Genomic DNA, 117,449 nt, shown 5'->3' with positions numbered 1-117,449 from the left:
AGATAGTGGAAATTATTCTTATACTGTAATAATTTACACCAGTAGCCAAACTATATGTAGTGGTCTGCAAATTGCATTTGCATTTTGCCTAATGGTATGTTTCTCATGGCAAATTCACTTATCCCTTCACCAGCAGACAATGCCCTACCTACACTGTCACTCATGATGTAAAGGCTGGTTCCCTTTCTAGGATTTCTAGATTTTTCTTTCAAGGATTTCTAGATTTTTCTTTCGTATATGTCTGTCGCACCAATCAAATACACCTTTGGTGACATGTAACCAATAACAGATAGCAGAGGGCGGGTTCTAAAGCCATTCCCGACTGCTCTTTGCGCATGTTTGCTTGGATTACCGGTTGTTACGATTGAAATTGAGAGAATCCTGTGGACATTTTCCCTCCCTGGGATTAGGCTGAGTGAGTTGGCTATAAAGATTTGCCTTACATAATAGCTAGTAGCCTAATTCAGTTAGAACTGTAAGAGCAAACTGTCTCAAATATATGCTGAAAACGAAAGACACAATTTAAAATAGCCTACAGTCTCGCATAGTGGAATATTTTATTTTCTCATTGGAAAGGTGTCAAGTGTCAATCGTTACGGAAAATTGCGCAAACTAACAGATACACTCATTATGTCAGTAGTAGGCATTGATGTGGGTTTCCAAAATTGTTACATTGCTGTTGCGAGAAGCGGCGGGATTGAAACCATTGCCAATGAATACAGCGACAGATGTACACCGTAAGTATACCATTGACATCAATATATAGAATGTGATTTTGCAACGTAATGTTTGCGACTGGATGCTCGCTGTAGCATACCCTGATGGCGTAGTGATAAAAAAATGCTTCATCAATGGATGTTTCATGTGTTATGATGAATATCTTACATTGGATGACATTACATTGGATTGTATTTTTTCTTTCATGTAAATGTATAGCCTATTTATATTAATATTTGCAGTTTTGGTTATTACAACGTTATAACGTCTCCATTCTCAGAAGTCTTTGTTGCATGTTCATTTACCTAATGATCTCTCTTAATAATTGCAGCCGTCTACGTAGTGCTTGGAATGTGGCCTTTTTAGTTTCATTTTACACCTTTCTATCATATTCTGTGAGACATGATATTTAATGCATCGTCATAGCCTATATCGACATTTGACCAAATTGTTCAGAATATATTGTATTAAATCTCATGCCATATAGTTTATTTTTTTTATGAATATCCCTGCATTACTCTATTTTTCAAGTAAGCGTTGTTGTGTTGTCCTTTTTTATTCAAAGCGCATCAGCTAAATGTATAGCTCATTTTATTTCTTGCGAGTATCATTGAATTTGCCTGGAATTGACTGCTGTCATAAATTTTTGCTCACAGACTTAAAAGTACTGTATGACAAATTCCCATATGGACAGAATAATTTGAACAAAGATAAATATAGGCTATAGATGGGCTGCTTGTAAGCCTACTGTATGTAGCCTATGTGAATATGACTATCACACACAAATATTATGACATTGGATTAGGTGACTGTGAATACATGGGTATTTAGTTTATACCAATTCCTCTCAAAACTGCAATCTTCCCCTGCTCCTCCTAACAGGCCACTATGCAAGGTGCACCAATACTCTGCGTGAGTGAGAGGGAATGTAATGCCCTGGGTTTTATTACAGGATGTTCTAGCTCAGCCTCATTCACAACTAATTTTCCAAATAACTTAACATCTGCCATCAGATCAACTGCATAGCCTACAATCACAATGCCAATTGGGAATAATCTCAGACATAACATAGCATTGCAGTGTACAGCTCTCATACAATGAATTTGATGATGGGGAGAAGGAGGGGGAAGATGGGTAGGTGGAGCAGAATGAGACCTTCAATACCAGTTGACGGAATTGAGCCTTCCATTCAAGGAACCTGGATCACTCTGTGTCAGCAAGACAATGCAATGAGCTGATGGAGGAAGTGAGTCAGTTAAATGAGTTTAAAAAGTTATATTTTAAATGCGGATCTTCCTTACTCTTTGAAGGTGAACTGTTCTGTCTTACTGTCCTAATTTGTAGTTTCTTCATAGAAATTCACTTAATAATCTGCAGATGTTCAACCTCCATTGCCTACTATTAACCAATAGGCCTATATTATATTTTTGATGTGTTTATTTGTTTGGGTTCCCCAGGGCTTGGGTGTCTCTGGCCTCCAAAAACCGAACCATTGGAAATGCAGCCAAGGGTCAAGTAAGATGATCAAATGAGAACAGTTTTTATAATGTAGTACTATTATTGTGCAAATGTAATTTTGCAGATCAATACTTTTTTGGAAATTGTCAAATTGGTCAGCATCAGATCACATGACTAAAAAAAAATATTTATTTCAGATTATAACAAACTTTAAAAACACAGTCCATGGCTTCAAGAAGTTCCATGGCAGAGCGTTTGACGACCCATATGTCCAGGGGGAGAAACCCAAGTTGCCTTACAGCTTGCACAAGCTGGCCAGTGGCAACACTGGAATCAAGGTAACACCACTGTAGACTTTTCCACTGTGTTCCCTTTTCACTGCACTCCATTTTGAATATGTTTAGCTCCATCACCCCAAGCTCCATTGTCATTATGTAAATTACCATTGTTATTTTTCTCAATTGTTTGTATTTACCAATGTGTTTGACCTCCTAAACCATCTTTTTTAACCAGCACTGACAACATCCTCTGGTTTCAGCTGGTTTTGATATTGTCTAAATAGTCTTAACTAAAACGGTGTCCCATTCATAGGTCCGTTACCTGGATGAGGACAAAGTGTTCACAATTGAGCAGGTAACAGCAATGTTGCTGACCAAGCTGAAGGAAACTTCTGAGAGCGCCCTGAAGAAGCCAGTTGTGGACTGTGTGATCTCTGTGAGTGACAACAATATATATATACTGTAATACACTGCAAATGAAACTAGTCAACGTAGTATCAATATGCTACACGTGAATATACCTTGATATTAGCCAAAGTCATTTTTTTCATCCCATTTCAAGTTGATAATTTTCTAACAAGAGTTTTGTTTCACAGGTCCCAAGTTTTTTCACCGATGCAGAGAGGAGGTCTGTGATGGACTCCACCCAAATTGCAGGGTTGAACTGTCTGCGTCTGATCAATGACACCACGGCAGGTCAGTGATTCCCACAGAGTCATTAAGGTCATATTCTGTGATGGATATGTCTATAGCACAGGAGGTTGGTAGCACCTTAATTGGGGAGGAGGGGCTCGTGTTAATGGCTGGAGTGGAATTAGTGGAATGGTATCAAATACATAAAATACATGGTTTCCATGTGTTTGATGCCATTCCATTTGCTCCGTCCTAGCCATTATTATGAGCCGTCCTCCCCTCAGCAGCCTCCACTGGTTTATAGATTTATTGGTGGTAGTTGTCTAAATCATTCAGGTGTATTTAATTGTTTCACATTATTTCCACCAACAACTTTAGTTGTTAAGGAATATCATTATCCCAAAATAGGCTGGAGTTCCCTATAGACAGCTGTTTTTCAAGTCTTTGTTTTCTCACCTGTAATCAGCAGGTGCTCCTTTGTAGGAGCAATGTATAGGCCTATAAGCTGCACAAACATATCATTGTATAAAAATATATATATTTTATTGTCTCATACACTGGGTAAGTGCATTGAAATGTGTTGTTTTACAGGGTTACCGTAGTAGTACGGCACCTCTGGAGCAAATTAGGGTTAAGTGCCTTGCTCAAGGGCACATTGACACATTTTCCACCTTGACAGCTCGGGGATTCGAACCAGTGACCTTTCGATTATCTGGCGAACGCTCTAACCGCTAGGTAACCTATTATGTTATATTAGGTTTAGGAGACCAAAATGACTTGACAACACATACATTACTTCTAGTCATTTCCATCCACTAAAATGCTCTTATTCATGCAGTGGTGTAGGGTTAGAGCAGGGGTCCCCAATTACATTCAGCCGCTGGCCGATTTGTTTCTTGAGCGGATGGTCGGGGGGCCGGAACATAGTTATAAATTATTTGTACACTGCAAATTGACTGCAAGAAACCCCAAACAGATATAGTATTTGACAAAAACATAATAATTTCAAACCTTGATTACATTGGGATACGATCACATGTAATAATAATAATAATACGAATACATTTCATTTGTATAGCGCTTTTCATTCCAGTGTTCTCAAAACAAATACTGATAATAAAACGAAATACAATAAAAACATCATACATTTAGAATCAAGGCAGGGCATAGCAATAGTAGGCTAGGTGCTAAAATGACTTTGCAGATTAGGACTATAAAATATAAAATAGTCTGTAGAAATGTGTTTCAAGACCGTTTTAGAAGTTCAGGTTGATGGAGTGGCTCACAGATGGTCAGGGAGAGCAATCCATAGAGGAGGGGCAAGGGAGTAGAAGGCTCACTCCCCATAGTACGAAGACATGTCTTGCGGACTCAAAGTAGTATGCCTCGATTTATGCATGGGAATACTTAGGAAAAGATTTCCTAAATTAAAATCACTTTACGCTCATTTCCTGGTGATTGTACAGTCTTTTATGTCCAAGAACATTTGTTTTTTATTTTTTACAAAGCCTCTTATTGAGGAACCCTGCATTAGAGTGTCTGTCTCAATTTGTTGTTTCTAAATGGCAGTGGCCCTGGCCTATGGGATCTACAAGCAGGACCTGCCCACCCCAGAGGAGAAGCCACGCAATGTGGTGTTCGTGGACCTGGGACATTCATCATTCCAGGTCTCCATATCAGCCTTCAACAAAGGCAAACTTAAAGTGGGTTCTTCTTCCTAAAGTAGCAGAAGCAGTCTATCACTATTTCTCACTATTTCTCACCTGTATTCTTCTGTATCTCTTCCATATGTAACCCCTAATTGTCTGGTCAATTAACCAGGTACTGGCCACAGCCTTTGATCCCTACCTGGGCGGGCGTAACTTTGATGAGGTACTTGTGGAGCACTTCTGCGAGGAGTTCAAGGCAAGGTACAAGCTGAACGTGAGGGAGAACCCCAGGGCTATTCTGCGGCTGTCTCAGGAGTGCGAGAAACTGAAGAAGTTGATGAGTGCCAACTGCTCTGACCTTCCCATTAACATCGAGTGCTTCATGAATGACATTGATGTGACAGGCAAGATGAACAGGTACACATATGGATTTGTGACTCCTTTGTTTAGCTTCCTATAGAGATGTATATGCAATAATAATCATTCCACTTTCCCCCTTCTTTTCTTTTTCAGAGTCCAGTTTGAGGAACTGTGTGCCCCATTCTTGATGAGAGTAGAGGCGCCATTGAAAGCAGTTATTGAACAATCAAGTATGTCATTTTTATAAAATCTAATTTGATTTAGTTGATGAACATTCAGTGATAGAGACAGTACATTTTAATTCAATAGTAAAACTGAAAATGTATTATTTGACCCTCTCTCTGTGTGTGTGTGTGTTTTGTGTCAGAGCTGAGCCGGGATGAGATCTATGCAGTGGAGGTGGTAGGAGGAGCCACCAGGATCCCTTCCATTAAAGAGAGAATCTCCAAGTTCTTTGGCAAAGATGTCAGCACCACACTCAACGCAGATGAGGCTGTGGCACGGGGCTGCGCTCTTCAGGTGCTCACTTCCCTCTCCTCTTACAGTGATTGAAACTTCAGCCATCAATTTTATATGCAGCTGATGAATAATTTGCTGGAATATTTGGTGTGTAACAAAGTGATTGTGTGTTTGTGTCCTTGTTTTGGTGTGTGTTTGTTTATGTATGTGTGTGTGTAGTGTGCAATTCTGTCCCCAGCTTTTAAGGTGCGTGAATTCTCCATCACTGATGTGGTTCCCTTTCCAATAACCCTACGCTGGAAGTCCCCCACAGAAGATGGAGTCGGGTAAGGGCACATACTGAGCTGGCTCTATAGAAAGAAACGTTCATTTGTGGGTACTGTGTTGTTTGTAATAAGATGAGAAGACATTACAACACAGTGATTTCCAGGTCCTCATTCAACACCACTGTCTGTTCTACAGAGAATGTGAGGTGTACAGTAAGAACCATGCAGCACCCTTCTCCAAAGTCATCACCTTCCACAAGGACGAGCCCTTTGACTTGGAAGCGTTCTACAGCCTCCCACAGGAGCTGCCTTACCCGGACATCAGGATAGGTACACCTGCTTATTCAACTAAGCCCTATGCAGTTCATAGAGGTCTTCTTTCATCGTTGATGTACCTGTTCAAGGAATTGGAAGGCGGTCTCACTGAACGTAAAATATTTAGCTGTAACACCCTGGCTGGCACTTAGCTATTCTGCCTTGAGATCCCCTTACAAGACAGCTACTATATGTCTGTCCTGTGGTTGGCCATCTGCAATTGTTTCTTGGTGGCCTACCTGATAACGAACATTTAAACCATATAGTGGGGGTCTCCCATCTGGCTGATAATTAGGACAGGCTTAAATCTCCCATGGAACACTGCATCCCTATGACTCACGGGAGTCATTTACAGAGCAGCGCTGTGTTTTTTTTGTGAGAGTATGTGTGTATTATAAGGGGGTCTCTCAGGTGCGATTTCAGTTTGAAAGAAGCGCAATGACTAGCTAATCAGACCTCATCCTCCTTCCCCTGTCAATTCTCCAGTGTGTTTGTGTAATTTCATGTGACTCCATCAGGTGTGACATTTGAATGTCTCGCCACCTGCCTCCTCCTCTCTGGCTTTCTCAGGGCATTTTTCTGTTCAGAATGTGGTGCCCCAGCCGGATGGAGACAGCTCCAAAGTGAAGGTCAAAGTGCGCATAAACGTGCACGGCATCTTCAGTGTTTCCAGCGCCTCCCTGATCGAGAAGCAGAATGGTGAAGGAGAGGATGTTCAGATGGACATGGAAGCCACTGTGCAGAATGAAGGAAGGCCAGAGGACCAGGTAACAGAAAGAGAAGGAGTATGAAGATTCACCTGAATTTCACACTCTATTTTAAGATTTAAGAACGCATGGCAATGAAGCCATTGTTTAATCTTTCCATTTGAATGTCTTATGTCTAAGACATAGAGCACTGATATGACTTCATGTCTTTACCTGTATGTTAATTTTTACTCAAGCCCATTTACTCTCTATTCCTGGCTCTTGAAGCTGCACCCCTTTCCTCCCATTGAAGATGACATCTATAACGATATGAACTATATGTGGGAGGTTTTGTGGTCTGGTCTCATCTGTGGAGCACTGGTCTCATTAAGGTTCATCACATTGAGCCTGAGAGAATGTGTGTGTTTGTATAACCGGGCTTGGCAGTGTGTGACGCCAGAGGATACATGTAGCCAGTGGAATAGCTATTAAGTTGAAAATACTTTCCACATCTTCATAGCTCTATCCTTCATGGGCTGTGCTGTGCCTGTGTCTGCTATAAAAATCATCCTCCACTCCTTTGATATGATCAGTATGTCAGTGTATTTGAATGTGTTATTCATACAGATTATAACATTCTAATTGGCATCCTTGAATAGTAGATAGTTTGATTACGTTAACAGAAGGGGTGTGCTGCTTGAAGTAAGCTGGTTTATATAGACGTTGGTGTAACATCATTAATTACACTACTAAGGTGTTCCATGAGTCAAAGCTACTGTCAGTAGAGCAGGAGAGCAGCCAAGCGTTGATTTTAAGATTCAGGTGATGTGGTTGTGACGGGTGTCCTACTGTCTCAGACTAAAATGCAGGTGGACCAGGAGGGTCAAGGCCAGGGGGACCAGCTGAATGAGGACGCCAGCTCCTGCAGTAAGGTGAGTACGTGCATCGTAAGAAACTATAATTACACTTAAACTTTTATGTCTTGTGAAACATAAACCGTTTTAAATTTCCCAACAAAGAACGGAGTACCTGGGGAGAAGCAGGACCCAGCATCAGGAGGAAGCAAGCCTAAAGTAAAAGTGAAAAGCACTGACCTTCCCATTCTGGCCAACACTATCAGACAGCTGGACAGGGGGGTGCTCAATGACTTTGTGCAGTATGAGGTGAGTCACTCTGAAGGCCCCGACTTCCCAGCAGCTGAGTCAGATTCTCATCGAACCAAGAGAAAAGACTTACTGTAATGTAAAACTTACCTGCCCTGTTTAGTTCAAAGACATAAAACACAAGTAGTAAGGGTTTCTGTAGGAAGATGAATCATCTGCAGCTTTGGAACTGTAAAGGCATGTTCTGCATTAGTTGTCTCATTCATGTTTTATCTATGTTGTACACTTCTACAAACCTGGCAGATGATGTAGCTAATGTGCCCTATATTTCTGTGTGGCCGCCTGGGAGTGGGTATTAGAGGAAGCGGAAGGCTGATTTTGGCTCTCATTGTTGCCGACGTCAGTGTGCTACTAACAGTTTAGCTTCCTTCACTGTCCCCATACCGGGCTTGAACCAGCGATCCTCTGCTTTGCAGCACACGTGACAGCCCTCCTTGAAAAGATACTAACCATTTGAGCTATACAAAAGGTACCCATTGGATAGCTCCATTGGTGACATTTCAAGCTAGCTGTGGAGTGAGCTTATGGCATGTTCTTAACTCTGTTACACGTGTCTCACTTTGTCTCTTTCTCTCTGTGTCTCTCAGGGCCAGATGATCGTCCAGGATAAGCTGGAGAAAGAGAGGAATGATGCTAAGAATGCTGTGGAGGAGTATGTGTACGACCTGCGGGACAAACTGTGTGGCATCTATGAGAAGTACACCACGGAGGAGGTAAGAACCTAGATGAACAGTTTCCTTTTAACTAAGAAATAAATACGGCCACATTGAACAAAGAATAAGTCTTTGCAATACATAATGTGTTTGCTGATACCTGTTTTGGCCTTTCTCACCTTTCAAAAAGGACAGTAATCGTCTGACACTGATGCTCGAGGACACCGAGAACTGGCTTTATGAGGAGGGAGAGGACCAAGCCAAACAGATCTATGTGGACAAGCTGGAAGATCTCAAGGTTAAAGTTTATTTAGCATAAAGGATTTCTATATCTAGCTTCTGCCTGCACCAGTCTGCTATTATATCAGTTCTGAAATCAGGAGAAAGAAACATGAATAATAAACAAATGTATTTGGGGCATTTAGGTGAACAGCCTGAAGGTTTAGGAACGTGACTTGATTTGAGTGATTTATTTGACTGATGTCCTTTTCCAGAGGTTTGCCCAGCCCATTCATGACAGGCACAGGGAGCAGGAAGACAGGCCGAGGGCATTTGAAGAATTGGGCAAGATGATCCAACTTTATATGAAAGCTGTGGAGCTTTATAAACAGAAGGTAAAAACTGGAATCTTTTTATGTTATAGTTCAGCATCCTTTCATCCTTGAGCATCTTTGAGATCTCTTAGTTTTTTGGATAGTACTGAAAGGCATTGAGGGAGTTATTTTACCCTGCCCGTGTTGAAATGGGCAATGGCCCGTCATCAGGCGAAGGCGGGGAGGGAGGAGTGCGCTTCTCAAATGGAACAGTAATATGCGCCGCTTGGTCATGTTGTCAACAAGGCAGTATGGTGCAACTTCCAGAAACATAGACCACCTCTTTTCCATAAAATAAATGTTTGCATTTTCAAATTAGTTTTCATTGAGAAGGCACATCACTTTTGTTTTAAGCGGACTTCGCCGTCGGACAGAGTGGGGCACCTGGCTCGCGCCCAGGAGGCACCCTGGTTCCAAATCTAACGCAATCAACTTTCAGCCATTGCATAACACATCTACACGGGCGCCCGGGCGGGATTAATCTAACCCCCTCCCACTTTAGACACATTTAACCCATTCTATGATTGAAATGGTTTCGCTCCTCATTGGGAACATGGTTTCTGTGGAGTGATGTCATTACAGCTCAGTATAAGACACTAAGGGATAATTTATGCTTGATCAGAAAATGTGGTCAGAGGCGTCGTATGGATGGTGTGACGCAGTTGCGGAGCCTCCAGAGGCACGCAGTACCGCATCGCCGTGAGCCTCTCAGATCTTGTAACAATGCGGAGGGCTCCGTATAGCTCCGAATTGTCTTGATTGGTTGACGGTAGGTGAGGGCACGAGGTCCTGTATTAACACAAACTCACTTCCTTTACAACTTCCTTCACAACAGCTCTACACTGCTCGGCAAAGCGCAAGAAGTATGAATGCCCTGACTTCTGCAGAGACCATATCACCTTAAATGCTGCATGACCAATGCAGACGTCAGATTGACCATGCAGCGCCTTTAAAGCTCAGTGTGAGATGCAGTGAAATGAAGCTGAGCCCATTTACAATGCCTCTATTTCTCTGTGAACTACTACAGTCGTGGCCAAAAGTTTTGAGAATGACACAAATATACATTTTCACAAAGTTTGCTGCTTCAGTGTCTTTAGATATTTTTGTCAGATATTACTATGGAATACTGAAGTATAATTACAAGCATTTCATAAGTGTCAAAGGCTTTTATTGACAATTACATGAAGTTGATGCAAAGAGTCAATATTTGCAGTATTGACCCTTCTTTTTCAAGACCTCTGCAATCCGCCCTGGCATGCTGTCAATTAATTTCTGGGCCACATCCGGACTGATGGCAGCCCATTCTTGCATAATCAATGCTTGGAGTTTGTCAGAATTTGTGGGTTTTTGTTTGTCCACCCGCCTCTTGAGGATTGACCACAAGTTCTTAATGGGATTAAGGTCTGGGGAGTTTCCTGGCCACGGACCCAAAATATCTATGTTTTGTTCCCCGAGCCACTTAGTTATCACTTTTTCCTTATGGCAAGGTGCTCCATCATGCTGGAAAAGGCATTGTTCTTCACCAAACTGTTCCGGGATGGTTGGGAGAAGTTGCTCTCGGAGGATGTGTTGGTATCATTCTTTATTCATGGCTGTGTTCTTATGCAAAATTGGGAGTGAGCCCACTCCCTTGGCTGAGAAGCAACCCCACACATGAATGGTCTCAGGATGCTTTACTGTTGGCATGACACAGGACTGATGGTAGCGCTCACCTTGTCTTCTCCGGACAAGCTTTTTTCCAGATGCCCCAAACAATCGGAAAGGGGATTCATCAGAGAAAATGACTTTACCCCAGTCCTCAGCAGTCCAATCTCTGTACCTTTTGCAGAATATCAGTCTGACCCTGATGTTTTTCCTGGAGAGAAGTTGCTTCTTTGCTGCCCTTCTTTACACCAGGCCATCCTCCAAAAGTCTTCGCCTTACTGTGCGTGCAGATGCACTCACACCTGCCTGCTGCCATTCCTGAGCAAGCTCTGTACTGGTGGTGCCCCGATCCCGCAGCTGAATCAACTTTAGGAGACGGTCCTGGCGTTTGATGGACTTTCTTAGGTGCCCTGAAGCCTTCTTCACAACAATTGAACTGCTCTCCTTGAAGTTCTTGATGATCCGATAAATGGTTGATTTAGGTGCAATCTACTGGCAGCAATAGCCTTGCCTCTGAAGCCCTTTTTGTGCAAAGCAATGACGACGGCACGTGTTTCCTTGCAGGTAACCATGGTTGACAGAGGAAGAACAATGATTCCAAGCACCACACTCCTTTTGAAGCTTTCAGTCTCTGTTATTCGAACAATCAGCATGACAGAGTGATCTCCAGCCTTGTTCTCGTCAACACTCACACCTGTGTTAACGAGAGAATCACTGACATGATGTCAGCTGGTCCTTTTGTGGCAGGGCTGAAATGCAGTGGAAATGTTTTTTTGGGGATTCAGTGCATTTGCATGGCAAAGAGGGACTTTGCAATTAATTGCATTTCATCTGATCACTCTTAACATTCTGGAGTATATGTGAAAATTTATATTCGTGTCATTCTCAAAACTTTTGGCCATGACTGTACACCACTGCTCTGTTGGGATTGTGCTAATTACTTTCCTTTTCCATATTCAGGACACCTCTGATTTCCTTGTTTAGTCTTATCAGTCCTCTGGGGCCTGTACACACTTTTCAAAACTGGTTAGGTCATTGTCATAGTAAAGTAATTTTATGAGCAATTGTGACACTATTATGACTTAATCTGTCTCTGGATTTAACCCAGGATGTATGTAATAAACCATCTGTGACATTTTTATTAATTGATTTGTTTGTGAGGGCATAGACAAGGTGATTTACTTAATGAGATAGAGGTGTGCTATCTCTAATTGTTTTGTTTCCTATCTACACTCAGGATGAGCGTTACCAGCATCTGAATGCTGAGGAGATGAGAAACGTGGAGAAGTGTTTAAATGAAAGCATGGCCTGGATAAACAGCAAGATGAATGCCCAGAGCCAACTCACCATCGCCCAGGACCCAGTCGTCAAAGTAGCAGACATAATTTCCAAAATACAGGTGTGTGATAAGTGTGAATAATTTGACCATATGACATACTATTGGCCCATCGTCACCAGGTACTGATTATTTTACTAATATGGCATCCACCTATCTTCCACATATACCTATACTTTAGGAACTGGATGAAGTATGCAACCCAGTTGTCAACCGACCGAAGCCCAAAGCAGAGGATGTGTCAGAGGAGAATGACAAGAGCAACGGGGCCCATAACAGCCCAAGGCAAGGAGCTGGCGGGAGGGGAGCGGCAAAGGGTAGCAACCAGACAAAGCCTCCTTCAGCAGAGATGGAGATTGACTGAGCCCCTCTGCCAAATAAGCTCTGCTACCAGCACTCTAGCTCCCATCAGACCATTTTGACAAGGTCTACCCAAACATACAGTACAAAGTGTATCCGGGACCATTTTTCCATGTCCATCACCACTCAATGGGCTGTTTTGTGCATTTGTATTCAGAGTCCCCCTGTTCGAATTTTTTTCCTTTTGATCTTTTTTTGACTTTCTCTAGTATGTTACAAAGGTGTGCTCCTCCCTCAGAGGTTAGACAATACCTTATATAGTCATTAACTGTAAGATTAGATATAGATAAAAACTATGCTGGCTCTCCTGAAAACAGTTTTTCCTAACCATACGTGTTTGCATTTCAAAAGTCCCATAAGCATCAGATCTCTAAGGTGACTCTTACTGCACATAACCTTGTAGTGGAACATAAGTAGAATTACTGTCTGAACAATCGCAATGGCTAATTAAACTATTAGTAAAATATGTATGCAATAATACATATTATATATATTTGTATTTCATATATGAATTTGAAAGGATGTATGTATGCCTAGATACTGTAAATATTATTTTAGTAATTTAAACTGGCCAGTGCCTATAGTTGTGTATATAGAGGATACATTCCTAGTGTTGTTAGCAAAGAGAGAAGAGCAATGGGCTGGATGCCTATTCCTTTACTTATTTTCATGCATTTCCATATTTTGAATCATGACATTTAAAGACGGAAAGTAATAAATGTATAAATAAATAAATGTATGCACTCACTAATGTAATTCGCTCTGTATAAGAGTGTCTGCTAAGTGACTAAAATGTAAATGCATTATTTGTCTTTAAGACAAACGTACTATTTCATTCCCGAGAGGCGCAGCGGTCTAAGGCAATGCACCTCAGTGCTAGAGGTGTCACTACAGGCAATGCACCTCAGTTCTAGAGGTCACTATAGACCCCTGGTTCGATTCCAGGCTGTATCACAACCGGCTGTGATTGGGAGTCCCATAGAGCGGTGCACAACTGGCCCAGCGTCGTCCGGGTTAGCGTCATTGTAAATAAGAATTTGTTCTTAACTGACTTGCCTAGTTAAATAAAGGTTAAATTAAAAATATAAATGTGTTTGACTAAAGTGCTAAAAAAGTGTACTCAATGATCTTCATCTTATTTTAGACTTTTATGCTACAAAGCAATTTTAAATGTCAAGTTACTAGATGAGAAAGTTGTTTTCACAGAAGGAGGACCAAATGTTATTTTAAGGCATCTAGTGCTTTTTGTTCCTGAAAAGCTCTCCTTAGCTTGAGAAGGCAACATTTGCTTGTTGCCATATGACGTATACAGTCACCTGACCACGAGGGTAACGGGCGGATATTTTCAAAATGGAAGAAATACGAAAGTTTTGGAGGGGCAACATTCATTTGTTTTATCAAAGGTCGTTTACGGCCGCTGATGAGTTTACTTGGATGAACATGTTTTGAATAATAATTTTGTATCGATTGGGAAGACAAGTAAGAAGCAAGATGAGTGTTTCAATCGGCGATAAAATCGAGGTGAGTTGTCGACCTAGCTAACCCGCAGCTAATACAGTACAATTAGCTAGCAAGCGAACGTTAGTTGTCTACAACCGTTACCAACTTTGCATAATTCGTAGTCAGCAACGCAGACGAGTAACTTTTATTTAGCTAGCTGGTGGCTAAAACTAGTAGCACTGGCTACTACAGCCGAGTTGTTGTTGACTATTTTGACTGAGACATGTCCCCTGCGATTTACCGCAACGGTTTATTGTTGCCAGGTGACCGGTACCACAACGCCTGCTCATTAGCGGGAAGAGAGCCGGGATAATTAAAGGTTTTGGTTGGCTATATGACAGAGACAGGTGTTTTGATGTTTTACTTCTGACGGTTGGCTAGCCATAACGACCAAATAGTAACGTTAACATTAGCCACAGTTGTTGTAGTCTAGTACTCAGTCACTGTATGTCTGGTCGGCTACATGACACATATCAGAGAGAAGATGTTCGACAACGTTTTTAAATATTTATTTCAAAACCTGACAACTAAATGCAAAGTCAGTGAAGATGAGGAGAGAATCTTATTTACAGCTGGGGAGCTAAAGATCGAGGTATCACATCAGAATCATCCTCTGTCAAAAACAGCTGACGGGCAAATCCATTTGTTGGACATAGGCCTAGCTATAGGACATATTCTAGTCCTATTTGTTGTAATGTAAATATTAGCTTATTGATTTTGGATTTATATATTGCATATATGTGAATGTTTTCATTCTCTTTTTCAGGATTTCAAAGTTCTCACCCTCCTTGGTAAGGGCTCCTTTGCATGTGTTTACCGGGCAAAGTCAGTGAACACTGGCTTGGAGGTGGCGATCAAAATGGTAAGAACGTACAATTTTTTAAAAGTTGCTATACAGTCCACATCCAATTACTTTTATGATGTAAGCTTGTTTCATGCTGTTCCTGTATCATCATATGGTAAAAACACGTAAGAACTCATCAGGACAAAGTGTTTTTTGTCAAGTGCAAGCAAACAGATCACTAGTTTAGAAATATTGACAGCCTACACAGTGAAGACTTATCCACTCATCATCACCATCTCACTACCAGGTGGCGTTTAGCAGAGTCTTGTATTTTTCCTAAGCCCCCCTCCCAGGGGTCACCTGGGAACTGTTGGAAGTGTAGACAGTCTGTTCTGTTTCTGGATAGCTCTCACTCTCTTTGTGGAAGACCGATCGTTTGTTTACCACAAGACTAAAGCAGTGTATTATAATGCTCACAGTATAATTATCTCTATCATTCCCCTCTCTGTTCAGATTGACAAAAAAGCCATGCACAAATCTGGTATGGTCCAGCGCGTGAGTAACGAAGTGGAGATTCAGTGTCGATTGAAGCATCCATCAATACTAGAGGTAAGCATGGTTGAACTTTGTTGGGCCTTTTTTGGTATATCATTGTAGTGCTGAAATTGGTGCTACTTTAATAAGGTCTTATTTACTAATTTACATAACTGTGTTAACCCTGATATAACATTTCGGCTTGTAATTTTGCTATTTTGCAGCTGTACAACTACTTTGAAGACAGTAACTATGTGTACTTGGTGTTGGAGATGTGCCATAATGGAGAGATGAGTCGATACCTGAAAGACAGGAAGATGCCCTTCTCAGAGGATGATGGTCAGTCTCATTGTTTACCTGAGAGTGCATTAGGCTTGGGCGATCTACCGGGTTTATACCGGGGTATTTCGAAATACAGATGGTATGAATTTCAATTCTGTTAAAAAAAATATACAATAATAAAATAAAAAAAAATTTGTTGGGGACTATAAGAAATCTTACACCGTACATCAAACCGGCCGCGCGCGCCATCGTGCACAAACTGATTTTGTCCCCCCACACCAAATGAGATCACGACACGCAGGTTGAAATATCAAAACAAACTCTGAACTAATTATATTAATTTGGGGACAGGTCAAAAAGTATTAACCATTTATGGCAATTTAGCTAGCTAGCTTGCAGTTGTTAGCTAATTTGTCCTATTTAACTAGCTTGCTGTTGCTAGCTACTTTGTCCTGGGATATAACGTTTGAGTCCTCTACTCCAACAATTGATCCACACATAATACAGTCAACCGAATTGTTTCTAGTCATCTCTCCTCCTCCCAGGCTTTTTCTTCTTTGGACTTTATATGGCGATTGGCATCTAACTTTCTTAGTTATCATGACGACCGACCAAACGAAGTTCATCTTTCAATCATCCACGTGGGTATAACCAATGAGGAGATGGCAAGTGGGTATCTGCTTCTATAAACCAATGAGGAGATGGGAGAGGCAGGACTTGTTCAGCGTCACAAATAGAACTGACTTCTATTTTAGCGCTTGGCAACGCATTTCGCTCGTTGGCGCACGCGAGCAGTGCGAGTGCAATAATTGAATAACATGTATGTTTAAAATTATTTTGCAACGGGAGCGGTGTGGTCAGCATGTAAAATAGATTATATACAGCTAAGTGGCTAGATGTCCAGATCAAGCTTCTTGGTTACAGCAGAGACATTCAATTCCCTCCTGGATCAAGATCCCTGTTGCCTAAATTGTTTTGTGCGCCAAGCTCATTATTATTATTATTATTTACTTCATTTAAAAAAAATTGTGCCCCTTGTGTGCACATTCGGTAATACCCTATCCCCCGGTATAGGGCTGGGCGATATGGCCTAAAATATCTAAAAGAATTTCTTTAAATAAGCTGTTGTACAATTTAAAGTTCAAACCCACTGCATTTTAAAACAGTCAGCAATAATCTAATGAATTCAGAGCTTGTGTAATTATACCTAGGCTGAATATATTCCTTCCACAACCATAAGACCCACTAATAACTATGAAAAAAATATCATTCATCTGGCTTTCAGGTCTGTCTCTAAAAATGAAATTTTTGTAACAAATTTAACCAGAACCATGCATAATGCACATTCACTAATAATGTAGCAGGAATAATAGAAAATGAACACCAGTCTCATAAACAATCTCTCAAGCACAAGCCCATGTGCTAGTGAGTAAGCCAGCTAATATTTATATTTCAAGTTTAGCCAATTTGGATCACGCGTGACAAACTCAGCATACATTTTACAGAATGATTGTTCATTGGTACATATGTTTTAGTAGTGTCTGCTCTGCTCAAAATTTGAGGAGTTGAAACATAAACGGTAACTTCTTCTCTATTACAGTAAAATTATGTCTCTGTGTTTTGGTTTCCATATGACCGACTCTGTTGGACCCAACCTCAAATGCAAATAGCGAGTTGAAACCGTTTGTCAGAGAGGAAGAAGTGATCTCTCATCTTGGTTGTTGTGAGTGATAGAGGGGAGGGGCTTGGGAGAAAGAGGAGATGCGAGAGGTTTCATTCACCAAAATCTGTCAAAAATAAGCCCAGTGCGTTTCTATGCTAAGCTTGTCGCCTGCCTTCCTGCCTTTGGGACAACGACTCTCATTGTTAGGGCGGAAACATGAGCATCTCATCATTATATACAGATCTCTGGTGTAAATGGGAAGGTGCACAGCACAGATGGAGCGAACGAGACAAGACCAAAAAGCGGACATAAACGCTCATAAAAATAAATAAATTACAAAAAAAACTTGATTCTACAATTCAGGCATTTGTAATATTGCTCAAAAACATTAAATTAGAATTGATCAAATTAATTTGATATATTGCCCAGCCCTACCCTGGTATGGTACCGAAACAGTATGACAATCTGGATACCGCCCAACCCTAGAGTGTGTCAGTGATACATCTCTTAACATATGAAATCTACATTAACATGTCTTGACACCTGTCCTCATTTCCTTTTATAACAGTTGTTTTCATGTTTTTTTTTTCACGTTACAGCACAGCACTTCATGCATCAAATAGTGAAAGGTATGCTGTACTTGCATACACATGGCATCATGCATCGGGACCTGACCTTGTCCAACCTGCTGCTGACGAGCAATATGAACCTTAAAATAGCTGACTTTGGCCTGGCCACCCAGCTGAAGCTCCCCAGCGAGAAGCACTTCACCATGTGTGGCACACCCAATTACATCTCCCCAGAGGTGGCCACCCACAGTGCCCACGGCCTGGAGTCTGATGTCTGGTCTCTGGGCTGCATGTTCTACGCCTTCCTGATGGGCCGGCCCCCATTTGACACAGACACGGTGAAGCACACCCTCAACAAGGTGGTTCTGGGGGAGTATGACATGCCCAGCCATGTGTCCCAGGAGGCCCAGGACCTGATCCGCCAGCTGCTGAGGAAGGACCCTGCGCAGCGGCCCAGCCTGTCTGCCGTGCTGGACCACCCCTTCATGACCCAAAGCCTGCTTGCCAGGACCAAGGAGCTGAGCCTTGGTGAGCCAGGCTCCATGGACAGTGGCATCGCCACCATCTCTACAGCCTGCACCTCATCCACCTCAGGCAGCAGCCGTCTCCAGAGGAGAGCAGCCAGACATGTGATCGGACCTGCCCTGCCCAACCGCATGGCACCTATCCCCACACTGCCCCGGCCGCCAAGCAGCGCCTGCTTTGAGGGGGTTGAGCAGTGGCAGCAGCACTCCGATAGAGTAGGGAGGAGCAAGGCAGTTCTGGGCTGGGAGAGTGGGCGTCCCCACTCCCGGTACCTACGGAGGACTCACTCCTCAGACCGGTCTAGCTCCTCTGTCATTCCAGCCCAGGGGATGGGGCAGGCAGAGCTGGAGAGATGCCACTCTGAGGAGATGCTGACTGGGTCGGAGAGACTGGCCTTTCCCATGTCCTCCAGCTATAAGGACACTCCACAACCCTTCGCAGAGCATGTAAGGCTACCATTGGTGCCTGTCAAACAGACAGCTAGGTAAGATGTGACCCAGTGTGATGTAATTAATAGAATGTCATTTTTTTAATTTAAGATGGCTGCGTCTGTCTGACTAACTGATACATGTATGTACCCTTTATTTCCTCAGCTCAGGATGTTCATATTCTATACAGCCACCACATCCACTAAACCTGCAGTTACAAGAGTCAGAAGGTGTACAGAATTGGTTCAGTAAAGAAGGTATAGTACACCTACTCATTTATTTGCTGTATCTTAATCTTATATCCCAATGTAAAGATTTAAAAGCTATAAAATAAAGATTTTCTCACGAGCTTGACCGCATTGTTTGTTCATCCTGCCTCACCAGGCCTGTTTCCGAGGCCCACGGATGTCACCTCTCACAGCAGCAGTGGCAGTTTCCATAGTGGCAGGGAGCCTCTAGGTGTACACAACACCTGGAGTGACAAACCGGCAGGCAGAGGCACCAGTCCTCACCTCCACCACAACCAGCACCACCTCCACCACACCTCAAACACTGACTCCTACAGGGAGAATGGGCAACCCGGTCATGGGGAAGAGCTGCAGAGTCTGTCCAAACCAAGTGTAGAAAAGGAGAAAAAGTCCCTGAGAAATGTGCTCCCTCCTTTGTGTGCCTCAAGACTGAAATCCATCAGACAGAAGACTAAAAACGCTGTGGTAAGACAGACATACACCCTAGTTATCCCCCTTTCTTTTCAACTGATCTACTTTCAATGACAGTGCTATGCCTGCCTGCCCTACAGCTGTGGTTTCTGTCTCCTTCTCCCCAGGTGAGCATTCTGGATACAGGAGAGGTGTGTATGGAGCTGCTCAAGGGCCAGGGCCCCCAGGAGAGGGGCAAAGAGGTCCTCAGGATATCCTGTGATGGTTTGATGGTGAGTTTCAGGAATAACACAACACTTCATAACCTTCAGAGAAGATGTATCATGGTATTTCTGTGAAATAATGGCAAAACACTAATCACCCTTTGACCATGATCCTGTAGGTCACTATTTACCAGCCCAATGAGGGGAAGGGTTTTCCTGTGCTCGACCGCCCCCCTGCTCCCCCTGAAGACATCTTGATCTGCAGCTATGAGGACCTACCAGGTACACCTCAATACCAGACAGTTACGCCTCGCAGTGACATGATTAAAAAACACCATTTGGGGTCTCCCGAGTGGCACACCAGTTTAAGGCACTGTATCGCATGCAGTGCTAGATCCATTACTACAGACCCGGGTTCATTCCTGGGCTGTGCCACAACCGGCCTTGGCCGGGAGTCCCATAGGATGGCGCACAATTGGCCCAGCGTTGTCCGGGTTGGGGGAGGGTTTGGCAGGTGGAGCTTTACTTGGCTCATCGCGCTCTAGTGACTCCTTGTGGCGGGCCGGGTGCCTGCGGGCTGATCCCGGTCTCCAGTTGAATTGTTTCCTCCGACACATTGGTGCGGCTGGCTTCTGGGTTAAGCTGGCGTGTGTTAAGGAGCGCGGTTAGGCGGGTCATGTTTCGGAGGACGCATGCCTCTCCCGAGCTCGTTGGAGAGTTGCAGCGATGAGACATGATCGAAAAAGGGGGTAAAATACATAAGATGTAAAACCACAATTCGATAAATATGTTGGAAATCTGATTTCAACTAACCTTTGTCCTCTGTTTGTCTTCAATAGAGAAGTACTGGAAGAAATACCAGTATGCCTCCAAGTTTGTGCAGCTGGTGAAATCAAAGACTCCCAAAGTTACCCTCTATACCAAATATGGCAAGTGTATGCTGATGGAGAACTCCCCCAATGCAGACCTGGAGATGTGCTTCTACGATGGTGAGGATCATGTAGAAAGCATCAATTATATGAAACATAATGACCTTGAAGGATAAGGTGTATTTTCCTTCTGAGATTGAAACGTTGTTGCACAGTTAAACTAAATCATCCTGACCTGTGGTCCCCCTCTATGCTGTGACAGGAGCAAAAACCCACAAGACGTCAGAGCTGGTCCGTGTGGTGGAGAAGAGTGGGAAGTCGTACACGGTGAAGGGAGAGGTGGGTCTGAGTGGCCTCAGCCCAGAGAGCAGGCTGTACGTGAAGCTGTCTGACGAGGGCCACAGCATGTGTCTGTCTCTAGAGACTGCAATCACTGCAGAGGAGCAGCGCTGTGCCAAGAGCACTCCCTTCTTCCCCATCACCATCGGCCGGTGAGCAAGAGAGCCATGACTGTCTGTTAATGCTGGACATTGTCACGTTTGGAAGCACTTAAAGGGACATTTCTAAAATGTTCAACTTCATATTGATCTCTAGCACCACCCCAACATCAACATATGTGAAAATTGTGCATTTCTATGTTTTGTTGTAAAAAAGAGAGGAAGATGAGTGTTTCCAATGACATCATCAACCAATTAGACAATTAGTAGGAAATGCCTTCTCATAATTGGTTAAAATCTCACGATGCTCATTGATGTCATTGGAAACACTTATCTTCCTCTTATCTTTTTTTACTACAAAACATAACGTGCCATTTTCACATGTTGTGGTGGTGCTGGAGGTGACGAATATGAAGCTACATTCTTTTGACATTTCCCTTTAAAGAAAGCATCATGTTGCAGAATGCAGACACTATTTCAGTTCTAATCAGTCAGTCATACTTTGCCTCCAAACAGTTTGTTGAGATATCCAGTCACCTGTCAGTCCCAGTCCTTGTCACTAATCTTGAGCATCTGTTTATCCCTCCCAGGAGACCTGCCATCCCAGACTCCCCCTGCCCCTTGGGCGGTGATGCCCCTGTAGATGTGGCATCACCGCCCAAGCACCCACACATTACTCCCTCTGTGAGTTTCTCCCGAAGCAACATTTCACATTCTATCAACTAAGCTATTTATTCTATCCATTTTTATTTAGGAAGTGTAAGATATATCTGGTTGAATCTTTTTCTCTTCTCTAAACTTCAGATGATCTCCTATAATGGGTCTGACTTCACCTCGGCTAGCGTGAACAAAAACTGCTCTCCGCTGTCGGTCAAACAAGACCACACAACCAACACAGGGAAAGTGCTCAAGTCCGTCTTTGTGCCAAACATTGGTTGGGCCTCACAGCTGACCAGTGGAGAGGTGTGGGTGCAGTTCAACGATGGCTCCCAGCTGGTGGTGCAGGCAGGGGTCTCTTGTATTACCTACACGTCTCCAGAGGGACGGACCACCAGGTACTGAACACTTACACAGCACTGACCCATGGCTTCACCACCCTTTCATACAGTACTATGTCAATGTCCATCTTTCGTCATTTTGATATAAAATTATTGTATTTGAGGAATGGTAGTTGTCAACCCCTTTTTTCTGACATGTTCCTGCTTGTTGCTCCAGGTACAAAGAGAATGAGAAGTTGCCAGAGCTTGTGAAGGAGAAGCTGCACTGTCTCTCCACCATCCTGGGCCTGTTAGCCAGTCCAGCAGCACGCCACTGAATCAAACAACCTCAGCAGCATTGCAACGTCCCAGTACAATGCTGTTGCAGGGAGGAGACGCTATTATAGGCTTTTTACCGTGACATACATACCTCTCAAGTGTGCTTGTAAATATTGTTTTTATGTACAGACAAAATTATGAAAATATATATTTTATAAAGTGCCCATGTTGTACAGTATAATCTTGTAATTTTCTACGTTGTCAAACCATATTCTCCATGAAATGTCAGATGCATAAAAGCTGAAGCAATAAACATCTGCAGGCTGGGTAGAGTTCAGTCGCACTTGTGTTCAGGGGTCTGTTGTTCTTTCTCACTTTTGCATCAGCATGAAAGTAAATGTTTACAACAAACTAAAATAAGTGTGAGAAACCCAATACAACATTGTGGGAATTAATTTAATAACAGACATTTGTTTCTCATTATCTGGGCTGAAGCACTAGAATAGTGGCAATTTCTCAACGATACTGGTTATTTTAAAAAAGGGATTATTTTTCCCCTGTTGGTTTAGCCATTTAATAAAGTCATTGTTTAGAATTAGTTTCTTTAAAGAACTGATACAACATTTCCAAGTGAACATTCAGGTGGAAGCTGAAAGCACAATGACATTGTCAGGGTGAAAAAATGATAAAGGTTTTAAGTAGGGGTAATATTTATTTCCCATTTAGAAGCACAATGAAAAACAATGCGAGACACAGTATAGTTGTGTACAGAAATGTCAGTGTTTTCACAACAAACTGGGCATGGCTTGGTTAAGACATCCTCTCCTTGGTCAATGTTTACAGGGTTGAGGATCTGTGTCCTTCACTAGGAAAGGCTTTAGGAGCATTGCTACTCAACGCTAGTCCCGGAGGGCTGCAGGTGGAATGGCTAAACTGTTTAGATTGTCAGTCAGTCACTAGGCCGTTGGGGCTAAGTAACCTCTGTCGATTCAATTTGCTAGCCTACTTATTCTACGTACATGCTGAAGGACTAAGCCTGTGCTCAAGTAAATGCCCTATTGTTTTTACATTGAGTTGGCAGCCCTGTACTCTTTTCCTTGCACTTAAACTGGATGCTTACTAAAGGGTGAAGACAGTGGCAACTAAGCTGCTCGGTCTCGAAGTTCTGAAGATAGTTTCATTTGCCAACCAACTATTTCACTACTCGTCTGACAAACATCCATTGTTTGTTCAACTCGCTCACTCCATTTAATAAAAAAATAATTTCCCCCCATAAAATCGCTAAATAAATTGTTCTTAGGAAATGACAAAAATGTTAACATTTCAGTCAAATAGAAGTAAAAACTAAATGGTTCTCTGAACATTAGGAGCAAATTAGATGTTCTCTCTATTTTAACCTAATTTTGTGCCACCTTAAAAAGGACAGCAGCTGGACAATAGGATTCATACAGGGAGTTTGGCGTCTGTCGATACCAGCTATACAAGAGAGCGCAGCAGGTGGACTACAGGGTGTTTCACTGTAAGTAAAAACAAACAAAAATGCTTAGCATTGTAATCAAGAAACAATTAATTTAATGGTCACAAAAATAATAAACTTGCCAATTTAGTGTGTTCAATACCAATTGAACATACCGTTTTTAAAAGAGGCCCAGACGTTCCATTGAGTCATAATGGAGTTAGAGTTTCCTGTGTCCAGCCATTTCAAGTCCATAAAACAGTACTGTGTGACAGTCAGGTTATTTTCACTAAAGCATTGGAATTCTGGAATTCTTCTTGAAAACACCCACATATACAAACGGAATGTGATCCTCATCTTTCAGCTGGAGGAGCGCAAATCAAGTTGAGAAGCAGGGACATGGACTTCTTAGTACTTGCATAAAACACCTGTATAAACCTCAACCACATCTGACATAAACACTCAAAGGCCTTTATAAACATCCATATTTAACTTGGTCACATGAACAGAGATTTTTATTTTTTTTCCTTTTACTGCTGACAAATGTTTATAAATCAGGTGTGATCAAAAGGATTATTCAGGCATTTTCAGACTTTCATGCTACACATATCTTGATATAAATAAAATGTTTTCTGTAGTTGTGAAGACTATGAAATTGACATGATTTTTAGTTTCTGAATAATGAAAGTTCTGAATATGTTTTATGAGTAGTGCATGACCCTAGTATGGCAACAAACAAAAACATTTCTCCATGCTGATTGTTATATACACAACCAAACTAGGACAACACTGACAGTGAAGTAGTCCAACTTTTCATTTATATAGCACTGTATCAACAGCTCGTTATAGAACCTCGGTGTCAAACTCATTCCACAGAGGGCCAAATGTCTGCCGGTTTTTAGTTTTTCCTTTCAATTAAGACCTAGAAAACCAGGTGAGGGGAGTTCCTTACTAGGGGAAAGGGGGATACCTAGTCAGTTGTACAACTGAATGCCTTCAACTGAAATGTGTCTTCTGCATTTAACCCAACTCCTCTGAATCAGAGAGAGGGGGGGGGGGGGGGGGGTGCCTTAATCGACATTCACGTCTTTGGCGTCCGGGGTACAGTGAATTAACAGCCCTGCTCAGGGGCAGAATGACAGATTTTTGCCTTGTCAGCTCGGGGATTCAATCCAGCAACCTTTCGGTTACTGACCCAATGCTCTAAACACTAGGCTACCTGCCACCCCACTACTAATTAGTGACCTTAATTCATCAATCAAGTACAAGGGAGGAGCAAAAACCCACAGACACTCGACCCTCCGTAGAATGAGTTTGACGTGTTAGACGGTTATGTAAAAATCCATACTGGTATGAGGATCCATACCGGTATACCTTAAAAGACGATAGATATCGCCCAGCCCTAATCTAATGTCCACCAAGATCCCAATGACTTTCTTGCAACTTTGGAAATGACAGTGGGCTCTTCTGCTTTAAGTCAGTTAGCTCAGGCAGCTGGTCCAAACCAGTGGAGGAGTATTAGAATACAAACAATCCTCTAGCCATACATCCCTTCTACCCTAACCACACATGACAGAGTGGCATTCAGACACACATCACTAGTGAGTTTAAATGCAGGAAATGTGTGAATGTGCCTGTGTGCCTGGAGCATATGTTTAATTGTCCTTTTCTTTACTGCTGCAGTCAAAGGTCAGACATGGCTAGTCCCCCAACCACCTCATGTGGACCACTTGATTAGAGATTTCACCGAGAGAAACTAAATCAGCAATTAAGCAAGCAGAGTTCCCAAAAGTTCACATTACTGTAAGTCTTATTAAACCAAATAAAAAAAATCCAAAAGGCAGAAAAGAAAAGATCAAAGACCCAATCACCATCAAGATCTACATAGAAAAAGTTGGTTTTAGATTACAGATATATTATACTTAATATCATAATTATTATGACTATTATTCATTATCGTCACCATTATCATCATCTGTTTTTGTTCGCGGTTAGAACAGGGTGGGGGCTAAGGGGGAAGAGGATGGCAGTCATTGGGAGGAAGCCTTGGTGGCTATCGTGGACACACAGTGTTGCTGGAAGTTGGGGGACATGGCTGAGTTACAGCCCAGTCTCTGGCGGGGGCCCTTCAGGTTCCCATCCCCCTCCACGATCCAGGGGCTGCTGCTGGCCTCCTTCCCCAGCATGCTGCAGCAGCCTGGGGAGTCCGGGGTCGGGGCTGTAAGCACCGTAGCGCTGGGGTTATGGCTGGATGCCAGGCTTTTGGGCTGCCCGCTGGCTGGGGGGCTGTCGGGGGAGTGAGCCTGAAGCACACTGGTGATGTGGGTCAGGAGGTCGTTGAAGAACTCTGGGACACCCTCGTAACCTGGAGAGAAGAGGGTGAGCCTTGAGACATGGCTTACCGATGCTTATATCCCACCTCCAATACAGAGGGCAGCTGATGGTAAAAGTACAGTAGAGGTAAATGAATGAAAGACTAAAGAATAAAATTGTCTTGTAGTTATTTTAGGACTTCTTGCTTGTATTTTGACTGCCTAGCTTCTGTCCTTGAGGCACAAAGGGTGAATGTTTGGGAGAGTAGGGATTAGCTCAGTACCATTCTCCTCACACTCCAACCGTTAAAGGTGGCAACAGAGTGCAACCCGAGAACAGTGTTACCATAGCGACAGCCCTAGTCAAGAGAGGCATGCTAGACTCGCCTCTGAACATGCTCAATGCTCATTTAAGACTGCTGGTGACATCATTGATAAGCTTACTCTCTTCGAGACACCTAGTCTCCGTCTCCAAGCAAGACCATGTCACGCAGGCTATCAACGCCTTAAAGCAATCTCTCAAAGATTTGAAATGACATACTGGTAGAGATGGTAAAACTGAGTATGAATGACAGAAACACACATCTACTCCTATTCCCTACGGCAGAGGAACAAACCACTCACCAGGGAATGCATTGATGTCGATGACGGCGTGTTGGCCCGTGAGGTTGTTGATGATGACGTCGATGCCAAACAAGGACACGCCCAGCGCCTGTCGCAAGGACCTGGATAGCGCTCTGATGACATCATCACTGGGTGGCTGGGACACCCCCTCCACGTTGTCCCTCTGTGGCAGGAAGAAGACTAAGTCTGAGTCTACTGAACTAGGAGCATTTAATAACACTGGTTTTAAACAGATATAGGTGATATGATTTTTATGATTTTAAGTATGTTAATGTATTGCACTTACAGAGGTCAGGTCTGAAGAGGACTCTGGCTTTGATACATTATGACTGTTGAAGAAAATTGCTTTTCTGTCTGTAATGGAGAAAACATGTACTTTAGTCAGATAACACATTACATCTACTGAACTATTTGTTATGGGTGTACAGTTCTCATCTCAGGCACTAGGAGGTAGCAAAAACTAATTTGAGCGACAAATGTCCAGCAAAGTCCACTGGTTGATGGAAACAAAGGCACAGGATCAGCCATAAACAATGAATGAAGTGGTACCAGTATCACATTCAACTTCAAGTGCACTAATGGGAAGATTCCGCGCAATAAAAAATAGACAGTGATGTTAACATAAAATAAATTCTAGGCTTGCGTATATTAGCTGCCGTTGGCCTTGCGTGCATGTGTCCTTAAGATTACTTGACCAGAAATCCCATGAATAATATTCTTGTTTGAGTGTTAGAGGAGTGCTCTATTCCCTCCAACAAGCAAGCAAGATCCATTCATTCCTCACATTGGTTGATACAGACAGTGGATATGTATCAATTATGCTCAATTATCTTAACCATCTCTAATCATTATAAAAACAAACACTAAAGCCAAAGTAAAGCCTAACGATGAAGAATTTGGATGATTTAACACATGAAAATAAACTCAATGTCTGGCATAAAAAGACATATCTTACCCACACAACTCCTACTTGTAATGGTCATACATCACTCCATTTCAATGGCCTTAATAAACTGAGTGTACTAAACGTTACGGACTTGTTCCATGACAGACTGACCAGGTGACAGCTATGAACCCTTAGAGGTCACTTTTTAAATCCACTTCAAACTGCAATGCTTCTGGGTTTTTCACGCTCAACGGTTTCAAGAATGTTTTGTACACAATGTATATCCACATTACCAGTCATGTAGCTGGTAATAGGGATATGGCTGGTAATTTGGTCTGACTCAGCGCAGGGATTTCCCTCAAGCAAAAACAGACAGATTGATTTCCAGCCCTACCCAATGTAAAGGGAGTAATCCATTTGTCTTGTTAGAACCTCGCTACAAGGCACACATTTGTAATCATTAACACCAAGCGATGGCTTTATAAAGGAGAGGGAGAGGAAGGATTGAAGTAAAGCAGGACTTTGTCCGAAACGAGCCCAGGGCCTCGAACTACCAGGGTGTGGTAATACTGGAAGCGTTAGCTACACAAATCATTCCCAGGAAAGGTGAAGGAAAGACCCCTAGGCACATATCACCTCTGCTGGGAGCGTGGGCGGTGGGATGGGACTTTATCTTCTCCTGACACCAGGCCCTCTTTCACAACACTGAGGTGCTTAAACACCCAACCTAACCCAGTCCTCCCTTCTCTACCTCCCATTGTTTATAATCCATTTTGTCTGCTCTATACATAGTGCGGGTTTGTTTTAAATCTGGACAACGCCCTGGCCAATGCCCTGGACGGCACGCTGTGTATACAGTAGCATAGGTGTGGTGCGTGTGTGGCCGGTCGGGGCACTTTACTGCATATGTTCACTGTGCTGCAGCACACAGGGATGACCCTAGTCTCTTTCAGAAGGTAAAAGGCAACGATTCCGCTGAAGCCCAGACTGGTTTGCATGAGGGCTTTTACTGTAGTGGATGCAAATGGTGCAGCTTATTCTGTCAGGGCAAAGGTCCACATTCAGATTACTTCAGCCTAATCAATGCTCCGATTGCCTCATGACGTTTGGTATCGAAAACAACTGGTTGCCATACAGGAATAAGATATCAATCTGACTGTACACCACGCTCTTCCTCTAGAGGATGAAATCAAAGAAAAAACAAGTTGACCAACATTTATAAACAACCAAATCCATTGCACTCCCTTTTTTTTTTTTAAAGAGAGTGGGAGTCCAGTCTTAAAGATGTTTAAAAGCCTTGAGGTATTTTATTGGGCCTGTAAGGAGGACAGCAGGGCTGTACTTTCCTCAGCATGGCACGCTGTGTGCCCATAAATTGACAGTCTCCTGGGTCCTCCTCACCTGCTGGTCCAGCGGGGAAGTTCTTGAGGGAGGGTCTCTCCACCAGTGTGTAAGACTCCCCCACCACAAACACCTTGTAGAGCACCGCGTTGTGGTTGATGAAGCTCTGGATCACACACGGAGGCTTCACATCCTTCAGGTCCTCCTCACTGAAGATGATGGCCATCTGTGGAGAGGGAGAAGAGGTCATCAATACAGGTAATCTCATTTCATTCATAAACGTGTCCATATACCATAACATTCATCCAGCCCATTTCCACAGACTTGACTGGTTCAATGACATACACATATATGAATGTTGACCATATGGGCGGACGGAGAAGCGGCTATTGATTGGGCTGACAGAGAACTGTACAGTGTTTGATGTGTTAAATGATTATTTAGTTAGAGACACTAATGGATTACAGGGATTTAGCTAACGATCGAGGGTTTGATTAATCTGTGACCCTAAGCGCAGGTTGCCTAGCTGTTAAGAGCGTTGGGCTAGTAACCGAAGGTCTGGTTCGAATCCCTGAGCCCGCAAGGTGTAAAAAAAAATATCTGCAGTTCTGCCCTTGAGCAACACAGTTAACCAACAACTGTTACCCAGGGGATGATGACGTGGACGTCGATTAAGGCAGCCCCCCGCACCTCTCTGATTCAGAGGGGTTGGGTTAAATGCGGAAGAAACATTTCAGTTGAATACATTCCGTTGTGCAACTGACTAGGTATCCCCCTTCCCCACCATGACCCTGGTGGCTCTTACCTCGTGGGAGTTGGTTCCATGGGCTACTCGTGTTTTGCAAACTGAGAGATGGAGGGAGAGGAAGAAGAACAGGTTGAAAATGCTTGTGAGGAAACCACACTTCCCCAATGGCATCCGTGTTGAGAAAAAACATGACCGTCACAAGATGACAGTGGGTTATTTTTACACTGACCACAACTTTCAAAACCCCCTCTCCATAAATGGATGTCAGCAGAAAAGAAAGCTTGGTAAATTGGACATACAAGGTGGCTTAAAAATAGCGGAGGGTTATAAAATAATTAAGCTAAAAATTAACTTCCAGAAGTTAAACCAATATATTTATAGTTCAACACTGAAAAGTAATATCAGGATTAAACCACGCCACTCTCCTAAATAATAAACTAATTGCTTTGTAGCTAATGTGTGGATACTAAAACCAGTGTTTGGCAGTTTCCCCCTCACTACAAATTGTTTCCTAATGTCAACCCCTACAAAGCTAGGAGGAGGAAGGACCCTGTGTAATCATCTGGGTCAAGTGACAATTCCTCTTCCTATATCAAACAGGAAAGGGAGGGACTTACTAAATGGGAAAGTGAGTCCATGCTTCTCAATCTTCTCCAGTGTATCTGGACCACACTCTGTGTTCAGAACCATGAACGGGGGTGAGCAGATTCTCTCATCTAGTGAGGAAGGGAGATGAAGAGAGGGAGGGGAGACAGAAGAAGGAAAGGATATGAGTAAGAGAGTAGGAACTAGGAAGGAAAACCATCTTAATATCAGTGAATCTGTTGAAGGAAAAAAATCCCTAAGCATGTCATTCAGAAGTCCTTCTTTGTTTCAGCCTGACTATCCAAGAACAGACTCTCACGCACACAGAAACTCAAAACACACTGACTGACGAATTCTCTCAGATGGCTAGTTTTTTTTTTTAAATACCTGTGACGCCAAACATACCCTACTCACACAGCCAAAACACCGACGAGAGCTACTTGTCATCTGATAACAGAGGCAGAAGGCCATCCAATTTTAGACACACATACACAAACACACCACCTGTGTGCGTGTCAGTACCCTGTCGTCACTCCCTTCCTTTATACAGTTGGATTAGAGAACCCAAAAACACACAGCTGCCACCTGAGGGAGGAGTAGAGGAGGTAGAGAGGAGAACAGGCTCCTGTTCAAATAAATAAACAAGGAAGCTGCCAACCCTGTCTGGCCTGCTCCGCCCAGAGACGCCACAGCACCAGACAACACATAGGTAAGGACCAGACAGAAAATAACAAAGACTACTAGACCGACAGACAACATACACCGTACAAGTCCACAGCTCTTCCAAAACCAGACAGGTGTACATACAGTACATGCACAGTACACATACTCAGGATGGGAGTGCTTGTCACAGACTGTGTAGCACTTTGGAGAATCGAATCAGAGCTTCATTCTCATTGTTTACATAGTGGCCTGCAGCGGTGGCTGTTTCTCCATCTCCTCTCATAAGACTTGAAGTAAGAGGTTCTACCATCCCATGATATGACGGACAAATATCCTGCAGGTAGAACACAGTAAATCTGACCTCGTGTAAGCCGTTACAGGGCTCCAGACTAACGTTTTCCCCTGGTGGCACCAGTCCATTTTTTTGAACGCACCAAAAATGTTCTCCTGGTGTAACGCAATAGAACAAAGTCGTAATTTTTTTAAAGTCATCCACGGTGCTTTATTGAAAAAAAAATACGGAGTGATTATAGTATGATTAAATAACAAATTGTCAAACATGTCCAAGCAGTAATGTATGATTGAAGTATTTTTATGTGCAAGATAAACCATTGATTCCCATGAATTTTGGGTCGACAATTAGGCTTTTGTTGCTATATTTTTCTGTCAAAATAGGGATCCAGAATTTTCTGATTTTGCAAATGGCCAATGTGCAGCTCGCGTGAGCCACATCTCAAAGACATACCAGAAACATCCGTTACTTCAAAAAAAGATGTTCATAATATGATAATAATACCCCTAATAAAGCTGAAACCCTCCTCTCTTCAGCTAGAAAACAGCATACCTGTTTTCAAAACTGTGTTAGTGTTTTACCCACAACTTATTTTGAAATAACGCATTTCTCTCACCCTCTTAATAGAGTCCACAGCTGGAGGGAGAGGGAGTGGGCCACAGAAGCCAGACGGCCACAGCAAAACGGGCACTGCAGGGGCAGGGTAGGCTCTATCATGGCAGAAATTAAAGCACTTTATTTTAGGTGTACTGTTCGACCAAATCATAGTTTTAACTTGCACAGCCAAGTCAAAGGGTCGCAGTCTGGAACTCTGCTATATTAAAGTTCTGGGGCTCTGCAGTAATTTCCTGGGTATCGGAGATAAGGCAGCTCGTTTGACACAGAAAATCAGTGTCGGGGCCAAAACAAGCGCTGGCCTATTGCTGCTGATGACAAAAACACAATAGAAACACTACAGTGTTTGTGTTGTGTGGGCAATGTGATGTCGGTGCTTCCGGTGAGTTGTGCTGAGGTCAGGAGAAACCCACAGGACTGTATTTCACTGGCTAGTGGCTACACCACTGAATGCTGCTGAGCTGTGGTCGCAGATAGGCTGCACAGACACACAGCTCAATGATCACATTGTGGATGTGGAGAGCATACATCAAAGACAGAAAAGGTAGAGACAAATCTCACTTTCTGGTTCATACACAGTCAATTAACTATATTCTTTTCATAGGTAAACAGCTTCATTTATCCACCATCTTTATATACACTACACAAGATGACTTGCGCTTCAGACCAGTCAGGGAGTGATCGCCCAGGCAGTCATGAGCAGCTGACTCAGGAGGGGAGGGGTAATTGGAGGAAGTAGGGGGATCACCAAGGTGTCAAAGCCATGGGTCCGCTTCCCATATTGCCAGCCCAGTTGTTCAGCATGAGATTAGCTACATTACATATAGGTCCAATCACAATCCCCTAATACGGATAGGGTAGGTTCTTATCAAAACAAACCTTAAAAACAGGCTGTCTTTTGTTAGAATAATCAACAAAAAGGAAGCAATAAATCACCAACAGAACATTTAATAACAATAGAAGGATCAACTTAACGAATACAAGTTAAAAGAAATGCGTAAGTATAGAATGCTTTCAGATTGATTTTAAGGTAGCTAAACATACAACATTAAAATAACCTAGGCACAAACATCACTTGATTGTTAATACAAGACAAAATGTGATTGTGCTTCTTGACTTGTATTTGTCTGTGGTGCTCCTGTTCTGTCAGTGGCTATCAATGGAGACGTGGCAGCAGCCTAGGAGTGTGGCGTGATGAGTGAGACAGAGGCCTGGAGGGTTTACCCATCACCCAACTGAGCTGAGCTCGGAATTCACACTCACACTGCTGTTGTTGTGGGAGGGGATAGTAATGTCGGACTAACGTCACTCAAAAACAATCCAAAGACCCAACATGTATTTTAACTGAGAACAAAAACTGGCTTTAAATCCAAAAAGACCGCCATCACATGTTCCCATACCTGTGGATCGTGACTTGAACAAAAAAAGTCTAAAAAAAGGGCCATTTGGAAGCATCAGGCCCAGATAAAGAGAGACTAGAGAGGATATGAGGATGGTGGTGATGGTGAGTGAAGCACATGGTCTGTATGTTATGCGTTGGTGTCGTGCTTGGCCCTGGCCGTTTGGCTCTGAGTGCAGGGGATCAATCTCCTCCTCTGTCTAAACACTGTGTGCACTCAGCAGACGTTTACGGGACGTCAGTCCGACTCGAGGCAGACAGCATACACCACTGGCTGGCCTGACGCTGTGGAACCGCTCAGAGTTTGGGGATCTGGAGTAGGACAGTACTATACCAGACCCAATACTACCATGACAAAACACCCAATTAAAATGAGAGATTCTCATCTTAAAAGGATGTTATCAATAGGGTTTGATCCTTAAGGGAAAAAACACGACAGTCTTAAGGAGGCCTGGCTGATTGGAATGCTCATACCGGACACTGGTGAACTCTTTCTATAAAGGCAAGCAGCCACAGGTGAAACTGACCTTCACATTTTCTTTGCAAAAGTTATTATCAGCATTATCAAAGGATTACCAAGTAGGCCTATACTGGTACAAGTCCAGTGTTAACAGTAGATTGAAATCTAAATGTTGCTATTTAAGGCTACATTCCTAGTATTACCAGCTCCTCTTCTATTCCCTTGCTCAGAGCCAAACCAGGGATGTTTTCACTATTTCAAATTGAACTCCAAACTCTGTGTGCCCTGCAAGTAAACCCATAATTCTCCATATCCCGCTGTAAGGAGTTTACAGTAAAAAATAAAATGATCCATTAATCTTTGTGAGAGAACAACATCTTCAACACGGCGTCGTAGAGCACCTCCGCTGACGTCTTGATTAACTTAATCAGATCAATCAAACAGAACAGGTCCATAAAGGAACAGTGAACTGCTTTGAAGGCAGTCTTTATGTAAGCAAGGTAATCAATCTTAGTGGTTTTTATTCAACCCATGCTGACTAATCTGTGCTGGGGATGGGCTGGGCCTGGATGTGTCTGTGCGGTCCTCAGCAGTCCCTCCACAGCTCTTTTTCTTTCATCTGATGAGCCTTTGTATAAATATTGACTTCTTGCATCAGCAGGACACTTGTTATTGTTGGTCGCATTTGAACCACAGAAACATAGGATTTATGTGGACACCAAATACTCCCCACATAACAAAGCACTACCATAGTCTGGTTAAACAAATACCTCAAGAGTCTGGTTCAGTTTGATTCCACAAAAACATCTGTTCATTTAAGGGTGTCCTAGTCACAGTCCCTTTCTTTTGAAGTGGAAAAGAAATACCAAGACGAAGAGCACCCTGAATGAGATCCTTCACGCTGTACAGCCTGACGACTGTTGCCATCTTTACAAACACCAAGTGAAATATCGAGGCAGCAATGCTGACTTCTAAACGGAAAAGAGTGGATTCCACCACCTAAAGTAAACAACCGCCCTGCCAAAACAGACTTCGACAACACTCTGGAAAGCTGATGAGCGGAACAATGAGTCATGTGGTGTAGAGGAGACTAATGGAACCAGGAGGACTAACCCCTGTGTAGTTAGGCAAACATTTCACAGGGCTGTCTACTGATCTCCAGGTACAGTTATAGAAGTTTAACATGTATCAGCTTACACACAAACAAGCACAAAGCTCTAGTGTTTCCTCCCATTGAGTACTATTCTCAGCCACTCAGGCAGCCCTCTGACCATGGCAGGCTCTCCGCAGCCTCTGGTACTGGGCAGCCAGCACTGCACTGGGGCTACATGGTCTCCACTGATAAGGAGGAGGAAGTGGCCGTGCCAGAGGGTGCACTTTGGACTTTCCACTCTCATTACAACCAAACAGGAAGAGGAGAAGAGGTTTCACGCCAGACAAAATCTGTCCACCAAAATAAGATCACGAAGTGAGGAATTTTTTTGTAGAGGTCCATGAGTGTCAAATTTGGTGAACAAAAAATGTAATTCCTAATTTGCTACATGAGGCTTATTTGGTCAAACAGAAGTTCCGTAATGGTTCGGTTGTTACGAATGCATTGATAAATAGACGCACCAACTGTACATCGGCGTTGTGCCTGTTGTTCACACGCGCATCTGCCCTCTCATTGGCTAGAATGGTCCCACCTGATCTTGCCTCCACCTTCGACATGTATTTAATTTCCATTGTTAGAGCGGTCACAACTATCTTGTCAATATAATAGAGAATCTTTGCTACAACAACAACCCTCCCCTCCATGCTCCCACCAGCACCAGCCATGGTTGTTGACGACTAGCGCTGAGTCATTTCAGGTCACTTTGGTTTCGGCTCGATAATAAAATAAATAAATCACGGTTTTCTGTAAAAAAATGTTTTACATTAATTGCATTGTGCATTATGTGGGTTAAATGTTGTAACACTGAATAAAACAATTAATAAAAGTCCCATGGTGGTAATGACTGACCATTACGGCATAATTTATTCACATTACTTTAATCAAAAATGTGTTTTATTTGATGACTGTCATTTCATCTCTATAGCGCTGCTGCCTATGCTGTCTGAATCACAATTTTAGTAGTTCTTCGAAATAAATAAGGCATACTTTTATGACTGCTGAATACCAACTATCAATCACTTAGCTCATATATTTTCGGGCTCGCGAAGCAACTGCTTTCCATCCCTCTCGATCAAGTGTTCACTCTTCTCTCAGTGACTGCTCCTCACAGAGCGGACAAGTTAAAGCAGCCGCGCGCAAAGGATTATGGTCATTGTAGTTAATTACCACTTTTATGCACTAAACTATGTAGAATATTGGCCTGTTGGAAACTACAATTCCCTACATTGCACAGTTCAGACTTGATCTGATTTCTCTCTAAATAAACTGCACATCGAGCTAAATGGAATTCTAATAACTTAACCGACGGTCAATTAGTAAAAAAACTAAAGAATAACCTACATTTCGGTTAATCGCTCAGCACTATTGACTACAGAAACACTTTAATTCACGATCAAACAGTTTTCTTCTTGTCATGTTGTAATGCGATTTGACGGTTTATATTTCAACATCCCAGTCCAACCTTCCAGAATCTTCTGGGTGAAAAGTACAGCATCAGGAGTATTCAAAAGGTTCACCACTTCAGTCACTCAATAGCAGATGCATCACATCATTATAGCAGGCCCCTTATCCAACCACGTCCGATGAGTAAGCCCCCCACCACATAGTCGTGTGAACCCATAGGACACACAGAGGCTTTCCTAAATTCAGACAGCTTACAGACCTTGTTACATAACCACCAACATGTCTATTTGGGAGAAAAAATCTGCAATTTTCGGTGTTCTATTTTAAGCAACTGACGCCACTTTACATTCGGAGACATCTCTGATCTATTCCTCTGACCCAGGGTTAGACTGAAATATTCCATGTAGCTGAACATGCCACCCACAAGCACTGCACAACTACACACGTGTACAGTACACGTCACACACAAAAAATGTGTACTCAAGAGGGCACACATGCACACACGCTCTTTCAGTCTCCGTCTCTCTCTCCACCTGCACGCACTCCACCTGGTGCGTGCGAGTACAGAAGTGTAATGGCTCCAGGTTTATGTCCCATGCCATGTTCTCAGTAAATGAACAGCAGATGAGTCACATGTGTGTTTACAGTAGAGAAAAGCTCTGTTGTTAATGTGCCATCATTCCACTGCTCTGCTCCAGTCTCTGGACCCAGACAGGCTACACAGCCAGCCCACTGGAGACCATATGGTTCCTGTGACAGAAGATCTAGGTGCTGCTGGCCTGCTGGATGACAGCCTCCTCTAGCTAATACAGCTTTAGTCCATCACTGGAACCAATACACACTCTGGTAGAGGCAGGAGCCAGGTTCACTAGGGGTTCACAGAGGGGAGAGAGGAGGGATGGTGCTGTCGTAGTGAGAGTTATGCTCCTCTAGTGCCTGCATAAAGCACCTGGTAGGAAGCACAACATGATATTATTGAACTACAGGGTGACACGATCCACTGCTGAAATACGTCACATCACCATCCCCTGGTCACTGTCTCAGAAACTAAATCAAAACGATTTGTTATCACAACCAATCCTTGACACAACAGATAACTCACTCAAAAATTCCCACAGACACTCCTATGGGATCTTTTGCGGTCTAGGACTGGCAGTGGCACTGGGGATATTGGGAGTTAAATCATACCAGTGCGAGGCAGTGCCAGTGTTGCGTGTGTGGCTACCTTGCATGCAGTCCTCTATCCTGTGGATGAGCTGGTAGGACTTGCAGCGGTCCAGCAGGGTCCTGATGGCTGGGAGGGGATCCAGCACGATGGTCTCAGGGTGGGCCTCAATGTAGTCCTGAAAGGAGGCGCCACACACACACGGGAGATTACGAGGGAGCACACATCACAGCTAATGTAGGCAGTCTGGACCCTGTGCAACACTTATACCTCACAGTAGGACAGGGCTCATGTGCATTTCCAATTTGGTACCCTGCTCATTCCATCATGTCCACTGTGTTGTGGTGTGTTATCACTGTGCCCTGCATGGCAGGCTGTTAGGTCAGCGTGAGGTTTCCTGATTTATATAACCACACCCCCATCTCTCTATCCTCCTCATCTCTACACTCCATCCTCCTCTCCAAGCCATCTCCCTCCTCCATCTCCCACTCTCTCCACTTTCACACCTCTGCACAGTCCTTCTTCCTGCCAGCCTGTCATCATGTCAGTCTTTTAGCTACTCTTCAACACTGGCAGATGCTTTGGCCTAAACATTATGCAAAAGAGTCAACACCCCCCCCCCCCCCCCCCCGACAGTGAAATCTCATTTTTCCGTAAATACATTTTTAGACAAAGGCAAAGAGGTCTAATGTAGCCTAACAAACATACATGCACACACACAAAAATGACTGCCTACACAATCTATTTTCCTTGAGACTGAACATCCATCTGTGGAGAGTATGACTCCTGCCAGCGCTGATCAAAACAGTAGTGTGGTTACATAAGACAAACATGTTGCCATCAAAAACTAAAGCCAAACCAATCTTCCAGTGGTTTAAAAGAACTGACAACTCCTCTGAATTTTGGCCATCAATTTGCTAAAATAAAATATATAAAAAATGTCCTACAAATGTGTGTGAGAGAAAAAAGGGTGGGACAGACAGTGGATTCCTCCATGGGGATTTGAGTGTGGCAGAGTGTGCTAGGTAATAATGGAGAAAGACATAAACCTACAGGTAGCTGCCATAATAAAAGGAAACACTTTCGTAAATGAGGGTTCTGGCGGCTCTTATGGTGTGGGGTGCATTTCCTGGCATGGTTTAGGTCCTCTCAACCCATTAAGGCGACCACATGCTTCCCAGCTGAAACAGCTCCGAAGACTTTGTCCATATATGACGACATTCGGGTACACATTTTTCTTCTTCAAGGCAAGCCAAAATCGGTAGCCGAAGTCTATGCCACTTCATTTGTGCTTGGTCAACAGTAAGGATTCTTCATAAAAGTCTGTTGTCATTCAACGAGAGACTGCTCGTTTACACGCACATTTTTTCACTGAAATACCTCACCAAACATCTCAGCTAGATGTAAAATTGCACGACTAAGATCTCATCAGCAAAAAGAGTCAAAATTAAATGACAGATTTCTTGAGTCATTTTAGATCAATTTTGATTATGAGGAAGTGTATACTGTACACTATGGTGTCTCAAAATGGACAAACGGTACTATTGCCGCTTTTTAAAAGTTTTTCAAGCGAAGGTCTTAAGGGAGTACGAGAGCACTCGTTGGTGTAGGCGCCAGAGGGCAAGGTAAACACCAATAAATACACAGCCATTCTGAGCGATCACTTTCAACCTATGGTAAAGCATTTCTATCCTGATAGGAGTGGTCTCTTCCAGGATGAAAATGCCCCCATCCACAGTGTACAAGCGGTCACTGAATGATTTGATGAGCATGAAAACCATGTAAAACATATGCCATTGACATCCAGCCACCAGATCTCAACCCAATTGAATTCTTAAGGGAGATTCTGGAGTGGCGCCTAAGACAGTGTTTTCCACCACCAACAGAACATTTTCTGGTGGAAAAATGGTGTCGCATCCATCCAATAGAGTTCCAGACTCTATGCCAAGGTGCAATGAAGCTGTTCGGACTCGTGGTGCCCCAACACCCTTTTAAAACACTATGTTGGTGTTTCCTTTATTTTGGCAGTTAACTGTACATTTGCAAATGAAACAGGCCAACATATTATGTATAACCCAATTCATAGGCCTATACTTGAAGGCCACGCAAGTCCAAGTGTTTTTTGATGATATTCTTCACAATCAACAAGCACTAGCTGTGTTTGCCTGTTTTGTAATAGAAGGCAGTTGTGGTATTTCCCCCTACAAGTCTTCTAAGGAAAAGAATACCACATTCACCTAAATCCACAGGATATGGTTGATGCCCTTTAAGATGTAAACAAAGCCTTGCACAGTTAGAGAACATCTAATTCAGTTATAGTCAAAAGAAGGTATGCAAACTATCGGGCTACGTTTCCACAATGAAGTCCTCATTCCCTAAACTACAGGATGCAGTGACAGTTCTGATTTAATGCTGTTTATTTCCATGCCACTGAATGACGGACTGACTAAATGCAAGGCTATATGTGACGTTCACTGGCAGGGTCAAAGTTGAATTCTAATCTCCCTGAAAGAAAACCTGCCCGCCAACTGCTTGTTATATTGCTGCGTAGCGTCTCTGATAGCAATAATTACTATGCCTTCACACAGCAAGATGGGGATATTCTGAGTCATAAAATACCTACAGGAGGGAGTGGAGATCAAATCAACAGTTGTGAAGCAACCCTCCCTTTCAACCATCCTAGTCATCTGCAACCAAGATCGATATCATTTCAAGAGGTGGGGTCCTTGACTGGCTCTACTGACAGGTACAACAGGCTTGAAGAAGAGGACTGGCCACCCCTCAGAGCCTGGTTCCTCTCTAGTTTTCTTCCTAGGTTCCTGCCTTTCTAGGGAGTTTTTCCTAGCCACCCTGCTTCTATATCTGCATTGCTTGCTGTTTGGGATTTTAGGCTGGGTTTCTGTATATATCACTTTGTGACATCAGCTGATGTAAAATAAAACATTTAAATAAAATGTAATAAATTTGATTGATTGATCCCCACTTTTAAAATGGCATAAAAGAAAGGAACTGAACATTGCGTGCTGATGTGACATTAAGATTAATATATAAACAAATCTGAGAAGCATTGTTCTGTTGATTATCTGTCCCTTTTGAACATCCCCATCTTTCCTTTCCAAATAAGCAGTCAACAGCAGCGTAGTCTCAGTCCCTGGCAGTGAGGATGGCGTGACTGCGTGACTCTGCACACGACAACAGCAGAGCCCTCTGAGTCATCCAGAGACAGAGGAGGAGGGGGAGGGCGAGAAAAGGGTGGCATGGATGAAGACCGCATCTAACACCTTTTAAAGCACTGCCAGATCGATCCACACAAGAACAAACACACAGCAACCATCACCACACACACCTCACACTTCAAAACGCATTCATTTCAAACTGTTCCCACTAAGATGAGACACAAAATGAGTGCACAACATTCACAACACAGGCTGTTCCTGTGAGATACAGAAATACATGACCACTTCCCCCTCTAATTAGCAAAACCACTTTAATTACCAGACGTGTTGTAGTGGTGAAATCTGTCTGTGGTGTTGTGAAATCATAGACTGTTGGCTGTTGTAACTCAGGCCCTCCCTCCCTCCCTCACCTGCACTCTCTGCACCAGCAGGACTGACTGGGTGTCGTTCTGGTCAGCCTCCAGGATCAGGTCGGTCAGCTTGTGGATGATGACGTCTAGGGGACCTTGCTCCTCCAGGGGCTGGCTCAGGTCCAGCTGGGAAGACACGGGAGAGGTCAGGGTTAGAGGTCAACAAGGAAACATAAACAAGGAAAGCTACTGTACTACCACTATAGCCATAACCACTGTCTTTTTGTTTTGTATGTTTTTGGTAACACTCTTGCTAAACAATGTAAAATGATGCAGCAGGGGGTGTTTCCTTCCTGCAGAGATACAGAACTAGTTCTGCCTCAACAGGCATAGAGTTATAGGATAGGTCTGGCTGCTGTGGTCAGTAGTGTACTGTAGGTCAATACTGGTGTTGTGTGGGGGAGTTGTGTGGGTCAGCACATATACCCAGAGGACGGACACCCAAGCACACACACTCACCCTCTCCAGAAGAAGTGACAGGCTTTGGGGCACAACGGTCACTCTTCTACTGGGCTACAGGATGTGTCCAAATCACAAGGAGCCTCTATTGTGATCTAAGCTGAATGGATCCACTGTGGTGTGAGGGAGGGAGGGGTCAATGTGGGGGAGAGAGACCGTATGTACGGGTGTGTATTCTGATTATCTAAATCTCCGGGTGTGTGTGCTTTAGACCGTACCCTTTTCTAAGACCCTTTTGTCAGCATGTCTGAGTCCCCATTATGTTTGTATGCAACTGTATGCCTGCTTGTGTGTGTGTGTGTGTGTGTGTACTTCAGTAGGCTCGTCTCCAGCAGAGGGGCCATGCATTTCTGAACTGAAGAAACGGCTCACTGATAGATAGTGAAGGGCTATTTTGATACACACAAATCAGCAAAAAACTAAAGTCAGACTGAGTCCACAACTGTCTAATACAGCAAGGCCGAGCATGCTCTTTCTTTCCTATAATTAACGATAGGCATTTAGCAGACTAACAGCAATACTTGCTAAATGCAAAAATAACATGCAAATAAATAGGCCTACATGGTATGGAATGACCGTTTCGTTACACTTTACTAAATCTATTAGTACAGTAAAATGGGTGTACGGCATTGGCCTTACACAGAAGGAGGACTTTCCCCCAGGTACCGGACTGGTCAAGCATTCTGCACTAGACAAGAACACTGCCCGTCTTCTATATCTGCGTGTACACAGGTAGCGCATGTGATAAGGAGCACATTGGAAGGCATTGAGTGGGTTGAAAGCATTATGGGGGCTAGATGTCTTTAAAAGGGAGCGTTAGACCGTTATCACTCATTATCACCCACTATCACCCACTTTTTCAGTAACTGGAGATGTGTCAATAAAATACATTTAGCTAGCAGAGCTAGTTCAAGCAGCTGGTTCATCTGAGTCATTTGTGTTCAGTATGGGATCAAAATAAAGACACCTTAACAGCACACAGTGGGTCAGTCAGACAGGTGAACAATAAAGTTTAACACAGAGAGATGTGAAAATTTAAACGCTGCTGAACACTAGCATGGTCTGGCAGTGTAGGGAAGAGGACAGGTCTTATGCTTGGATCACACCGGCAGCGTTCTTGCGCAAAATAGAACGCAGCATCGTCTGAATATGTACGCAACAAAAGTTCAAAATTCACCTTCTGCTACCATTTCTGTCAAGCCGTCTACGCATACAGTTTGACGCATACGTTCGACAAATCAAACATATGCACCACACTGAACGCACTGCAAAACAATGCTGCAAGGCAAATCACATTTTATTTGTCACATGCACCGAATACAACAGGTGTAAACCTTACAGTGAAATGCTTACTTACAAGCCCTTAACCAACAATTCAATTTTAAGAAAATAGCAACAACAAAAAAAGCAGTGCTATATACAGGGGGTGCTAGTACAGAGTCAGTGTGCGGGGGCACCATTGTCAAGTTAATTGAGGTAATATGTACATGTAGGTAGAGTTATTAAAGTGACTATGCATAGATAATAACAGAGAGTAGCTAACAGAGAGTAGCAGCAGCGTTCCAGAGGGGGGGCAACGCAAAGAGAACAGTCTATGACTAGGGTGGCTGGAGTCTGACAATTTCTAGGGCCTTCCTCTGATACTGCCTGGTATAGAGGTCCTGTATGGCAGGAAGCTTGGCCCCGGTGATGTACTGGGACGTATGCACTACCCTCTGTATTACCTTGCGGTCGGAGGCCGAGCAGTTGCCAACCTGTCAGGATGCTCTCGATGGTGCAGCTGTAGTAGAACCTTTTGAGGATCTGAGGACCCATGCCAAATCTTTTCAGTCTCCTGAGGGGCAATAGGTTTTGTCGTGCCCTCTTCACGGCTGTCCTGGTGTTTTTGGAGCATGTTAGTTTGATGGTGATGCGGACGCCAAGGAACTTGAAACTCTCAACCTGCTCCACTACAGCCCAGTCGATGAGAATGGGGGAGTGCTCGGTCCTCCATTCCTGTAGTCTACAATAATCTCAAATGAAGAGTTTAATTGGAAATTAATGTAATTCTGGTGTACCAAAATGCAATGACGCAGTCGGTGTGATCGAAGCGTTAGTGCTCGGCAGAGCCCGTTAGTCGCAGTACAGGGCAGGATGTTAAATAATTTTAGGAAAAGTCATGGATAGATGACTCATTAGCCTAACCTTGGTCCTGCTCTTGTAAATGCCTACAAAAAAATACAAAAAACAAAATCTAAGAAAGACAAACCTGTGCTGTACCAATCGATACGAAATTCCATGCCTTTATCCAAGTTTGGTTCAAGATTATGAACTAACTTTGTGTCAGTAACACTAACCAGGCAATGGTTTACTGTATATTATATCATCAGGTATGTAAAGGTGACACTCCTTTCCATTATATTAGGGATTAACTAGAATCTCATACATACAGTAGGTCTATATTGTATTGTCTGAGAACCTTTATGCAGAGCAGGGAAAAATAATCTCTGTTAATCCAGAAGTGAAATCTAGCATCATTTGGGTCAGATGCGTGATTAACTTCTGTGTTCATACGGGTTAGAAATTGAAAGCTCTGGCAAAACGAAGTATTCACCCTCGCAATAGGAAACACAGCCCCCCTCCTCCAATCGACGCACTGGAGCAGTTTAAGCACTGCCTTCGCCCAAACCTGATACGTCCAAATAACCAGTGATGAAAACCCCAGAAAACATATCTAATGCAGCTCGTTATCTCATGCATCCCATTCAGTCTACACGCAGAATCTGCCCATGGGAGATTAACGGATGGCACGCACACACAAGCCTGGGTGTTCCTCTTATTTACAATTACATTTGAGTAATTTAGCAGACGCTCTTATCCAGAGTGACTTAAAGTTAGTGTGTTTATTTTAAGATAGCGAGGTGGAACAACCACATTTTATAACCGCCTTCCCCTCAAGACCTCATTATCTTACATTACCCCCCCACTCTGTGGTGAGTCCCTGAGCGTCCTCCTCGAACAATTGCCGTGCCCAATTCCAGTCCTTACCAGTGACTTAAAAAGGGTTGAATAACATTGTAAAATTCCCCTGTGACATAAGGATATATAGGCACTGTATATACACTATACTGCAACAAACCATCAAAGAGACAGGGCACACAACACTAAAGGAGTAGTTGAAGCACACAGGGACAATTTAGTCAGGACTGAGACGGAGGTAGCTAGAGAGGACACACTGCTTCCAGGGCTCGCCCTCCAACCCGTCTCCTCTTGGTATGGGGTGGAGAGCAGGCAGAGGGGATTTGGCTGTGCACCACTGAGGCGCAGTTTCTAATCTCCTAAATCCACAACAGAGAGGTCCTGTCAACAGCCTGCCCCCACCTCACATACACAGGACTTCACACCATACACTGGAAACCAGTAGCGTAAAGTACTTAAGTAAAAGTACTACTTAAGTAATTTTTGGGGGTCTGTACTTTACCATTTTCTGCCAACTTTTACTTCACTAGATTCCCAAAGAAAATAATGTACTTTTTACTCCATACATTTTCCCTGACACCCAAAAGTACTCGCTACATTTTGACAGGAAAATGGTCCAATTCACACACTTATCAAGAGAACATCCCTGGTCATCCCTACTGCCTTTGATCTGGCAGACTCACTAAACACACATGCTTCGTTTGTAAATTATGTCTGAGTGTTGGAGTGTTCCCCTGGCTATCCGTCAATAAAAAAAAATGGTGCCATCTGGTTTGCTTAATATACAACATTTTAAATGGTTTATACTTTTAGTTTTGATACTTAAGTACATTTTAGCAATTCCATTTACTTTTGATGGTCCATTTCAAACCAAATACTTTTAGATTTTTTGTCATGTAGTACTTTACTGGGTGACTTTCACTCGAGTCATTTTCTGTTAAAAAGGTATTTTTACCTTTACTCAAGTATGACAATTGAGTACTTTTTCCACCACTGCCGGAAAGGACAGGTCTGTCCCGTGCAGCTACTCACGTCATGGCTGGAGCATGATCTTGCTCCAGTGACCACAGAAGTCAGTGCGAAGCCGCTGACGTTATGCTAAACACTAAAATCAGAAAATGGCGTCTGATGTCTTTTGGAGCCCCCCCCCCAGGGACAGGAGTACAGGCCATGTCTGTGACAGACATCACAGAAAATACCCACAATCCTGCATAGAGAACCATTCCAAGGGCAGAATGTTGAGCTTTCATGAGATTAAGGGAGCCAATGAAGCTACGTAGTGCCAGGCTCCTGAACCTCCCTGGAGTACATAGGGCAGTGTCCTTCTCCCTCCTAACTAGGAGTGTGGAGGCACCCCACCAGGCTATCCGCACTGCTTCGAGTCCACTACTCATTCCTCTTCACTGTAGGTTTGAGATCACTGAGAAGTAGAGGATATGATCTCCATGGCGAAGATGACAGCTGCTGAGCCTATGCTCTAGTGACTCTCTGAAAGCCTGGGAGAGAAAGAATGGAGGACGCTACTGCTGAGCTACTCTCTCATCTGAGGCTTCATTACTGAAGGCCTGCTGCTCCCAGCCTCCTCTCATGCCAACTCCAGATGGCTGGGGTGATAACATGCTCTAGAGATCTGAGCATCTCTGTCAGAGATATAGATAAAATCCAGAAGAAAACTTAGCACTCCCAAGATCATGCTACAGATGGCTAGGACTGGGGGGGAGGACCACCGTAGAATGATCTTCCCTGAAGTGATGTAATACTTTATGTTCTGTGCTCATACAATATTGACGAGAGCTGCAGCCTTACTCATTCTCTTGGCTTTGAGGTAGTCATAAAAAATAAAAATTTTAAACATGAAAACACATTATGAAATTACATTAAAATTTGTGTTTTAATGAAAATGCCAGCCTAAAATAGTGAACGTTCAAAATATTCCTTTGTCTGTCAGGTCCACATAAAAAAATACCATTAAATAAATATTTCAGTTGTGTGTATTACTTGGTTTTATTGAATTACTTTATCAAATAAAGAACTGTAAAGTCATCTCATCTCAGGCAATAACAGCAAATCATCTAACGTTCTCTGTTCTCCCCATACTGAACGGTCTTTAGTCATCCTATTTAGCTAGAATAGCCTGCCCACGTACAGTGCATTCGGAAAGTATTTAGACCCTTTGACTCTTTCCACATTACACCCTTATTCCAAAATGGATTAATAACAAAACAAAAAAATCCTCCCCATAATGACAAACAGGTTGACATTTTTGCTAATTTATACAGTACCAGTCAAAAGTTGACAAATACTCATTCCAAGGTTTGCTTTATTTTTTACATTGTAGAATAATAGTGAATACATTAAAACTATGAAATAAAGCATGTGGAATCATTGGAAACAAACAAGGGAAAACAATCAATTTTAGAATAAGGCTGTAACGTAACAAAATTTGGAAAAAGGGGCCAGAATACACTCTGCTGCAGCGCTGTCTGACAATCAATTTACTAGTTCTTTAAAGATGATAATGCATACTTTCACAAACTGTCACTCGCGCTTGTCATTGGGTTGTCTGCATTCCTCTATCATGCAGTGGCCTATGTCGTCTGTGTGTATTTAACCTAACATAGGTGTAAAACTTAATTATCATGTTTCTTCGATAAACTATACAGAACAAAAATATAAAAACGCAACTTACAACTATTTAAAAAATGTAACTGAGTCACAGTTCATAAGGAAATCAGTAAATTTAAAGAAAATCATGAGGCCCCACTATGGATTTCACATGACTGGGCAGTGGTGCAGCCATGGTGGGCATAGGCCCACCCACTGGGGAGCCAGGCCCAGCCAGTTAGAATTATTTATCCCCACAAACCATCCTGCAGGTGAAGAAGCCGGATGTGGAGGTCCTGGGCTGGCATGGCAACACGTGGTCTGTGGTTGGGTCTTGTTGGACATACCGTCCAGAGAAATTAACATTAAATTCTCTGGCAACAGCTCTGGTGGACATTCCTGCAGTCACCATTCCAATTGCACACTCCCTCAACTTGAGACATTTGTAACATTGTGTTGTGTCAAAACTGTACATTTTAAAGTTGCCTTTTGTCCATAGCACAAGGTTCACCTGTGTAATGACCATGCTGTTTAATCAGCTTCATGATATGCCACACCTGTCAGGTGGATGGATTATAATAGCAAAGGAGAAATGCTCACTAACAGGGATGTAACCAAATTTGAGATAAATAACCTTTTTATGCATATGGAACATCTGATCATTTATTTCAGCTTATGACACCAACACTTTAAATTTTTGTTCAGTGTAGGTAGAATATCTACTTAATGAAAACTACAACTCCCTTCAGCTCAGCATCCGATTAAGTCAGCCCCCCGCAGCGCTGATTCAGAGGGGTTGGGTTAAATGCGGATGACAGATTTCAGTTGAATACATTGTTGGACAACTGACTAGGTATCCCCCTTTCCCATATAGTTCTTGACTTACTTGCTCGTGAATTATTTGATTTCTCGCTAGAAAAATGGCATATTGGGCTCACAAAAAAAGCTGAAGTAAATGGAATGCAAGTAATTGAACAGACGTTGGTCAATCAGTTGTTTAATAACCAATTTATTATTAAAAATGGTGTTGGGGGGGGGGTGTAGGTTAAGTCGTTCAGTACTAGTAAACACCCAATCGGTGGGTTGAAGATACAATATAAATCAATAAAATCTCTCCGACTCAGTATTCCAAATAACCCCACAGGAATTGTTCAATCACTGCAATAGGTATCAAACTGGTTGCGTCAAGTAGGCAGTCACTTAATCGCCTCAGTCAGGAGTCCCTGAATTAACCTGTTTGAGCTAGGGGGCAGCATTTTCACATTTGGATGAAAAGCGTGCCCAGAGCAAACTGCCTGCTACTCAGTCCCAGTTGCAAATATATGGATAGTATTAGTAGATTTGGATAGAAAACACTCTGAAGTTTCTAAAACTGTTTGAATGATGTCTGAGTATAACAGAACATACAGCAGGCAAAAACCTGAGAAAAAAATCCAACCAGGAAGTGGGAAATCTGAGGTTTGTAGTTTTTCAACTCTTGGGCTATCAAATGTGTCTATGGGGTCATATTGCACTTCCTGAGGCTTCCACTAGATGTCAACCGTCTTTAGAACCTTGTTTGATGCTTCTACTGTGAAGTGGGAGCGAATGAGAGGGGATTGAGTAAGGTCTCTCCCAGTGGGCCATGAGCTGACCATGCACGTTCACGTGAGAGTTAGCTCGAGTTTCATTGCATTTCTGAAGACAAAGGAATTCTCCGGTTGGAACATTATTGAAGATTTGTTAAAAACATCCTAAAGATTGATTCTATGCTTCGTTTGACATGTTTCTACGGACTGTAATGGAACTTTGACTTTGTCTGCTCCTAGTGATCGTGCATCATGAATTTGGAATACTAGGCTAAACGCGAACAAAATGGAGGCATTTGGACATAAATATGAACTTTATCGAACAAATCAAACATTTATTGTGGAACTGGGATTCCTGGGAGTGCATTCTGATGAAGATCAGAGGTAAGTGAATATTTATAATGCTATTTCTGACTTGTTGACTCCAACATGGCGGATATGTTTGGCTTGATTTGTTGTCTGAGCACCGTACTCAAGATTATTGCATGGTTTGCTTTTTCCGTAAAGTTTTTTTGAAATCTTTCACAGCGGTTGCATTAAGGAGAAGTATATCTTTTTTTCTTTTCTTTTTTAAATACATTTTATCCCCTTTTCTCCCCAAATTTGTGGTATCCAATCGCTAGTAATTACAATCTTGTCTCATCGCTACAACTCCCGTACGGGCTCGGGAGAGACGAAGGTCGAAAGCCATGCGTCCTCCGAAGCACAACCCAACCTAGCCGCACTGCTTCTTTAACACAGCGCGCCTCCAACCCGGAAGCCAGCCGCACCAATGTGTCGGAGGAAACACAGTGTACCTGTCCCCCTTGGTTAGCGTGCACTGCGCCCGGCCCGCCATAGGAGTCGCTGGAGCGCGATGAGACAAGGATATCCCTACCGGCCAAACCCACCCTAACCCGGACGACGCTAGCCCAATTGTGCGTCGCCCCACGGACCTCCCGGTCGCGGCCGGCTGCGACAGAGCCTGGGCGCGAACCCAGAGACTCTGGTGGAGAAGTATATCTTTAATTCTGTGAATAACACTTGTATCTTTTAATCACTGTTTATTATGAGTATTTCTGTAAATTGATGTGGCTCCATGCAAATTCACAGGATGTTTTGGAGGCAAAGCCAAATGTAAACTGAGGTTTTTGGATATAAATATGAACTTTATCGAACATAACATACATGTATTGTGTAACATGTTGTCCCGGGAGTGTCATCTGATGAAGAATATCAAAGGTTAATGATTCATTTTCTCTCGATTTCTGCTTTTTGTGACTCTTTGGTTGGAAAAATCGCTGTATGCTTTCTGTGACTAGTTGCTGACCTAACAATGATATGTTCTGCCTTTGCCGAAAAGCCTTTTTGAAATCGGACACTGGTTAGATTAACGAGAATTGTATCTTTAAAATGGTGTCTAATACTTGTATTTTTGAGAAATTTGAATGAGATTTCTGTTGATTGAATTTGGGGCCCTGCAATTTCATTGGCGAGGGGTTCCGCTAGCGGAACGGGGTTGTTTCTCCCAATGGACTAGAAGAGCAGTCGGCTACGTAATGCTTTTTGGAGTGAGTATTATCAATCTCAATGGGCTTCAATAAAAAAAGATTTGTGGGAGAGATACAGTAGCAACCAGGAAATTAACTTGAAATTCCCTAGCACTCAGCGCATGATAAATTGAATTATATTTTTCCTGGACAGCAATGGCCATTTTCCGTGATCAGTTCTGGCAGAGAACATCAGTGTCCCAAGTCTAGTGGGTTCATTTGATCAGCTGTGAATAATAAGGACAGACTAATGTATGGATCTCTAGGAGACAGCCGCTCGCTCATAAGCTCAGGGCAAACGGGTCAATATTGATGAGTTTGTGGAAATCGCTTAGAGGAGGATACGCATGAATGGCGGGAGGAGGACCACAAGAGGGAGTGTGTAAGGACGGACAGATAGTGCATACATGAAAAGGATGAAGATTGAGGTGTAACAAAAGGTTCCTCTGACTCTTCCTTCTCTCCCCCCCAGAAGTTTTTCCCACACTAGAAATATGAAATAAGCTCCCTTAGGGCAAACCGATTTAGGTCTGTTCACAGAGCATGATGTCACAACTGCTGCCATGCTCTATAGTTCTACATCTGTCATTGACATTAGTAAACTTCGATTTTCAAGAGAGGGACATAAATGTTACTTTATTGCAAGCTCTGCTCCAATAAATGAGTGATAGAGATTAATGGGCCTACGGAGGAAACGGTCCATCACGGCCCCAGAAAGGTTCTTAGCAACAAGACTCATTCCCTTTGCTTAAAATACAACAGTGTTCTACGGCCATTTTTTGTCCGCATTTCAAATTGTGAGTTAAGTACCATGAATTAGGTATTAACAGAAAATAAAAAATTACCCAGATTGCATCAAAGTGAACCAAAAAGCCCTGTTCAAAGGAAAATAAACTTACCAAATGTTTATGCAAGGAATGATCGAGTATAGAACATGATTCTTTTGGTTGCCATTATTGACCTTGTTTACCACCAGATAGAGACTTGGACGTTATCAACAGGATCAGCTTGAAGACTACAAGGACATAAGTGAAGGCTGCGAGCCTGAAGCCTATCTGGAACAGGAGGTGTGTGGTGGAGTGGGTTTTAACCTTGATCAGGACACAGACTCTTAGATTCACCACACATCCAGACCGACATAGCAAAAGAGAGTTCTCCTTGTGAAGTCACACACACCCCTCCAAATAGTGTAGAAGACAACATCCCAATCAAAACATATAGGCATATCATGACCAGACTGGCTCGCTATTGTGACTGATTCCTCTGGGAAGCACACAGACCTGTAAGAGAACATTGTCATGTTTCTCTGGCTCGGGCTAGTGTGTCATCTTTCATTTGAAAGGGTTAATTGCAACGAACTGTCCCTAAAATGTTTGCAAATATCAGGATCAGAAGTCAGTATTAAAACAGCACATAAATGTAGCTAAATCCCCTGTTTTATGTGAAATATGTTCTTTATCCTGTAAACATAATGTGGAAAAAATGTTTGGGAACCTCTATGACCCTCTGTGCCCCACTCTCCCTGCCTCCCAACAGAGCATCTCACTCCCTCCTTATAATAGGGGGTGACAGCTTTATACATGTACAACGTAACAACGCCAGAGCATGTCAATGGATACCATTGTCTCCCATGCGAGGAGGTCGTGAAACAAGAAAAACTGACTGGTACAGGGCTCACCTTCCAGGCAGCCCTCACCAGCACAGACTAAAACATTTTTTAAAAACTTGCAGGTGTTTACATTGTGCTCTCCCAATTGGCATTGACAGCACAGCTAAAAGTCTGAGCATGGGAGAGGCCAGAGATAGCCCTGGTGGTTGTAGAACTGTGTGTGTGGAGGAGAGGGGTGTGGGGGTGCCACAGGCTCTGGGCTGTAAGGAACTGCTGGCCTTCTGGGAGAGATGAGAGCGCTCTGAGAAACAAAGCACTGTTTACTTTGGGACCATTCCCTGGACATCTTTCTGTCTGGGTGTGCTGGAGTTAAACCCCCCCCCCCCAAAAAAAGAGAAAGAACATAAGACTACCGGTACATAGAAAGAGTGAAATACACCACAAAAACGAGAGGCAGGGAAATGAATGGCTCTCGATTTCCTCAAGATTTTTCGGTTAACTAACAGATTGCAGAGAGCTATTCAGAGCACTGGGACACAGTCACTCATACTACACATGACAAAAGGTTGATTAACGGTCACTAGTGTTTCAATGAAAGACAAAAGATAACATCTTCCCGGATGTGAACACACATTTGGTTGTTGAAATGACCTGAGAAGTGATGCCCCAAGCAGGAAGCCCATTATTGGTGGTGCTCATGTTACTCTTGCCTCCTCACAGACATACAGAACAGGGGCCTGGGGAGCATCTACATGAGGCATCTATGATGAGACGGTGGAAACATGCACACTGTTTCCACCCCCGGCCGTTTACAGTAGAATATCTGGGAAATATCTGGGAGTAGGGAGACATGAAGGGCTGTGTCATATCCTAAAGAATCCGAAACGTCCACACTGACAGGCCAGGCTACTGGATGGATGAGTGGACGAAGGGGATGGGGCTAACGGTGCTCATCAATCATTCTTCCCGTCCACCCCTGTGATATGAACCATTCACTCTGCCTCAATGTACAAACCCAGGTAACATAATGTACAAATTCTCTGGATTTCAGCAGCTTTAGACATGTGTTGCTCAATACAATATTCAATTTTAAAGCATGGACATAGTGGGCACACAAAACACCAGATCTCTGTCAGGCAACAGGAACAAACTAGAATCAAACAGTGTGTTCAAACATAGATCAAAGTTCATGGGGATTAGAACTTGGGATAGGCTATTCATCTGCATTCTTTTCTGGATAACTGCTAAACTTTTCAAGTGTGTTGAAACCAATGATGCATGTTCTTTGCAACCCATGACAACATCTGTAGAACGCAGGAAATAAGCTTCAGACCTGCAAAATTCTCTCCACCAACAACAGGGGTATGAACAGTGCTTGTGCGAGCAGGATATTCCCCAATGAATCTTTTAATCTCAATTTAAAAAAAGGCACAAATGAATGTGTTTGGGTAATTGAGTTAGTCTTATTGAACTTACCTGGACCACTTCTATTCCTCTTTTCCTGAAAGGCAGATAAGAAACAAAAAACAAAATCAGAATGTGTACATTCATTCATTATTCTAATATCCTCAAAATGTAGAGGTTGGGGAAGAGACACAGCAATGCCTTAACGCCAACAGATTACCCTGACAAATCTACAGACATTAAAACAAAATTGACTACCATTCTCCAGTGTATTTTCAAGCTCTCTGTTGTGGTGAACCAAAATGGCTACCAATCACAAGAGGAATCTCACACCATTACAAATGTTATGGCTGTTTTGAAGGGCAGAGAGGGCAAAGAAACCAACATAGGGCATGCACTTCGCCACTTCAAGGGTCCGGAGTCTGTCTCACATAAAACATTGACAGTGATATACTCAAGTACCAACAGACTTTGGCATCAGTGTTTAAATTCAGAACACACAAATCTTATGAAATTCTGGGAATGAAAACCAGTGGCATAACACTCAAGAATAGAATGTGAATTTGTTCCAGGAATTCATAAATAAATGGCCATTAAGTCTAAATGAAATCATCTCCGAATGCTTAGTCTGGGAGTCCAGGGCCAGGGAATGCCTTTACTTTTCAAAGACACAGGATAGAGCTTTCGGTAAAAAAAAATATATATATAAAAAGAAAAGGGTTGCTTGGCAACGCACAGACCTACAAGAGCGAAGTCCTTAGTAGCGTTTGTGTAAAAGACATCCAGCTGCTCTAACGTAATAAACCACAATGCTGTCCGACAACCACTGAAGGACTTGACGGTCTTTCATATCCACCCCAGTCTGCCCAAACAGAAATAGTATAAAGGCTGTTTACACTGCACCTTAGCTCAGGGTTAAGAGCGTCCTTAGCCCTGAGCTAAGGGAGATCTTAGCCCGAGGCTAAGCAAGTGTTCATACTTGCACATTCTAAAGTTGGCTAGCACCAACCTTAGCCCAGGGTTAGCTGGCCCTGCACCAGAGCAGTGTTAGCACAGACTTCGGGGTTAGCCCCAGAAACAGTGCCAAAATATTACGTGTGAAACGGGGTCAAGAGCAATGCCTAGACTGCCCAATCACAAGTGGCACATTCACTTAACTGACATATGAAAATAATGTGCATAACAAGCATAAGTAATTTCATACTACTTAATTCAAAAACATTGGTTGCTATGCCAAACAAAAAGGGTTGGTATGCAGGCTGGCTAAAGTCTTCACTTAGCCAAGTAAAGCTACAAACTCTACAGCTGGAATGGTAGAAAACACTCAATTTCTGTTTTCATAGATATCTATTGACATTTAATTGCATATATCCATGACAGTAATTGTGTTGCATTATTTCACCTGAATCAGAAAAGTTGACGTCTCATTTGTTCACAGCATTCGTGATAGAATTTCAAAAGTGAAACATTATTTACGATGATGTCGACAGGAAAACAGCAAGGTTTATACAAACCATGACTGTTGGAAGTCAAATGCTAGGCTAGAAGCAACATTTAATAGTGTGTTAATAAATGTCTTGTTTATAACATTGGTTGCATGTCAGAAATAGAATGTTGGTCACATGTTGTTTGTCCATTATCCCAGGGCTTTGGAATACAAGTGTGAATCTTTAGCCCAGGGCTAAAGCTTAGTCTAGGGCCAGCCTAGCCTGGGGTTAAGACAGCCTGGGGCTAAGACCAAAGCAGTATGAAATGGCCTTAAGTGGCTGATTTCAAGTTTGAGTGTTGTCCGTACTATAAAAACACAGTGATCAAAACAAATGTTAGAGGTCATCAAGTAGTGAGGACATGCAGGTCCTACTCATCTGAACACAGACAAATATGCGGAGGAGGGAATGAACACTAAGCTAGGGTATGTGGAAAAACAGTGAACTTTCAATGGGCACCATGTCAGAATGCTTGAGGGTATTTTTGTTTCAATAGAAGCTGTTCAAGCTTCTTAGAAATCTGTCAAGGCAGTGAGAGGGATGGGACATGTAGAAACCTGCTGGTTCTATGGGAGCGGTTGTCTAGATCAGATATTTCCTCATTATGAAAGCATGAGGTCCAAACGCAAACACGGAAGAGAGATGGCATCTTCCACAGAGCTGTAGATTTTAATGGTGATTAGCGGCCTCAATGAGACCGGGCTTTCTGATGACTAAACATAATTACATGCTTAGTTAGACACAGAAGGAGATGACAATTGTCACAAGATTAGGTATTTCTGGCGTAAGGCATAAAAATGTATTATATGAGTAAAACATTTTACTGAGCCAGCAATTCATAACGTTTGAATTCTGCTTTCTTACCAATGCATGTTTCATTTGGATCAGTTTGGGCTCCCGTAGACTGATGCACTCATCTTAAACATTTGAACCAGGGACCAATGCCTATTGGTGAATTGTTACATCCCTAGTGACCATATAATGAAATCAGAAAGGAAGTCCTACTATAGTGGACACATTTTCTCTTTGTAAAACTGAAATGATACTTTTATTGACAGCAATATAACCTACAGCTAGAAATCATGGTGTGTGTGTGTGTGTGTGTGTGTGTGTGTGTGTGTGTGTGTTAGGCCAATGGCACCATGCACACAGGCACACTCCAAACAAACCTTTGACCTTAGTGCAGTAAAATAGGTGTCAAGTGGAGTACACGTTACAGCAAGGAATAACCTGCTACTTAGTACTAGGCTAAATGATGCCCCCCTCAAAAGGGATGGGCACAGTTATTCCAATAGCTAAACGGACGTTAGCATTTGATTACCTCGGAGAGCATTCATAGTAAAAGAACATTTAAGGTTTAGTCAAAAATGTAATCAAATGATCTATGCAACATAGCCTACAAGGATAGACCATTACATTTGAAACCTTTAACAGTTTAATGACATTTTTTTTTTTTTAAACGAATCCGTTTCACATGTGTAGCTTCTTAATGTCGGTCAAAGAAAAGTGGCTCTACAGTCAGACGCTCCATGTGTAGCAAGTGAAGTGGGAGATTTCTAAATCAATGCAAAAATGGAATTAAAATGACAGAACTACATTGGCTAAATGATCAACAGGTAGGCGGTTGTTTCATATGAATGGAGATGTAGACATTGGACAGGGAGCGCAGCAAAATAGCCCAATTAGCCTTGCTACTTTAGCTAGCTACTGTAGCTAGCTTCTTTACAACGATTTGATGCAGTCAAGACCGGCACTACCAGATGGTATGATAGGTAACCTATGGCAGCAATAAGTTTGTCTAACTTGCGCGAGTCAGTTTGGCTACTTTCTATCCCCATCTCTTTGCCATAGACTGAGAGACAGAGCAGCGCACCGGCTTAAAAAAAAAAAAACAAGATTTAAACCATCTAACATTTGTTTAAAAAGATACTATTTGAATACGGAAAAATCATTTAAAAACGCCCATCCCTATTCCTTAACTATATTTTCCAAGAGTAGGCAAGACACAGAAGATTTGATTGTTCAAACCCATCTCTGGCCCACACGCACAGCCCATCCCTACCCACCCTATAACCTACATACTACACGCTGAGCCATCCTCCAGAGGGAGTCATTTGGTTGGAGGGTTATGAAGAGATTTAAAATATTTGGAGGATTACATTGTCGTAATCTGTGCTGGCTCAATCAGGTTGCTTTGAATCAACAGCTCCCTTGGCAAGGTGAAAATCACTCACCACTGCTATCAGCAGAGAGAATCCACTCTGACAAAATATCCTACCTAACCCAGAGACCTGCCCTAGTTGAATGGTTTTGGTCATTTCACATCATCTGCCCTTTAGGCGTTTGTCACATGGGCCGAGTGTGACACTCCTAAAACACGGGCAGCAACAGAGAAAGGATGATTAAAGCCAGTTTTCCTGAGTGTTGTGGGTCCCATCCCTGCTTGTTGATACCAAATACAGCACTATTTAGCCATCAGCAGGCAGGGTTTACAGTCAGTTCTGCTGAGGAAATCCAATGCAATCCCTGCCCCACTTTACAACGCCTTATATAACCATTCACTCTGCTGGAGACTGATACAGCAAGGCACAATGTAAAATAAGGTAAGAGATACTATCTCCCTCTACTCGAGTCAAGCGCGTTGCATGCACATTCACCTACTAGGTGATTTAGTAAAGCCTCTTATTTTTCCAAATTCCAGTTGCTCAGGTTTCACAAACCTAACACACCCATGTTATAAGAGAGGCACCTGGAGCCACAAACCCCACCCACATACCCCCATCTTACACACACGTATGTGTGGTAGTAGAGTAGTGGCCTGAAGGCACACACTTAATGTGTTGTGAAATCGGTTGTGAATGTATTGCAAAATGGTTTAACTGCCTTAATTTTGCTGGACCCCAGAAAGAGTAGCTGCTGCCTTGGCAGTAGCTATTGGGGGTCCATAATAAATACAAATACGCAACAACAATTGCTCCTCCCCCAATCTGCTGGTGTAATACTTAAGACCTACATTCACCACAACCTCTCTGGTCATCTGTTTTTAGTGAAATCTTTAGACTAGTCAAATTCATACATTTCTCTCAATGAGGACTCAAACAGTAATGGTGAGAGCCTCCTCCACACTACTGTGCCACGAAACTCCTGTGCCCACACATACAGAACTCAGCATCACGCAGAGCAATTCTCACGTCACAGGAGACCAATCAAAGGTCTAATTAACTATGCTTCAAGGGGGACTCAAGAGACAGGAGAGTAAAGGGCAGGCGGATGGAGACCACATCTCTAACGACAGAGCCTCTGAACAAACCATGAAAAGGACCAATTTAAAATATGCCTCTTAAAGGACAAGTCACAGAGCATAAGATTAATGAAAGTAGTCATAACAATTGTCTAAAACATAGCAGACGGTCGCTTACAGTGCCTTCGGAAAAGTATTCAGGCCCTTGACTTTCTCCACATTGTTAAGTTACAGCCTTATTCTAAAATGGATTAAAATTGCCCCCCCCCCTCCATCTACATACAATACCCCATAATGACAAAGCAAAAACAGGTTTAGAAATTGTTGCTAGGATATCAGCCTCAAGTCTTCTTGGGTTTGCCGCTACAAGCTTGGCACAACTGTATTTGGGGAGTTTCTCCCATTCTTCTCTGCAGATCCTCTCAAGCTGTCAGGTTGGATGGGGAGCGTTGCTGCACAGCTATTTTCAGGTCTCTCCAGAGATGTTGGATCTGATTCAAGTCCGGGCTCTGGCTGGGCCACTCAAGGACATTCAGAGACTTGCCCCAAAGCCACTCCTGAGTCATCTTGGCTGTGTGTTTAGGGTCTTTGTCCTGTTGGAAGGTGAACCTTCTCCCCAGTCGGAGGTCCTGAGTGCTCTGGAGCAGGTTTTAATTAAGGATCTCTATGTAGGGATGGTGCCAGGTTTCCTCCAGACGTGACGCTCAATCCTGGTTTCATCAGACTAGACAATCTCGTTTCTCATGGTCTGAAAGTCTTTAGGTGGCTTTTGACAAACTCCAAGCAGGCAGTCATGTGCCTTCTACTGAGAAGTGGCTTCTGTCTGGTCACTACCATAAAAGGCTTGACTGGTGGAGTGCTGCAGAGACGGTTGTCCTTCTGGACGGTTCACCCATTACCTCAGAGGAGCTCTGTCAGAGTGAGCATTGGGTTCTTGGTCATCACCCTGACCAAGACCCTAATCTCCAGATTGTTCAGTTTGGCCAGGCAACCAGCTCTAGGAAGAGTCTTTGTGGTTCCAAACGTCTTCCATTTAAGACTGATGGAGGCCAGTGTGATCTTGGGGACCTTCAATGCTGCAGAAAAGGTTTGGTACCCTTCCCCAGATCGGCACCTCGAAACAAACAAGAACCAAGGTGGCGTAGCAGTGCAGACGTGTTTGTCATTGTCCGGTGTATTTTTTTATTTATATATATATATATATATATATATATATATATATATATATATATATATATATATATATATATATATATATATTTATATTTATATATAACAAAAAAAAAACATACAATCTGTTTAGGGTAGTTATCGTTTTATTTTACTGCGGAGCCCCTAGCCCCACTCAACATGCCTCAGATACCTCTTTTGTCCCACCTCCCACACATGGTGACCTCACCTAGCATAATTAGTGCCTCCAGATGCAACCTCTCGCATCGTCACTCATTGCCTGGGTTTACCTCCACTGTACCCGCACCCTACCCGTCTGTACATTATGCCCTGATTCTATTCTACCACACCCAGAAATCTGCTCCTTATATTCTCTGTCCCCAATGCACTAGACGACCAGTTCTTATAGCCTTTAGCCGTACCCTCATCCTCCTCGGGTGATGTGGTTAACCCAGGCCCTGTGTCCCCCCATGCGCTCTCATTTGTTGACTTCTGTAACCGTAAAAGCCTTGGTTTCATGCATGTTAACATCAGAAGCCTCCTCCCTATGTTTGTTTTACTCACTGCTTTCGCATACCCCGCCAACCCTTATGTCCATGACGTGTCTGAATCCTGGCTTAGGAAGGCCACCAACAATTCTGAGATTTCCATCCCAAACTACAATATTATCCGTTAAGATAGAACTGCCAGTGGGGGAGGAGTTGCAATCTACTGCAGAGATAGAACTTTGCAGGCTGTCATACTTTCCAAGTCTATACACAAACAGTTCGAGCTTCTACTTTTAAAAATGAATCTCTCCAGAAATAAGTCTCTCACTGTTGCCGCCTGTTTTAGACTTCACTCAGCTCCCAGCTGCGCCCTGGACACTATATGTGAATTGATTGCCCCCCATCTATCTTCAGAGTTCGTTCTGCTAGGTGACCTAAACTGGGATATGCTTAACACCCCGGCCATCCTACAATCTAAGCTAGATGCCCGCAATCTCACAAATTATCAAGGAACCCACCAGGTACAACCCTAAATCCGTAAACATGGGCGCTCAGATATCATCCTGACCAACTTGCCCTCCAAATACACCTCTGCTGTTTTCAATCAGGATCTCTCCGAGCTGGTCACGGGTGCACCTCAGCCACGCTCAAGGTACTAAACAATATCATAATCATCGATAAAAGACAGTACTGTGCAGCCATCTTCATCGATCTGGCCAAGGTTTTTGACTCTGTCAATCACCGTATTCTTATCGGCAGACTCAACAGCCTTGGTTTCTCACATGACTGCCTCGTCCGGTTAACCAACTACTTCTCAGACAGTTCAGTGTGTCAAATCGGAGGGCCTGTTGTCCGGACCTCTGGCAGTCTCTATGGGGGTACCACAGGGTTCAATTCTCAGGCCGACCCTTTTCTCTGTATATATCAATGTTGCTCTTGCTGCGGGTGATTCCTTGATTCACCTCTACGCAGACGACACCAGTCGGGATACATCTGGCCCTTCTTTAGACGCTTTGTTAACAAACCTCCAGACGAGCTTCAACGCCATACAACACTCTTTCCGTGGCCTCCAACTGCTCTTAAATGCAAGCTCTTCAACCGATCGCTGTCCACCTACCATCAAAACTCTGGACGGTTCTGACTTAGGTATTTGCAGTTGTCCACATATTCTAGGTGTCTGGCTAGACTGTAAACTCTCCTTCCAGACTTACATTAAGTCTAGTATTGGCTAAAAACCTCCTTCACTCACGCTGCCAAACACACCCTCGTAAAACTGACTACCCTACCGATCCTCGACTTCAGCGATGTCATTTACAAAATAGCCTCAAACTCTACTCAGCAAACTGGATGCAGCTTATCACAGTTCCATCAGTTGTCACCAAAGCCCCATACACCCAGCACTGCAACCTGTATGCTCTCGTCGGCTGGCCCTCGCTACATATTCGTCGCCAGAACCACTGGCTCCAGGTCACCTATAAGTCTTTGCTAGGTAAAGTGCCGTCTTCTCAGCTCACTGGTCACCATAACACCCACCAGTAGCACGCAATCCAGCAGGTATATCTCACTGGTCATCCCCAAAGCCAACACCTCTTTGGCCGCCTTTCCTTACAGTTCTCTGCTGCCAATGACTGGAACGATTTGCAAAAATCGATGAAGTTGGAGACTTCTCTCCCTCACTAACTTTAAGCATCAGCTATCTGAGCAGCTCACCGATCGCTGCACACAGCACATCTGTAAATAGCCCATCCAACTACCTACCTCAACCCCATATTGTTTTTATTTACACACCAGTATTTCTACTTGCACATCATCTGCACATCTATCACTTGTGTTAATTTGCTGAATTGTAATTACTTCGCTACTATGGCCTATTTATTGCCTTACCTCCTTACTCAATTTGCACACACTGTATATAGATTTTTCTATTGTTATTGACTGTACTTTTGTTTATCCCATGTGTAACCGTGTTGTTTTTTGTTGCACTGCTTTGCTTCATCTTGGCCAGGTCACAGTTGTAAATGAGAATGTGTTCTCAACTGGCCTAACTGGTTAAATAAAGGTGAAATAAAAAAAGTAAAATGTCTGAGCTCTACGGACAATTCCTTCAACCTCATGGCTTGTTTTTTTTCTCTGACATGCACTGTCAACTGTGGGACCTTATATAGACAGGCGTTTCCATTTCATGTCCAATCAATTGAATTTACCACAGGTGTACTCCAATCAAGTTGTAGAAACATCAAGGATGATCAATGGAAACAGGATGCACCTGATCTCAATTTTGCATCTCATAGCAAAGGGTCTGAATACTTGTGTAAATAAGGCATCTGTTTTTCTAAAAACCTGTTTTCGCTTTGTCATTATGGGGTATTGTGTGTAGATTGCTGAGGATAAAAAAGTAAATCCATTTTAGAGTAAGGCTGTAACATAACAAAATGTTGAGAAAGTCAAAGAGTCTGAATCCTTTATAAGCACTTTCCCCAAAAATCTAAATGTATCATTTTCAACTTTACACTGGGAAGGAACAAGAAAAAACAGATTGAGTTATTTGCATTTTGGTTATTGCCAGTAACAACAAATCACCTTCCCAATGAGAAACTGCTTGCACAACGCAATAGGGAAACCCTTTTATGTCAATCGCTGTAATTCTGTTTCATATATAAAAAGGCTGTCTATTCAGAGACATTGAGGAATTAACTTGGCCCAGAAACAGTTACATGATAAATGCACATTGAGCTCATGTTGGTTCCATTATTTGAATGTGTGTGAAATCTACCACAGATTCTGGGGCTTTGTCTACACAATGTAAGCAAGCAAAGCGCTCTCTACAGACCACAGAATTTGTCATATCCTCTTCAATAATGTTCAAAATGTGTATTCCAAAATATATCAGTTAAGAAAAGATGGATAAATTATTGGTTCTTGAGGTCATTAAATGGAGTGGACATTGGGCAAAGTTAAAGAGATGATGACCTAGCGATATTTTCGAGACTGGATATGTGTAACAAAATAGCTACATGCTGTAGCTACACTGCTACAATGCATCTCTTCAATAGTGCTGTCTATCTCCCTTCACGACTGACTACTGTACAGTGGACTGAAAATGTAACCACCAGTAGCTGCATTGTTCTCACCACATACCTGCACAAATCAGCGAAGGCCTGAAAATTCAGCTTCTTCATCTTCTTCTCGCTGAGCCAGTAGCCCACTCTCCTGCCTTTCAAAAAAGTCTGCATCTCTCCACCTCACCTAACGTATGTTCTTAATCCAGATGTTAACAGTTACTGTCGATTCAACCTGGAAAACAGGAAACCGTCGTCTCACACGAACCTAGAGGGAAGGGATGAATTACTTAGCTAGCTAGCATTTCGTATTATGTGAGGAAACCAGATAGGTTGATTTGAGGAGAATCTTCCAACTACTTTAGTTAGCAAACTAACGTTAGTCAGCCATAACAACAATGTTCAGTTTATGACAGTGCTAGCGTACGTTAGCTATACAGCCAACTTTACTTAATGTCAAATAACTGTTAGCTACCTACATTAATGTTAACCAGATTAAAACAAATATGTGTCCCGTAGATAAATCGTCTGCCCCCCCTGATTGGCTAGCTGCATTTCCCGAAAAGAGACTAATTTCTACAGATGCGCCACAACATAAACCAAATTATTACTAATAATATACATAGCTAGCTATACAATGTGGTTTCTGGATACATTCGCGAGCATAATGACAAAGCTCGAGGAGAAGCAGAAATGCACAGCTAATAAATATCAGAAGTTGAATAAAATGTATAGCTACCAGCTAGCTAGCACATTTCCTCTCTAAATGTCGTTGTCCTAGTACGGATATCCACCTAGCTAGCCTGATAGCTGTCCATTCTCCGTTCCGCTGGACGTTGAAGCTGAAGTTGTGATGGCTGCGCGGAGGTCTTCTCTTCAATCTAGACTGGTCGAAATTGGAACCTAACTGACAGAGTGCACACACTCTCGAGTCGTGCTCATTTAGGTAGCCCTAGCGCGTACCGCTAGCTACCTTGCTGTCAAACAGGGCAGCGTTTTTCACACTCATTAGAAAATAAAAGCACGTCAGCACAGCTTCTAAGCCATACTGTAATGTCTTTGACGTCAGTTTAAACAACAGCTCCCCTATGTGGCAGCAATAAATACTTAACCCTTAAAGGGGAAGTGGTCTTATTTTATTGGTAAAATGTGTGAATTCCATATTTTTTTTTTTTTACTTAATCTGAAAAAAACAACTACACCTTTGAAATGAAACCCAACATATTTGGACTGCATGCCTCAACTCCCCCTAACACCTACCTTTAAACCTAATGATACAGAACAGACACATTATCATTCAAACCGGTGAATGTTTCTAGGAACTATCATTGCGCCATCTGCTGGTAAAACATTTTGAATGTTGAAGTTGGTTTTGTCTCAGAAGTCCTCAAGGTCCTGTTTTTTTGTGTCTGCTGCCCAGAGGGCGAGGGCGCTACATATTTTGCAACTCGGACGATAGATGTGTCCTGCTTTGCTCTCCGGAGCAGAGCCCTGCTGAAAGGAGTGATAACTGGGGTGACGTTGAGTGTTGAGGTGGATCAACTGAAGTTGAGGATCGCCAGTGTCTGGGATGCACACCGTCTCGCTGGCGAGTACGAGACTGAGGAGACCCTGTCTGTCCTTATGAATTTTGACGCAGAGTGTTTTTCCGGGTGACGTTATGCTAGGGTATATCCATTTTCCTGTGAGAGCTGTTGTTTCCGAGCCCACTACGGTGTTTTAGGTGCCAATATTATGGTAATGTTGCAGCAGTATGTAGGAGGGAGATTCCGAGGTGTGAGAAGTGTGCAGGAGGGCATGGGACAAAGGAGTGTGTAGTTCTGGTGGAAAATGTCGAGTGTTTCAATTGTGGGGGTGGCTATGTTGCTGGGGATCAGAAATGTCCTGTGCAAGTGAGACAGGTTGACGTTTCAAGGGTAAGAGCAGTGCAGAAAGTGTCATGCTGAGGCAGTGAGGACAGTTGAGAATGGAGGGCAAAGGGTGAGGGAGCCTGAGAGGATCCCTGTGAGTAGTAGGCCAGGGTCATTAATTGTACCGCTGTTGTGTCTTTTGTCTAATTAAAATTCAAGATCATTTATTGATTAATTCCTGGAATAATTAATTAACCGTTTTACCATTAATTCTAGATCAACAATATTTTCCATCTGAGTAGGATAGGAAAAGTAAATCAGTGTTTGGTTTCCAAGGAAGTGGGATAATTCTGTTCAATTTGCTGTGGCTGCAGCTCGAATAAACTTGATCTCATGTCTGTTTGCAAGTCCTCTGTAATTTATAAGGATACTAACAGGGGGCGGGTCCCGATAGGCCGGACAGGGAATCACGGGACCGGCCCATTGATTCAGAGAATTCAATACATTTATGTCCTTTGAGACGAACCATGCCTCTACTACAGAGAAGACAGTTTAACAGTCCCTAGGATAAAGTACATAGCCTGTAGGTTCTAAACACTCCTTGGGTGAAATGTATATGTACATTTGATGTTACAGCAAAGGAGAAGAAAAATGTCATAGTATGCTTCAAGTTTATATCAACATGTCATGAGTCTTTCATTTTGATACATTGTCCCAAAAACGGGTTTAAATGTCCTTGTGCTATTGGCATTTGCCACAAAGAGTAGAGTTTCTGACTCTCCTTCTATTGGAATACACATTCAGATCATAAGATGGTCTGTTGATCTGTAAAAGGATCTGTTTTTTCTCCTGACCCCCCTGAGGGCCATTCAGAGACCCCCCCCCCCACACACACACACAACATGACAACAACATGGTAGCAACACAACATGGCAGCAGCACAACATGGTAGCAGCACAAAACAGGGCACAAACATTATTGGGCACAGACAACAGTACAAAGGGCAAGAAAGTAGAGACAACAATACATCACGCAAAGCAGCCACAACTGTCAGTAAGAGTGTCCATGATTGAGCCTTTGAATGAAGAGATTGAGATAAAACTGTCCAGTTTGAGGGGGTTTTGCAGCTCGTTCCAGTCACTAGCTGCATCGAACAGAAAAGACGAGCGACCCAGGGACGTGTTTGCTTTGGGGACCTTTAACAGAATGTGACTGGCAGAACGGGTGTATGTGGAGGTTGAGGTCTGGAAACTGTGTATCAGGATTTTGTGGCCATTTACACAGATGGCTCAAAGGCTCTAAGGACAGACATACCGGGTCAGCATTTGTAGTGCAGGAATGTGGGGTGGAAGTCAGAAAACGTATTACAGATAATCTGGCTGTATATACGGCGGAGCTGATGGCCATACTGTTGGCCTTGTAGTGGGTGTAGGAAGTCAAGCCAGACAGAGTAGTTATTTGCTCTGATTCATGTGCAGTGTTAATGAGTCTCCAGTCCTTTAGCTCATGTAGCAGACAAGACCTGCTTTATGAGGTGCTACAAACCCATGGCAGGATTAGACAGATGGGTATACAGATAACATTTACTTGGGTCCCAGCCCATGTGGGGGTGGAGGGGAACAAGGCAGTTAATGTACTGGATATACAAGCACTTAGAAGTGGGGATGTTGATGTTGTAGTTTCAATGAGCAAGGCAGAGGCAAAAAGCCTGATATGGACAGTGATGGTGCAGAGAGGGCAGGAGCAGTGGAATAGAGATACTAAGGGCAGGCATTTATTTCAAGTACAAAGGAAAGTCGGGAGGGGAGGACGGCAGGAAGGGACAGAAGAGAGGTGGATATTTTTTACAAATTAAGGGTGGGACACAGCCGGTTGAATAAGACCTTACATGTGATAGGAAAGCATCCAACAGGAAAGTGTGATTATTGTCAGGAAACAGAGACCGTGGAGCATGTATTGCTACAGTGTGGACAGTATTAGAGGGAAAGAGAGAGGCTGAGATCTAGTATGAGGGAGAAGGGGATATAGGACATTAGTTTAAAGAGTATATTGAGTAGAACGTCATTAGATATAGTCTCAAATATTTTGTTGTCTTTTTTTAAGAGTAACAGGGCTGGCAGGTAGGATTTAGTTTCTCCCTGTCTCTGGCCCACACTCCAGGACAGTATGTGGTGGTAATGCACCATAACGTTGGATGCCAACCGCTGATAAACCCCACCGAAGAAGAAGAAGCCATTATACCATAGAAGAATAGTGCATCTACAGGTGAGACACATTTCCGTTTAATCGAAGGGTGAAAAGGTTCCCGGCTATGGCTTTCAATCAGAGACTTTGGCATGATCCATTGTTGATCCAAGGTATAATTAAATAAAATGTATTTATCACATGCTTCGTAAACAACAGGTGTGGACTAACAGTGAAATGCTCACTTACGGGCCCTTCCAACAATACAGAGAGAAAGAAAATAGAGAAATAATAGAAAAGTAAAACACATAATAATAAAAGTAATAATAGATACACAATGAGTAATGATCACTTGGCTATATACAAGAGGTACCAGTACCGAGTCGATGTGCTGAGGTATGAGGTAATTGAGGTCAATATCTACATGTAACTGGGAATAAAGTCAGTAGCAGCAGTGCATGTGATGAGTCAAAACATTTAATTGCAAAAAGGGTCAATGCAAATAGACTGGGTAGCTATTTGGTTAACTATTTACATAACTATTTAGCAGTCTTGCGGCTTGGGGGTAGAAGCTGTTCAGGGTCCTGTTGTATCCGGACTTGGTGCATCGGTACCGCTTGCCGTGCGGTAGCAGAGAGAACAGTTTATGACTTGGGTGGCTGGAGTCTTTGACACCGCCTGGTATATCAATTTATTAAGCCCTTTTTACATCAGCCGATGTCACAAAGTGCTATACAGAATAGAGGTCCTAGATGGCAGGGAAATCTGCCCCAGTGATGTACTGAGCTGTCCGCAATACCCTCTGTAGCGCCTTGCGGTCGGATGCCAAGTAGTTGCCATACCAAGCGGTGATGCACCGTCAAGATGCTCTCAATGGCGCAGCTGTAAGAAAGTGGTCAGATGAAGCAGATGCTAAGCTACAGGACTGTTTTGCTAGCACAGACTGGAATATGGTCTGGGATTCTTCTGATGGCATTGAGGAGTACACCACATCAGTCACTGGCTTCATCAATAAGTGCATCGAAGACGTCGTCCCCACAGTGACCGTACGTACATGCCCCAACCAGAAGCTATGGATTACAGGCAATATCCACACTGAGTTCAAGGGTTGCTTTCAAGGAGTGGGACTCTAACCCGGAAGCCTATAAGAAGTCCCGCTATACCCTCTGACGAACTCTCAAACAGGCAAAGCATCAATACAGGACTAAGATTGAATCGTACTACACTGGCTCTGACGCTCGTCAGATGTGGCAGGGCTTGCAAACTATTACAGACTACAAAGAGAAGAGCTGCCAAGTGACACGAACCTACCAGACAAGCTAAATTACTTCTATGCTCGCTTCGAGGCAAGTAACACTGAAACATGCATGAGAGCACGAGCCACTCCGGACGACTGTGTGATCACGCTCTCTGTAGCCGATGTGAGTAAGACCTTTAAGCAGGTCAAAATTCACAAGGGCGCAGGGCCAGACAGATTACCAGGACGTGTACTCCGAGCATGCGCTGACCAACTGGCAAGTGTCTTCACTGACATTTTCAACATGTCCCTGACTGAATCTGTAAAACCAACATGTTTCAAGCAGAACACCATAGTCCCTGTGCCCAAGAACACTCAGGTAAGCTGCCTAAATGACTACCGACCCGTAGCACTCACGTATGTAGCCATGAAGTGCTTTGAAAGGCTGGTCATGGCTCACATCAACACTATTATCCCAGAAATCCTAGAGCCACTCCAATTTGCATACCACCCCAACAGATCCACAGATGATGTAATCTCTATTGCACTCAACACTGCCCTTTCCCACCTGGACAAAAGGAACACCCATGTGATAATGCTATTTATTGACTACAGCTCAGCGTTCAACACCATAGTGCCCTCAAAGCTCATCACTAAGCTAAGGGACTAAACACCACCCTCTGTAACTGGATCCTGGACTTCCTGATGGGCCGCTCCCAGGTGGTAAGGCTAGGGAACAACACATCCACCACGCTGATGCTCAATACGGGGGCCCTCAGGGGTGCGTGCTCAGTCTCCTCCTGTACTCCAGGTTCACTCATGACTGCATGGCCGGGCACGACTCTAACACCATCATCACATTTGCTGATGACACAACAGTGGTAGGCCTGATCACCGACAACGATGAGACAGCCTATAGGGAGGAGGTCAGAGACCTGGTCGTGTGGTGCAGGGACAACAACCTCTCCCTCAATGTGGTCTGGACAAAAGAGATGCTTGTGGACTACAGGAAAAGGAGGATCGAGCTCACTTCACCCCTACCTACATGTACAAATTACCTCTAACCTGTACCCCGCACACTGACTCGGTACAGGTACCCCCTGTATATAGCCTCGTTATTGTTATGTTATTGTGTTACTTTTTATTATCTTGTAAATATTTTATTAACTCTTCTTGAACTGCACTGGTGGTTAAGGGCTTGTGAGTAAGGTCTACAGTTGTTGTATTCGGCGCATGTGACAAATAAAGTTTGATTTGATTTGACAGAAAATAATTACGTTTCTCATCGACGTCACAATTGCGTGACTTCACTTGGCCAAAGTCGCAGTCACAATACAGCCTGAAAAATCTTTGTTCTGTCGCAGACTCGCAAGTGTCTGACTAGCCATTTCGCTCACCAGGTAAGGCTACTTGCAAGTAATTAGCTATATAATTAAAATAGTTATCCGCAAGTACTACTATAAAGATGACAACGAAGCATGCTTCTAGTCGAAATATTGAACGTTAGCTAGCATAATCTGTTAGCTAGCTTGTCTGACGGAATGTTTTGTATATGCCAGCAGACAGTTGGAAATAATTTTGTTGCAATCGGTCGAGGTGAGATGGCTACAAATGTGGCAGAATTAAAATGTACTTACACTACATTGTTTGACTTTGGCCGTAGTGTTGTTATCATTACTCCCCCCCACGTGGTCCCTGACCGAAGAATGTAGTTGTGTGCATATGTACATCCATACATTTGAGTGGGTGTTTATTTTGTTCCAAGGATGTCGGTGAACGAGGAGCGCACTGTGACCATACAGGACATACTGGAAGACAAGGAACTACAAGAGGCTTATGCTGTGTTGGCTGGAAGTGATCCAGAGAATTGTTCCTATCCCCAGGTAAAGATGCTGCCTGCCCACATCTGTATCGCCACATCCAGAGAATTGCCACTGACCCCAGAATCAGTGTGACCTTTTGTGTCTTCTTTATGTTACTACATACAATATGTCATCAGGGACATCAACCAACCAAGCCACGACCTGTTCTCCCCGATTTAGAAGCAAGCAGTACAGGAGCATTGTGGCTAAAACTAACAGACTGGCAAATAACTTCTACCCCCCAGTCAGCTACCTACTCCTCCTGCCCCCTCCATTTTATTTTCTTCCCCCACCCTAAACAGACAATTACCCTGCCCACACCACACCACAATGGACATTTATATTTATCATTGTCACAGTTCTAAATATGTATACATTTATTTTGTATTATTATTTAATTCACACCTGCACAATTGGAGTATTTCACCGTACACTGCAATTATATCTGTGACCCTGTGCATGTGACTAAATATAATATCTATTCTATTGTGTTACAGGGATACGTGAAGAGACAGGCTGTTTTTGCCTGCAACACTTGCACACCCAGGGGGGTAGAACCTGCTGGGCTCTGCCTTGCCTGCACCAACCATTGCCATGATGGGCATGACATATTTGAGCTCTACACAAAAAGGTATGAACCTGATGTAAAGGGACATTCACAAATTCCAGGAGTACAAACAACACTAAGGTTTAGGTAGCTGTTTACATTTCCATACCCATTGTAGTACTTGTTGAGGTCTTGACATTGCTTATTTGCATCTATTTGTTTGCATGTAGGAATTTCCGATGTGATTGTGGAAACAGCAAGTTTGGCGTGTTTAGGTGCCAGCTGAGTCCTGTAAGTGTCCTAATGTCCTATCTACCTCTCAGTCATGTCATCCTGACAGCTGAAAACATTGATGCCTGATTTCCATTGTTCCTTTTCTCTTTGCAGGGCAAAGACCAACATAATGCAAAAAATCATTACAATCACAACTTCCATGGCTGTTACTGTACCTGTGACAGACCTTACCCAGACACTGCTGAAGATCAGGTATGGATTTAATACCAGCATTACGCATCCTTCCCTTTCTCCATTCCTTCACATTTTGCTATTGATGAATGAATACATGTTTTAGTTCTGTCTGAATCATAGGCTTTGTTGATATGCTAGGTCTCTAGGATTCAGTTTGTGTTTTTGAAAGAATGATGGATATGTCATTCCTCATAGCAAAAACACCCTCTCATGCTTCCTCCCACCCCATAAGGTTAATGAGGATATGATTCAGTGCATCATCTGTGAGGACTGGTATCATCCCAGGGTATGTATCAAGGGGCAACATCATGATTGTTTTCAGGTTCATTTCGAGATTTAAACTATGTTAGCTGGGATAATGGTTTTGATACAAAGACCGGAATGATTACTTCTCCTTGACCATGTGGTCCTTCTCTGTGACAGCACCTGGGTTGTACGGTGGAAGACTCTGAGGAGCTGCAGGAGATGGTTTGTGAGACCTGCATGAACAAAGCCCCCTTCCTCTGGACATACGCCACCCACATTGCAGGTGTGTTATTCCTCCCACCAACAAAGAGCGAGAGCTAGGGATCCAGAGCTCTGGGCTTGGGTTATAACCCACCCCATACTACTTATGAAAATGCATCTTTTTCCACTTTTTTTTTTTAACTAGTTAAAGATGGAAGATGTCAGTCTTCTTCATCTAGAGGTAATTTGGGCTAGGTTTTTAGTGCACAGACAGTGACGATGAATTAAACCTGATCACTATACAATGTCATACCCTTTATGCACATTCTGCAGTTAAAACAATAGCAATGTATATTGTTGTTTTTCAAGAACCTCCCATGGTCAAAGTGAGCCACTGTAAAGGGGAGTTTGAAGTCAACAAGGAGGAAGATAAGGAGCCAGAGGACAAGAGGAGGGATGAGCCCTGTAAGAACGGGGACGAGGGGTCCTCTACCAACCCCAGCTGTCAGGAGAAGGTAAGGAGAGCCAATCTTTGACTTTTACAATTGCGTTTGAAACCTAGACTCCTAAGTGCATGACTCACCACTTGCATCAAGCAAATGGGAATGACATCAGGGTGAGGAGAGGAACTCTTGGCTGTGTTTTCATTGAAGGCAGACATAAACACACATCTATACTTAAGCAGACATTTGGTTAATACTGCCTGCTAAACCAATTCATACATTCTTCAAGAGTCATTCGGCTCCTGAGTGGCGCAGCGGTCTAAGGCACTGCATCTCAGTGCTAGAGGTGTCACCACAGACCCTGGATTGATCCCGGGCTGTATCACAACTGGCCGTGATCGGGAGTCCCATACGGCGGCGCACAATTGGCCCAGTGTCGTCCGCTTTAGGGGAGGTTTGGCCAGGGTAGGCTGTCATTGTAAAATAAGAATTTGTTCTTAACTGACTTGACTAGTTAAATAAAAATACACTCAGCTATTTGGTGTGATTTGCGGTGCGTGTCACCTGACTCCCAGCAGATGGCAGTGGAGGGTAATGTATTGTGCGGATGCAAACAGTGGACTCTTGTTTCTGTTGTGCTGCCCTCTCCTTTGGGTAATTAAGGAAGAAATTATCCATGGGACACAGATTCCCCTGCTCTGGGGACTGGCTTGGCCAGGCTTCACAGTTCAGTTTACTGTATACAAGACTGATTTCATCAGCCCACCCTCTCATTGTGTCCTATTAGAGAGCTTGTGTGTGTAGCTTCCGTGGGATGTTGTATTTAAAAAAATATATATAAGATTTTGAAACAAGCCCCCTGGATTATGGAATCGGTCTCTCTTCCACTTCGTTCTCCACTAACACAATCCTGAAAAGCCTAAAATATAATGCATGTTTCCTCCCTTGCTGTCTTGTGTCCAGAAGCAGGCTACGAATGGGAGGTCTGTCTACAAACGGACTCACCAGGAGATGACAGGCCTTCCTGTGAAGAGCCAGGATAAGACTGTGTACTGCAGGCTGAGGGAGCTGAAGACACAAGGTCTGGAGAGAGCTAGGGAAGGGGCTGTGTTCTGGCCTTACCACTGGAGAGCCAAGCTGTGCACCTGCGTCAGCTGCAAGGTGGATCACTAAAGATTCTTCTCTCTTGAGATTGTGTATTTTGCCATGACTGTGCTTGAAATCAGTGCAGCAAATGTGTTGTTTTTAGCTATTTGATGTGGAACAAATAGATTGCTGTATAGACTTTACTGGTCATTCAGCACATTGTAGTGTCAGCCCTTTTAGATTGGATAAAGGTAGAGAGCTGTTTACATTGTATGTTTGGTGTTTCTGCTCAGAGGGCATACGTTGATGCGGGAGTGCAGTTCCTGCTGGATGAGTCAGACACTGTCCTGGCCTATGAGAACAGAGGCACTGTAGAGCAAGGACCTGCTAGTCTTGACGGTCTGCTCATGTCAAGCCTGAGTACTCTGGACCGCGTGCAGCAACTGGAGATTGTTTACCGTAAGGATGGGGACTGTCTTTTTCATTCCCTTGTTTGGCAGTTATTAACTGTAGATGAAACCTAACACGGGTTGTTTGGCAGTTATTAACCGTAGATGAAACCTAACACGTGGGTTTCTTACCATTTGATGAACTGGGTTGATGAAGTAAAATGTTCCTTCTTTCAGAGTTCAATGAGATGCAGACTGAACTGATGACGTTCCTACGGCAGATAGCTGATGAAGGAAAGGTGAGGAGCTGTATGTTTGTTTACTGAAGACAAAATGTCTGGTGGTAATTCCAGAATGTTTCCAATAATTATGAGAGCACATGAACACAGCATAGGAAACCAATATACGAGCAGCAGTCCATAGGTTACTTGTCACGTCAGCACTTGATAGTCATTGATCTGCTTGTGTCTAAACAATAGCTGAAAAGCACTGTGATCATTCACCTCTAATCCCCATTGAACCACTCCTCCCCTCTCCCTCAGGTTGTCACAGCAGAGGCCATCCACCAGTTCTTTGGGGAGCTGATGTCCAGGAAGAGGCGGCAAATGAACAGCTGATGTCATTCTGCCCCTCAGTGTCGTTGTCTACTTGTTTTTTTAATGTTACTTTGGGTTCATAGCAAAACTGTTCGATGTCCCTCAAACGCCTTCTGCTTTAAATAAAAGATACTGTTGCTGATGTTTGAAGTTGAAGATTTTGCTAAAAGGATCTTGAATGGGTCTCCATGATTTTCAAATGGCATTCTTTGTCTTATGAGAAACTGAATGACCGTTAGCATGCTGGGAGAGATGCTAATGGAATCTAGTCATTTAAATCATGGAATTACTGTTATTAGGTACATGAAGTCTAGGTTGTCATTAGACTTTCATTATGTGACACCTGACTATGCACTGCCATTCATATTGAAACGTGACCATTTGATGGTGTCACTGGTATTAAATGAAACAGTTCATTCAGCATACTGTGTGAAGTGATTCCACGGCTACTTGTCATCGAAATACCAGAAGGTACTGCTTTACTCAAGGTTGCACTAAATGACTTAACAGTCCAGAATTATATTAAGGCAGTTTATTTCGAAGATGCCCAAGTTTCACACTGTTATGCACCTTTTGAGTTAACAGTAGAAAAATAGAACACGTAAAACCAAATACAATTTTTAGTACAGGTGTCTACAAAAGTGTTTTTACATACAGCGTACCTGTCCAATTATAAAGTTCAACATATAATCAAACACAGTTCCAGAGGGTTACATTTTAAAAAGGTACTTAAACAAAAAAACATGTACACTAATAGCTAGCTACATGAGTTTTACAAAGGGCTATTTGATGCAGGCTGGTAAGCTGGTAGAAAAGGCTTGCATAGGACAGTCACTTCTCAAATAACAGCCCAGCCTCTTGGCAGGGGAAGGCACTGACTTCTACAGTAAAGAGCAAACAGAGGATGTGGAGGGTTTTTAATTCATGGGAAAACTGTCCAGGAAAATAAAGCAACTAACCAACATGAACATGGGGAGGAATCTAAAGTTTTGCATTTTTTCCCCATGAAGCAAACTGGATGGAAAAAAGGGTTCTCTGCCCGGCAACTTCATTACCACAATGCAGAGCGAATATCTACATGTCCATGTGCTACTTAAGTAACTGCCCAGTGAAAAATATAACTTTTAAAAAGTTAATTACCAAATAATGTTGCTGACTTATCCTATACTAATGTGGCAAAAGCATGAATTAGATTATTTTTTTTTTAAATGAAACCTTTCACATGCTGTTTAAAAAAAATCCTTGCTATTTCCTTAGGACATGTCATCTCTGAGAAGGATGAGCTGTCCAATCAGCAGTCTACTCGCGTAAATATTTTAATGACCGGTATATGCCCACACCATTCCACCACAAATCTGCTTCTGTAACAATTATTTTCTGGAAGAAAACTATTTAAACTCATATTGTAAGTAACTATAGGTCATATTTCATAGTAATCTGGAAACACTGGGCAGTAAAAAAAAAAAAAAAGGTATTCCACACCAATAACAATATGAAAAACATTTCCCTAAAAGAAAACATTGTAATAAACAAAAATAAAAAGTGAGTCTGACCATCTTTCAGACTATCCTTTCTTGGTGAAATGTGGTGCTGAACACAACCTCACAGTGTAGTCCACCACAGCTACAAAACAGCTGAATAATTCATTTACAGTACCACCACTAAGATGTAATAAGGATCTGTTGTACAGTATATTCAAATATTACATGAATAATTACAATTTATGCTCAGGATTTCTGAATGGTAGAAATGCATGTGACAGAGGCCATCAGGTTTAATTTAAGAATTATGCAGTTCTGGAGCTCTTTTGTTCTAAATTAATTTGTCCCCCTGCTCCCATGTGAAATGGATCATTTCTACAGTGCAATGTTGCCTATGTTATGCATCATGGGTTTGTCAGTTTGTGTTAGAGGAGACATGTGTGACTGATCTTACAGGATCTGATGGGTGCACTTTGGTTTCTGTAGCAACAGCCCCAGTAGTTCTCATACAGTATGCCGTAACCTGACGACAGAGAGCAGGTCTTCGCAGGTCCAGGATTAGCCAAAAGGTGGCGTGACAGTGGTTACATTGTACATGGGAACAACACAAATGAACAGACTGAGGACATGTGAATGGATAGTGTTTGAGGGTGAACAGAAGAGTCACACAAACAACTAGTAGAGCAGGTGGCGTCATGCTTGTGATGGATCCCTTATGGTCACTTCAAAAAGTGGATTAAGACTTCTAATTGTTTATGCCATTAAAAGAACAAGGTGGTTTCAAGCATATTGACCACAGCATTCTATGGTCGGTCTCTGGTTAACCATTTCAGATCAGAGCCTTGTGTTTATATAGGTAAATACAGACCTGATTAAAAATGGAGTGTACAGTACTGAGATTATTTACAGTTACCTGGAATTATTAAACTACACACACACATACTCCGCTGAAATAAAACATCTGACTAGCGTGTTCATTGCACCATTATTTTTCCAAGTGTACCTCAGTCCTTAACCTCTGCCCCCTCCTGTCTTGTTTCAAAAAACCCCAGGCTCATGTTTTTGAAAATACATAGCGGCAAGAAAAAGTATGTGAACCCTTTGGAATTACCTGGATTTCTGCATAAATTGGTTATCAAATTTGATCTGATCTTCATCTAAGTCACAACAATAGACATAATGTGCTTAAACTAATAACACACAATATTGTATTTTTCTTGTCTATATTGAATACATCATTTAAACATTCACAGTGTAGGTTGGAAAAAGTATGAATACCTAGGCTAATGACTTCTCCAAAAGCTAATTGGAGTAAGGAGTCAGCTAACCTGGATGTTGATTAGAGCTGCCTTGCCCTATAAAAAACACTCACCAAATGTGAGTTTGCTATTCACAAGAAGCATTGCCTGATGTGAACCATGCCTCGAACAAAAGAGATCTCAGAAGACCTAAGATTAAGAATTGTTGACTTGAATAAAGCTGAAAAGGGTTACAAAAGTAGCTCTAAAAGCCTTCATGTTCACCAGTCCACGGTAAGACAAATTGTCTATAAATGGAGAAAGTTCAGCACTGTTGCTACTCTCCCTAGGAGTGGCCATCCTGCAAAGATGACTGCAATAGCACAGAGCAGAATGCTCAATGTTAAGAAGAATCCTAGTGTCAGCTAATAGATTACAGAAATCTCTGGAACATGCTAACATCTCTGTTGACGAGTCTACGATACGTAAAACACTAAACAAGAATGGTGTTCATGGGAGGACACCATGGAAGAAGTCACTGCTTTCCAAAAAAAAAGCATTGCTGTACGTCTGAAGTTTGCAAAAGTGCACCTGGATGTTCCACAACGCTACTGGCAAAATATTCTTTTGACAGATGACACTACAGTTGAGTTGTCAGGAAGGAACACACAACGTGTGGAGAGAAAAAAGGCACACCAACATCAAAACCTATGGTGGAGGGAGCATCATGGCTTGGGGCTGCCTCAGGGCCTGGGCAATTCTTCTTAACATTGAGCATTCTGCTCTGTGCTCTTGCAGTTGTCTTTGCTATTATCGACGGAAAAATGAATTCCCAAGTTAATCAATACATTGTGCAGGAGAATGTTAGGCTATCTGTCCGCCAATTGAAGCTCAACAGAAGTTGGTTGACGCAACAGGACAACGACCCACAACACTGAAATAAATCAACAACAGAATGGCTTCAACAGCAGAAAATAGAGTCCTGACCTCAACCCGATTTTAGACGCTGTGGCATGACCTCAAGATAGCACTTCACACCAGACATCCCAAGAATATTGCTGAACTGAGGCAGTTTTGTGAAGAGGAATGGTCTAAAATTCCTCCTGACCGTTGTGCAGGTATGATCCGCAACTACAGAAAAAAGTTTGGTTGAGGTTATTGCTGCCAAAGGAGGGTCAACCAGTTATGAAATCCAAGTGTTCACACTTTCCACCCTGCACTGAATGTTCACACGGTGTCCTCAATAAAGACATGAAAACGTATAATTGTTTGGGTGTTATTAGTTTAAGCAGACTGCGTTTGTCTATTGTTGTGACCTAGATGAAGATCAGATCAAATTTTATGAACAATTCATGCAGAAATCCAGGTGTTTCCAAAGGGTTCCCATACTTTTTCTTGACTTCGGGAAAGTATTCAGAACCCTTGACTTTTTCAATATTTTGTTACCTTACAGCCTTGTTATAAAAAGGATTCAATAAAACATCTCAGCAATCTACACTTATTACCCCACAATGACATAGGAAAAAACAGGTTTAGAATTTTTGCAAATGTATTAAAAATTAAAATTAAAAAAGTATTCGGAACCCGTGAGACTCGAAATTGGGTTCAGGTGCATCCTGTTTCCATTGATCATCCTTCAGATGTTTCTACAACATGATTACCAACTGTGGTAAATTCTATTGATTAGACATGATTTGGAAAGGCACACCTGTCTATATAAGATCCCACAGTTGACAGTGCATGTCAGAGTAAAAACCAAGCCATGAGGTCGAAGGAATTGTCCGTAGAGCTCCGAGGCAGGATTGCGTCGAGGTACAGATCTGGGGCAGGGCACCAAAAAATGTCTACAGCATTGAAGATCCTCAAGAACACGGTGGCATCCATCATTCTTAAATGGAAGTCGTTCGGAACCACCAAGACTCTTCCTAGAGCTGGCCGCCCAGCCAAACTAAGCAATCGGAGGAGAAGGGCCTTGGTCAGGTAGGTGACCAAGAACCTGATGGTCACTGACAGAGCTCCAGAGGTCCTCTGTGGAGATGGGAGAATCTTCCAGAAGGACAACCATCTCTGCAGCACTCTACCAATCAGGCCTTTATGGTAGAGTGGCCAAACATAAGCCACTACTCAGTAAAAGGCACATGACAGCCCACTTGTAGTTTGGTAAAAGGCACCTAAAGATGCTCAGACCATGAGAAACAAGATTCTCTGGTCTGATGAAACCAAAATTGAACTCTTTGGCCTGAATGCCAAGCGTCATGTCTATAGGAAACCTGGCACCATCCCTACGGTGAAGCATGGTGGCTTCGGGACAAGTCTCTGAATGTCCTTGAGTGGCCCAGCCAGAGCCCGGACTTGAACACAGATTGAACATCTCTGGAGACCTGAAAATAGCTGTGCAGCAACGTTCCCCATCCAACCTGACAGAGCTTGAGAGGATCTGCAGAGAAGAATGGTAGAAACTCCCCAAATACAGGTGTGCCAAGCTTGTAGCGTTATACCCAAGAAGACTCAAGGCTGTAATCGCTGCCAAAGGTGCTTCAACAAAGTACTGAGTAAAGGGTCTGCAAATATTTCTGTTTTTGCTTTGTCATTATGGGTTATTGTGTGTAGATTGACAAGGGGAAAAAATCTATTTAATCCATTTTAGAATAAGCCTGTAACGTAACAAAATGTGGAAAAAGTCAAGGGGTCTGAATACTTTCCGAATGCACTGTATATCAGAGACTGAAGAGGCAGCACAATGACAGCCTCAACAGACCTACTTCCTGCCTGAACGGAACTAGCCTGAGCCTATTACTCATCAGCATTTCTGTGTAACATGCAGCACCAGAAAGGGAAATCAAATGTAACCAGTCAGGTGAGGTACGTACTGGAGGAATGCTACAGGAAGAGAGGAAATACAAATGAGAGGAGCAAGAAAATGTTTCTACACAAGTTTATCATGAAGATAACGCTGATTGAAGCTATGTGCTGGTGTTAACTAGTTTATACTGAGATCCTATTTATATATCACCCAGTTAAAGTATATCCTGAGGACTACAGTCCATATGTATATTATACATCCTCAGCACATCTGAACTACATTTCATGGTTACGATCATAGTAACATCTTTGTTATGATAAGATCTTTGTTCCTGATTCCCACAACTTAGAGTTCACAACAAACCTGTGGTGCAACAAGGCTCAAGGGAAATAGGCAAAACCACTCTCAAACAGTACTGCTGGAGTTATATTGTAAAACTGCAGCACTGAGGTTGGCTTCACCAAGCTTCAATACAACAGTCTGACAGTCACTGCTGTTTCTCTAACTAACCTACAGTCCTGATGCTGCTTATCTGTAGCACTCACAGGAGACGTGAGGTGAAGACAGCACTATGTCATGGAGAAAGGGCTGGAGGAGGTAGGGTACTTACACACACACACACACACACACACACACACACACAATAAATAGAAACCATTAGCCACCCCTTCACACACACTCATTAGTGCTTTGCTGTCCATGACAGAGGGTTGTTTCCCTCACTTTCCCTTTTGACGACTCAACCCCTGGTCCTCCCCGAGGGTTATAGTGCAGACTTCTTGTAAGGGTAGTCAGGGTTGTTGGGTGACCTGCGTTCTCTGCTAGCCTCCTCGCTAATACTGTTCCTATGTGGCTGCTGGGCCCCTGTACCTGGGGATTCGCCAGTAACCGCCATCTCCTTCGGGCCTTCCCTGTGGGCCGACGACCGCTCCTCATACCCGTCTAGGTTTCCACTGGGGGAGCCACACAAGTGGCCAAGACCGTGAGTAAGGTCGGTCTCATTGTTTGATCGTCCTCTGGGGATGTGTCCTTCCCCAGCCTGGGGACCAGAGGGATTAGCCAGAGCTCCATCCTGCCGCTGGGGGGGCAGGCCTAGGACGTCCAGGCGCAGGGGGTCAGAGCATGCCTCAGCTGCCCGTCCCTGGCTGTCAGACATGTAGGAGGGAGGGTGGCTGGAGGAGCTGTGGCTGTAGAGGTCTGGCCCTGCGTAGGGGGGCAGGGGGTGGCTGGAGGTTGCAGTGATTGGTCGGCAGGAGAAGTCATACAGATCAGGGAACTCTGCCTGGGCCTCCAGCTTTGGCTCTGGAGCGTGCCTCTTACAGGAGTGACCATGACTGAGGCTGAGGCGAGTGGAGGGACAGGGGCCGGGGGGGAGGTGTGGGGCCGGGTGGGCCATAGGGCCGTGAGGGTCGTGACCGCCCCTGTCCCCCATATGGTGCTCCCTCAGGGTCATGACAGAGACGCCCAGAGCGATGTCAGGCATGTACTCCCTTATCACAGGCTCCATGATCAGCTGGAGAGACAGAGAGAAGCACACCAACACAGCTAGTTAGAGCTATACATGATCACAGCACAATACACTTCTGCAGTTATAATGACCAAAAGCAACAAACACAGCATGACATGTGGACCTTCACCTGTGGTTCTGGGAGCAGGGCTCGGCCCTTGGCCTGGGGGTTGCTGCAGTCTGGAGGTGGAGGCCTGGGGGCGGAGGGGTAGTCAGGGCTGCCATGTTTGGTTGTGGTGTGGAGCTGGAGCAGAGTGTGGTTACAGGGGTAGGAGAAAGAGCGGGTGGGGGGTGGGATGGGCACACGAGGCCTCCAGGCCCCCTTCAGCTGGGCACGGCTGGGGGTGGCAGGGGGGTGGTATGGGGGTGGAGGGGGAGGCAGTGGGGGGTGAAACCCAGCCATGCCCTCCAGGTCTGAGAACATGCTGTCCATCGCTGGGCTGCTGTTGACCCGACAACGACCTGCCCGGCGCAGGGCCAGAACAGGACTCTCGTCTCCAAAACGCTCCTCTGGGAAGAACTTGTAAGGGTTCTGAGAATAAACAAACAAAACATTTAGCATCCCAAAAACCTTCTACTATAACACACACGTCATTACGTAGTACACTAAGTGAGTGATACTTTTGTCTTTCAGGGAGGTCTTTAGGACGGAGGTCTCCCTCTAACAAGTCTACAGCCTGGTCCTCCCTGTACCCCACGGGGCTTCCCTCTCACCTGCAGTAGCTCAGTAGCCCCGTCCGCCAGGCCAAACTCCCTCAGCACACGCAGCTGCAGCTCATAGCTGACGGTGGGCCCCTCGCCACAGTTGAGGGCGTAGGCCCTCTGGACCTGGTCTGTGTGACTCAGCTCCTGCAGCCTCTGGACCATCTCCTTAACCACCGCCAGTCTGGGTACTGACAGGACACACAGAGGGTTGGTGGGCCATGTCAATGTTTCTAATATGTTATACTAAATGGCTTCCTTATTGGCACCAGTTTTGTACTCTTACCTGGGATTTCATTGGCTACCACGGACGGAGCGGTGGTCTGGCTGCTGGCCATCTGCTGATGGTTGATCATGTGACAGCACTGTGGCACAGCGTTGTTGACCATGTAGAGGGTGTCTGGCACGTTGGACATGCGCACCAAACGCAGACGCACCAGATCTGTCTGCTCCACCATCATCTCATCCAGCACAGACTGAGTGGAGGAGGAGACGGGTTAGGAGCCGGTCATACCCTGGCCTGACCCAAACCCTCTCACAGAGATGAGACAGAAGAGAGATAAAATACTCTCCGTTAACCATCAACCCCTCGATGCGGAGTGTCCTACCTTGGCCTCCTCCACGTATGGAGAGAAGAGACGTGGTCGCACGTAGATGCCAACGTTCTTCTGCCGTAACCACGAGTTGGCCTTGCCCCCCTCAGTCATGGGCAGCATGTCCGAGGGAGGGGTGCTGATCAGACCCCTCTTTGTCTGTGAATGGAAAGAGGGTCATTTAAAGAGAACACACCCAGAAGGTCAGGTCAATCAACAACTAAGCCATTAATAGGGCATAAATGATAGATTGCACGATATGTATTGGAAGCAATCAGAAACTGTATTGAAACATCCATATGACACGTCATCCATGACTACTAACCGCGTCAGAGAGGACGTCGCTGTTGGCAGGGAGGATGTGCTCAGTGCGGATGAAGGGAAGCAGGGGGGACAGGATCTCCTTCAGCTCCTCCACATCCAGGTCCTTCCTCTTCACCCCCCGCTTGTTCACGCTGTGGGCTGTTCCGCTCAGCACGTTGGGCTCTGGGAAAAGAACCCGCCCACAAAACACACACAGTTAGTAGGGATTCTATATATAATTATGTGGTTAGTAAGGCCAACACACACTCATTATTTTTTAACGATACAGTATTTTTCCAGTCGGGTTCAGAGCCACACAAAAACAAAAAGAATACTGCGATCTACGATCGTGGTGCTTCAGTCTCCCATTTTTAAGGATAAAACTTGGAAAACTAAAGTATTTTATAGTCTTAGTGTATTTTGGAGGCGCTGGTACTGTAGGTGGGTGCTTTTCCAACAGCCATTAGAAGGCCTGCTCGGAGGGTAATTATAGAGTGTATCATCTTACCCCTGTCTGCCATCCTCTTAATAAGCTGCTGCTCGCCCCACTTCACAACGTACTTGAGAATGTCCTGCTCACTCGCCTGTGAAAGAGAGAGAGAGAGAGAGAGAAGAGGGCAGGGGAGGGGTGCGAGAGAGAAAAGATAGCGTGATGAGAGGGGGATGGTGATAGGGAAGGAAAGGTGGAACGACAAGGTTAAACATTGTAGTGTAAAGCAACATCTGAAGAGGCGGTTCAATGAGGAGACTTGAATATGTTGTTGATGGTGTGACACGGTGTAGTGGTGGCTGAGAGTTGTACAGTATTTGTCTGATTGGATTACAACGTTTCACCTCAGCTGTCCTGTGCGACACCCAGGGAGCTTGGCACAGCAGAGCAGACCAAAGCTCAGTTTCAATTAGTGGCCATGTCAGACGGCAATGCCTCCAGGGAACGTTCTCACTCCGTCTGTGCTCCAGACCCTGTGTGTTTGGGTTTGTGTTTATGCAGCCGTGTGCGTGTTGCCACTCTTCATCAAATAATTGTCAAACCAATCATGCCCTAGCTGCCTCGCAGACTTGAGAACTCTAGGGAGGTGAAAAAGGGAAATTCTAAAAAGACAGTTACATTTTTGTATCCAAAGCACTGACTACAGAGTCAATGGGACACGATTAAGGATGGGCATTTGAAATGTTTTGACTGTTCAAGTACTTGCATAGTACTAGTGGAAAAATATATGTTAACATTTATCTATATGCCAACAGTGCGCAACAATGATAAATTATAAATTGCCCCATACAGTACATACATAGTCAACAAAAAAAAAACTATTTAGGATTCATTTATTGAAACTGTAATATCAACTAGTTATATTATAATGGAACACAATCTTCTGGAAGGCAGTAACCTCAGCATTGGCGCTTGTAGAAACCTATGATTCAATGGCATAGCCTTGTTCAGTTAATTTAGCAGACAAGAGGCTCTTATTTCCAGAGCCCTATTCACAGTCAAGACACACCTATGTTATAGTAAAACAACATGTAACATAACAGACTAAAATAGAACAGAATATTTTTCCAAAAGTTGCCAGTGCGTAGTGATGCACATTTTGCTTCTGGAACAGGTATTCTCAATGAGTGATCATTTGAAACAGGGCTCCATTTGGTAAGTTTCCCTGGTTCTGAACCAAAAATTGGTCTTCTTTTTGATATACAGACGTTTGATTAAGTTTATTCTGACTGTTCTTTGGAATTTTCCAAATGGATGAATAATTCCACACTGAACACTGCATGGTGATGAATTATGGCTACGACATCAGTTTGGTGAGAGGCCTACGCTCAGTCTTTATCAAACTCACGCGTTTGCATATTTTCAGTGTGCAAACTGTCTGTCTGTGTTCAGGGGGTTATAGCCGAGGCTAACCAATTCTAAATGACACTAGCAGTTCGCAAAGTAGCGAAAGTGGAGAATAGACGGGATGCAATTATTCCAAAACTGCAACTCGATGTTGGAACACATTTTCCCAACTTCAACCAACCAGTCCATTTTGAATTTGTGAAAGGTGACATCATTTGGCAAGGAATGTAGCTTGTGTATCCCATCATTTAGATGTGTTTTTATAGACATTTATTTCTGTAGGCCAAACTCAGCACACGTGTGTTGAGGGAGCAGTCAGAACGCATTTGAGTGATTGAGAAACAGAGGGGAAAGGGAATTTAGGGAGAATAACTGTGTGATACTTGGCTTGGTTTCTTTTTTGTTGTGCCTCGCAAATACACATGTACAAATGGAACACTTGAGTCAAACCAAAATAACGTCAACTTCAAGACAACAATTAAACTATTTTTGGGACAAAATGTAACTTGTCCAGTCGGGGAGCCACGAAGACCATTCCACCAAATAGTTTTACAGTATTAAAGGAAGAAAAATCTCTGATAGATAGTTTTGTAAGTCTGTTCGAGTACTCGATTACACATGCCCATCCATGACAGGATACGATCTTAGGAGTCTGTGGAGATGCATCCAGTTCGAATCACACAGCGGCGTGGTTATCTCACCTGTAGGTAGTCTGACTGGATAGTGGTGAGCAGGTGCTCCTTGCTGAGCTCGTAGAGTACGTCAGAGGTCACGAGCTGGCTGAACTCCTCACACAGGAAGTGTAGGGCCTGGCGGTGGACCCACTTAGAGCCGTAGGGCTGAGAGCTCCATTTCAGGATGGGAACCAGGCAGTCCAGGGACAGGCTCTCCACCACAATGTCCTCACAGCCTGGGTGAGGAGACAGGAAGACATAGCACAGGGGTCACATACCTCTAACACTCATATCACTGAGTGAACAGCACCTTTAATAGCCTGGTGGTCCAGTCAGTTTGTGCTTCAGCCAACTCCTCTCTGTGTCATGCCAAATATGTATTGCTTGAGTTGGCTACAGCACAGTATGGGCCCAGGCTACCTTTTTAAATCTATTGTATGGGAAGTCATACTCTGTCAGAACATTAGTAAGAGTATTAATGGGTGACTTAATTGAACCATAAATATCCCGCCACAGTCACACAGCGGACACTTCTGGAGCCATTCAGAAGCCTACAGTAGTTTCCCTCCTATTCATCACTACGGGGAGCACTCCCCCTTTCCCCCAGCACCCCCCTCCATGCGTTTCCTAAATCAGAGCACATACCAGAACAGCAGGCAGTGGTTTAACACCGTTACACACAACCCCACAGAAATGCCTTTGATACCTTCACGTGTCCAGTCACTCTACCTCCCGTTCACCACACTAAGTTAACACAGCAGCCAGAAGTATGCTGCACACACGCACAGTATACGCGTACACAGAAAACACACGCTCTCATGCACTCGTATTCATATGCACACACACATTAATCAACAACAAATTAAAAGTTGCAGAGGGTTATTAATTATTACTTGATATATTGTAGCCATTTGAACACATCTTGGGTGAAATGGAATTTCAGAAATGGCTATAGTGGCAGTCATAGTGGCAGTCATAGTGGCAGTCATAGTGGCAGTAGCAATTGAGATAGAACTAGAACTAAAATAAACATCAAACAATCAAATTACATCAACTTGAATAGGAAACTAGTGCATGTCCACAAGGGTACATAAATAATTTGGCTTCACTTTTTGACAGTCAACTCAGTGGAAAATGAGAGCAGGCAGTGCGATGCCAGTGATAGAGGCACCCAGTGTGCCACTGAGGCAAACAGAGATACTGGTGTGCTTTGAAGTGGCCCCTGCCCAGGCCCCCTACTGCTGGCTCTGTATTTAGCTTGTGGAGAAGAGCGGAGCAGGCTGCCCTGCCCTAGGCTTAGCTGGGTTATGAGCTCCAGTACCAGCGCTCCTCTGAGACTCTTATCTGTGGGCTGCGTGAGATCTGCTGCACTGCCTTTCCCTTTGAAACTGCACTCTGGGAAATTGGACACTGACGCTCAGGGAGATGACGCCTGCCCTCCTCTTTAAAAAATGTTTTTTCCTCCTTCAACCGACACACACAGTTAAAGCTACATTTTCCTAGATTTTTTGTCCCTTCCTTTACTTTTATTAGCTAGTCAGAGCGATGCAAAGCAGACCCCAACAGTGTTAAACGCAGGATGGAAATCCTGTGTCGTTAAGGGGACAGATGAGGTTGAAATGTGGACGCAGACATTTTGCCTTTTTCTCTTCCATAAACAGCCTGAAGTGGGAATAGATTCCACACTTCCTTCCTTCCCTTCCTTCCTTCCTTCCTTCCCTCCCTGTATCTCTTCTCTCTGTATTCCGCTCATTCTATCCTAATTTCTCAAACTCTCTGAGCAGGGGTAGACACGTAGAGAGAGACACACACACAGACAGACACAACTTCCTTTGAAAGGTAAAGCTTCCCCAGTGGGGACCAGCAGCACATGAAAGCAGACAGCTCTGTTCTCCATTAACCCATTAGAATGCATAGCACCATTCAGCCTTCTAAAGCTTTGCACCCTTATTATGAGCCAGAGATTAGACTGGGCATTATATCTAATACTAAAGCCATTTCCCCTTCCTCCTTCCCCTCCTCTCCCTCTCTGGCACTATGCATTCACTGCAGCCTAGCAGACCGACTAGAGTATCAACACAATGAGCATTATGGCAACTGCATCTGTGAGACGGCAATAACTGAGGATGTGTGCTTGCTGTTTTTTTTAGCTCCATGTTTATGAAACAACGTTTCCAAACCCACTTAAGACATCAGCAGCACTCAGGACCAGTAAACACTGTGGTGGACTTGAATCATGTCTGATTACTCAAGTAACTAGAGCTTAATTTTTTAGCGGAGGTCTCAAACAAAACAAAAAGGAAGGAGGAGAGACTAAAGAAGAATCATGGGCTTCACTCCGACTGCCTGAGGTCGAAGGCCAACTTCCAAGCAAACCGATAAGTTCTGCCGAGAAGCAACTGGAAATCCCCCTCTGCTTGGAACAATTAGGGTTCACTCATGTCATAGGTCAAGTTTTGCCTGTAACCAAAGATATGATTGATCAGACAGCAATATCACAGACCAAGACTTCTCCTTAAAACGTAACAGGAGAAAGTTGAACGGCTGACAGATTCTCCTAATGGAAGGTGCTATGACAGAACTAAGGCTGTTAGTCACACAGGGCCTATCAATAGCCCTCTTAAATGCAATGGCAAGTTTAGATATCAATTCTGATCCCATTCACTACCACTCAAACACTTTCACATCAGCAAGCTACTCTGAAGACTGACTGACTAACATTATTTATTTCCCACCCAAGGTGTGGTCATTGCATTGGTATGCTGATCTACTCATTATCAACGCTCTCACTGTGTTTGAAAAATGAATAAGGCTTTTAATATCGGTCAGGATAAGTGAGAGTGAGTAAAAGAGTGAGTGATCTCTGGCTAGGGAGCTAATAGGGTTGATAACTGCTGATGGAGACGAGAGGCTCTCAGATTGAATCCTACCACCAGTGAGTGTACCCTGGCCTGGACACAGCTCAATCAGATGGAGGGGGAGCAGTTGAGGCACAGAGACGAGGAGAAGGAAGGGACTGCTAGCCCGGAGATAACCCGATGCGCATGACAGCTACCCCAGGTCTCTGACAGGAGGCGGAGGTCACTCAAGGTTGTCACATAGAAATTAAATCATGGGCCTTCTCAGCTCATTTGACACTTGGGTGAGCAAGAGTTTTGGTGGCCAACGGCGTGTCAGTGGAGGCTCCTCACAGGAGGAAAGGGAGGACCATCTTACTCAGTGAATTTCAGAAAGATAGAAATTGTGAAACACAAAAAAAAAACTAACATTTTTAGATAAAACTATACTAATTATATTCACGTCACCAAATAATTGATTAAAACACACTGTTTTGGAATGAAGGTCTATAGTTGCCTAAACAGCACTCTGTTAGGTCAGCACCATGGTGTAGCCGGAGAACAGCTATTTTCTGTCCCCCTCTTTGTGGTACATTGAATTCAATAAAAAAACCTAGTAGGCTCATGGTTCTCACCCCTTTCCATAGACTTACACAGTAATTCTAACGACTTCCGGAAGACATCCTCCAGAGCTCTTGCAGCATGAACTGACAGTTGAAGAGTTTTGAACAAATGTATTTATTTAAAAAAAATTGAGAAGCAGCAGAGAGAGAGCTATATTTTGTTGTATTTTTTTCAATAACTTAGCTAGCTAATGCCGCCTACTCAACAACCTGCCTCAAACAGAGAGGAATGCTATTTATGTTAGCTAGCTGGCTAAGGCTTTCCAACACTCCAACTCTTCCAAGTCAAGGTAATCTTTCGGTTTTATTAATTTATTGCCACCAGGGCCCACGGATGTAACTACTAAACTGCTTGCTGTACTCTGTACTGCATGATGATACACATGGATTTAATTGTGGGTTTACTAATGCGTTAGTTTAGTAGCTATGTTAACTATGACTTTAGCTAATACTGTGACAACGTAGACTGTGTGTGAAGCGGTTAGCATTTATGTCATGAAGGTTTGGCTTGAAGAGGTTTGTTCGCCTGGTCACAGACAGCTGTTTGTTGTGCACTGAACTCCACAATCTAAAAGAAACGTGAGAGGAGAGCACGTAGATGCGAGAAGGAACTACAGTGATCCCTCGCCACTTCGCGGTTCACTTATCGCGGATTCGCTATTTCGCGGATTTTCATAATGCATTTTTTTTTTTTTTTGGTGCATTGTGCTCTGCATTCTGATTCGCTAAAAACTCACTCCCGCTTCTTGTATCAAAACATGCTACGAATTGTGCTATCATTTTGTCGTCTCGTGCAGTTATGTGTACGTACATAAAACAGCTTGGCAAATTTACATTAAGTTGGCCAAATTATCTTGTAATTTCGAACATCTCCTAAACCCATATGAGCCGTTCATGATGAGCCGTTCATTACAGTTCTCCAACGTAATCGATGGTGGCATGTCGGTGTACAAGGATCTTTTTGCAAAGAAGAAAAAAGAGCGACAACAGCTGCCTATCACTATGTTCTTCTCCCGAACAAACACACCTGCACCGCGGGCTTCAGAAGAAGAGAACACTGCAGAGCGCAGTCAGGATGCAGCGGCCCAGTCTGAAGAGCAGTGAAACGGCCTACACGTGAGTCACTGTATTTGTATACATGTAATAGTTGCTAATTGTAAAAAATAAAAATAAAATCTATTTCGCGGATTTCACTTATCGCGGGTCATTTTCGGAACGTAACCCCCGCGATAAACGAGGGATTACTGTATACAACAAGGAAAGTGATGCTGTTTTTATGTGGCTGCTGAAATTTAACTGTGTGTGCGTGCGGGTGATCATCCAATTGTGTTGCAAAATGTTTCTTAAAAACTGAACAAAAAACGTGAATGGACCTACCTGAATTTGTCCAATAGGAACTCTCATTTAGTTTGTAACTGTTTGGAATAATGATTACACCGTCTGTCATCTTGATTACTCCAATTTGTCCCTCGACCTGTGCACCTACATTATAAACTTTAATTTGTAGGCTAGGTTGTAGCAACCTCACGATGGGTGTAGGGAAAATTTGAGTATCATGTAGTAGCCCAAACCTATCAATGTTACATTGGGTTGGGTGAATGGAATATGAGTGAGTCATCCAATATGCTGTAATGGCCATGATCTTAAAAATAAATAATTGTCCTCCCTAATCTTAAACGGCACTGACCACCAGGTGCGTGTGTGTGACTGAGCGTGCATGCATGTTAAAAAGGTTAGGGGTGTCTTTGAGAGGAGGATAACTAACATAGGAAAGAGAAGGGAAAAAAATGGAGAGATGGAAATGTAATTAACTAAATAAGACGGCTATCATACAGATGAAATGAGAGGTCCTTGATACACACCACAACATGGGGTTTCATGGGAACTGATGAGATTGTTGCTTCTCTGTGGTCAAGAGAGGGGATATAAATACCCTATAGTAAAGGCTTGGAGGGGGAGGGGGAATTTGAGGGGATGACAGTTTCCCTCGTGCTAAGCTGCCTTGGCAACCCTGAGAGACATGATGTTGTAGGGAGTAGTTAGGAAATCAATAATGTTAATGGGATATTATTTGACAATATCGCAATATTATTTTTGCGCTAGTCAGCTGTACCTGCACCAAAACTTCAGTATTTTTCCTTCATAGCTTGTAAATAGCTTCAGCACTTTAAATTTCCATGACTGATCAAAACTTTTTTCTTCTTCTTCATGGCTCTCTCGTCCCTCTGCAGCAATATGTTTGGAACATCGAATCGCAAAATAAAATCGCAATACATATAAACTGAGTGTACAAAACATTAGGAACACCTTCCTAATGTTGAGTTGCACCGCCTTTAGCCCCCAGAAAAGCCTCAATTTGTCAGGAAATGGACTCTACAAGGTGTGGAAAGCGTTCCACAGGGATGCTGGCCCATGTTGACGCCAATGCTTCCCACAGGTGTGTCAGTTTGGCTGGATGTCCTTTGGGTGGGGGTACATCCTTGATACACATGGGAAACTGTTGAGCGTGAAAAACCCAGCAGCGTTGCAGTTCTTGACACACTCAAACCGGTGCGCCTGCCATCTACTACCATACTCCGTTCAAAGGCAGTTAAATCTTTTGTCTTGGCACACATACACAATCCATGTCTCAATTGTCTCAAGGCCTAAAAATCCTTCTTTAACCCATCTCCTCCCCTTCATCTACACTGATTGAAGTGAATTTAACAGGTAAAGGATCACAGCGTTCAGCTGGATTCACCTGTTCAGTCAGTCATGGAAAGAGCAGGTGTTCCTAATGTTTTGTACACCCAGTGTAGCACCGTGAGACTTGCAATACATATTGTATCAGCACCTAAGTACAGTGAGCCCTCGTACGGGTGTGAGGAAGATCTGGCCAGCTGTGTGTGTGTGTGTGTGTGTGTGTGAGAGCCATCTTTTCTACTGTGCCTTTATAACAGGCAAACATGGAGTTGTGTTCCCCATGCTCTTTTAACTGCAACAGCACTTTGAGATTTACAAGAAAAGCTTTAAAAAAATGTTGTTAATAACATTGTGTTTTTGTTTTATGACAGACAAAGGTTGTAATCTTGCCACTGTCTCGACGGCCCAGTAGTATATTGTTTCCTGTCTGTGATGCAGCTAGTGACAAGAGGCACTAATCCCTGTTTCTGTATGTATATGATGGAGTGGGTGGGCAACAGCCATGATCAGTGTCTTCTTTACTACCGAATATGTAATACAGTCAAAACCCCACTGATCTCCAGCAGAGATGGAATGTAGCTGTTAAAGACAGATGGGCAAATGGACGCTATTCTTTGACACATCAACCACAGTATATATATATATACACACACTGCTCAAAAAAATAAAGGGAACACTTAAACAACACAATGTAACTCCAAGTCAATCACACTTCTGTGAAATCAAACTGTCCACTTAGGAAGCAACACGGATTGACAATAAATGTCACATGCTGTTGTGCAAATGGAATAGACAAAAGGTGGAAATTATAGGCAATTAGTAAGACACCCCCAATAAAGGAATGGTTCTGCAGGTGGTGACCACAGACCACTTCTCAGTTCCTATGCTTCCTGGCTGATGTTTTGGTCACTTTTGAATGCTGGCGGTGCTTTCACTCTAGTGGTAGCATGAGACGGAGTCTACAACACACACAAGTGGCTCAGGTAGTGCAGTTCATCCAGGATGGCACATCAATGCGAGCTGCGGCAAAAAGGTTTGCTGTGTCTGTCAGCGTAGTGTCCAGAGCATAGAGGCGCTACCAGGAGACAGGCCAGTACATCAGGAGACGTGGAGGAGGCCGTAGGAGGGCAACAACCCAGCAGCAGAACCGCTACCTCCGCCTTTGTGCAAGGAGGAGCAGGTGGAGCACTGCCAGAGCCCTGCAAAATGACCTCCAGCAGGCCACAAATGTGCATGTGTTTGCTCAAACGGTCAGAAACAGACTCCATGAGGGTGGTATGAGGGCCCGACGTCCACAGGTGGGGGTTGTGCTTACAGCCCAACACCGTGCAGGACGTTTGGCATTTGCCGGAGAACACCAAGATTGGCAAATTCGCCACTGGTGCCCTGTGCTTTTCACAGATGAAAGCAGGTTCACACTGAGCACATGTGACAGACGTGACAGAGTCTGGAGATGCCGTGGAGAACGTTCTGCTGCCTGCAACATCCTCCAGCATGACCGGTTTGGCGGTGGGTCAGTCATGGTGTGGGGTGGCATTTCTTTGTGGGGCCGCACAGCCCTCCATGTGCTCGCCAGAGGTAGCCTGACTGCCATTAGGTACCGAAATGAGATCCTCAGACCCCTTGTGAGACCATATGCTGACACATGCACATTTGTGGCCTGCTGGAGATCATTTTGCAGGGCTCTGGCAGTGCACCTCCTTGCACAACGGCGGAGGTAGCGGTCCTGCTGCTGGGTTGTTGCCCTCCTACGGCCTCCTCCACGTCTCCTGATGTACTGGCCTGTCTCCTGGTAGCGCCTCCATGCTTTGGACACTACGCTGACAGACACAGCAAACCTTTTTGCCACAGCTCGCATTGATGTGCCATCCTGGATGAACTGCACTACCTGAGCCACTTGTGTGGGTTGTAGACTCCGTCTCATGCTACCACTAGAGTGAAAGCACCGCCAGCATTCAAAAGTGACCAAAACATCAGCCAGGAAGCATAGGAACTGAGAAGTGGTCTGTGGTCACCACCTGCAGAACCATTCCTTTATTGGGGGTGTCTTACTAATTGCCTATAATTTCCACCTTTTGTCTATTCCATTTGCACAACAGCATGTGAAATTTATTGTCAATCAGTGTTGCTTCCTAAGTGGACAGTTTGATTTCACAGAAGTGTGATTGACTTGGAGTTACATTGTGTTGTTTAAGTGTTTCCTTGATTTTATTGAGCAGTGTATATACATATATATATATCGATAATTCAAGGATTTTTTTTATGGAGTTTCTCAAATATCTCAACCCAATCAATCAGCTGTCAGAAAATGGTGTGAGTGGTTTCTGTTAGTAGCACACCTCACATCCTGATCGCTGCCTAGCGGATGTGAGAAACACCTTCATATAAAACTGAACCTTGCAGGCATGAAGAGAGCAATCTCCCCCAGGTTTAAAATCCCATCGCTCATTGGAATGGGAGGTGACGGTAATAAACTGACAACAGCTACGCTCTCGGCTCCATCTGACCTTCATGGGGGGGCTTTCTGGGTGAACTCCAGTACTCAGAGTGACAGCAGCCAGAGAGAGGGTGAGCAATGGAGAGAGGGCTGCGGTCTTGTGATAAATAAAAGGAGTGATGGGGCCTTGACAGGAGCTCTCGCTGGCTCTGCAGAGCTGTGTGTATCAATAAAACTGTCTGTCACTGGAGACCTTCCTGGAGCAGGGAGGGAGGACAGACGAACAGTCCTGAACCTGACATGCTTTTTCCATTTACATTGGTCTAACGTCTGCAGCTGACAAAAACACAATTTGCACTAAAACAAGCTATCAATATAGGGATTCTGTTCAGAGAGATGTAACCCCCTGGTTACTTTTTGCTCTTTCTTGCATGGACTAATTTAGTTGCATTGTTGCATGGGGGACATATTTTGGAGATGGACCTATTGCTAGGCAACAGTCTGAGGCGTGAGAAGATTAACCCCATGAACTCTGTGAGCTGTCAAGACGGCTAGTTACAGTGCCTTCAGAAAGTATTCACACCCTTTGACATTTTCTGCATTAGGTCGGGCATGGATGTCGGGCGATTATGCCTCGCTCGCAGTCAGCGTTCCAATTCATCCCAAAGATGTTCGATGGGGTTGAGGTCAGGGCTCTGTGCAGGCCAGTGAAGTTCTTCCACACGATCTTGAAAAACCATTTCTGTATGGACCTCGCTTTGTGCACGGGGCATTGTCATGCTGAAACAGGAAAGGGCCTTCCCCAAACTGTTGCCACAAAGTTGGAAGCACATAATCGTCTAGAATGTCATTGTAGGGTGTAGCGTTAAGAATTCCCTTTAATTGAACTAAGGGGCCTAGCCCGACCCATGAAAAACAGCCCTAGATGATTATTCCTCCACCAAACTTTACAGTTGCCACTATGCATTTGGAAAGGTAGCATTTTCCTGGCATCCGCCAAACCCAGATTTGTCCGTCAGACTGCCAGATGGTGAAGCGTGACTCATCACTCCAGAGATCGCGTTTCTTGTGCTCTAGAGTCCAATGGCGGCGAGCTTTACACCACTCCAGACGACGCTTGGCATTGAACATGGTGATCTTAGGCTTGTGTTCGGTTGCTCAGCCATGGAAACCCATTTCATGAAGCTCCCGATGAACAGTTATTGTGCTGACGTTGCTTCCATAGGCAGTTTGGAACTCGGTAGTGAGTGTTGCAACCAAGGAAAGACGATTGTTTACGCTCTAGGCGCTTCAGCACTCAGCGGTCCCATTCTGTGAGTTTGTGGCCTACCACTTTGCAGCAAAGCCCTTGTTCCAAGACATTTCCACTTCACAATAACAACACTTACAGTTGACCGGGGCAGCTCTAGCAGGGCAGAAATTTGCCTAACTGACTTTTTGGAAAGGTGACATCCTATGACAGCGCCGCGTTGAAAGTCAGAGCTCTTCAGTACGGGCAATTCTACTGCCAATGTTGGTCTATGGAGATTGCATGGCTGTATGCTAGATTTTATACACCTGTCAGTAACTGGTGTGGCTGAAATATCCGAATCCACTGATTTGAAGGGGTGTCCACATACACTACATGGCCAAAAGTATCTTGATTACATAAGCATTCAACATGTTACAATAACTTTTAGCAGCGATTGCAGCTGTGAGTCTTTCTGGGTAAGTCTCTAAGAGCTTTGCACAGCTGGATTGTACAATATATGCACATCATTATCAAGTTGGTTGTTGATCATTGGTAGATAGCCATTTTCAAGTTGCGCCATAGATGTTCAAGCCAATTTTAGTCAAACCTGTAACTAGGCAACTCAGGAACATTCAATGTCGTCTTGGTAAGCAACTCCAGTGTATATTTGGCCTTAGGTTTTAGGTTATTGTCCTGCGGAAAGGGGAAAGCAGGCAAACAGGTTTTCCTCTAGGGATTTTTCCTGTGCTTAGCGATTCCGTTTCTTTTTATCCCCCCAAAAAACCCTAGTCCTCCCTAGTTAATTTCTTTGCCAAAATTTTTTAAGTTTTACTTTAGTGTGTTGTTGCAAACAGGATGCATGTTTTGGAATATTTTTATTCTGTACAGGCTTCCTTCTTTTTACTCTGTCATTTAGGTTGGTATTGTGGTGTAACTACAATGTTGTTGATCCATCCTCAGTTTCCCTCCCATCACAGCATTAAACTAACTGTTTTAAAGTCACCATTGGCCTCATGGTGAAATCCCTAACCAGTTTCCTTCCTCTCTGGCAACTGAGTTAGGAAGGACGCCTGTATCTTCGTAGTGACTGGGTGTATTGATACACCATACAAAGTGTAATCAATAACTTCCCGGGATATTCAATTTCTGCTTTTTTCCGTTTTACCCATCTACCAATAGGCACCCTTCTTTGCGAGGCATTGAAAAACCCCCCTGGTCTTTGTGGTTGAATCTGTGTTTTAAATTCACTGCTCGACTTAGGGACTTTACAGATAATTGTATGTGTGGGGTACAGAGATGAGGTAGACATAAAAAAATCATGTTAAAACACTATTACTGCACACAGAGTGAGTTCATGCAAATGATTGACCTGTGAAGTACATTTTTACTCCTGAACTTATTTAGGCTTGCCATAACAAAAGGGGTTGAATAGTTATTGACTCAAGACATTTTCTATTATTGACTCATCTTTTCATTCTCTATTAATTTGTAAAAATGTATAAAAATACAATTTCACTTTGACATTATGGGGTATTGTGTGTATGCCAGTGACACTAAAAATCAATTTAATTAATTTTAAATTCAGGCTGTAACACAACAAAATGTGGAAAAAGTCAAAGGGTGTGAATACTTTCTGAAGGCACTGTAATGGTTTTATTTAGTTAGACCCCAGTAATGAACTGTTAGCCCCGCATCCCTGACCAAGTGAGGACGGCGTAAGATATTCTTTTTTTTGAGGGTTCTACTGGCGTCGGAAGACCTCTGCTTTTGCTGTCCTCCCGCTCGGAGGCTCGACCGTTGGAGATGTTGTGAGAGACTAAGCTCTGAGTGACAGGCCCAATGGACTGTTTGAACTCTTGCGCTTCTCAGTCACGCACAGGTGACCTGGATTCCGAACCGTGAGTGTCATTGGATTGGGTACTAATTACTTTGCTATTTCTTTTATTGGTTTGAAGGGGATCCCCTCTGTATAAAATGAACGCTTTTAGGTATTAAACCCTGGTACCAGGTCCTTCCTAAATAAGTGTATATCTGTGATTTATTTGAGTATTGAAGTGTGAAATAATAACTGTTGGGTTACATACGATTCCAGTTTGAGCTTTCTATTGAGACTGATTTTACTGTGATTACACCGACATGTCTTCATAACTCTATTACTTGTTTGTATTTATTCTTTGATTTAGTTAAGGTTAGTCATTACTTTATGGTTAGGCCTACACATACATCTTCACATGCAGCCTACTTATTATTGCCACACACCTAGATTCTAGGTCCAAACTGATAGGAACACAGGTCCCTCAGAAGAGGGGGCTACAGAGATTATAGGGATGGAAAGAGACATGGAGAAAGCTTTTGCAGTTGTGCCAATACTCAGTCTACATTAAAGTCTTGATGTTGGCTCACACTCCTGCCCTGCTAACCTTTGATAGATTTCAGTATGCAGAGACGCAGTTATATGAGGATATCTATCCTCAGTCAGACCCATACCGTCACAGAGCTAAGGGCAATATCACATTAAAATAACACTCTTAGCATGAAAGATTGACTTTCAAATTCATGATGCGGCCCATTTATCCACATTGGCTGACCTGATTTAAAGGATTTAAACCATTGAAGCATATTCTCACTAGCTGATACAGGCAGCCTCCCAGATGACCATTCATCCACACACACTGAACAGATTATAAAGGGATCTGGGATGAACTGGACATGTAGCCCCAGGTTGAATGTGAACCATTCATTCATATCCGCTCTGAGCTGGAGTGTGACTGGACAGGACAGACAGGGATGGTTGGTACTGTAACTTACCTTGTGCCAGCATGCTGAACTCAAGGAAGAGCGCGATGTGGTAGAGCTCCATGGCCTCCTCAGTGCGGATGCTAGCTCCTCCCCTGCCCCCGGCCACCAGGACCTGCACCTCCCCCAGGCTCCCGGCCGAGGGGCTCCCCCTCAGCACCAGCCCCAGCTCAACCGCATCTGTGTACATGCAGTGAAGGATGACTCGCACGTACTTCCGCGGGATGATGGACTCGTCCAGCACGATGCGTGTGGGTGTCTGCAGCGTGCGCTCCGTCATCTCCTCCCCCGTGCGGATGCGCCGCTGTAGAAGGTTCCGGAAAAAGGGTGAGCGGGCCGAGAGCACGGCCTTGTGGGCCCTCAGGTCCTCGTCTGGGGAACCCAGCCCCCGGCAGCCTCCTGTGGCCACGTCCCCTCCAGCTCCCCCACTGCTGTAGGCCTCCACCAGCTCCGCGTCGGAGGAGAAGCTGAGCAGGGCATCGTAGTAACACATGTAGTCAAACAGTCCTCTCATGTCTGCCTCAAGGGAGTTGGGCGTCCCGAACTCCTCGCTCAGCTGCACCAGCACGTCCACATTCTGCAGCCTGGAGTCCTCCACCCCACCCACCCCAAACTCCCCCGTGTACAGGTAGTGCAGTAGTGCAGAGAACATGGGCACATCGATGCCCGCCGTCTCAATGTCCATAAGGACCTCAGCGCCATACCCCGGAGAGGAGGACAGTAGGGTCTTGAAGAAGGGGCAGCGGGAAGCCAGCACGGCGCGGTGGGCGGGGAAACAGGTGTCCTGGAAGATGAGGTCCACGTCGGTGCAGTACTTGTGCTGGTAAAGGGCAGCCAGGTCACGCTGCAGGCTGGGTGCCTTGGCACGCGCCAAGCTGGCATGGAAGCTCAGCTCCTTGAGGGAGGCTGTGCCCTCATACTCCTCCACTAGGGCGTTGGCATCACGCACATCCCACCCCGACAGGAGCTCCTTCATCTGGCGGGCATGGTCCGCAGAACGGCTGGACTTACGGCGCTTGATGAACCTCCTCTTGAGGGTGGCCAGGCCCAGGCTCTTCTTCTTCCTGTCATGGGGCTTGTCGTGACCCTGCTCCAGGCTGTACAGCTTGGACTCCCAGCCATAGCCCTGCTGGGAGTACGACGACGTCCCTGCAACACATAACATAACACAGAGGTCAGCTGGTTCAAATGTCGTCGTTATTTTTGAACAGGGAAATAAGTTATGAATAAAATCCTAGCATATGATACATGTATCTTGTTTTCCACAGCTGTTTTTTAAATGCGGTCAATTCCTCTGGCTTGGTAGCATTTAGAGTTTGCCAGTTCTAGTCTGAAAGCATGACCCTAGGTAACACAATCTGTCTTTTCTCTTAGCCCTGTCATGTGACCTGTTCAGGCTGTCCAGACACACCACTCTGCTCTAGCTCCCTCACAGCGTGCTTGGCACTCCCTTGATCTAGGGCCTCAAGTCTCTCATTTCACAGATAATTCAACTGTCTGTGTTAAGAAAGGAACAGGCCATCATTATCAAAATGCCATCAAAAGTCATCACAAGCATCAATGGGTCTATCTGCTAATAATGCTGACTTTGATTAAGGCATGGTTGGAATTAGATGGCAACAGAAAGTAAAACATGGACTACAATGTTGTGTGTCAGTTTGGTGGGGGTGGGGTGGGGGGGTAGGAAAGTCCCACCTTCCCCTGTAGTCTTTTGCAATGGACTTGTCCACCTATACACTAATGAACTACCCCTAATAGCAGTGATGTTTGGCTGGAGAGAGGGGACTTGCGTCAGAGGCAGCACTGCCAAATAGAAAAGTCTCTCTGCCCTTCCTTCCCTGAGCATCCATCACTGTGACCCACATAGTAGTCATTCTAATACTGTGAATCATCCTCTGTCTATGCCTGCACAGCTAAGCTTACAACCAACAAACATTAGAACCGCGAAGAACATCCAGTTATGTTTTGCAATCTACAGGGCTTTCAACCCAATCAAATCTCCCTGAGCATGGACCTGTCTCTAGAACTACAGACAAGAAACGTGTAACAGGAAAAATAGAATAAATGCCTGGGTTTTTTCGTTAAGCAGACAAAAAAAAAATACACACAAAATTAATAAGCAGCCACTCCTAAAAGGCCATCAATAAGGCCCTGAGGTGATATATAATGAGTGAGGAATTGATGCTTGGAGTCTGAAATGGGAATTAACAGAGGCAGCGGTGGATGATTGAACAGTTCTCTACAAGAGCAGTCAGATCAAATAAAAGTTTAATAGAATGCAGCTAGAACACTTCTGTCACGCCCTGACCAGAGAGCCCTTCGATTCTCTATAGTGGTTTAGGTCAGGGTGTGACTAGGGAGGTGTTCTAGAATGTGTATTTCTATGTTGGTGCTCTTAGTATGGTTCCCAATTAGAGGCAGCTGGTAATCGTTGCCTCTAATTGGAGATCATATTTAGGAAGCCCTATCTCCCACCTGCTTTGTGGGATATTGTTTTGTTACTTCTTCATGTTTCGTTATTTGTTTATTGTTTTTGTTTAAAGTTTCACCAAAATAAAGATGTGGAACTTCAATCACGCTGCGCCTTGGTCCGCTCATTATGACGATTGTGACGACTTCCAGCCCAGCAACGCAGACAGATGACATTCATTTCATAAGTCAAGAAGAAAAAAAATACTTCTGACTGGCAGAACTCTTGCAAAAAATCGTAAGGCTCTCCAGAGGGTAGTGAGGCCTGTCATTCCTGTATCATGCAACACATTTTAAGTATATAATTTATCTATGTTCATATCCTGGCCGTGAAGGTCTGTTGAGGTCACTGATAATCAACACGTTGAAGATTCTTTACTATAATACCCGTAGTGTATGTAAGAACATTGAGACCCTACCTATGAAGGTCTGCTGTATCTGTGCGTTTCCTCCTATACGAGGGGAGCATGAGTGCGAGTAGCTGGATGCATTGGCACCCATTGTTGCTCTTCTTCACTTGTTGTTCTGGGATCTCCCCTCCTGCATGGTCATTCTGCCCAGGCGAAGCACTTCATTCCTCAGCCATCGGCTCCCTCTCTCAGGGCCGGGTCCTCTGGAGCCTCTTTTGACACCCAACCTGCCATGCCTGAGAAGGGGAGATCGAGCAGGGGGGTTAGCTATGGAGTGATTTGATTGTTTTTGAGTAACTCTGTTACTGAGTAAAGTGCCAGTGGATTAAGCCCTGATGAGACTGTTTATACAACTCAAACAGACCAGTCTTAATGCATAACCATACATCCTGGCCAGGGGTGAAGGAATCTGTTACTCAAACTGATCTCAACCTCACATTACTAAAAAATTTAAATAATCATTTTTCAGACAGAGGATAGACACAGTTTTTGCCCCTGAAATTCCTTTTGAAAATGTAAAATCATTAACTTGTATAACACTGCATATATTTGTTATACGTGCAGAGGCTATATGAGGAATAAAAACATCAAAATGTTTATATAATTTAATATCTACATCTAGATTCTAAACCATCCAAAGCTGCTCAACAGTGGCTTAAGGTTAGCACCACTTGAGACTGGTGCACTCTCTCTGCCTGCCCCTCAGGAAATGTTGATTGGCAGGCAATAATAAATGCAATACAGATGTATGGCGATCTTTGTAGGAAACCAGACCCCAGCCCTGTCCAGCCTACCTCTTTTAGACAAAAAGCCCCATACAAACTCCAGCTCAACCACTCTCTGCAGGCCCAGCCCTAGCCCCAGTTCGCCCCTGCACCCAACCTCCCTCTCTTGGTTAGCTCCTCCATTAACCCAACCTGGACGTAACCCTACTCTGAACTGCGTTGGTCAGCAGTTTCTTTGGTTTGAGATCTGAAATAGTAAGTTAACTGTCTGCAAGTCTTTATGCATGTTGGCAAATACAAGTGACAGCTGTTAGTCATGGTGGTCTGCTACAGTCTACTGTCAAAAGATAACACATACATATTTTAGCAGACACTCTTATCCAGATCATTTACATAACTTGAAGCAAAACAATGTTTGTTACAAATCTAAAGATTATATGACCATCAACAAACCCATCCCCCTAACCCCAACAAAGACACGTCCTGACCCTCTGGGAGGCTGGCGGGGAGCTCCAATGCGATAGGAGATCTGCTTTATCTCAGATGGATGTCCCCCCCCCGGCATGCTAATAAATCACTGTGTTTTCCCCCATAGAGCAGCACTATAACCAGCCTCCCAGAGGCCCACTGTAAAACCACAAGCTCTTACTCAACACTCACACAATGGGAAACCAAACATTCACACAAATACACTCAAAACAAATAAAACTAAGTTATGGTTGATCTTTGTTTCATCGGAGTGATTCTTTTAGTTAACCTTTATTTAACTAGGCAAGTCGGTTAAGAACAAATTCTTATTTACAATGACGGCCTACCCCGGGCCAAACCCGGACGACGCTGGGCCAATTGTGCGCCCCCCTATGGGACTCCCAATCACGGCCGGTTGTGATACAGCCTGGAATCGAACCAGGGTCTGTAGTGACGCCTCAAGCACTGAGATGCAGTGCCTTAGACCGCTGCGCCACTCGAGAGCCCAAATGGTGACGTAACTAAAAAAATAAGCCAGGCTTCAGGGAGAATATGGACTGGATTTGTGTAGAGAATTTTTATATCTAGGATAGAGGAAAAAACCCAGATGTGCCGTCTTGTTTACAAAAGGTCCTCTGAGGTGCAGTAGAAAGCAGAGCAACAATGCATCCATCACATCAGCCAAACAACACACTCCCAGCTTTACAGCCAGAGTCCAAAACAATCATCTTGGAGAACCACATTTTCCACCAGGATCCTGGAAGCATATCTTAATGTTTGTAAAACAACAATTTCCTTGAGACGTGGAAACTCGTGTCTCCTCAGCATCTCAAGTCTAACTCCACTCTCTCACTCTGATGTTGAATAGGCAGAGGAAGGATGTCTGAGGGTGTGGGGGAGGGACACAGATGGGCTGGAGCACGGTGCTGGGACGGGCCTGAGTTGGGTTTAGGGAGGGGAGTGGCAAGATGAAAGGCAAGGTTAGCTGGGCTATGTGTCACTAATGAGAGGTGACAGGGGAAAGGCCTCACGCCATGGCACTCCCCATGCCCTCTCTTCCACTCTGTAGCTTGCAAACACACACACCACAGCGGACTGGGTCGCTGTATTTAATCCGCCACTTACACTAAGAAAAAAAGGTTCTGCATAGAACCAAAAAGGGTTATTTTGCTTGCTTCCTATATGACACCCCTTTGTAGGATTCTTTAAAATCGGAACCCCAGAGGTTCTTCTTCACTGAACCAAAATTAGTTCCATATAGAACCCTTGGATTCCATATAGGATTCTAAATAGAACCTTAAGGGGTGCCATATGTGAAGAAAGCATAGAACCCTTTTTGGATCTATCCAGAACCTTTCTTTCTAAGAGTTTACAGAGCAGATAGAGTACCTCAGCCTCCCACAGCACATTACCATACAAAACACCAGGCGGGAATAGGACCAATCTATTATTCAAATGACAGTCAAGTCACTTTATCAATAATTTATATGGATTTCCTTATCAGAGCGCGTAGGAATAGAAAAAAGGAGACAGGCATATCTCTGGGTTCTACTCATATCTTCCTAAAATTCCAGCTCTCCCAAACCCCTCCTGTTCAGCCCTCATTAGATCATCAACAGTGGCTGTCATGCCACAGAGTCCAGCTCACATGTGCGCACAGCCATGAATTTGTATAAGGGAGACAGTAACAATTGGGAGGATTTTACCTACTAAGTACTCTATAGTGAAAGCAGATGCAAAATGTCCATTTGACTTCTGTTTATACAATGCCCCTATAGTCCAGTTGCAGATTGGTCTAGTTTTTCAAATGGTTACTGTGAAAATTAGTTCTATGATCCAAAAGGCACTGCACATTGACAAATCACCATGTCATTGACACCAAGACAGACAGTGGATGACTGAAACACCAGCAGCAGAAAGAGACACGCATTCACTTCCTTGTAGCATATTTTATCCTCTTTGAAAAGCGTCAACATCTTAGCAAAATTTATGCTAGGTTATATTCATTTCCCTGGCGTCAATAAAGCACCAAGGCCATGATAGTAAACTATACCAGTTCAATCATTCACAAGGCAATATATTAGCCTTTAGCGCTCCATGCCCCACAGGGAGTTTCTCTTCATTTACTTACAATGAAGATGTAGAAGGCTATTGATTTCTAAAGTATTCTCTATTCATTTGGGTTGCCCTACCAGTTTATAGCTCAAACATCCATCCAATCACCATTATCATAAAACAAAGCCGTCCCAAGATCCCATCAAAAAGGTCGGGATGTGTGACTCCCTGACCTGGAAATTGAGGTTTGGGACATCACAATGCCATTCTAATAATAGTGGTCTTTTACCAAGACACGTCAGCCAATTGTTGACCAGGAGAGTGAAGGGGGAATAACAAGTAGGCTCTCTCTGCGTCATTTTCATTGTTTGCTTTACTACTGTGCTAACTAATGAGCCGGACTCACACTGTCTGAGACAGCATGTCCCCTCCCCTACATGTCCCTATATCTGGGGCCTTTGCTACTGTATCAGAGAGGTAAAATAAGCCTTCTAATGAAGGGCTGGGATAGCTTGGGGGGGGGGGGAGGTTACTATAGAGCAGGGCACAGAGCTTGTGAGTATGATGACCACAGGGCTGGCCGTGAAATTGATGTGTCTCGGCACCTTCTGCTGAGCTCAGACCTGACCAAGACATCTTTGACCGAACTGACATCATGGATCAATCACCATTCAGTCAGTGACAGGATACACTCTTTCACTCATTTTGTGACCATTTCCAGTACATCTTGACATGTGGCTAGTTTCCTTGTCGTTCTGAAACATTGCCATAAAATGTCTGTTTCACTATGTTGGACAGATTTGGGCCAGAGCTCAGCACAGTCTATTCTAAAGAAAGATGTGAGACCTGACCTGGATTTGATTATTTCCCCTACTTTTCCCTCAGGTTTATGGTCTTTCGTTAGAGGCTCTGCTGAGTCGACAGGCCGAAATGTTTTTGCAGCATAAACTCACTAATCAGGAACAGAACTCTATACATTTTACTCTAAAAAGGGCAGTAAGAAATATCCAGCGATTTGTTTTTATGTAGTCTGTGAGTCACTGGGACAGACTTACAGGGGCATGTAACAAACTGCTTAGCTCTGCAGTGCTCTGGTCCATCAGGCCAATCAGTTGAGCAGTGCAGCCGTTCATTCTACTGATTACAGCCTCTGTTAGGACAGCTACCATAAACGCCCGGAACAGACCAGAAACAGAAGCACACTGGAGTGGTGCGCGGGGTCAGCTGTTTGTTCACACCCGCCCACAATTGCTAATAACTCATCCGCAACCACCAACTATATGCGAAAAAGTGAAAATCTGAGGCCCACACCCAAACCACTAATATAGGATTTGTGCTATGGGCTAAAGTCAAAGACTGCATAATGATTTTTTGACAGGGGGTGCAGGATTTTGTTTTGCCTGATTTACATATATTTCTGCTTATAATTTCTGACATTTTGGTAGGCTATTTGTTAGTCAACTTGTCTATAATTAGATACATGTAGCTTCTCTTTAGTCATTATATGTTGCCCTAGAAGACTAAATAAAACCTTACTTAACAGAATAATGTAATAGATCGATAGAACGAATGCTACAATCTGGTTGACGTCGGTAAAGTTCTCTGTCTTCTTTCGAGGAAGCAAAGATGTTTAGGTACTGGGAAGAAAATACAATAAAGTAAAAACAGCAGCAAAGATGTTTAGGTACTGGGAAGAAAATACAATAAAGTAAAAACAGCAGGAAAGATGTTTAGGTACTGGGAAGAAAATACAATAAAGTAAAAACAGCAGGAAAGATGTTTAGGTACTGGGAAGAAAATACAATAAAGTAAAAACAGCAGGAAAGATGTTTAGGTACTGGGAAGAAAATACAATAAAGTAAAAACAGCAGGAAAGATGTTTAGGTACTGGGAAGAAAATACAATAAAGTAAAAACAGCAGGAAAGATGTTTAGGTACTGGGAAGAAAATACAATAAAGTAAAAACAGCAGGAAAGATGTTTAGGTACTGGGAAGAAAATACAATAAAGTAAAAACAGCAGGAAAGATGTTTAGGTACTGGGAAGAAAATACAATAAAGTAAAAACAGCAGGAAAGATGTTTAGGTACTGGGAAGAAAATACAATAAAGTAAAAACAGCAGGAAAGATGTTTAGGTACTGGGAAGAAAATACAATAAAGTAAAAACAGCAGGAAAGATGTTTAGGTACTGGGAAGAAAATACAATAAAGTAAAAACAGCAGGAAAGATGTTTAGGTACTGGGAAGAAAATACAATAAAGTAAAAACAGCAGGAAAGATGTTTAGGTACTGGGAAGAAAATACAATAAAGTAAAAACAGCAGGAAAGATGTTTAGGTACTGGGAAGAAAATACAATAAAGTAAAAACAGCAGGAAAGATGTTTAGGTACTGGGAAGAAAATACAATAAAGTAAAAACAGCAGGAAAGATGTTTAGGTACTGGGAAGAAAATACAATAAAGTAAAAACAGCAGGAAAGATGTTTAGGTACTGGGAAGAAAATACAATAAAGTAAAAACAGCAGGAAAGATGTTTAGGTACTGGGAAGAAAATACAATAAAGTAAAAACAGCAGGAAAGATGTTTAGGTACTGGGAAGAAAATACAATAAAGTAAAAACAGCAGGAAAGATGTTTAGGTACTGGGAAGAAAATACAATAAAGTAAAAACAGCAGGAAAGATGTTTAGGTACTGGGAAGAAAATACAATAAAGTAAAAACAGCAGGAAAGATGTTTAGGTACTGGGAAGAAAATACAATAAAGTAAAAACAGCAGGAAAGATGTTTAGGTACTGGGAAGAAAATACAATAAAGTAAAAACAGCAGGAAAGATGTTTAGGTACTGGGAAGAAAATACAATAAAGTAAAAACAGCAGGAAAGATGTTTAGGTACTGGGAAGAAAATACAATAAAGTAAAAACAGCAGGAAAGATGTTTAGGTACTGGGAAGAAAATACAATAAAGTAAAAACAGCAGGAAAGATGTTTAGGTACTGGGAAGAAAATACAATAAAGTAAAAACAGCAGGAAAGATGTTTAGGTACTGGGAAGAAAATACAATAAAGTAAAAACAGCAGGAAAGATGTTTAGGTACTGGGAAGAAAATACAATAAAGTAAAAACAGCAGGAAAGATGTTTAGGTACTGGGAAGAAAATACAATAAAGTAAAAACAGCAGGAAAGATGTTTAGGTACTGGGAAGAAAATACAATAAAGTAAAAACAGCAGGAAAGATGTTTAGGTACTGGGAAGAAAATACAATAAAGTAAAAACAGCAGGAAAGATGTTCTGTACAACATGTCCAAATGACATCAGCTTGACCGCTTGTTAGGAAAATGAAAGCTGTGAAAACGACCCAATGTGTTTCTGATGAAATGTCAGTTGGGCTTCAATTAATATTTTACGTGGTCGAAATAATATCAGCATTTATGGTGAAGACAGCACATCTACAGATCGTATCTAACTGAGCATTGAATCCTCTTAAGATGCAGGAAGAAAGAAATCATATTTCTCCACTGTTCCCACTTCCAAATGATGCCTATATTTGGTGTATAATTGTTATTATTAAGACTATAGCCCTATTTGCCCGGAAGTAGTATTACTAGAAAACGTTGGTTATGTATTTTTACCCCAAAATGTCCGTTATTCCAGAGAACGATCCGGAAGGGATAAGTTTTCCAAACTGCCCCCTGTAATTGACAGTTATGACAGAAGCCTGGAGTTTTTTTCTGGGTGTGAAGATATTTCAAGTCCAGGCGGTAAGAGTCTACACTGATAACTTGAGGTTGGTTCCCAAGTTTCTAAACCATACCAAACCATCTTTGGTATAGTGTCACCATAATATTTGAATTGAGGATGTGTGATCATAAACTAGCACCCTGACAAAACAAATCAACTAAGGACACAAAAGGTGGTCTGCATGTTAACGCAACTCATGGAAGCTAGTGAGCCTCTGTGTTATGCTGTGTGTGCAAATGAATGACCTCATCATTCAACAGTCTACCTTGGCATTACAAACAATGAAGGAACTGGATGTCTATGGTAAACAGGCCTGAGCCTGAGTCTTCAGCCAGACTCTCAGGGTGACATTCAACATCTTGGGAAACAAAGCACTGACCTGCTTTTCCCAAATTTGGGTCAGCGTTCAACAGGAACTTTATTTGAGAATAAATCCACTGTTAATAACTTACCACCTTCAGCTCAATCTCTCCAATTCAGGTGACTCACTTCTATTACTTTGGCTAATTTCCCTGTGACAGAAGATATGTAGACCATGCACTTCAATATTGTGGGATATTTCTCACTTTATGCAATAGTTGTCATTTCTGAGTAACTGTCTACATTTGACTCTGTTGCCCAGATAAAATAATTTATCTCGAAGGAAGGAAAGCAGGCACCTCAAGGACACAAAGCTATGGAAGCGTGTAACTAATGGCCTTTGCCAAGTTATAATTTGTATTGGCTTTAGGCCACAGAGTAATCGAGTAAATATATTTTTCATTGATATCTAGGCTCTACACATTCATCCTCACATTGCAAGAAGGATGTATGTGCCTTACTCTTAAATTTATTTTTTATTTTTTTAATTTTCCCAGCTTCTCTAGGACAATATAGGGCAAACCAGTCATGGCATCATTCTAATCAGATGCCTGTGTGAGCCATTCTGATTAATCTCAATTACATAGTGGTGGATTTAAGACTCCATATAACCTAAACATCCTATAGTTATAGGATACAGACAACTAAACATTCTGCTACCTGAGGTATGCCCAAACAGACTAAATTCGAGTTGCCATAGTAGAGGTTCTTAAAATGTTGTTACTGTTGCAGTCAAATTCAAGTTTAATACATTGATCTGCCAACGATGACACAAAAAAAACAACATTCGAATTTTTGACATTGACAGAAATGGGAAACCTCATTTCAACGCCGCATCGTCACTTCAACAGTAGGCTAAAGAGGAAATGTAGCCTAGGCTACATTGTTGCTATAGCGCGATCCGCCAACAACTAATTGGATAGGCCTACAGTATCGATACAGTAGCAATAAATAGCAACAAATGTATAACTATTTGTTAAATTAGTTATTTAATTTTTTTAGAATTTAACAAATGTTCTTGTTAGAGGAATAGCATATGGATCGGACCTTTCAGGGTAGCTGCAACGTAGCCTACAAATAAGATACCTAACTTAAGCCATAACATGAATGTCGTGGAAAGGCTTTGTTAGTATTGTAAGCCATACCACGGAGCCATTGTTGCCTTGCTGACAGCATTTCGAGTATTCCTGCCAAACCCGTCGCATGCCAGCGTCGTATCATGGAATAGCCTAGGTTCGACTGAATCGGAAACAATGACTCACAGTAAAAATGGGCATTATAGCAAACAAGTTGAGTGATAAAAATAAACATTTCGGTAGCATGTTAGCCATGTTCATAACCCTGTAATTAGCCTACATGTCGGTTTCTACGTCCGCTTTGAGTTGCTCTTTGGAGACTTGACAAGTTCAGTAAAAAAAAATATCTGGTCAAAAAGGCATATGGACCTGCGATAGATCATTGATTGATTAGTTTAACGTGTCACTGTACCTTGAACAGACTTAGCTTCTTTCAGAAATGATTCTCCCTTTTAAGTGTATTCCCGAACGAAGTTATGATGATTTCCTTGTAGAATCTTTTTTGTCTTAACCTACGGCACAACTCCCCTTTGTAACAGCGATCATTAAGCATAAATCGACGCCATATACACAGAGAGAATCCTGCATGTGCCTTTAGATCCACTTTGCCTCGACTTTTCAGCAAATTGCAAGTCCTTTTTCCCGAGAATAGAAACTCAAGACGTGTTCCTTAGCTTGGATTGATTTTCCTTAAAAACACTCATCCTTGCGCGGTGGGTGGGTAGTGGTGGTGTGGCCTATCCAGACGCTGTTTGCTGACTGGTTCGAGTCTGGAATTGTCAGCTTGCGAGCGCCGTCTAGCTGTATGTGCAAGCAATACAGGCCAATATGATGATAGGCCTCCGCTCCAGTTTTCATGATATGCATTTTAAAAAGTGCATTTCCATACAGAATGTACCCCAGTGTTTTGCCCAGAAGGCTTTTCTGGTTCCATACTCTGGCCGGCACCCTAGTCTCACTGGGCCATGGCTCCGGCAGACTTGCACTTGGGGCCAAAGCCAGGCCACCAGAGTGGTGCAGCAGTCTAGGCACTGCTTCGAAAGCCAAGTTAACAAACAGATCACTGACCATTTTGAATCCCACCGTACCTTCCCCGGTGTGCAATCCGGTTTCCGAGCTGGTCACTGGTGCACCTCAGCCACGCTCAAGGTACTAAACGATATCATAACCGCCATCGATAAAAGACAGCCGTCTTCATCGACCTGGCCAAGGCTTTCGACTCTGTCAATCACCGTATTCTTATTGGCAGACTCGACAGCCTTGGTTTCTCAAATGACTGCCTCTCCTGGTTCACCAAATACTTCTCATATAGAGTTCAGTGTGTCAAATTGGCGGACCTGTTGTCCGGACCTCTGGCAGTCTCTATGGGGGTGCCACAGGGTTCAATTCTCGGGCCGACTCTTTTCTCTGTATATATCAACGATGTCGCTCTTGCTGAGGGTGATTCCCTGATCCACTTCTACGGAGACGACACCATTCTGTATACATCTGGCCCTTCTTTGGACACTGTGTTAACTAACCTCCAGACGAGCTTCAATGCCATACAACTCTCCTTTTGTGGCCTCCAACTGCTCTTAAACTCTAGTAAAACTAAATGCATGCTCTTCAACCGATCGCTGCCCGCACCCGCCCGCCCGACTAGCATCACTACTCTGGACGGTTCTGACTTAGAATATGTGGACAACTACAAATACTTAGGTGTCTGGCTAGACTGTAAACTCTCCTTCCAGACTCATATTAAACATCTCCAATCCAAAATTAAATCTAGAATCGGCTTCCTATTTCGCAACAAAGCCTCCTTCACTCATGCTGCCAAGCATAACCTCGTAAAACTGACTATCCTACCGATCCTCGACTTCGGCGATGTCATTTACAAAATAGCCTCCAACACTCTACTCAGCAAACTGGATGCAGCCTATCACAGTGCCATCCGTTTTGTCACCAAAGCCCCATATACCACCCACCACTGCGACCTGTATGCTCTCGTCGGCTGGCCCTCGCTACATATTCGTCGCCAGACCCACTGACTCCAGGTCATCTATAAGTCTTTGCTAGGTAAAGCTCCACCTTATCTCAGCTCACTGGTCACCATAACAACACCCACCCATAGCACGCTCTCCAGCAGGTATATCTCACTGGTCATCCCCAAAGCCAACACCTCCTTTTGCCGCCTATCCTTCCAGTTCTCTGCTGTCAATGACTGGAACGAATTGCAAAAATCGCTGAAGTTGGAGACTTATATCTCCCTCATTAACTTAAAGCATCAGCTATCTGAACAGCTTACCGATCACTGCAGCTGTACTCAGCCCATATGTAAATAGCCCATCGAATCTACCTACCTCATCCCCATATTGTTTTTATTTACTTTTTTCCTCTTTTGCACACCAGTATGTGTACTTGCACATCATCATATGTGTGACTAGGGTGGGAAATCTATGTTTATATTTCTTTGTTGGCCGAGTATGGTTCCCAATCAGAGGCAGCTGTCTATCGTTGTCTCTGATTGGGATCATACTTAGGCAGCCCTTTTTCCCACCTTCAGTTGTGGGATCTTGTCTTTGTTTGTTGCATGGGTTGCACTCCTAAGCTTTTCATTCGTTGAGTTGTTAATTGTTTTTTTTTATGGAACATTTTAATAAAGAAAATGTATGTCTACCACGCTGCACCTTGGTCTCATTCGAACGACGGATGTTACAATCTGCACATCTATCACTCCAGTGTTAATTTGCTAAACTATAATTACTTCGCTACTATGGCCTATTTATTGCCTTACCTCCTCACACCATTTGCACACACTGTATATAGACTTTTTCTATTGTGTTATTAACTGTACGTTTGTTTATTCCATGTGTAACTCCGTGTTGTTGTTTGTGTCGCACTGCTTTGTTTTATCTTGGCCAGGTCGCAGTTGTAAATGAGAACTTGTTCTCAACTGGCCTACCTGGTTAAATAAAGGTGAAAAAAACAAACTGCATCTCAGTGCAGGAGGCATCACTATAGTCCCTGGTTCAAATCCAGGTGGAATCCCATCTGGCTGTGATTGGGAGTCCCATAACGCGGTGCACAATTGGCCCGGGTGTGTGTGGGGTAGGCCATCATTGTAAATATGGATGTGTTCTTCACTGACTTGCCTAGTTAAATAAAAGTTTAAAAAAACATCAACTTTACTTTTCAACCTTCATTTACATAACACTTACTAACTGTGAACTTTAACACCTTCTCAAAAAAACATAGATTGTTGATTCTGCTCTTCACAAGTCCTCACTGTCAGCCCTAGCTATGGAAACACATTTTCCCTAACATAAGGGTGTGTATACACTACTGTTACACTGGTGTGACAGTAAAAAAGCATCAAAAGTGCAGTTTATTAATATTTTAAAGTCTGTAAGATGTACAAAGGCTACCATCAAATAGTGGGTCACAAAAATGTAAACAATGGAGCAAATGCATCTTATGATGACATCTATACATGCAAATTTCTATCTGATTTCTAAGCCAACCCAATCTGTTTTGCTCCATAGATACACCCATCGTCAGTTTTGTTGCTAAACAACCAACCCACCTAGATTATTTACCGACATGCAGCTGTGGAATGAAGATAGTTTAAAAAGTGATCTACAATCAATCAAGCCTATAATCAATTAAATAATAGGCTATATACCTAATCAATTAGGCTATTTGCTGGTGTGTTTGGTCTTATGTGTATTTTTAAGCTACAAAAGAAGTAGGCTAGATTGATAGTTGATTGCACTATCGGCTAGGCCAGAGTTTCCCAAAGTCAATCCTGGGGCCACTCTGGGTGCATGTTTTGGTTATTGCCCTAGCACTATACAGCTGATTCAAATAACCAAAGCTGGTTGATGAGTTGGTTATTTGAATCAGTAGTGTAGTGCTAGGGCAAAAACCAAACCGTGCATAAAGTGTCCCCCAGGCTTGACTTTGGGAAACCCTGGACTAGGCTGTGGTCTTTGGTGTGGCATTCACAGTCATCATTGAAGTACCAATGTCCTCCAACGGAGGGCGATATGTTATATGAAATGCATTCAGACTATAGGCATGGATTGTTGTGGAATTTATTTTATAAATATTATGTTTCCCCCTGATTACTTTAATTCACTTGTTATCATAGTAGCCTAGGTGATTATTCAAATATTACATATTTACAACGATTCTCACGTGGTTGGTATAGGCCATAAGTTCCTAAATCTTGTAGGCCTATTTCTCTTTTGCACTTTTCTATTTGCACTAGCATCCTATAAACATTTCCTGAATGACAATATTAATGTGCATTGAGAGTTATCCACTCGGGTCAAATCTGTTGTCATGGATGTCACGTCTTTCAGTTGGACCTCTCAAACTGTAGCATTCGCCCTGAGAATAGAGCTCTCTAACTGTAGCATACGCCCTGAGAATAGAGCTCTCTAACTGTAGCATACGCCCTGAGAATAGAGCTCTCTAACTGTAGCATACACCCTGAGAATAGAGCTCTCTAACTGTAGCATACACCCTGAGAATAGAGCTCTCTAACTGTAGCATACACCCTGAGAATAGAGCTCTCTAACTGTAGCATACACCCTGAGAATAGAGCTCTCTAACTGTAGCATACGCCCTGAGAATAGAGCTCTCTAACTGTAGCATACGCCCTGAGAATAGAGCTCTCTAACTGTAGCATACGCCCTGAGAATAGAGCTCTCTAACTGTAGCATACGCCCTGAGAATAGAGCTCTCTAACTGTAGCATTCACCATGAGAATAGAGCTCTCTAACTGTAGCATACACCCTGAGAATAGAGCTCTCTAACTGTAGCATACGCCCTGAGAATAGAGCTCTCTAACTGTAGCATACACCCTGAGAATAGAGCTCTCTAACTGTAGCATACACCCTGAGAATAGAGCTCTCTAACTGTAGCATACACCCTGAGAATAGAGCTCTCTAACTGTAGCATACGCCCTGAGAATAGAGCTCTCTAACTGTAGCATACACCCTGAGAATAGAGCTCTCTAACTGTAGCATACGCCCTGAGAATAGAGCTCTCTAACTGTAGCATACACCCTGAGAATAGAGCTCTCTAACTGTAGCATACGCCCTGAGAATAGAGCTCTCTAACTGTAGCATACGCCCTGAGAATAGAGCTCTCTAACTGTAGCATACGCCCTGAGAATAGAGCTCTCTAACTGTAGCATACACCCTGAGAATAGAGCTCTCTAACTGTAGCATTCACCATGAGAATAGAGCTCTCTAACTGTAGCATACACCCTGAGAATAGAGCTCTCTAACTGTAGCATACGCCCTGAGAATAGAGCTCTCTAACTGTAGCATACACCCTGAGAATAGAGCTCTCTAACTGTAGCATTCACCCTGAGAATAGAGCTCTCTAACTGTTGCATACGCCCTGAGAATAGAGCTCTCTAACTGTAGCATACACCCTGAGAATAGAGCTCTCTAACTGTAGCATACACCCTGAGAATAGAGCTCTCTAACTGTAGCATACGCCTGAGAATAGAGCTCTCTAACTGTAGTGCATCACACTAGACCTTTAGATAAGTATGTTCACAGTAACTAGACAGTAACCATACTTTCTCTTTCTGAGTCTCAGCAATACCCATAACCCCCTGCTTCCTAGTGACTTATGACACGACACCGCTTGCTGTTATTTTTGTTGTGTGGTTGGTTATTTGAATGTTTGGTGCTGACCTTATTGCCTCCCATGTAATCTGATTATACATTACAAATGTGATATTGCTGATTCTGCACCAGCTAAATATTAACGTAGAATTCATCATCTGTGAATAAACCTTTATCATAGTGGGCTACAGTCAGTGTCACTGGTTTTATTTTCTCAAGGTGTCAAGCAAGTAAGATTCATTTTGTGGTGAAACATTTCCATAGAATTTTTTTATACCATTTGATTGCAATTAAACCCAATCATATAAAGCCCAATCATACCAGTCCTCAATACATTTGGACAGCCTCTATGATTGCATGTAAACTAAGTTTTTTGACAATGGTGTGTTTTGGAGTCTGGGCCCTGTTGTAGTGACTCCTCCCTTTGGATGATAATGATGGGAAGGCTTGATGAAAGCCCAGTATCTCTATCTCAGAGGATGTGATGCTGGGAAGTTTTCCACTGTTACTGAGATAGGGTCTGCTGTCCAGAAGCTGTGAACCTGACGTTAGCCACACAGGATTAAGTAGAGTGATGTTTGCTCTTTTTAGGGGACCCACTGGGTTCCTTGTACGGACAAAGGCGGTTTTGCAGGACCACATATCAAATATCTACAGCAAGCCACCCAAGGACAAGATTGGGCCTGGGGTAGGAACCAACGCTCCTCATCTCTCTGTCCTTATTAACTTATTTCTTGCAACCAGAAAAATATTGTTTTGGAAGTGTCCCATTTGGTAATTGTTTCGTTATGTCCATGTTACCAATTTCATTATCATTTTTGCATTCTTTATTTTGTTGCCTGCAAATGTTTGAAAGTATGTGTTATCTTATATTACCATTCAATGTTAGAATTGAATGGTCAAGCTGGTCCATGCAAAGCTCATAGGAATTGAACTAAAACAAAGCTATTTCTGACGAATTGCGGCCCACTGAACTCCTAAAATTACACAAGCATCAGACAAGAAACTACAACACTACAACAAAGTTACAGACTGAGGCAGCCATATCTTTAACACATTACTTTACATTCTCTAATGTGGTGAATTCAAGCGAATGTGGTTTTTCCAGCTAAAAGAGAAAGACATTTTATTAATAAATGTATTTGTATTTATAGTTATTTAAGTTAGTAGTGCCAAGCTTTCCCCTCGGAAAAGAGATCTGATGACAGAGTTGTGAGACAGAACCTAGTGTTGGTGCAGCCGTCCGCTCAACTTTCCTCAGGGTTTTTAACTGATCATTTATGGGTGTAGCAATGAAGCCCAACAGTGCCAGTGGAGGATGTTGTGGAGGCAGGGGGATGGAGACTAGGCTAGGGAGACCATGATGTAATATAATTACAGCAAAGGATCATGACCCTCTGGGGGGCAGGTCAATTGGCCGGCCCAGCTGTAAGCCTACAGCACGAAGGAGAGGGAGGGCTTGATAAACAGGGAGAGACAGAAAGTTGGTGTTTATGAGAGAGAGAGTGAGGGGGGGGTGATGGGTTTTACACAAATGCATAAAAACCTGACCCAGGTAATTACAGTGTCATTACATGACCAGGGAGTTACATTCAGCTATTGCCTGTTGGCCTTTTGATTGTTTTATATTCTAAATATGTATGTGGTCTCTTTGTTTCCCTCACAGCAATCTCTCTTCACAATGTCAGTGTTTGCGTTCGCTCTCCTGGCTCCAGCTGGATGGATCATGCACCGTATACCAGTTTACCGCCAAAGACCCCCTCCAGAACCCTGACTGGGCTGCACCACCATGCATAGTATGACATCAGTGAAACATCAGCCAAAGACCCCCTCCAGAACCCTGACTGGGCTGCACCACCATGCATAGTATGACATCAGCGAAACATCAGCCAAAGACCCCCTCCAGAACCCTGACTGGGCTGCACCACCATGCATAGTATGACATCAGTGAAACATCAGCCAAAGACCCCCTCCAGAACCCTGACTGGGCTGCACCACCATGCATAGTATGACATCAGTGAAACATCAGCCAAAGACCCCCTCCAGAACCCTGACTGGGCTGCACCACCATGCATAGTATGACATCAGTGAAACATCAGCCAAAGACAAAACATTGCCTAAATGTATCTTGTCTTAATAATGTATAAGATTAATAAATATATAAACAGATGAATGAAACCACAATAATTTACCAGGTGGATGGTATAATGTTTCATATTTTCCATTTATTTTGCTTCTAAAGAGGTGGAATCATGACATGTAGTATTTTAGTTGATGGCACTGTAAATGCATTATGGATTCGTCCCTTAAATTAGCACTGCTTCTATTTGTAATCATACATCTGCAGTAAGTGCCATCCTATCTGACTCAGATCATTAAAGACAAAGTTGACACACTGTTGCATTGTTGTTTGTCTTTATTGCAGACATGAAATATTGTTTCAGCAGGCTGGCCCACGGCCAACTATGTTTTCACCTTCAGAATTCCAATCTATATGTGACTTCCGTTGAATGCGTGCTTTTCTTCTAGTGGACAAGGAGTACCAGGAACCAGTGCGTCAGCCCAGGCTCCAGAGACAGGATGTTGTTACTTTATCAGCTGGAGATGGGAATACTTTAGTCTTGGTTCTTGGCACACACTGAGATCCGTTGAGAAGGCTAGTTAAGCTCATAGTGTCCATTCTCTTAGGCTCAGAACTGAAAATCTTGTTTATCTTTGGAAAATATTGTTTATCTTATTTTAACTGGGGTGAACTTGGAAGAATTCCAATTACTTTCTGTGAAGAAAAAAAAACCATTCATGATATAAATAGTCAGTTGCCATAACCCCCCATTGATGATGGAAAGATTATTGGAAAAGCAAGAAACTATAGGAGCAATTCTCTCTCACCACTAACTAATGTGGATCAAATGGCCTATGTTTACCACAAAGAAGTACAGTAGTTTGATAGTATATTTTCAAAACATAGTTTTTGTGCATACTGTCACAATACATTGTTAAAAATGTGACCCCTGATGCTTTATAAGTTACAGTTACAACATCTCTGATAACCATCTGTTGCTTGATTATAAATTAGCCTATATAAAATAGTGATATATAGCCTAAGAGGAGTAAGTATGCCACCACGTTCGAAC

At 43.3% G+C, this 117,449-nt stretch overlaps 5 protein-coding genes and 1 long non-coding RNA gene across 14 annotated transcripts; 4 read left to right on the top strand and 2 right to left on the bottom strand.

Moving 5' to 3' along the window:
- Positions 1 to 330: 330 nt before the first annotated feature.
- On the top strand, positions 331 to 13,321 carry hspa4l (heat shock protein 4 like). Its single transcript, XM_055863266.1, has 19 exons — positions 331 to 737; positions 2,175 to 2,232; positions 2,373 to 2,513; positions 2,767 to 2,889; positions 3,050 to 3,149; positions 4,656 to 4,789; positions 4,908 to 5,152; positions 5,249 to 5,325; positions 5,463 to 5,614; positions 5,774 to 5,880; positions 6,017 to 6,150; positions 6,706 to 6,902; positions 7,679 to 7,753; positions 7,841 to 7,984; positions 8,572 to 8,697; positions 8,828 to 8,935; positions 9,132 to 9,251; positions 12,112 to 12,273; positions 12,392 to 13,321. Exons 1-19 carry the CDS (start codon positions 631 to 633, stop codon positions 12,572 to 12,574), a joined length of 2,493 nt encoding a protein of 830 aa, XP_055719241.1. The 5' UTR covers positions 331 to 630; the 3' UTR covers positions 12,575 to 13,321.
- A 415-nt stretch (positions 13,322 to 13,736) lies between these two features.
- Positions 13,737 to 22,605, top strand: plk4 (polo-like kinase 4 (Drosophila)). Of its 2 annotated transcripts, none has more exons than XM_055863265.1 (14): positions 13,737 to 14,091; positions 14,837 to 14,932; positions 15,368 to 15,463; positions 15,613 to 15,727; positions 17,933 to 18,911; positions 19,021 to 19,112; positions 19,240 to 19,568; positions 19,682 to 19,786; positions 19,897 to 19,999; positions 20,557 to 20,706; positions 20,849 to 21,077; positions 21,614 to 21,707; positions 21,828 to 22,078; positions 22,239 to 22,605. In XM_055863265.1, the coding sequence occupies exons 1-14, from the start codon at positions 14,062 to 14,064 to the stop codon at positions 22,336 to 22,338; spliced, it is 2,769 nt and encodes a 922-aa protein (XP_055719240.1). In that variant the 5' UTR covers positions 13,737 to 14,061; the 3' UTR covers positions 22,339 to 22,605. The 2 variants fall into 2 exon arrangements, with proteins under 2 accessions (XP_055719240.1, XP_055719239.1); XM_055863264.1 differs by lacking the exon at positions 13,737 to 14,091 and adding an exon at positions 14,160 to 14,662.
- A 112-nt stretch (positions 22,606 to 22,717) lies between these two features.
- On the bottom strand, positions 22,718 to 63,616 carry itpk1b (inositol-tetrakisphosphate 1-kinase b). Of its 2 annotated transcripts, none has more exons than XM_055863274.1 (11): positions 63,284 to 63,616; positions 62,624 to 62,812; positions 53,172 to 53,196; positions 40,969 to 41,094; positions 37,443 to 37,560; positions 30,264 to 30,362; positions 29,704 to 29,744; positions 28,959 to 29,124; positions 26,958 to 27,025; positions 26,672 to 26,834; positions 22,718 to 26,100 (listed from the first exon to the last, which is right to left on the bottom strand). In XM_055863274.1, exons 2-11 carry the CDS (start codon positions 62,716 to 62,718, stop codon positions 25,766 to 25,768), a joined length of 1,236 nt encoding a protein of 411 aa, XP_055719249.1. In that variant the 5' UTR covers positions 62,719 to 62,812; positions 63,284 to 63,616; the 3' UTR covers positions 22,718 to 25,765. The 2 variants fall into 2 exon arrangements, with proteins under 2 accessions (XP_055719249.1, XP_055719250.1); XM_055863275.1 differs by having other exon boundaries at positions 63,339 to 63,616.
- A 290-nt stretch (positions 63,617 to 63,906) lies between these two features.
- LOC129811725 (putative E3 ubiquitin-protein ligase UBR7) lies at positions 63,907 to 73,795 on the top strand. 7 transcript variants are annotated; one of them, XM_055863270.1, is made up of 14 exons: positions 63,907 to 64,136; positions 66,555 to 66,659; positions 69,581 to 69,698; positions 70,175 to 70,308; positions 70,455 to 70,515; positions 70,612 to 70,710; positions 70,925 to 70,978; positions 71,116 to 71,221; positions 71,345 to 71,380; positions 71,509 to 71,654; positions 72,546 to 72,743; positions 72,962 to 73,127; positions 73,295 to 73,356; positions 73,600 to 73,795. In XM_055863270.1, the coding sequence occupies exons 3-14, from the start codon at positions 69,582 to 69,584 to the stop codon at positions 73,672 to 73,674; spliced, it is 1,254 nt and encodes a 417-aa protein (XP_055719245.1). In that variant the 5' UTR covers positions 63,907 to 64,136; positions 66,555 to 66,659; position 69,581; the 3' UTR covers positions 73,675 to 73,795. The 7 variants fall into 7 exon arrangements, with proteins under 7 accessions (XP_055719245.1, XP_055719246.1, XP_055719244.1 ...); XM_055863271.1 differs by having other exon boundaries at positions 63,907 to 64,212; XM_055863269.1 differs by having other exon boundaries at positions 63,907 to 64,281.
- A 375-nt stretch (positions 73,796 to 74,170) lies between these two features.
- On the bottom strand, positions 74,171 to 109,448 carry LOC129811721 (BTB/POZ domain-containing protein 7-like). The gene is made up of 11 exons (XM_055863263.1): positions 109,104 to 109,448; positions 100,286 to 100,512; positions 97,410 to 98,546; positions 84,819 to 85,027; positions 82,789 to 82,864; positions 82,303 to 82,463; positions 81,993 to 82,136; positions 81,671 to 81,860; positions 81,397 to 81,575; positions 80,813 to 81,214; positions 74,171 to 80,688 (listed from the first exon to the last, which is right to left on the bottom strand). The coding sequence occupies exons 2-11, from the start codon at positions 100,365 to 100,367 to the stop codon at positions 79,939 to 79,941; spliced, it is 3,330 nt and encodes a 1,109-aa protein (XP_055719238.1). The 5' UTR covers positions 100,368 to 100,512; positions 109,104 to 109,448; the 3' UTR covers positions 74,171 to 79,938.
- Positions 109,449 to 114,786: 5,338 nt separating this feature from the next.
- LOC129811728 (uncharacterized) lies at positions 114,787 to 116,713 on the top strand. Its single transcript, XR_008752935.1, has 2 exons — positions 114,787 to 115,003; positions 115,982 to 116,713. It is a non-coding gene; the product is annotated as an uncharacterized LOC129811728 (long non-coding RNA).
- Positions 116,714 to 117,449: the final 736 nt, after the last annotated feature.

The sequence above is a fragment of the Salvelinus fontinalis genome, chromosome 15 (assembly GCF_029448725.1).
Source record: "Salvelinus fontinalis isolate EN_2023a chromosome 15, ASM2944872v1, whole genome shotgun sequence".
In the NCBI taxonomy this organism is placed as follows: domain Eukaryota; kingdom Metazoa; phylum Chordata; class Actinopteri; order Salmoniformes; family Salmonidae; genus Salvelinus; species Salvelinus fontinalis.
This window is presented reverse-complemented; position numbering and strand designations above follow the sequence as displayed.

What these genes read in the sequence shown, in the direction of transcription:
- LOC129811725 (XM_055863270.1), top strand. Translation starts at nt 69,582, where the DNA reads ATGTCGGTGAACGAGGAGCGCACTGTGACCATACAGGACATACTGGAA. An exon ending in CAGACACTGCTGAAGATCAG is followed by an intron (nt 70,711 to 70,924) that starts GTATGGATTTAA and finishes CCACCCCATAAG; the next exon opens with GTTAATGAGGATATGATTCA. An exon ending in TCAGTCTTCTTCATCTAGAG is followed by an intron (nt 71,381 to 71,508) that starts GTAATTTGGGCT and finishes TTGTTTTTCAAG; the next exon opens with AACCTCCCATGGTCAAAGTG.
- plk4 (XM_055863264.1), top strand. Translation starts at nt 14,534, where the DNA reads ATGACACATATCAGAGAGAAGATGTTCGACAACGTTTTTAAATATTTA. An exon ending in CTGGGGAGCTAAAGATCGAG is followed by an intron (nt 14,663 to 14,836) that starts GTATCACATCAG and finishes TCTCTTTTTCAG; the next exon opens with GATTTCAAAGTTCTCACCCT. An exon ending in GGAGATGTGCTTCTACGATG is followed by an intron (nt 20,707 to 20,848) that starts GTGAGGATCATG and finishes ATGCTGTGACAG; the next exon opens with GAGCAAAAACCCACAAGACG.
- hspa4l (XM_055863266.1), top strand. Translation starts at nt 631, where the DNA reads ATGTCAGTAGTAGGCATTGATGTGGGTTTCCAAAATTGTTACATTGCT. An exon ending in TTGTGGACTGTGTGATCTCT is followed by an intron (nt 2,890 to 3,049) that starts GTGAGTGACAAC and finishes TTTGTTTCACAG; the next exon opens with GTCCCAAGTTTTTTCACCGA. An exon ending in GTGACAGGCAAGATGAACAG is followed by an intron (nt 5,153 to 5,248) that starts GTACACATATGG and finishes TTTCTTTTTCAG; the next exon opens with AGTCCAGTTTGAGGAACTGT.
- LOC129811721 (XM_055863263.1), bottom strand. Translation starts at nt 100,367, where the DNA reads ATGGGTGCCAATGCATCCAGCTACTCGCACTCATGCTCCCCTCGTATA. An exon ending in GATACAGCAGACCTTCATAG is followed by an intron (nt 98,547 to 100,285) that starts GTAGGGTCTCAA and finishes TATGTGTTGCAG; the next exon opens with GGACGTCGTCGTACTCCCAG. An exon ending in GCGACGTCCTCTCTGACGCG is followed by an intron (nt 82,137 to 82,302) that starts GTTAGTAGTCAT and finishes TTCCATTCACAG; the next exon opens with ACAAAGAGGGGTCTGATCAG.
- itpk1b (XM_055863274.1), bottom strand. Translation starts at nt 62,718, where the DNA reads ATGCAGACTTTTTTGAAAGGCAGGAGAGTGGGCTACTGGCTCAGCGAG. An exon ending in TGCTGGTGCAGAGAGTGCAG is followed by an intron (nt 37,561 to 40,968) that starts GTGAGGGAGGGA and finishes GCCTCCTTTCAG; the next exon opens with GACTACATTGAGGCCCACCC. An exon ending in TGGACTCACTTTCCCATTTA is followed by an intron (nt 29,745 to 30,263) that starts GTAAGTCCCTCC and finishes TCCATCTCTCAG; the next exon opens with TTTGCAAAACACGAGTAGCC.